Source organism: Melozone crissalis, unplaced genomic scaffold (genome assembly GCF_028551555.1).
Source record: "Melozone crissalis strain CALT ecotype California unplaced genomic scaffold, PUWL_Pcris_2 ptg000042l_1, whole genome shotgun sequence".
NCBI classification, from domain to species: Eukaryota; Metazoa; Chordata; class Aves; order Passeriformes; family Passerellidae; genus Melozone; species Melozone crissalis.
In genome coordinates, this window is record NW_026535820.1 from 18,868,506 (window position 1) to 19,012,684 (window position 144,179).

Sequence of the window (144,179 nt, forward strand, 5' to 3'; positions counted from 1 at the left end):
TAATCATTCACACCTCATTAACCTCAATATCATTTACATAAACTGCTGAACCTTAACACTGCCTCCAATAAAATTTGCAAAATACATGTAAAGGTCAAGCTAACAAATTACAAAACTATAAAATCAATTTCTTATTCAAAGGATACTTTGCCAATCATCTCATGGTAATTCGCTTGCCATGGGAGAAGAAAACGATGACATGAATGAAATTATCCTGTCCCTTAATTGTTCACTTACACATTTTCATGCACTTTGTTTTTGCATCAGTGACACATTCCAGGTGAGCTGGTATATATTTTCTAGGTGTTGTGCAGTGTGCTTTACAATTTAACTCCATTGTTGGGTCCTATCTGATGGCAGATGCCTCTTCCTTGGTAAGACATGAACAGAGGCTTTTTATGAGCAAGCACTATAAGTTGCTTGTCTTGGAATAGCACCCAGTTAGTGATATTCAAGCCAGAGTTCACCTGGTGGAAATGGATTAATCTAAATATTTTTCGGCAACATAGCTAAAAAATAAAGTCTTCCAGGTTTTTTATAATGTATTGTCATCGACACAGGATCTGGGAAAAAAAAAAGCAGCAAGATTTCTTGGTAGATTATTTACCTCTCTATATGGTTCTTTCTGCATTGATTTTGAAATCCAAATCCTGTCATACGCAAATACAAAAGTAAATGTCAAGTTATCTTTAGAACTTTTCTAAAGCATTGTGGGACCAGAAAAGAAAAGCGAACATTTTTCAGGCTGCAGATTTTGCAAATATCAGGAGTTAAATTCTCACTAAGGTAATGACCTACTGTTTAGCCCATATGCTTGTTGTTTAAAAATGTTGAAAAATAGGATTACATAATGAAATTTCAGACTCCACTGCCTAGTCAGGCTGTTTATTTGAACTGATATTTTGAGACAGTTTCTTAGGGATCAGCCTCCTGTTGTTTCCTGTTTGCATGCAGTATGACTCAGTCCTCATGCCAACTTGAAGCTTTTATACTTAATTCGGAAAGTTCAGTATTAAGACTGCTCTTTTAAAAAGGCTGCATGTACCTTATAAACAATGCTTCCTTTATTTTTGAGTTAGCACCAAACAAACTAGTGGCAAACCAGTTGCTGCTGCTGCTGGATATTCTTGAGGCATCCCTCTGTCCCCATCCATAAGAGTTACTTCCCACTGCATCAACAGGGCCTGGGAGGTTTGTCTGGGTGGAAAGTACAGAGTATGAAAATCCATGGCCTTATCTGCCAGGAAAAGTGTCAATATTCCACTAAGTACACAGGCCTGCCTGACTCCTGAAGGATGCCTGACCTCCTCTAACCATCTCTGGCTAAGCACTAAATGGCACAGCAGACACTGGCATGCCACTGCCAGGGAGCCAGGATATAGCTCAGAACCTTGCAAACCCCCCAAATCCCACAGTGTAGAGACAGCCTGTCTTCACAGCTTTACCCAGAAGCTCCCAAGCTTTACACAAACCATTTTTCAGCATTCGGGGCTTCCATAAATACTTTGGTTCCACATGAAATGCTGGTGCCTAAAAAAGTGAGGCATCATACTCTCATAGCTGCCTGTGAGAGTCCCCTCCAAGGCCTGAGAGCACCTTGTTTGCAGTGAGGTGCTCATCTTCTCTGCTACTTTCATGCTGTCAAGTGTGGCTGAAAAAAGCCAAAGGGCTGGAAAGAGACAGGGCAGAATCAGGAGTGAGACAGACTGACAGAGTTACACAAGAAATTGCTTTTTTATAGCAAGCATCTGTCTGTAGGAGACAATTTATAAAATAATTGAAGTAAATAGAAAGCAAGGTTAGTTGAAGCAGGCTACGGCAGCATAAAAACCTATCAGGTTCTTTGAGTGTTTTGAAGGAAAAAATGTCAGGTTGTGGTAAGTATTTTACATTAAATTGAGTGTTCATTCATTTTAAAGTGAGATAATTTTTAAATTGAAGGGAGTTTTAACTTTGTAAAGTAAATAAAATTTTGCAATTAAACAAGAAAGTTATTTTATTTAATGTTTTCTCAAAGTGAATATTTTTGTGCCTGAGTTTTGATCATCCTTATTCTGAATTCTCTGTGGTGAAATTACAGGATTTCATGGGGAAAATGATAAGAAAGATCTGAATTTCCAGATATATCAAATTGGACTCTTTAAAAAATACAAGAAACGAACTGTATATCACTACTCTGTTCCCTGAGTGGACACTGTCTAATTCTGGAGGAAATGGTCTGCTAAACTACCTTTACTGATGTTAGAATCAGTGTCCTCACAAGCCTCAGTTTTCAGTCGATTGAAAAAAAATCAATTTTAAATGTCTTTTCTTTGTACTGTTTATCCAGCAATGTCCTGCAATGGAACATGATACAGTCAATTACATCTGGAACTCTAAATATTTCTATTAAAGTTTCTCTAAGGTTTTTATTATTAAACAAAGATCATAAAGTTGGCATTACAGAAGTACTGTTATCCCACACTTTATTTATTTATTCTAATAGTTACCCTCAGACAGATCCTGTCTATTTCTGATCCATTTTAACTTGTCTTATTGTCCATCATAATTTACTTTTCTACACTTTATGAACAGAAGTGGGTATTTTTGTTTGGTTGTTTTCTGGTTAGGGGTTTTTTATGGAGAAGCTTCATCATTCCATCAGGAACGTATCAAGACCAAGACTTTAAAAAAAATGGGTTTTGCCTTAATATTTTCCAGTACAATGTTTCTATTTTCAAAATGCTGTCTTTGTTTTTTAGCTGGAGAAAAATACTTGCATGTGTTTCTCCTGAACAAAACTGAAAGCTGAGCCTGTTAAAACTTCAAAAGTTCTGGATTCTTTTGTCTTCTTATCTTAGAGCACTATTCTGCAAATAAATTCCTCTCCTCCTTCCCAGTCCTCTGAGTTCTGCCATTGTCACCTTTTCACCTTCTCTGACAAACAGAGCTTGGAAGTGTAATACAATACATTTTGCTCTTGGTGACTTATTTAGTGAGGTAGAGGGAATTACAGACACAGGGAGAGCTGTGTTTTACAGTCCTTGTTTAATCTGCTTCCATACGATGAGGTTGGCATTTCTTCAGATTAAACATAGGCCTTATGAGGACTAATAAGAAAAAGTGCGCGAGGGCGTACGCGGCCCTAGGTCCGGCTGGCTGGAGGGTAAATGGCCGACGCCTCCGCTGCATCTGAGATCAGCCCCCCTTGGCGTCGTGGCCTCGGGCTGGGCTGAATCGCGGACTGGATTATACGCGCTGGACGAGACGAGGAAAGGGAGTGACCACTCGCTGGGGGTTAACGTCGGTTTATTGAAGGATGGCAGGTACCAACGGAGGGAGGGCACCGCCCAGCAAAATGGCCCCGAACAGGGGGGGAGACAGAGTTTTAAAGGGAAGGGGTGGAGAAGGGAGGGGAAACCCAGCTAACCAATGGGAGAACATATTGGGAGGTACATAACACAACTGACAGATGAACATATCCAATAAATGCAAAGTAAAGGAGGGGCCCCGGGACACCAGCCAACCACAACCCCCAGAGAGAAGAAAGTTCTCGAAAGCAGGGAGGAGTGGGGGGTGATTGACTGGGCCCAGGGAGGAGGAAAAACTTACTTATAAGGTAGGAGAGGGGAGGGGAAGTTACATAACTTAAGAGATTGACAACCGAGGGGGGGAAGGGGTAACCATAGTAACATAACTGTAAGGAGAGCTGTGGCGGGAAAACTGAGGATGACAGAACCATTTTACACAAAATGGGGGTAGCAGATACATAAAATGGAGGAGGAATTAAATGAACTTAATGAACACACTACAACAAAAAAGCATAAAAATGAGCAATCTAATTGTAAGTAAATAAAATTCAAAGTACACCAACATCTAATTCAGACCACACATACTTTAACATTTTTTCATATACCTCAGACATGTGAGTAATCAATTGTATCTCAAAATTTCAACATGATGTTCTATAAACCCTTATCCAGAATCAAAGGTATTTCTTCAGTATGCTTCCTTAGTAGTTCAGATCTTGGAAAGGCAAACATGGAAATAATGAGATTTTCTCTTGCTGGAGCTTGTTGAACTGCTGTCTGCCGCATGTGTGGCCTAAATAGCTGAGCAGGGTTTTCTGTCCACTTTGTGCTTGCAGATAACATGCACCCTAGTGAGCAGGCATGTCCAAAAATACAAAGAACATTGTCTTATTGTTGCACTGTTAATTTCATTCTTGATTAGAGTCTTGCAAAGGCTCTAAATCAGCACTAGAGACAGTCAGAGCTTTCTTTCATTGCAGTCATTTCACAGTGGTTTTAACTCTTCTTTAGTCTCCACGGTATGCAGGAGATAAAGATTTTTTGTTTTCGCTTTCTGTATGAGAACATAATGTTCCCTCTGTGTCTATCAGCTGTTGTGATAACCAGGGATTAATTAAAGAGTCACTTGTTGCTTCTTCTTATATGCCAAATAGCTTTAATCCCTAAAGTTCCAAAGTAATAAAGACAGCAATATCATCCTGCACACATGGGACAAGAAGAACAGTCCACCTCTGTGCTCATGTCATGTTAAACCACAGAAAATAATAAAATCATAACTTAGAAACTTCCCTTGTGAGCAGTAGTGGGTATAGAGATATACTGAATATTATCATTCTCCATGGCTTCTCCACAAGGCTCTCTGGCTATGGAGGGCAAATGCTTTACTGCAGAGAGTGGCACAGACCCAGCAGAAAATCTGGCCTCAGCAGCAAAACAAAGATCACTGATCAGCAATTCCAAGCAGCTTGTCTTGGAAAGAAGTCATGCATATTTCAGCCAGAAGAAAGAATGCAAGCCTAAAATAAAATAAAAAAATAAAATAAAACAAAGAAACAAACAAAAACCTGAAACCAAACTGAAAACAGCAATAAAACCTAGGAAACATACAAAGCAAAAAACCCAAACAAAGCAACAAAAAAACCCCCCACCCTACCTGCTGAAAATTGTTAAAGACAAGGATTTCTGGACCTTGGATGAAGTAGTGGCAGACTGGAAGTCAGATCATTTCACTGTGTCATTTATGCACAGTGTGTAAACTTCTCTCCTTGTCCTCTACATGAAGGCACCACCTTCGTGTAAGAGGCAGGACACCTCAGGGCAGGACTGAGCTGTCTCAAGGGTTATTCTAACCTGAGTTCAAATGCACGCACTGGGTGTGGCTCAGCTGTGGCTTCCCTGTCTTCTTTCAGGCATGGGAATAAGAATCCAACAAACATGTTAGAAAGAAGTTTGGGAACCCCAGTGCCCTGATCTAGGCACCAGTGTGGCTGAACCTCCATGCAGCACCCCAAAGTACAGCTGCCTGTATTAAGTTTCAGATGTACCCTGAGACTTCAAGACCCAGAATTTCTTAACTTGTGGCCTGGAGACTATCAGAAAAACTATGATTCAACAAATGCAAAACACTGAGCAGAAGCAAAAGGAAAAAGTAAAAATTCTGCAAACAGATCCTCTTTCCATTGGTTTAAAAGCAATTCACAAGACCCTGGAGAATCCTGTGCTTTCAGAGCTGACCTCCTTCAGGTATGATGACACAGCATTACAGAGTGCTGTGTAGGCAAATCTTTAGCACCAAAATGGAAATAACAGAAGGAGGAACCAAGCTAAATAAAGGGGGATAATTTGGTGTCTAAGGAAGCATTATGCCAAGAAGTCATAAGATTTTTTCCAGTTACATAATCAGTAGCAAATCATGTTACTTAGGTTAATGGCTTTGAAAATAGTTTTACTAATAGAGCCTTCAAAACCTCACTAGAGAAGTTTTAGATGAAGGTAATTTATACAAAATACTTCCCAATATCCCCCCTCTTTTCATCTCAGGAAAAAATACTTCAACCACAACTAGAAGTGATGTGAACTGGCTTAATTTCCCCCACTACTCACTGTTCATTGTTCAAATATTTTAACATGGGGATTGACACAAAAAAATAATAACCCTCTCTAGAAATAGACAAGAACACATTATCTGGGAAAGATGTTAATTTTAAAGACAGAGAAGAACATTGTGAAATCTTCTAATCTTCCCACCTAATACAAAACCTTACTTTAAACAGAATCATAGGAATCGTTTCTTTTGGCAAATAAATTTATCCTAAATGCATTGGACTCAAAAGGTCCTAAGCCAAATTCTCTGTACATATAAATGGCCACTGTAATTGATTGGGGAGTGGAAGTTTGTCTGTCTCTAAAATTAAATCAGTTGTAAAGAAATAGAACCCAGTATCAGCTTACGTAAACCAAACCAAGGACACAATGCTGGAAGGTCTTTTAGAGAGTCTCAGTCATCAATCTATACTTGTAAATTCCAGTGAAACAAAAAAAAACCCAACTTGAAGAGGATTCTCAGAAATTGGGTTTGAAATTCCTCTAAAGCAATTTCTGTTTACCAGGGGATGCAGCAGCATTCAGAAAAAGGCGAATTCATCTCCTTCCAATTTAGTGGTGGTGCTCAGTTTCCCAGTGCACTAGTGTTGTCATCCAGCCTTTTGGTAACATGAGGGGCGTTGATGAGTTTGCTGGCCTAGGATTTATGTTTGTCTTCTCAGCAGGTAATGTATGAGACAGTCACTTCTAGATAGACCTGACCAATACTTCCTATAGAAACATTTGTATTAATGACTTCTGAGCTCTTTCATCATACTGCGTACCCGAAAGGAGACCTGGCAGGACAGAACATTTAGATTAAATGATGTCAGTTGGAAGAGTCAGACCAAGAGGGTTGAAACCACTGCTGCCTAAACTATTACTCTTGCAGAATGGTAATATCTTATTTTTAGAACATTGAAGCATGTCTCACCCTGCAGCTCAAGCAGCACTTTAATAGTTATTAATGGCAGCTGTCAGGTATGCATCTATTGACCAAGAATGAGTCACACAGGCCCTACTAGAAGGCCCAGTTAGCTAGAAATCTGTGGTGCTTTTTTTTTTGCTTATTTTCTTTTTCTTTGCTTATTTTTCTTTATTTTCTTTATTTTTTGCTAATTTTCTTTATTTTCTTAATTTGCTTATTTTCTTTATTTTCTTTTTCTCCTTATATTTATTTCAGCTGCTCATTCTTCTATGGGCAGCATGATAGTGAAATATCAGAATGTTTATCTGCAGTAGCCATTAGGACAAGCTAATGAGCTTGTTTTGGAGATACAAGCAGGTCATCACCTGCTTTGTCAGTAAATAATAATGTTAAGGAGGCAATTTCCATCCCTGTAGGTACTCGCAGGTTAATTTAGAAACTACCAGCTTTTAATTAGTAGTGTAGCCAGCATACTGTGTGGCAAAATCTTGCAGAAAACCTTTCAATTTGTAAGGAAACTAGAGAAATAAATTAAAAATTCTCTTCTCCACCACCAAAGAGTGTTTTGAAGATATCTGTTACCAATATGATTGACATTAATGGTTAAAAGGTAATAATTTAAAATTCTATATTACTTTTTCTCCCCAAATTAAATTACTTTCAGACACATTTCATTTTCATCAGGCTGCAATATTCGCATAGGTTTGACAAATCACCTGCTGAAACTGTCTTATAGTAATTAGTACAGGCATTTAATATGTTTTCCCAGCAAATAAGGCAACTACAAATAGTACAAAAATCTGCAACAGTGCTTATGAGCCCTCATGATCAAGCAAAGTCTGCTGTTAAGTTTTTTGGCAGGAAAGGTCTGCAAGGGCATGCACACTGCACAGAAAATCCAGCACATCCAGCCTGCCTGTTGAAAAAAGAGACAGATACAGTGTAGGTCTGCATCCTTTGTTTCAGAATGCAATTAAAAATCCTGGCCCTTGCCTAAAAGGTCTGTCAGAGAGAAACTGCTCTGAAGAGATAATGACACTGACAGAGCCAAGAGGAGAGGTCTCAGGAAACCCAGCTGAAGCCCAGAGGGAGTACACTTTTGTGACTGAAGACACTCCTGCCCATGCAGGATTTGTCTAATGTTGCTGTTTTCAAGTCACCGTTTAGGCCATGTATTTGCAAATGGCTTTGAAGTAATAAAAGGACACTCTAATGAGTGAAAAAAATGAAGAAAGAACAGTGAAGGTGACAGAGGAGGAAAGGAGAGAGAGGAGACAGAGAGAAATAAATAAATGAGGGAGCATGAAGTCGCTTTGTTCAGCATTGTACTAACCTTAGCACAAATTCCCTACTAAGATGATCTGATAGATTCCCAAATATGGGAATCTGATAGATTCCCAGATATGTTAGCAGAGACAAAAATCTACCTGAGCCACAGACCATCACATATGCATTTATTATATGGTAGACAATGTCCAGTAAAGTGTGTAGAAAGTGCACAGGCCCCTGGATGTGAGAATATGCCCTTCCCTCTCCTGAGAAACAAGGTGATGGCCTGCTCAGCTTTGAATTATGAGCTCCTCTGAGTGACCAGATTGACTTCTGCACCTGGCTTGTCCTCACCCCTGCACTGGCAATGCTTGATATTGAGCCAGCTTCTTCTCTGAACATGGTTTAAGGCAAAGCAATCTCCCTCCAGTCTCTGCTTCTGCCCACTAAGCCAGCAGTCCCAAAAAAAGATTCACTTTTCCCACTTGAGAACTTTGGAAAGAATAGGCAATTATATTACGGCTCTCCTGCTTGCCAACTTAGTTTTTGTCTACATGCATGTCCCAGTCTGTTTGTTTTAGCTAGCCAGCTGTTTTGTACTACCTCTCTGGAAGTTTCTTGGTATTCCACATCCAGAAATATGGCTGCTGTGTGCACTTCTGGCCTCTGCCCCCTTTTTCTTCAATATTATGACAGTTAATATGAAAAGTAGTGCTTCTACCTTGGAACAGTCTTTGACGAATTACAAATAATAAGCCAACATTTAATCACAAAAATTGGGCTACCTGTCAAGTTTGCCTGCAAAGCAATTTCTTTAATTTCCACTGATAGTCCTCTTCTAACAGGGTCATCTCCCCCAGATCAATATCAGCTTAAATGTGATTTGGCTTTGTGATCTCCAGGGGCATTAGCTTGTCCACTTGCTGTGCTCAGGATATTTCATCTTGTTTTACCATTTCAGCTGAACACAAACATCAACAAGCTGTCCAAGGTAGGTGTTATTACTGGCTTGCCTCTGAAGCTGCATCCTGGATGGCAGCTGTGGAACATCGGCACACAGGCAATCCTATCTTCAATAATTGTCTTTCCAATGAGTCCATGGTGTGCCATTCTCATATTCTGCAGAAAAATAGTCCCTTGTCCTTGGTACATTGCTAGGTCATGCATTCTTCCTGCCATGCTGTGATTCAATTATCTTTTCCCAGGAATTCGTGTTTACAAAATTTCTCATTCAAGCAAAGATGTGTCTGAAATGCTTTGGTAAATGAGAGCATAAAATGCATTCCTCACCTCTTCATTGCATGGGATGGTCTTGTGGTTTGTCACAAAGCTCTGTACAGTTCATCTGCTTATAAACTCTAGAAGAAATGCTTGTTTTCCCTATGTAAATACCATTTTTTCAGTGTAGGAGAGTTTCTCCACAACAGCTGCTCCAGTCTGGATTTCTTAATTGAGATAAATAGGAGATGTATTTTTTCTTAGGTTTATGAAGGCTTGAATGAGTTTTTGTGCATTTCAATATTCTTTCAGTTTCCTTTATTCCATTTGTGACTTAAGGGCAGGTGGCTGCTCCTGGTATTAATTAATATTGTCAGGTTTTTGGGCTATTTATTTTTTATTTTTGCAATAATCTCCAACTTGGGCATGTAGGTCTGATCCTCTTATTAATAATGTATCTGAGGCACTCTGTTACAGTTTCAAAGAGTGGAATTGCAGAATTTCCTAGGTAATGGTAATTAAGCACTTATTCCTTATTGGAATTGGGAATTCTTTGTTTCTTATTTCCATATAGAGAATCAAGAAAAAAATTCTAAAAAATCAGGAAATCGAATTTCAGGAAAAGCCAGAAATCGTGGTAAAACTCCAGAAAGAAGATGTGTATTTCAGTATAACGCCTACCAATAAGTAAACATGGAGAAAGTGAAAGAATATGCTTCATTAAAAGAGAATTGGGATTTCAAATTAACTTGAAAATTTAAAAGATTTCAGCTTCAAAGCTGAAAGAAAGTAAAAGTTCCTTTCCATGACATTTTATTTCCCAGATCCTTTCCACAACAATATTTGATTTTCCAGATCCTCTTTTCATTCCAGAGTTGAACCTTTGTAGTTGGTTTATGGAATTGTGCTGGACTATCCTGAGATCCAAACATGTATTTCAAAAACATCTGCAAAATACACATGAACCTTGAAACCTTTTTGTCTTGTGAGTTTTCAAAGTGATTAGAGTGTCAAGTAAATTCTGATGACCCTGGCTGGGAGCCTTTGGCTCCTTCTTTTAGGGCTGAGCATCTCCAGGTAGTTCTCTCTGAAATGGACAGAGTGAAGATAAAGCCTCAGCTTACAACGAGTGAAGCACTAAAAATGTGAGTCTCTTGCTCTGGTCATTTCTGAGGTGAGAATCCAGACTAAAAAATTTCGTGTTAAAAGCACCCCTTTCAACACTTACACTGTTATTCTGTGGACTGTTTTGGCCTCAGTGGAGTGAAATTGCATGAAAAATGCTTTAATTACTTCTTTTCAGGAGCATTATGATGTAGTCTTTAATTATAAATGTTGATTTTTCTGTTCCCCATAGTCCCAGAGCATCTTGAAATTACTTGTATTTTATTCATATTTTTATTGTTAGAATGTTTTCCAGGCTGAAAGGAATCTTTTTAACGAAAAACAAAATAAATAAAGAGAAATGTCTGCTCTTTGTTTAATGCATTTTACATAATAATGGTTGGTATCTTTCAAAATAAAAATAAAATACTAGCATTTTTACACAGAATTACAGGAAATTTGTATGGTAACTTGGTGTATAGGCTCAAATTTGTTAAATAAAATAAAATTTACATCTTTTTGTTTTTACAGGTATAGGAGGACAATAAATCAAAAACTACGTTTGATGATTATAAATGTTTGTAGCAGCAACTCCATTAATCTGAAAGCCATTGGATTTTTACCTTATTGTAAGTATTTCTGTTGTGATTTTATATATATCAATAGTTATCCTTTGAGTAGGATAGGAAGCATTAGTCCACTCTGTATTGTGCACATAAACATGCATATGTGAACATATGTATACATCTGCCATAGTTAGGATAATATTAATCTGTGTGCTCACCTACATTTATTCTTTCACATTTATAATATATATGTATACTTAGAATCTGCCCTGTATACACACATGTGTGTTTATGTAATTATGTCTTCAACCAAGATGCAAAACCCAAAAGCTATATTTTTCTTTAATGATGGTAAAAAAGACAATAAGCAAGATGTAGCTATTAATACAATTTAAGACACAAATACCCTTTCCTATAAAACCTCACTGCTGAGCAGAATTTCAGGATGTAAGTCCAGTATTAAACAGATTTTGGTATGATGATAGCGAGAGGAATGGGGCACATCTTCTATGGGGACAGAATGAGAGAGCTGTGGTTGTTCAGCCTAGAGAAGGCTCTGGGGACACCTCACAGCACCTTCCAGTACCCAAAGGGGGTCTGCAAGAGAGCTGGAGAAGGACTTTTTTCAAGGGCATGTAGTGATAGGACAAGGGCAAATGGCTTTGAGCTGAAAGAGAGTAAGTTTAGGTTAGATAGTAGGAAGAAATTTTTTACTGTGAGGATGGTGAGGCGATGGAACAGGCTGCCCACAGAGGCTGTGGATTCCTCATCCTTTAAGTGTTCAAGCCCAGGTTGGATGGGGCTTTAAGCAACCTTGTCTAGTGGAAGGTGTCCCTGCTTATGGCAGGGAGGTTGAAATGAGATGCTCTTTGGGGTCCCTTCCAACCCAACCCATCCTATGGTTCTGTGGTTCTGTGAAAACATGTTCATTGACAGCAATCTTTTGGTAGTGTTAAATGTGGCTTCACACTGACAGTCCCAGTCGAGTTTATTGGGCTTGCTCTCAGATCCATGCCTTCAGTGCCATGTCAGTTCCAGGGCAAGAAGGATCTGGACAGGGAGATCCCATTCTGGATTAGATGGATGGACAAACTCCAGGGACTTGCTGGAGCCCCAAATACAAAGTCTTGGATTCAGCTCTCTGAAATAGTTCACCACCAGGACTCAGGGATATTAGAACCAGTTAGCCAATTGGGAAAGAGGCAATGGAGTAGGGCCAATGAAGCTGGCCAAAGAAACTGGGGATTGCTTTTATTTTATTTTACTGACAACTCTGGCTGCTCACACTGGTTTGAGGGATTGCTGACAGTACAGCCCCCATCCTGCCAGGCACCAGCGCTGTATTCACCTTCCTCCTTCTTCCATGCCATTGGTCAGCCCGTATAGAAAACTTCTGTGCTCCTGGGATTTTCTTTTCTTGCCAGTTGGGTGCAAAATTCTATGCTCCTCATGGTGTCAAGTAATTAATATTTAGGTCATTGTATCCATGATACAAAAAGTTTTTCTGTGTAGATATTGCACCTGGGGTCAAGATTTTCTGAGATCTTCTAGAAGAAAGGTGGCACCATTGCCACAGCCTAGAATACAGAATGTCCAGAGAAGGAGAGTGCTGTGGGAGGCTGGATCTATTGGTAGCAGCACAAAGTGAGAGTCTAGCCTTGCAAACTCAGTAGACAAGATAGCTCTTATCACAAGTGTGCAACCATGGAAAAGATGGCCTATGAGACCTTGTGAGATCATACATGAAATTTAGGAGCAATAGGATCCAGATGCTGACTTCCCCAGTGTTTGATTACTCTTTGCAGTAGCAATATATTTTTGCATTTATAACAGAAAAGAAAAGGGATGGAACTCAGAAAAAAGGATTCCAGAATAGATAAAACAGAAAGAAGACACTTTAAAATACCCTGAGGAAAGGGTCTTTCTTTTCTCTCCTTCCTTGCTCTTTACTGTCAGGAAAACACAATTTTATGAATGACTTCATGCTGATCTTCCCTGCAAACTCTTATGTTGTTTTTCATGCTCTGAGTGATGCACTTTCAGTCTGGGACCAGTGATCCCTTTGAACTCACTTGAAATAAGAGATGACAAATGGAGAAACAGATTTTAATCTTGACATCTTGGCAGTAGATGGTGATGAGTATTCAAAAATGAAAGATGAACTGTGAAAATGGGAACTGTGTTTTCTTTTGTCTGGAGCTCCTTGGTCTCCAAATTATTCACATTCTGAGGCTGATTCATCATCTTCCTCCTTTTGTTTAATTTTCTTCTGACTGTCTAAATCCAGTGGGAAAGAGAAAAAACACCTTTAAAACTTTTCATCCTTGATTAATTTTAACTTGAATGGGATAGAAAGAATGAGGCAATTTTCCCAGGTGCCCTTATTTTGCATTCTTTCCCTGGGAGAAAAGACGCACTGATAACAGCTGGGCAAATTTTTTAGAATGAAAAAAGCAGTGTTGTGTGTGAGATGTTTGTCTCTAGTGAGAGTGGTCATCAGTGAAATCATTCTCTTGAAAGCTCTTGATCCTGCTGAAAGTTTGACTTGTATTAATACATCCTTGAAAATACTGCAAAAAGAATTGTGTCCCAAAAAGAAAGATAATCTGCTCAAAACCAACCCTACAGTATCCTCCATATGTTCTCTAACTATGGTTTCCACTTTCCTTGAACTAACCATTTCTACCATTATTTTGCCAAGACATTCACTTCAGTAATTCTAAAATCTGGGTCATTTGAAGTGTGACTGACTGCCCTCTTATCAGGCATAGAGAAGGGTAACAGTCATCTGTATATTTTTTTGGGTATCTTCTTCATTCCAAAATCTGGTTAAAAACTTCCCCAATTAGACCATGCCTTCAATGGTTTACCTCTGCTTCTTAGGAAAACAATATCTCTGTAGACGATCTTCCCTACACTTTTGAAAAATCAGTAATTATCTTACTTTTATATATATGTGTGTTTACAAATGTTTTCTGTGCACCCTGTGCTCTAAATGTCTTTTCATGTTTATCTCTAAGTGCTCTCTATAGAGTATTTTGGATACATTCTGCAAAAGGTTGCCATCTGTCTTGTCAGAAAAAAGGTGTCTGAAGTAGATGATGCCATGGGTAGATATTGTTACTTGTCTTTTGGGGCAAAGCAGAACTGTGGGAAGGAATTCACAGAGAACTAATGCAAGTAAACCTATTAATTCCAAAGCTTGATAACGGGTTTAATCAGTAGCGTTTCAATTTTTTCTCCCTTGCAAATTTACTTCCATCCTTGAAATACTCTAAATCTCTATCCATATTAACCCTTTTGCTTATTGGTACAAAATTCAAGGTCATTTAAGACAAAAAGGGAACAGTGAAATGTCCAGCTAGGTGTCCCCCATTTCTTCTTCAAGGCTTCCTTGTCCATAGCATGGTTCATCCATCCATGCTCTATGATATGACATCCAGTGAACAGCAGCACTTTCCCCACAAGGGGAGAAATAAAAATTGTGTCTGTTTTCTTCAGAAGTCCATGAGGAACTCACCATGTCTGACAGCCAGGGACCTGCTTTGTGAGTGGCTGCACACATCTTGCTCTGCTGCTCTCCATTATCATGCAATGACCTGCACAAGAGTTTAATACCAGGCAGACAGAAACTTGAGCAAGAATTGTCTGTACATTTTATCCCACAGGTGGCTTTGTGCTGACTTTATAAAAAGACATGATGATAAAAGAAACAGTCCAACACCTTTAGTGTTAGGTAGCAGGCGAGTACAACCATGGAAAATCAAGGGATCTTAAAGCAGATATCTAAAAATTTGCATCTATACTTCGAGGCAATCAGTCTGCCAACATTTCCTTCAACATCCCCAGAAAGAACTAACCACTTCTAAAGTACTGTTAATATGAAAGTAAACTGGGTACTTGTAGGACAGATCACCTTCTTGAGCTCCTTGTGTCTTCTTGCTGAAGGTGATTGACTTGGGCTTAAATGTCTACCAATGTCCAAGTGAAGGAAGATCACCCTAGCTCACACAGCCTGGAGGTAGCTGTACCTATATGCCCTGTCTATTTGACAGACGACTTACCTGCAGTGAAAGGAGGGATTCAAGGTTTTGCCCTAAATTCTTGCAGGATTTGTGCTTCAGGTGTTGTGTAAAAGCAAGCACAATTAAATTATTGCAAGTGACCTGCCTGTACATAAGTTGAGCTCTAGAATTTCTACAGGTTTACATGTTTTATGCACTCAGTGTTTTATATAGCCCAGCATAGTCCGTAGTTAATTTAATAAATAACACACATAGTATCAAGTTAAACGCACTTAAAATTTTGTAAGTTGTGGCTTTTGGTACCATGTGATGTTAAAAGCAAATCAAAAAAAATAGTTATTAGAAAAAGGCAAAGAGAAAGCATGTGGGAAAAACCTAAGCCAGTGTTCTCTCAGATAGCATGTATAGATTTTGTTTGGCATGTTCTTTGCTGCAGTACACCAGTGCATGACAGATAGGGAGAAAATTTACAGAGATTTTAGAGAAAACTGAAAACATTTACATATCTTTTTTTGGATATCTAACTACAATTTTTTTGGTGCATCTTCTTTCATGGCAAATTTAGACAGTTCTGTTATGAGGATGTCCAACGTGTTAACCTTGATCCTCCCAAATCTCTGCCTTTCACCACATTGATCAAGTTGTTCTGCCTGTTGTTTCAGTCACCGCATGTTTCGGTGCGCAAGGTTCCCCATCAGTACATGTATGGGAGAGAATACAAGAGACAAACATCTCAAGATATTTATGTACATGATATTTACTACAGATAAATAAAAACAATCTCACTACTGTAAGAAGATAGACTGAATATTTCTTTTTCCAAGATTCTGTATGCTCTGCTGGGCATGAGACGTGTTTAAAAGTACTTGCCCTGAAACAAAGAACTGCTGGTTGCTGACCTATGCACTGCAAATCACCGGGACTTTTCATTGAAAAGTTTAGAAGTGGGAAACTGATGTTTTTCTCAATTACCAGCACATCAGAATGTTTTGGCAATATGAAAAACATCTCAATTAAGTCAACAGCTTTTCTTGAGATTTTGGGTGAATAGTTAAGTGGATTGTAAGGCTGATTTGACAAGTGGCAGTACTAACATCAGTTTATTTTTTCTTCACTTGAATAAAATTCATGGGAAATTTTATGCATAACTTGTTCAAATCCAGTGGGCAAAAAATTTTCTCCATGGCTTCATGTTTATAAGTCTAACTCATCACCAAATGCTTCAGTTTTAAGTTCAAAAGTCACCCATTTTCTTTATGTGCAGTATTTTTGGCCAATGCATCAAAGCCTATAGATTTCAATAATTATGAACCTAATAAATGCTGCAGCTCCAAAACCCATCCTGGTATCTTGTTCTGTGGTCTTCTAAATTTGCCTTTAAAATCAGTGCCAACTTGTCTACAAATTCTGTGCTCTCAAAACATTTTGTGTAGCTTTTTTTGGTAAGTCTAATTTTAAATCTTATGGTCTTTGATGGATGTACAAATTCATTTAATCAGTCAGTTATCCTGCAATATAGGCATCTGAGTCATATGCTCTCCACCAGCCTTTGCTTGGTTAAACACCAGATGGATGAAACAGCTGTATAAATCTTTAATCTTTGTGACAGCTTTTCTTTCATTTATTTTCTGACTTATGTGGTTAGTTTCACTTGTGTGTTCTTCCAATTAGGGAGTTAACCAATCTCTGTCATTCAGATCTATTTAACACACTTTGTCTTTAGCTCAGGAAATTTTACTTTTACATTGATTTTTCAAGTTGCACATTAAATATTTAGCCTGCATTTAAAGTAATATTGATGTCGTTGATATTTCTGTTCAGTATCTGTTAATCTATCAATGTTAGTGATATAATTTAAATCACACATTGTCATGACAGTTTGTAGTTACGGTCTCATTCTTTGGAACAGTACTGTCTTGTAAGATAGTCCTGTACAGCAAAACTATTAATTTTCTAATCAATTCCACTTTTTTCACACTATTTTGGTTTGCAGTTGCACTATTTTTGTTATCTCACTGTTTTGACAAATCAATGTAAATCTATACTGAGAGACAGTGGCAGAACTATCTGTTGAAATGTACAGCTTTTGAAAGGGTTAAACTTAGCTTTTTTATAGATTACTGTCATTTATGGATATAAATTTTGAAACACAATTGAGCTCTCTCTAGAAGAATAACTTAATACTTTGTTACCATGATTAAAGGACATGATTGCAAGAGAGTATGCACTAAACACTGAGGAGAATTACTAAACAGGTTTAAAGACACACCTAATGCATTTTGTCTCTGTGATCCAAAGATGGCAACATGGTTAATTTTGTGCAAAGGCAGAGACTTTTTTAATGCATTTGAATATTGAAAAGACATAGGAAGAGGGTGGAAGCTCCTTTAACCATGCAGCTTAAATAGTCAATAGAAAAATTCCCTTGTAAGAATGAATTTTGGTTTTTTTTAAGGATAGAAGTATATTCAGATGACTGGTCTGGTTAGAGTAGAATAAAGACTAATTTGTTTGTTTCCCCCACCAAAGAAGGTTTTTTTTTGTCCAGGATTAGACTAACACTGTAATAATTTTTCTACTTAAGCAAAAGAGGAATGGGAGGCAAGTGGCATATATCAATGTTGAGTTAGGAAAGGCTGTTGTGGCACCATCATTCTGTAGAGTGCACCAGCAATGCTTTGGTTAATTTTACCACTCCATGTAGTAATGTAATTTCTGAGTTCCAAAAAGATTCCTTTCCGGGTCATCCAGGGCACAACATAAAAATCCTGACATTTTGCAATCAGAAAAGAAATTTGCATAGGGAACAGAGTGGGAATAAACAGTGATCAGAAAATCAAAACTTTCATAACTGTTATGAAAACCATGCATCTAGAATATAATAAATAAATCTAAAGCTCCAGGATACCACTAGAGATGCTGAGAGGACAATGTCACTCAACGAGCTATTTCATGACCCTGAAATTCTTTAATTCTACTAAGTCCTAAGAGATGCTTGAAATGATTTCATCCTTTACGTTTGCTCTTGTGTGTTGAAAGCCTGTGGAATAGGACAGGAGTTGGGAGCATCTATTCAACTAGCCCTCTTCTGCATGTGAATAATACACTAAGGATGAAACTGAGTGCAGTTGTAAGGACACACGAGGTTTCTCCCTTCACCTTGGCATTTCAAGGATTTGATTTATAATAACCTCATAATTTCAAGGTTGGAAGTTGTCTGAATTCATGCTCCCTTCTTGATGGCTTTTCACCCCTGTGTGCTTTTGTTATCATGTCTCATATTCACACTCATGGGAGTTTTTCTCAAAGGGAAAGGAATCAGAGTGACCACAATGTAAAGTAATTTTGTTCAGAGAAGAGACTCTTAGTGATTTCTTCTTTGCAAGGTGACCCAAAATACAGAGTGGTTCATATCCCTGTATAAAATATAATCTCACATTATCAATGCTTTGATGTGTTTGATGTGTTTGGACCATTTCTGAAGTATTTCTAAGCATACTGGCTATGAAATATGGATGCATTCTCAATGTGGGGAAATAACCTTGAACTTCAACTATATTATTGGAAGCAAGGGTCTATTCTTCATTCCAAAGAGGTGTATAAGAGTATTTAATGTAAAGAGCATTTCTCATTTCAGCTGTATGGAAACGTAAATTGCCTATACCTGTATAGAAACCCCCGCTTTGAACTTCCAGCTTGATATCAATACCTATTTTGCTTGCAGGGTGATGCCAGTTGCATGTCCCTTGTTTATTTTCCTTGACATCCGCATGCAAAAAATTCCTTCCTATCAATATTAGTTACCCATATGTAGCCAGAAGAGATTGGATCTCACCCCATTACAGAAACATATTTCAAACTGTTATAGCTATGAGATGAAATCTCATTTATTTTATGGCCACAAATTCCAACAAGGAACAAGAATAATTTCCTCTTCATGGAAAGAATTTCTAAACCTCTGAGACAATGCAACACTGTCTTTCCCAAGAAAGGTAGCTTAAAAATTCTTAAAGAACTTAACTTGAAAGAGGTTTAAGTGCCTTTTAAAAGCGAAAATTCTGTTGATGGTGGATATCAACATGTCTGGTCTTCTGTTGCTATGGAACTAGGAAGAAACTGAAATGTCTCTCTTTACTTGATTTCACTGATGTAAGAACGACATTGACATATAGGAACACACTTTCTGCATTAAGATTTCTAGAATTTTCCTCATTTTATCTGTGTGGTTTGAACTGATTATTGCTGTCCTGTAATTCTAAAATACATAGCATGACAATTAAATATTTTGTAAGATTTAGTTAATTCTCATTAAGCAAGACAGACTTCTGTATTCTACTCCACACAGAAAAATGCACTTGATATTCAGTAATATTTTCTCTGCATATTTTCTTCTTTTAAACCTTGAAACCACAATGAAGGATTCAACATTAAATATGTTATTAATAATCCCATTGTGATTATTTTTGGACAACATAAATTTTACAGCAATCATATATCATTCTCGATATTTTTACCCTAGAGGTTTGGGGGGCTTCATTTCAAGAAAACTAAAATCCAAAACTCTGACATTATGTCCAGACAGACAAGAGACTTAAACCCACTTTTTTTTTAGGGTTACATTTTGCAGGAGTCAACCATGTTTGTTATTAGCTACAATCCAGTGGCAGGTGTCCAGAAACTGCAATCTGTATTTTTTTTATTATGTATGTGTGCATCTGCATATATGCATTTTAATTTCTACATACATACACACGCATACAGTGCATGCACCTCGAGGCTTTTATGTGAAAACATTCATGACTATGACTTGCTGATTGTTTCCAAAGGCAGTGCAAAAGATTCACACCGGTATTTTGCCATAGTTTCCTGAACACATGCATTTGTGAAAGTGTTGCTGATAGAGGTCTTGGAGCAAGCCTCTAAGCCACAGACATTTCAGTATGTCACAGCTGGAAGAATCGTTTCCATAGACATTCAGCATTAAAATAAAACAATTTTATTCAGAGGATGGAATAAAGCATCGGATTCCAAAGGAATTCCTTGGAGTGGCACTTCATATTTTAGTTTCAAGGAGGTAAGCTAGACAACAGAACATCTTGTTTGATAATCTTGTGCATCTTCTCTGTGAATCTGAGAGCACTACAGTTCAATAGTGGGATAGCAACTGTTTCATTTGCCATGAAATATAAGGTGGATAATTCTATACTAGTGGGAAACAAAAGAAGAAAAGTTTCAGTGTTAGTTTGGTCCTGAGTTTTTGCTGTAATTGAGGACATGTTGAAATGAAACACCTCAGCAGTCCTTGGATAGCTTCAACACAGCCTGTTACCTGATTGTCTTCAACTGCTCATTACCAGAAAATATCACGTATCACATAAAAATCACATGTTTATACATTGAACTAAGCTTGTGTTTTGTTTGAAGGTCTGTCATCGTTTGCTTGCTCTGTTTCCCAGAGTTTCATGATCAACCAATTTAAGCCATTTAAGATCCACTTCTTATGCTAAAGAATTTAATTCCCTAAATTTTTTGTTGCACATGTAAAGACAATAGTATCCACCTATGTGAAAGTATCTGCCTTATACAAAAGCAAAATCATCCTGCTCAAGGAATATGATATGACAAATATTACTGTTTACCTACAAAAGACACTGGTTTCCTATGAAATCAACAGTTAATACACTAAATTTCTTGATACATTATACAAATGGGAGCAAATTATTACTTGATAGACTATCCCTATTTGTTGTTTATTTTCTCTTGTGTTACTTCACATTTGGTTCTATAACTATCCTAAAACATATAGCTTGCATCAACTTGATCAGTATTTTAGGAAAATGTATTTAAAGATAAAGGTTAATTTGTGAAGCAATGATTCAGCTAGCTAGAAGCACACACGTGGTATGAGTGCACAGAATTCACAGAAAAGTGGAGGCAAACACTACCTGAAGTCCCTTTGTAGTACAGCCAAATGGAAGGAGTGCACATCATTGTGAGACCACTTCACAGAGACAGAATATGCATTTCAAAATAAACATGACTAACCCATATATAGCAACAGCAATCTTATCCACACCCCCTTTCCTATAGTCCCACCACATTTCTGCAGAGTCTGTGTTTGCTCTAGTCAGTGATGGGCTTGTCCATGGTACAGTACACCAACCTTACCTTTGACTGTGAAGGTCTCCCAGTGATGATAAGGAAACCAAGAGAAATTTTTCAAAAAGTAAAACATTTGAAACATCTTTTAAAGAATTCATATTCTTAGCTACAATGGTCAGGCTCATCTTTCAAAAATATCTCAGTCTCAGTTACAGTTCCTCAGACCTGCTGAGTCACTGCAGATAAATCTCTTCAATAATCAGGGTTTCATGAAAAAAAGGTAATGATGTTAATTTGGTTTGAGAGGTATTTTGTGATCTTCTGAAGAAAGGTATTGTCTAATAAGCAGAGAGTTTATTATTCAGAAAGAATAATATTCTTTCCATCTAGCAATATTCTTGAAAATTAAAGAAACTTCCAAGACCTGCCTTCTTACAAGTCAGGAACAGAAGTCTTTCTCCTTTGCCTTGTTTCATCTTGCCTTTTTGAGCCTGTAAGGACCAAAACAAAAACAGGGTAGACCATGACATCCACAAGATGCTGACAGTCCATTCACATAGGACAAAGCTGATGAAGAAGGGAGACAAAAGGACTTCTGGAGAAGCAAAGTCAAAAGTCAAAGAGATCAAATAAAAACACACTGCTGCTCAATCCAGCTAAATAAATAACAGCAATACATATGACAGATGACACCAGCCTGGACAAAACAAAGAGTGACATTTTTTCGCACCTTGTTTTTTTCAAAACTCACTTCTCAGCCAAAGCAGATAACACTCCAACTGAGAAAAAATTATTTGCCATAAGTCTTGACAATATGGAAAGGGATTTTACATGGAGAAATTCTTGGCAGAATCTCCTATTCCGCTTAAAGAATATTACTTGGCTCTAGACTGAGATGATATGGACGAGGGCAAGATAATGAAACAGTAGATGATAAAGATGGAAAAGGAGAAACAACTTTTTTTTGATTTAAAGCAATTTTTGTATCGTATATTTGCAATTGTACAAGTTGTCTGCTTTGTAAGTAACACATATACATTAAATAAACTTTTTATGTAAAGAAACTAACACTGATCCACACTTTATTAAAAGAGATCTTCTTGACTGTCCACTTCTAAAATGGAAGAAGTGTTAGTCTGTAAGGTCTTTAGGTCACAGGCTGGTCTCTCTGTCCTTGCTACTTAGGGAAAGCCATACAAAAGCCAAATGCTATTTACTGTGATAAGGTCTCTGAATGATACAGAAGAAATTGTTCACTCAAAAAGAAGCAAGCAGTACATACACAGGATTATTTTGTAGCTATTATTTAGGCTTCAATTCAGCAAAACACTTGAATATGTGCTTTAAATCCATTAATTGTTGTTAATTAGTTGAGACCCTCCTGTAATATTGAAAGCTTACCTTTAAAAGTACACTATTCAAATTCTCCACAATGTAGAATGAATAAGACTTTTTCATGGGCTTCATTTTCTGTCTTCTCTGGCTTTTGTTCTTTCATGCTGTGAATGAGGACTGTTGCAGCATGCTAGACGTAGAAAGAGTCCATAACCTGCACCTTTTAGCAGTCGCCTTCAGTTTTATTGTTGAATTTCTGGTTTTCAGTTCTGTGAAGTGCCTGTGCTGGGCTAAAATTAATTGTGACTGAAAAAGAATGGCATTTTCAAAGTTGTTATGACAATCTGCTTCCTTCATTGAGATGCATAAGGCCTAGATATTCCATTTTTTTCCAAGGCCACTTGTGTAACTCTTAGCAAATATATTGGCTATGTGGTGGATGACTCAATTGTCCTGGAATAAAATACTGCATTGACAAATCTACTGAGTGTCACCGAATAGCAATATTCATTCTTAAAGCAGGCATTTCCTGCCAAATCCTCAATCAAAATTATTAGTTATAGTTAATAAAAGCAGTTCTATGGAGACTTAGTTACTGTTCTCCATTTTCAACTTAGAAAGACTTTGAGTCAAGAGATTGATTTTATGTATTCCTGAGAACCTACCACTGATAGGTCAGATTAACATACTGGTCAAAAGTTTCTAGTTCTGAAAGAAGCACAGCCCTTTCAAAGACCAACTTTCCATTCAATTCACTTTTTTACCTTTATTCTTTGAAGGAAAGGAGCCCAAAGGAACTCCATTAGTGATTTTCCTTACTTCAGTTCAAGCATATGTGAACTAAAGCATTAAGTTTGAAGCATACACCAGGAACAGAAAGAAATTTGCATTATTTCTCAGTGCTATCTATTAAAATACAAACTTGATTTCTATTAGTCACAGTTTTCTGGGGGGCACAGGCTTATCCTTGTCCCCTTTTCCACCAGAACTGGCATGCTACAATAAGTTTATAAGTACTATGTTTCTTCTAAAGCTAGAACGCAAAGCAGTGCCTCAATAGCTCCTGTAAAAATATAAACCCACTGTTTGCATGTTGTTTAACTTCCTTTTCCTTTTTTAATTTTTCCTTTTTAATTTCTCCTCCTTCTTCAACGTCATTTTTTTCCAGACAATAAAGTAGACATGGGTAGATTTGGATTAAATGATGGCTACATTTTGTGTTTTAAATAGCAGTCAGATCTGGATCCATTGTTAGAGCTGATAGGAAGAGGCAGAAGGATGGAGAGTTTCACTAGGCTGCAGCAGCCAAGCTAAAGAGATGCCTGGGACAACCAGGGAGAACAGAGGAGTGATTTTTGGATAGACTGAACAAGAATAGCCAGACAAGAACCACGTCAAATCACGACATAGTGTGAAGAATGAGAATGAGGACTGAAGGACTGCTGAAACATAGAGAACTTGAAGTTGTTGGGTGACCAGGCAAGTCAAACAAAGACATGGAGATTTGGATAAGGCTTGGAAGGAGTCAAAGAGTGAGCTTCGGAGTGGTAGGGTTTGAGCTCTCCAGGATAATAGAGGGCTTAGAAGGGAAGGGATTTGGAATTGAATGAAGTATCTCTTGTCAGGACAAGCCTAAAATCAGAATGAAATAGAGGATAAGAAATCTCTAAGAGGCAACAATGTGAAAAGCCTGTGTTTTCCTGCTAGCCAGTTTTATTAGGTCCCTAATATACCATGACAACTGCTACCAAAGCCATAATATGTACAGACTACAGTTGTGTTTGGAGAGATACAGGCGTAATCCTGACAGGTCTGAGATAAAAGGTTAAATGTTGGATGGACTGGTGAGCAGGTGCAACCATGGAAATGTGGAATCCTCCTTTTGTGATTTAAAACCAAATGATAAAGCAGTGCCTACCTGGAATTGGATACAAAAAAACTTAATCACAGATAAATTCAATTTTAAAAATTATTGTACTTCTCTGCTCTGCAAGTGGAATAGCATTGTCCAAGAGAGAAGTTGGCTGAGTTAAGCTAGATTCTAACCGTGTTATGCACAGATCTTATCCAGGCTTGGAGTTCTTTGGGTCTTCTCCTGATGGTAACCTGATGACCATCAGTTATCTGATTTGATAGACAAAATCAAATTCTTGCTTGTCTCTATGAAATTTGTGCAATGTCCAAAAACTGTCACCTTTCTTGGTGCTCACAATCTGCTTGCCTCAAAGACAACACTACAAGGATTATGTTGCTTACTGTCTTCTCCTTAAAAGTTACTCCCTTATCCTGTTAACTAAAGTCCATATGTTAATATTATGTCAACAGGACATAATAACCTGTATGAACTGCTACACTTCCACATTTTGTTTTGTTGACATGCCCATAAATATCCGTACACATTAGTTCCATGTGTTGCTGTTTCTGAAAATATATATATACACATTGAGACACCCTCCAGATCTTAATATCTGAACTGATTGTTAATGCTGCTAATATGAGAATTTGTCCAAGTAAATTTACTCCTTACAAATGTGGCATTATTCACATAATTGCAATTATCTAGTTACTTACAACCTCACTTATCATTCTCAGTGCTGTTGAGCACCAGAGTCCAGATTAGGTCTTTTGTGGAAGACACTGCTTTCCATCTAGTGCCTTGCCCATAGGTTGTTATAAATGTATTTTTGTACACCTGTCCTACTGCAAATCTCCTCACCACTCATTTTCCAGCAGTCTGTTGTGAGAGTCATGGCAGCAGAAGTGTTTGTGGGTGGATGGCATATGCTGGCACTACATGTAGCACATAGCAGTCCTCTAAGCACAGCAAAACAGATTTGGTATGTCATGATGTCTTTTTTTGACCTTGGTGGCCCAGATGGGTTACCCAAATATTTCCATCTGCATTTTTTCCTTTGTTTAATTCATTTGCACACAGAATTGGCTGGCATGCAGGAGCTGATATGGACATACAGTGTAGTCCTGGCAATTGGGGCAGTAACTAAAGTGGTTATTCTGTTCCTAGTATTTCAGTTGCTTTAGGAACTCCAGCACAGGTATTGCAGATCTCTTTCTTTTGAGCTGTGTGGCTAGTTTCTCATTCCCAATATCTATCTGTGGCTTCATAATCCCAGTGATTTTCTTCAGATTCCTTCAGCACCCTGCAGGACATTTTGTACTCTACCAGCATCTCAGATACGGCACTGGGTCACAGCTGCACTGCAACTTGTTTCACTTTTTGAAAGGCTTACTTTTCTTTATCCAGTTTCTTTATCCTTTGAAAAACATAATTGTAACCCTGAAAATACAATAGCCTAATTACCATAAGGCTATTGGCTAATATGAAAATTATATTAGGCATGTAGGATGTTTTAGGCTGTATGGCAAATAGCCAAGTGCATTGAGGGTGGCTGGGCCCTGGAATAGGCTCCACAGGGAAGGGGTCACAGAACCAAGCCTGACAAAGTACAAGAAGTGTTTGGACAATGCTCTCAGGCACGTGCTGGTATTCTTGGGGTTGTCTTGTGCGGGGCCAGGACTTAGACTTCAATGATCCTTGTGGATATTCTATGATTTCAATTAAAAATTGGTAGTATTACATTGCACTTTCTTTCCAGAGGATATATTCTCACAGTTGAAATTGACTGCAGATAAAGCATCATACATGGATACCAGAAACCTCAAACAGCAAAAATAGAGCTACTTTGAATCACTGACAGTGAATGCTACAGCAAAGCTTAGGAAGTTTCTCTTAAGAATTTCAGGCAGTAACCAAAGTTTTGGAAGAGGAAAAAACTGAAAAAAGTACTATTTTCATCAGCTGACATGCAAAAGACATTTTGCCTGGTGAATTTTAAGCATGTGTATGAAGAAAATTTTTGCTCAATTTTGACTCCAGTATTTCCTCAAGTATCCATGTAATTTTTTTCTTTGTAGTCCAAAATTTATTAAAAATACAGACTCATGCAAGCCATTATTAGACATCAGAAAAACAGGAGGTTTTGCTCTTCAATAAAACCAGTGACAATTTCAATTAGATTTCTCAGGCTTTTCTTTACAGAGTCATGGTGTTGAAGTAAAAAAAAAAGACTGAATAGTTTATTGGATTCAGCTACCAGATAGCTTTCAGTGTGTCAAAATAGATTTTTAAAGCGCAGAAAATAGAGAAAACCTGATGAGAAAATGATGACATTTTCTCTATTATTGATATTGTAAACCCTTAGATTTGCCACATGTTCAGTATAGCTTGGTTTCAAGTGTGAGATACTTTTCCTGTGTGTAGGACTGATCAATTTATCATTGACCAAAGCCAAGTGCTTTTCACCCAATATAGTAAGCAAAATGCTATCACTCATATTTAAATTATTAGGTGACATTTCAATGTAAGAATGTTTTCACACAGAGTCCATTGTGAATAACTTGGTTTGTTCATATCTTGAAGGGAATGTTCTTAAAAGCAGGTTGATGATTTACTTTGGTCAGTAATTATTGTCATTTCCTAGTGACCTTCAGTAAGAGCATCACTAGTGGCAGGTGACAATTCTTAGTAGTGAAAAACACACAGGTCTTAAAGGTTCCTTATCAAAGAAATGAATATTTTGTAACTGTAAAGGTCTGCTTGTTCCCATCAGAAAAACTTTTGACCTCTGAAAACAGATAAGAACTCTGAAGTTGGAGAAAGCACAGCTGCCATGGAGCAGGTGCTGTACTGTCTGATCTCCGCTGGTTTTCACACTGTTTCCCTGGAAGTCCAGATTGGCCACAGAGGTGAGGAACACCCAAGAATTTTACTTATTTGTTTGTCTTCTCCAACTATATTCAAGTGAGGAAACATCTTTATGGCAGGCATTATAATAGTGTTAATGGAGATAAATTGAATTCCCTAGTAACCAGCTTCTCCTTCATTCTGTGCACAGCATATTGCAGGACTCCAGTTTAGATTGGGATGCAAAAATGCACACTGAGTATGTGCAGTACCCAAGGGCCAAAAACCAGCCCTCTGCAAAACATATCTTCACCTCTCTGCAAAACTATGAGTGCATTCAACAACCACTAAGAATGGGGACATTTATGCTAACTTCTAGAAGATCCTCTAATATTTCATCCTTCATTTTTAAGCCATTAAATAGGAAAAATATTTGAGATGAGAATGGAAGATCTTATTAGCATTTTGTACTTATACGCCTCCTTTTTTACCATCTTGTGTTATCTTTGGTATAGAAATTTGTTTTCAATTTTTACAGTTTCTGTGGTCAAAAAATACACTATCTTCAGAGCAGTGTGAGAACAAACAAAATGGTAAGACACTGATGAAAGAGGTTCATGCCTGTAGGTCATAAAAGCTCACCAAAACTTCTTTTTGCAATCACCTGATTTTATTTGGTGATAGTTCTTTAGAATGGAAAATTAGCCATGGTTTAATATAACTCAGATTAAAAGCTGCAAAACATCTCATAAGAATAGAAATTGAAAATTAAGGACATTTCTCTTCCACAAGAACTAACATTCCTCAAAACTCTTCGCCCTAAGTAATTGCTGTAGTTTAACCCCAGCTGGCAATTAAGTACCGTGCAGCTGCTCATTCATTCCCCCATCCTGGCACACTGGGGGTGTGGATAATCAGAAAGAAAGGGTAATCCTTTTTGGTTGAGATAAGAACAATTTAATAATAGAAGCAAATTATTGCTATTATTATTGTCATTGTGGTTACTATTGTGTATTTGCTAATATTAATAATAATAATTGTAATTGCAAGGAGAGGGGGAGAGAATAACAGAACCCAAGACAAACAAGTGATGCACAAAACTGCTCACCACCCACTGACCAATATCCAGTCTATCCACTCTTCAACCCTCTGCCAGGTAAATCCCCCAACTTATAAATTTGGCACAACATTCTGTGGTATGGAAAATTCCTTTAGCCAGTTCTGGCCATGTGCCTTGGCCATAATTCCTTGTGGCTTTTTATGCAGCTCCTCACTGGAAGTTCATGGGTCACTGAAAAATCTTTGACTGCAGGCAAGCTCTAGGCAAGAGCTGAAACATTCATGTGTTTTCAATATTATTCTCATAAACCAAACCCAAACCACAGCACTGTACCAGATACTAAGAAGAAAATGAATTCTCTCCAAGTCAAAACCAGAACAGTAATCCATCTAACCTAAAAGTACTTTTCTGACAAGGCATTCTATGGGGACATTTTGACTGAAAAGTTTTCGTCTGAGAGACCGATGAAGACTGTAAAAAATTATGTCCACTTTTGAATGCCAAATTAGTGAAGAAAGCATGCAACATAGATGTACTTGAATCGAGTTTTCACATGATACCATCACGAGTTTGTCATGTTACTCCCTTTATGAAATACTTATTTTATTCCATCATCTACCCAAAGACCAATTTCAGCTCTCCTGTTCTTGCCCACACAGTAACTTAAAAAACATCTCTGTGGGATTAAATTAATTACGTTTACGTGCAATCTTCTCATTATTCAATTTTTAAATTTTCTAAAATAGAAAACAAGTTCACTAGATGGGAAAGACAGTTCTTCAATCATGGTATGAAGTACTAATTAAATCCCTTACTGCAAATGAGCAGTATTTCATTGTCTTTGCAAATGTTACTGTTAGGAATCTATACCTGCAGTACTCAAGATAGATGTTTCTAATTCTTCCTTGCTATTTATAACAAGGCAGCCTGTGATCTTACTTCTTTAAAGCCTCCAAGATGAAATTATTTTCTGGTCATTATGAGTCAAGGTGCATTACTCACCTGGAATTTAGAGTGTTTTTTTAATATTGTTTAATGTGCCTAAGGAATAGCTTTGCATTTATTCTGTACTTTTTTTTGGATATGTTTTAGAGCCTTGATTAAGATTGACGCTCCACGTTCTAAAAATTGATCAATCATGTACAAATCTCCAGCAGAGTTTAAAATATCAAAGACAGTACCTCAGACACTGATTATGGCCAACAGAGCAGAAGAATATGCAGAAGTTTCAGTTCCCATTTCCTGAACATGTACATTAAGATATATACCAGATAGATAGATAAATGAGAACCTGTGATCGACACAACACCATTAACTTCATTCAGCAGGTCCTTCTGCAAGAGGCTGCATATTTAGGAATGATGTTTTAAAAATTTAGATGAACAGAACTTGCTTCATTGAATGCTCATTTGTTCCACTGGCATCTTCATTAGAGAATTGTATTCTGTTCCAGATTAAATGGTTTTCCTTTCAACTTGAAGAGGAGCTAAGAGGTGTGCAAAATTATTCCTTAAAACTGTGATCCTTTTTTCACAGTTATAAAACATTTTTCCTTCAGGATTTCTGAGACAGTTTGCATGAAAAAGAGCCTAGACAGTGCTTACAACTTGGCAGATGTGCTCAATTTTTCAAACCTTCAGTTTCTGAGTCACAAAACTGTACATACTTGTAACCTGCACTTACAAGCACCTGTTTTGAAAGGAAAATAGTATTTTTAAAATTATTTTCTTGAAGCTAATGTTCTATGGCTCTGTAGATTATGAGGGTTTTTTTCAGACTTCAGAAAAGGTAAGGATATTTAACTAGTTATGGTGGTTTTGCTGAATGTCATGTGAAGGTTATTACAAAAAGTTTCTTCAACTTAGAAAACCTTTGTTCAGCAGTACTCGAAATACCTTTCTATTTATTAATTAGTTTTCTCAAAAGATAAAGCAGACAGATTGGGCAAGATTGGTATCTGATCATAGGTTAGGCTTCAAGAGTACTGGCAATCTGGATTCATATTTCTTTAGTTTAGAAGTGCAAAATTACTCAAATTTTCCACAACTGTAAGTTGAAAGTCCTATTTATTTAATTCAGCCCTATTTATTTAAAAACTTTAGATATATAATAAAATTTTTGTTTTAGAAGACATGTAATAAAAACTCTTATTTTGGTGGCAAGCCCTGAATGTGTAAATCCTAAATTAAATATCCAGATTTGATATCCAGCCAAAGAAAGAATATTTCATCTGTAAAAATATCCTGTATTCTACCCTTCTCAAGCATATAAATCATAACTCCATAGAAAATTAGATACTTAAAATAGATCACAATTGATGTGAGAAAAGACTTGAAATTACAAATGTTGCACTGCCATCCACATAAGTATTTTATTTTAATTTAATTAAATCCTAAAATAGTGATCTCTGTATTTATATCAAAAGCTTATCTAAACAGACTGAAAATATATGGTCATGGTATACAAAAATAGAGTCTACGCATTTATGGAGAGTAATGATAAAGCTCATGAGTGAGGAAGCTGGAACACATGGAGAGAAAGATGTCCTCCCACTAGACAGTTAGGATTCAGATGCCCATTAAAATCTCAGCAGCATAAAGGAAACAACAAGAAGTGTTTTTCTTCCGCTTCTTTACTGTGACAGTTTGCAACAGCATGGAATATTCTGAAGTGTACATTATAGAATGAGTCATTCCCGTTGACAATTTTGGCCTGGACTCCCTTTTGATGGCTTCACCACTCAGTATTTCATTTAAGATCTCCCCATAAAGAGTTTGATTCATGCATTCCATGCTACCTGACCTTGGCTTCAAGCCATTACATATCATGCTTTGACAGTACAATTAAACAGCAAATAAAAGAATCTTAGAAAAGTCAACATTAAAGGGAGCTCAGGAAAAAGTGATGAGATTAATTAAAGAAAAACTGTTTACAACAAAATATGACAAGAGAGATAATGAAATGCTGATCATTAACAAGAGATTTATAAGAAAATTTGGCATATTTATAAAAATCCATAAAATAAAGGACTAAGCTATCTTTTCATCACCAGAGTAAAAGGGACAGCAATCAAACTATGAATGCTACATGCTGTGGAATTAATTACCCACTTCTACCACCTTGTGGAGACACAATATTAAATAGTATGACAGGTCTATGTAGGACAGAAGAGCCATCAAGTGACTATATAATAGACTGACACCTGACAAACAGGTTTTATGAGCTATTAAACCTTCCTGTGAAGAAGGGACTCTTCAGGAGTATCACCCTGAAATGTAATACGGACAGCTGTGGGATCTTTACCCTTATTAAGTGCTGTGGATCACTCGGCATACACTTTATTTTTCAATAATATTACCTTTGCAATTAAATAGAAGGATCTTTTAAGGGAGTGTGGACACTAAATTCTCCCACATGGAATGAAAAGTCTCAGCAGTCATCTTAGCATTGTGATTGTACCTGGAAGAGTAAACAACTATGGACACAGATAATAGGATTGACTTTTGTTTATAAGATGTCAGCAGTCACAGACGAAGTCCTGAATTAAGAATGAGAGGGAGTTATCTCAAATGGAGGAGCATTTACTTAGCATGAGAGAGGTATAAGAATCTCTGGCCACATTCTCCAGCATTTTTCCCCTACACTCAGCACCAGAGAAGCTGCAGTTCTAATCCTCAGTTTTCAGCCCCAAAGAAAGACACTGAGGTTCTAGAGCATGGCCAGAGAAGGACAACAGAGCTGGTGTAGGGTCTGGAGAACATGTCCTACAAGGTGCAACTGAGGCAGCTAGGATTGTTTAGCCTGGAGAAAAGTAAGCTGAAAGGGGACCTTGCTGCTCTCTACAAATACCTCCAGGGAGTCTGCAAAAAGCTGGGTTTGGCCTCTTCTTCCAGGTAACAAGAGACTGGGCCAGTGGAAATGCTCTCAATTTGCACCAAGGGAAGTTTAGATCAGATATTGGAAAGTTTTTTCTCAGAGGATGAGTGGTCAAGGAAGTGATTGAGTTGACCATCCTCGGAGTGTTTGAAAGGCTTTTGGATGTGGCGGACTAGGCAGTGCTGGCTTAATGCTTGGACTCAATTATCTTGGAGGTCTTTTCCAAACTTAATGGTTCCACGTCAGTGCAAAGTTTGATGCCCATATCAGCAACAGTAAAGACAACAAAGTTTTGTGTGATTTTGTGTTTTGAGAGCTTCTATTAATGAACTGGCTTCTGAGTTCTTCCCCTGAGCTTGTCCAATGACATTATGTAAGTATTAAAGCTCAGAAACTGAATCAGTGGGAAGAGCAGGGAAAGCTGATTTCCCTTATTTTTTTCTGCTGTCTTAAGTCTAGTCCATTACCCAGCATGGGAAAAGGCCTCATGAGCTTAATTCAAAGTTTCCTCCAGTACACACCATACTTCCATGAATCTTTTCTGAGGTCAGTGTTGATTACCCCATTACGCAGAAAGCTGAGACTATATTACAATAGGAAGCAGTACTGATTTCAGGATGGGAAGTTGGAGGGTTTTATTTAGTTGTTTTTTAACATTCAACAAGATCTTGTGTGGTCTCAAGGAAAGAATGTGCCTTGGTGACAGGTGTGCTCCTGGAAAGCATCTGGAATTAACCCAATTCATGATACCTTAGAAAGCACCGTGCTGTGAACCACAGCAGGGTGAGTGGGGACATTCAGCCAAAATGCACTGCACAAGGGCATTCTTAAGTGGAATAAAAGATGTAGGCAAGCCTCCAGATCAGTCTTCTGGATGCCAGGAAGTTTTCAACAACAGAGAAAGAATGTCATCGCTACAGAGGCAGTTTCCATACAAAATTCAGGCTACCCCAAAATGCAAATACTCTAAAGATGTGAAAGGAAACCTGAATATGTTAATCTAAGCTTCTAATTATCTCCAGAGCACTGGTGTTGCAGCCAGCAGTATGAGTTCCCATATCAGTCCCATTCCATCCATTTTTAGTTCAGTTAATATATGTTTTAAACCTACAGGTATTTCTCAATACTGTTTTTTTCATGCTCTTTATTAAGATTTTGCTACTGATATTTTGCCAAAAGTATTTCATAAAGCAACTGCACAATATGTTCATATTCAGTATCTCTCACAAGAGACCTCCCCCCTGTGGCAGCTTTAATAGGATTACGTCTTTTCTTAGATTAATTAATCTATCATCTAAGTCCAGCATCATCTGCATGATGAAAGTCCTTTATGCTATCTGATTGTAATAGGTTATGAAAATATCCATCAAGGATTTAACCAGCAGGTAGTTACTGGCTTTGTAATGCCTTTCACTCTCCTTAGGGTCTGTTGGTTATGGTAGAAGAGCCTGATATTTTGAAATTACCTTCTTCCTGATTTTTTTTTTTGGTTGGTTGGTTTTGTTGGTTTGGGGTTTTTTGCTGTTCCATGAAGCTTGCAAAAAGAATTCTTGAAAATCATAGCTTGTTCTTTTATGCCTAGCTTCCATCTCTGTATAGAATTCATATGAATAAAGGTCTATGTTTGACATCCTTCTGACAGTACATACAAAACCCCTACAGCAGTGTTAAAGGTCTGTGACTCAGTGAAACTGCAAGGCTAAATGTTTAAGGCACTGATCACAGCACCAAGCCTGCCTGAGTTCAAGAAACATTTGGACAATGCTCGCAGGCACATGGTGTGATTATTGGAGCTGTCCTGTGCAGGGCCAGGAGCTGGACTTGGATGATTCTTGTGGGTCCATTCCAACTTAGATATTCTGTGACTCAATGATTCTGTAATTTTAATCTCACTGAGACCCTTTCAATTCCTTCACATCCTGGGGCTGGAAAACCATATGAATATCTCTGCATCTCTGCACCAGAGAAGACAGTAGAAAACAATGTTAAAGAAGAAAACAGAAGGGGATATTTTATCCTTTAATAAGAAGCACTCATTAGATATAAATGTTTTGCATAACATGAGCTATTTATGAAATTCAGATGAAAGTCCATACTGACACAAATTGAAATGTATCTGAATCTCTCGATGTCAGAAGCCAATTTATTTCCCTAAAGCTGATATTCTACTTTGCTTAATGAGAATGCTCTTCTTGTGGATAACTGCAGACAAGCTGGGCCAATTTAAAAATTCTTTAATGTATATCTGTCTCAGTGAAAGCTTACTACAAGATTTACATAATGGAAACTATTGTAGAGACAGCTGATAAAGCATTAAATAATATTACACAACAAAATCACTTAGATCACATTAGGTAATTTCATTTTAACACAGAAATTAAAGGATAAATTAAATATATTCCTCAACCTGTAAGTTGTACTACAATCACAAATATTTATTTAGCATTTTTCTTAGCAATAAAAAGCTTTGAAATTGAATTTTTTACAATTATAGTAGATCAACCTTATTCTGCATTTGAATGGAATCTTTGCATTGGTGTAATTGACACTGTAGGAAATTTTGAGGAGACTAGAGGTTCTTTTAGATATCTCTTTCAAGAATCAAATCCCAAAGATATGATTAGTCTGAACTAAATCAAAATAAATTTTTTATTTCATTTTTCATCAAGTATGCATAATGTGGCAGCTATCCAGGAAATGAAAATGAAAATTTATTTGCAGTACATCTCTGTAGAATAGAGGTGTGAATAGCATCAGTTTTCCTAGGTAATGTAAAAAAAGGATTCTTATTGTAAACTGAAATTGGGAAGACATTTCAAAACCTGGTTATAAACAATTTGTTTACCATGGGGAGATTTTTGTTATTCTTCCTGTTTGTGCCTTAAAAACCAACTATATCCAGCCTTTATATATTGACTTAAAATTTAAGCAGCTGGTCTTAAAAAGATTAGGATGGAAAGTTGTTCTGTTCCTATTTACTTCATCTTTTGACCAATTAGTCCGGTTAGACCAATTAGACCAATTAGTATCAGATTCCTGATACTTGTAGAAATAAAACTTGAGAACCAGCATCATAATAAGTTCCTTTTCTTAAGCAGCTGCGTGTATCACCTGTTATGCTACTGTCTCAGGTGGCTTTTACAAATGAATGTCAACAAACCTGCAAGCCAGCAGTCTATTAATGGCTATTTCATCAAAGACAGTGTGAAAATTGACTTTGATTCAGGAGTGAGTAATTAAGGAATGGAACAGGCAGAGATCAAACAATCTACTTGCTTACAGACTAGTGGACCCCAGAACAGCAAAGCAATCACACAACACGAAGATCTCTGACCTGTATCTTCATGCAACATTTTAATTTCCAAAGTTTTCAGCCCTCAGCTCTTACACCTGAAAAAAGGGATTCTGGTCACCTGTATTATTTTAGCCTGGTGCTCATGAAAACAAGTTTTTAAGACTGCTTTATCTTTTAACGCTACTAGATGCAAATTGGAGATAAATTTAAAATTGCCTGCTAAAACCAGAAATGGCAACCATGTGATATAAGCATTTTTTAAAAATGTAACTGCTCTGAAGAGAATGACTCAAGTCCTGATGAAGTTTTGGTCATCAGTTCTTGCTAGTCCCAGCCCAGTAAGAAGTGTGGCTGAAAAAACTCCCATGTCCCACAGTCCAGTTCACAAGTAACCATTCTGCCATTCTGTGATGGCTGAAGAGATCAGTCAAGCGCACAGAAATCATAGACAGCCCACAGAAATCATAAACTTCCTGAAGATTTGGGGCTTTTTTAGTGTGATAAACTCTATGGCAGTCTAAGCAGTAACTGAAGAAATGTTTTAATACAAGTTCAGGGGCCACAGAATAACAGAATATGTTGAGTTGGAAGGGACCCACAAGGATCACAGAGTCCAACTCCTGCCCAGCACCATCCCCATGTGCTTGAGAGTACTGAGACCTCAGATATTAAAAAAAAAAAGAAAAAAACCAATAAAAAGAAACCACAGAAAAGAGTAGAGATGTTGACCAGGTTGTTCCTCCTAGGGAACCTACAAGGCTGTAGTGGTGGGACTTCTAAAGTATTCAAGGTATGCAACCTGTCATCTCACCTTACTAAAGAGTTCAAGAGAGTAGTTTCCTCCTCATGATGTAAAAGACAATTTCTTTGATAGATGTTACACTTCTGTTTTAGAAATACCTACTCTTGCCTTGTGCCTCACAGTGAAACTTCCTTTAACTTTCCCAATGCAAGGAAAATGTTGGTTTCTTATTTGAAGCACTAAGTTTCTTACATCTTTCCTCTGTGATAGGTAATTAAAGAAAATAGAGACTATTCCACCCACTGCTAAAAGTTGTTGAACTGAAAAAGTGTTTAAAAAAATGTAATTAACTGCTTGAAATCTTATACTGAGTCAGTAGGGAATTTTTCAGCTTTGATACATTAAATTTTCATTCAAATTGAGCTTATTTTATTTTCTTTAATAGTTTTAGATAAGATGTGATAACAAATGGTTATTTAGAAAAATGTAAAATGAATTTAATAAAATGTTTGGATTTTTATTTTATTTTAGATGATATTTTACCCAATTCCACATGTCTCTAATCACATTACACAACCAGGCTCATTCCTTTTCTCAGGGTTATTTCAGCATACTATGAAGTTGGTCTTATTTTTTCTCCAAAATAAACTTGTGGGGAAAAAAAATGAAATCCTGGGATACCAGAAGAAATCAAGCACGCATATTCAGCCTGATTGAAAACAGAATGGAATATCCAATTATTTACAATTTGCATTAAGCAATGCACCCTGTAGGCTTTCTAGTGAAGTTAAACATTTACACAGCTGAGATGATTTTTTCATTAGAACTGGGGAGTATTTTTGGATGACTCAGTGTACCATGACTGCCCATTGGAGGGCAGAAGCCTGAGAAGTTTCTTTCTGAAGTAAGAGTGAAGTAGTTCTCCACTGAGGCTGTTCACAGTTCAATATTATTAATGTCTAGCAACACAATCCTGCAGAGTATGGATGAGGGTTTGGTAATGGAAATTTAAATTAATTTAGGCTTTGAACGCTGAGCTATTTTCCTTGCTCTATTGATAGATATATCATAGAGATGCTTGACAGGTTTCTTATATTTCATCACTATGGTCAGGATCTTGGTGAAGTCAGAATGCACAAAACACAAAAGAGTTTATTTGTGCAGACACACATTGCAGCTGGGCACCAAAGAACAAAGGTGAGACCGACTCCTGCACAAAGAACTCGCAATATAACTAAGATAAATTCAGATAGATAATACAATGAATTCTCAGTGTCATAAATACTCTTACTTATTGATTTCATCCCCAGCTTTGTAAATTTTATTCATGATCCTAACCATGAAAATACAATTTTGTACGTCACTAGTAGCAGGATAACAATTTGGATAAAGGAGAGAGGAATATGAGTTGGATCCCCACTGCATCTTACAACCCAGGGAAGCTAACACAGAAAAAAAAAAGTAATTAAATGCAGATTGTTTTGTCATACCATAGAGATACAGTTTTAAAAATGAACAAAGTTTTCTTGTGAAGCCATTCACAAAGTGAGTTTTCCTCAGCCTTTCAAAACATTGAGTTTTTAGGCAGTAAAGCTGTTTTTAAGGGTCATTACACTAGCTTCTGGGCATGTGACAGATTTCACTGCCACCATGAAAAGAAATAAACACAGATCACCAAGGTTTAGATGCTGACGTACAACATGTCCTTGGCAAAATCAACATTCAAAGTAAAAGCTAACTGCTGTAACCCAGCTTTTCTTGGAGTACCCCATAGTTCCAACATCAGTGTAGTAGGGGTTTTTTGCATTAATCCACACAGCCATTCAAAAGCAACAGTGCCTCCAAGCAGGTTTTTGACACGGTTGAATTTGGTTTAGTAATGTACAGAGTAAAATTATGTATTACAACAATTTATTTAATTTTTTTAAATGAAGTAACTCACTGAGTGAAACTCTCTTTCAAACCTCTGCAAGCTTTTTTATTTGAGTGAGGTGGGAGTATGCTCTTCAGCTGAACAGAGCCCTGCATGACTCAACTCTGCTTGCACAAATTGTCAGATACAGAATTATGTGTCTTGTTTGCATTATCATGCACAGGGATGTTTACCACTTCATACTTGTTTTCACTAAAAAACCTAATATACATAATATCAGCTGTGCTACCAACAAATGTCTCACCAAAAACTATAGTTAAGACAAAACTAACACACAATATTTAAACTCTGTGTTTTTATATATTTACATTTTCTAGCAAGATGTTTTTGAAACATTTTGTGCAAGTTAGATGTAAATGAGCAATAAAAGTCTTCTTGTTCTTGTGAAGAAATATCTCCTATGACAAATGCATTTTCTCAATTGTGAAAACATTTGCTTACTGAGAACAGCTCACATTTGCCAGCTTCTGTAAGATTATAGATTACCCACATCAAGCCAAACCCCGGACTCTAATTCACTGGGCTACACTTTTCATTTACAGCAGTAAAAATCTAGGGAAATTCCTTTATAGAAATTTACTCTGATGACAGTTTTACAGTGCTTTACTGTGAAAAAGATTTTCAAACCTTTCAAGCCTCTCTTCTAATCCCATTTCCAAAGCATTGCTGATATTCTGTTGCCCTTAGAGAAAAAGGAGTATAAAATTATAACAAACTGTTGGGATTCCACATAAAAATATTAAGCACACTTATCCCAAAAGGTTGTGTGAAACAAACGGAGTTAGAATTACTTACCTAGAAGATCCCATTATTGACTAATTTATTTTGTCATTATGCTGGGCAAAATGAAATGCCACACTTTATTGATTTGTCTGTCTCTTTTTTTAAGGAAGACAAGCTGGCATTTTTTCACAAGCAACCTGAAGTGGTTTGGCCAGCAATCTAAGTGCAACATGAAATGGTTTTTCATACCTAGACACTGTTAAATATTTGAATTTTATGTGGAAGATTTAGAAAGGAAAAAGATCTTGAGCTGTTGGCGTGCTATGACAAAGTATTAGCACCAAGCAGAAAGCAAAATCCTGGTTTTAAAGGGAAGTCAGTGGTTCACCCTAGTTGTATTGGGCAAGTCCCTCCATCCTGACTGTAATTGACATCCCAGACCTGCCCCAGGTTCCTGTGATCCTGACACTGCTTGGCATTTGTGGTAGCCAAAGAGAGGACAGACTGGGACAGTACCGTGACCACATCACGGCCCATTCAGTACACCGGGGACCACAGCACAAGAGAGACTATCATGGCCAAATTCTCCATTTTGGGGCAACTCTCTGCAATGGGCTCTAAAGCCCATTTTCATGTCTCTTCAGTTCTGACTGTAGTTTTAAGCACCAGTTTGGGCTGGTGGCTGATTTAACTAGGTTTCAATGAAGACTGCAGAGTTAAGTCTAGATTGCAGGGGCAATCTGATTACAGTCAGCCCACAGGTGCCAAAAGCATTCCCTAGTTGCCAGTGAAGAGAAGAAAAAGATCAGCCTGCTGGAGAACTGCAGGTGTTTGTTGTCACTGTGAATTTTCAGGAAAGCTCTGAGGATTTGAAATGTCAGCACACATCCTTCCTCCATATTCTTCTTTTTTCTGTTGAACAAACTCTTAGATTTCTTAAATAACAAGGTTTTGTACCAAGAGGGAAGGTCAGTGATGCAATTTGAGCACTGCAGGCATTTGCCATTTAAGGGGAAAGAGCACAAATTAGAACATGGCAGAAACAGAGACATAAAAAAGTCAGATTATCACAAGGCCAGGACAGACACATTGAAAGGACAAAACCAGCTGTAGAGGGCAACTGTCACCCATGCAAATATGAGTAAAGAAAAAGCAGGAAAGATTGGCAGGATACGGAGGAATTAGGGGAACTTTGAGACTAATACAGAAAGCAAAAGACAAGAAAGCTGAGAGCTTCTTGTCGCTATTCTTTAGTTCAGAAAAAAAAAAGAGAAAAATAATGGTATGACATTTATATGTGTGTATTTGTTTACATTTAAACAAATTCACATAGACAATACCCTGCACAATCAAATCCTGGTCTGGGCTGCCACAATTTTATCCTGGCTTTTGAATTTTTCTACACACAAGTCCTAAGAGAAAACAAACTTTCTCCTGACAGTTTTTGTGACCTGCTATTAGCTTAACTGTAGGAATTATTAGTTCAGATCAATTATCTTATATTAAATATGTTATTTAGCAATAACAGCTTTTCTTGCTTCCTAATTTCTTTCTCCTCCTGTACTCCCAGCTCTTTGTGTATATGTACACAGGTAAATATCCCATATTGTCTATCTTTTATCTGGCTAAACAGGCAAATTTCTTCTCAGGCTTGTCTCAAAAGACTGACCTTATTCACCTTGAGGGCTTCCTCCTATTCCCATTTGAGGTTATCTCTTCTGAACTCCAACTTCTGAACACTTTCAAATTAGGGGCTTTGTTAGATCCCTGCGACACAAGTGAGTTTCCCTGACATTACTCCTATGTGATCAGTTCAAAGTGAGAGTAATAGAAAACTTTCTATTAAAATGTGGCTGTAAAAACTGCCTCTTGAGTCTCAGTCTAGGGCTTCAGCCTGGGTAGTTATGCCAAATGCACAGTTATGATCTCACCATGCCCAAGAAGTACTCGCAGATATTCATGACAAGCCATGGGCATAAAAAAAAAAGAGTGAGAATGTAGTCAGACAAGCAGCAACTGCTTTAGCTGTGAAGAACCATCTCATAATGTCTATAATCTATACTTTCAGAGTGAGATCAGCACACATTTGTAGGCAGTTTAGTGGCAGCTTATCTTGTAGCATAGGACAAGTCGTTCCTCTTTTGGCTTACATTTTGAGATATTTTATTGTGAGTCATCAGCTGGGACGTAATATAAGACTGAACAACTATATTTTATAATCATTTGCACATTATTCCTATCTCCTGAAGTTTAAAATTATGTCTGTTTCCCAGTGCGGGGTGGGGGGGGGGGGTTGGTGGGGGGAAAGAGAGCCAATGAATGGAGTGTGTGAATCAGGGGTCAGAAGCATACATTACAACTAGTAGATCTCTAATTGTGTGTGAAGATTCTCCTTGGAAGAAGTGACTCAGAGCAGGCTTCTGGTTTAGTTCACATGAAAACTAGTGAGTGAGGCTTCTTAACAAAATTTCCTTTGTTCCTCACAGCTAGAAAAGAGTCAGAAAAATGATGGGTGCAGAAGTCGCTTCTGAAAATGATTGTCAGGATCAAATCTAGTTTTACAGAACAGTAAATGAATTAAATCCAATTGAGTTATGTGACTAAAGACCTGTAACAAATTAACTGACAAAGATCTCAGACAAGCAGAAATATGAGCAGTTCCAAGAAATTTTGAAGAAAGAGAAGGATGGGGAAAAGGATGATTCAGGCAATTAGTTAATTGAAACCTGTGTTTGTGGCTGCTGTAGAGTGTACATATTACAGATTCTGTATTTTACATTGTTCACATTTAGGTTGGCTTGTGACGGTGGTCACAGGGGTCTTAGGATGAGGGAAGAGATGTAGCTCTGACTCCATGTTACAGAAGGCTTGATTTATTATTTTATGATATATATTACATTAAAACTACATGAAAAGAAGAGAAGGAAAACTTTCGTCTCAGAAGGCTAGCTAAGCTAAGAATAGAAAATTAAAAAAAAAGAATGATAACAAAGGCAGCTGCCTCAGACTCTCTGTCTGAGCCAGCTCTGCTGTGATTGACCATTAATTCCAAACATCCACATGAGACCAATCACAGATGCACCTGTTACATTCCACAGCAGCAGATAATCATTGTTTACATTCTGTCCCTGAGGCCTCTCAGCTTCTCAGGAGGAAAAAATCTTAAGGAAAGGTTTTAAATAAAATATGTCTGCGACATTGGCTCATCATTTTTGCTAAGTGTTTTCCTTCTTTCATATTAATTTGGCTGTGATTTCCTGATTAGGTGCAAAAAAACCAATGCATGAATTTTCCTGAGACTTTAATAGTTTTAAATTTTAATAAGGGAAGGATTTTTATCACTTTGAGGACCACTTCTACGGCACTTTTAATGTTACATAATATAAAGACTGTCTTCATAAGGAAATTGGCCAGCAGAACTCTAGTGGGAAAATTATATCACACAGCTATGGTGATGTAAGTCTCTATGCAGGCACTTTCAGCATGAGTGCCAGTGCTTTTTTCAGTATAGTTCAACACTTTACCAAGTATTAATGAAATTCTGCTGGCCTTGCTGTTGCAATACAGTAATACCTCTGGAGTTTTGCTGCCAATCTGTCCTTAAAAATAAGACCAAAATACTTCTACCTATTTGGTGATGCAGTGTTACTGGGGAGCCCTGATTTTGGCATGACTTGTACTAATCTACAATACAGAAATCAGTATAATGAAACTAATGAAGCCACTCTACATGCAGGATCCCAACAACTCTCCTGTTACTTCCTTTATATTTATAAGCCATTTTTGTTATGTATGTTTAAATATAGATGCTTAGAAAACCAAACTGTGCTGAAAGTAATTAGCATCTTCATGGACTAAAATAACTTAGCAGCAGAATAATCCATACTTCAGTCAGATGGTTTGCTTAAAAACCTCTCAATAAGAAATGAAGCAAGAGGAGATACAAAAGTATGCATTCATAGCAATAACAAAAATTACCACGATTTTCAAACAATAAGTGGTTTTGTGAAGTTACAGTGGATGCTGGTGAAGGCAAATAATAAATATATGGATTAAGTCAGAGGAAAACAGTCGAAATACAGTTTGAGAATGCCTGAAAGAGGAAGTAGAAATGCATAAAATGGACAGAAGGAAAAGAATAATTGATCGAGTTACCGAAGCAAAAGGAGAAGTGAGAGTTCTGGACTTAGGAAGAATGGAAGCTGTCTCCTGCTGGGAGCCACTGAAAGAGAGCAGAAGTGGGAACTTTACTACAAATAGAAATGGAATTCATATGACAGCTCTTTGGGCAACAAGAAACAGAAATTAATTTCTGCTTTGAAAAAAAAAAAAAAAGTGGAGAAATTTGAATAAACCAGGGGTAAAAAAGCAGGGCAAAAGGGTATTGATAAGGTCAGCAAAGATGGAAAGTGTCACAGAAGAAGCAGCTGAAGAAGGGAATCATGTGAGTAATGCTCATTCTTGGAAAAGGCTAATTAACTCCAGAAAATGGATCAAACTACACTTGCTTCTTCAATAAAGTTGACAGAACTGTGGCATTACTTCCTAGAACTGAAGAAACAATAGAAAAAACAAGTTGTCCCTCACTGACAGATTCTGATTGTCCTGTAGAACTTAACTACCATGTAAATTAGCTAAAATTTGGGCAGTCTCAGTAACATCCTTTGAATCTGCTAATTATTTGTACTGTTCATGGCAAGTGTACTCCATTGGGTGCAATTATGATTGTTTATTGAATAATCGCTGTCCTTGTCAAATGTTTCTTGAATATTTGCCTGCACTGTATAACATTTTCACTGAGTAACTGTCTGCTGTGGATAATAGCTTCACTCAGTAATTGCCTACTCTGAATAATGTTTTCCCTGAATCATTTCTCATTCAATGTAATGTTTTACTGCATGATTTTCTTTTCTGAGTCATGTTAATGTAAGTTAGTTGCTGAATATTAAGTTACAGTTGGATCAAATCCAAGTTTGTCTAAGTGCAGTGCATTTCGATAATTTCAAAGCCTGTGGTGGTGATGGTGGTATTTCCCTTTTAGATAAGGTAGAAAGGGGTAGCAGTTGGAATTTCATATTAGAGAGGCTGGAGACAAGAGAAGGAGGTTGCCTAAAAGAAAGAGGGGGAAGAAAAGAGCAAAAGTGGGGAAAAAAGAGTAAGAACTTACGGGAGGTAATTGAACTTTGAGAAAGGAATTCTAGGAGATAGGAGAAACAGACAAAAGGAAAAAATGAAGACAGACTGTAAATGAGTAGGCTAAGAACTAACCCGAGGGAACAGAAAAAAGGAGAATTAAATGAAAGTAATACATACCAATGATGCAGACATAATGGTCAGCCTGATGTTCTCTCACTTGGCCTCTGCACTAGAGTAACCTTATAAAATTAGCAGCTAATACTTTGCAGTGGAGAGAAGAATAAAGGTGTTAAACACATCCTAAGGTAGAAATGCCAGTGTTCTCATTGCAAGGTTCATTCCTCCCTTTTTCTTTACTCAGCCTTGGGCTCTACTTCTGCAACATAAAGAAACTGGACTGGAAAACAATTGGACTCCTGTGGAAATAATTAACCTGCTGAGGAAATTTTCTCTCAGCTTGGGAACACTGGGCTCTGACTTGCTCCTGTTCACATTGGTGGTCAGACAGGAGCCAAACAAGAACAGAAGTTAACATCTAAATATCTGTCCACCTAGGCTGATGTGTGCTTATAGGAAACTTCTGTAAATTCTACTAACTTGTTACACTTCATGTGTTTGCCCATTTATTCCCTTCTTTGTCTGATAATTTTTCAATAGATTAAAGTGGACTGAATCATCTTCTATAAATATGTTATTCTTTCTTGTTCTTTTCAAAGAGTGGAAGACTATTCCCTTCTTATATATAAACATGCCTTATTATGGTCCTTATTAGTTGGGATCTATTCCTACTATAGGTCAATGACATTACACAACCTTACATGAGATCAAAAATAACTTTGTTCATTTCCTGCTCTGAACTTCTGTTTTACATATGCTTTTGTAAATTAAATCTACTTCTTTCTTTGTTTCTTGTCAGGTATGATATTGCTTTGCTTAGTTTTCTGATGTCTTAAAGCTACATTGTAAAATCACACAAAAAATAACTAATATCTGAACATCATTTTGACAAATAGTCTAATAATTATTTTCTTCTTTAGTTTCCATGTCTATACACTTTTATTATGAATGTTCTGCAAACACTTTCACACAAGAGAATACTTCCATTGTATTGCAGAATTTAAAGATGATGGCTGTATAAAACACTGAGAACTGGAGGTACCCAGGATTTCCAGTTCTTCCTCCATTGTTATCATATTGCTTTATAAATCACTTCCATAACCCACATGAAAAGAGAACAATGACAATGTGCCTGATGACAAAGGAGTTGAATTGATATAAGAACTCCTGCCTATTTCTACCTAATTCACATTTTACAGCATGAACTCAACCTGCTTATTATTTTTGAATGACATTAATAATTTGTGAAAGCAGGTCTAACAAGACAAACTCTGAGAGCTTTGAAACAGTAAGATTTAAGACAGAATATGCAATAAGTATCTCAGCATTTCCCGCTTACCTATATGAGAACACCTGGAGCTGTATTCAATAAGAGAAATTACATCAGTCTTCTGTACGTTTGTCTTCTGTGCCAAGGGGCACAAGAAACCTTCTGAAATATACATTATGAAGTTGATTATGATTTTTGTCTTCCTTAAGAAGGCCAAATCTGTTGGATAGACATCAGTAAATATATGAAAAAAAAAGTGCAAATTTCTTTGAGTTTTCTCTACTTCAATCTCTTTGGGATACCTCACTGGAAGTCAACCAGGTTTGTATGCAGAACTTTCAACTGAATATTTCTTTGTGTTACATAATTTTTTAATAAATAATGATAGCCATTGAACATTACTTTTATAAGCCATGGCTTAATAGCAAATCTGAATGTTTAAAAACTTGTCATTTAAAATTATGACAAAACTTGAACATGACAAATCATGAACTTGACCAGAGTTCTGTGGTGGGTGGACACCATACGCCCACCAGGGAGCTCTAACTCTCCCCTCCCCAAATTGCATAGGGGAAAGAAAAAAAGATGGAAAGTTACTCATAGGTTGAGATAAGGATGTTTACTGAAGCACAGTGTTCCTTGTGCCACAGTGGCCTCAATAAAATAGTGAAAATTGATGAACAGTGCTTCTCCAGCAAGGTTTGATCTCCACAGAGGAATAACATTAAAATAACATTTTACATTGTTGAAAGGCAAAAACAGAAATGGAAAATGCCAGAATATTCCTTAAAATACAAATAATTCTCTGCCTCTCACCTAATCCCGTCATCCACTATGAAGTGAGGACATTAAATTAACTTTTTGCACTGTTGAAAGGCAAGAAGGGAAACAGAAATTCTAGAATGCTCCTTCAGATCTCCTACAAGTCCCCACCCGTCATGCCACACCCACATAATAGTTCCTACTGGAGTAATTTAATGCATCATTTCTTTTCTCCCAAAAATAGGTTTTTTTGTTCTGCTCTGAAAGTAGATCCTTTGGGGGATAGCCACCACTTCAACCTTGAATTATAAAAAAAAGGAAAACTTCTACATTTAGCCTAGTTAATTATATTTTCAGAGCACCAAATAACCTCAAAGGTTATGTTTAGGACACAGAGGCACTGTGTATGTTATGGTTGCCTTACTAAGGGCATAGGACAGAAGAGTCATCACCTCTGCCTTGGGCACAAAGTCTTTACTTGTAGCTCAGGAAGTCCTTGACACAAAGTCACTGCAGACTAGAAAGTAATCCCAGACCAAGAGCCACTGTATGGGTTTCTCAGCTCCTGTTTGCCTAAATTGTATTTGACTTGGTTAAACTAGTCTGGCTAAACACTTTCAGTCCTTCTTGTAGGACCAGTAAAGGACCACATTTTTTGGGTAATTCCTGCCATAGGAATTGGTTTCAAGTATATGCTAAATATGTTTAATTTGCACTTGTACAGGTAGTCTAAGTGTCCTGGATCTATACAAATCAACTGTTCACAGACCTTCTTCTCTGTTTGTTTGTTGTTTGTTTTTTTTTTTTAATTTAAATTAATAACTGTTGGATACCTAGATTGCATACTGCATAATAAAGAGTAATTTAAAGGATGCTACAAAGCACTGTTTGATGCTTTCTTCCTTCATTTTGCTTTCTTCTTTTGTATTCAAGCTTTCAATGTTTGGCTAATGAACAAGACTTTTCCAAAGGCGTTGGCACCAAAGACTTGAATTCCAGTCTTTGGAGTCTACAGAACTGAGGTGAAGTCTAAGTACTTTCCTCTCCTTCCCTTCCATTCTTTAGTCTTCCCTGTTTCACTGGAGATACAACTATGGTGCAATCAGCTTTTCTCCCACATGATTTCAGTGTGCTTTGGTTGTGGTTAGAATTTGTATATGAATGAACAAAATAAGAAAACTTGGCAGTGATAGGATAGCCACATATTCTAAACTTCAGATCTTCAGTTAGTTTTTTGAACTTGCAGATGCCTTAAATTAATTTTAAAAATAGGTTCCAATTGGGACTTGGGATGTGTCCCATGACACAAGTGACTGTATGGATAATTAATGCACAATGTGGCAATGACACTTTTGGGAAATTGTTTGCAAAACACCTGTTTGTTGACAGAGAGTTTTGATTCCTTAGTGTATTCACTTAAAATCATCCTGCAGTGGAGCTTCAAGAATAGGTAAAGAATTAGCTGGAGTGCCAGGTGATCTATAGCTATGGCATTGGCAGATATGGTAAAATGCCCAGTTGTACAGCCACTCATCCAGGCCATGGCTGAATTCAGCTTTGCATACCCCTAAGGAGAAGAGAAGAGCCAAAAAAGGGAGGGCTTTGTGGCCTTGGCCACCATTTCTTCTCTGATACCATGCCTCTGGGAGTTACTTTCACAGTTGTTTTGAAATATGCTCTTTCTAAAATTATCTGGCCCTCAGAAGATCCTTTCTGATAAAAATAGATGGCAATGATTGTCAGTGGGCAAGTTCTGGCTTTTATCACCATCTGTTAAATTAAAACAAAAACAAAAAAGAGTCCTGCAGAGAAGCCTTTTTGTTTGAGATTCAAGAACAGTTTTCTCACCAGCCTTGGAGCCTGCTGTGCTGCTCTAATAGTACAAGGAAACCATGAAGCTAGTGAATCCAGCTGGCAAAGGATTTTTCAATCTAAGGAAATCTCTTACTGGCTGTCAGCCAGTGTACACAGAGCAGAAGGCAGCACTGGACAGAGAATGGTAGAGTCACAAAGGGTTTTGGTATCTTGTGGCATTTCTGATTTGTAGTGCAAGAAATTCTGAAATGCTCTGCCAAAGAAAAGAGTGCCCTGGATCTAAGGCAGCCCATCAGGATTGCTGGAGGGGAGCTGGGCCAAGTGCTTGATGATGTTTGGTTGGAACACTATCAAGATTGCACCATTTCATTTCAAGTTTGATAAATCAACTTGATAAGTCTACTGAGACCAAGTTATGCTTGACTCTTGCCAAATACACTAAATGTAGAACTTCCTCTTCCTTCAGCAGAGTGGGAGTGGGGAGTCAGATTGTAATTTGGTCTTTTGAGCAGAGTTATCTTTTACACAGAGTTATTAGAAAAGTTCCTGTGAAACCTTAGTTGAAGTGCTCACTGTCCATTGACAGTGTCTTACTAATAGGTCTATTTAAGGTTAAGACTTTCCATGAGGTATTACCTTTGTCTCAGTCAAGACCTTCTCCTTTTTATCTATCAACTTGGACACATATATGGAATTTATTAGTTTCACAACCTCTTACACAATCTGTCCTCAAGGAAAATGTCTCCACTTCAGAGAAAACAGATTCAGCAGCAGATGGTTAAGTGTTATTGCCATACAGCAAAATCACAGCCATGCAACCCCCCTGAGAACTGACAGCTGAACCAAGGGTCTTTCCTGGGATACAGCTGACCTCTCTATTGACATGTCTGTAGCAGTAACCAGCTTTTCTGCATATTCATATAATCCCTAGCTTGACCAGCTCCTGATCCTGCCTGGAAAATCTCTAATCCCATAATTAATATGTTGTGGGAGTAATTTGAAATTATATGGATTCAATTAAGGGGGAAAATATTATAGATTTCTGACTCCTCATATCTACCCACATGTTCTAGGTAGAAAATTAACGTGTTAGTTTCTCCCACAAAAATTTAGTATCAATCAAATCAAAATTTTCTCTATTGCTCCTTATTGTTCATCAGTAAGAAAATGTGCTGGTATTACACTACTACTTGAGGATAAAACATATTGCAAATGGTCATCACTTTAGTATAATTCACAATAATGATGTTTCCTTGGTAAAGAAGATCTGCATTTAAATATGTGTGAGCTTGTGCCTCCTAAGGATATATTTAAGTCTGAGCAGTCTCAAAGAACTGAAGTAGTTATCAAACTGACTACATGACCATTTTTCTTAAAGATTGAAATGTCATATTGATGATGATTACTGTAATCTCATTTTAAGTACCTCATAAAATGCTTGAGAGGTTTGAAGCAATCTTGACTTCAGAAGTTTTCTTCTAATTACAAGCTCTGTATACAATTTGGCAAAGATGATCTACTGTTGTTTCACTCTGCCTGGAGAAGAGCAATGAAAAGGAAGAAGGGCAAAGGAGAAACATTCACAGGCGGACCTGGATTCAGAAACAGAACAACAATATCCATCTTTCACAGAATCTGAATATGAATAAGGGTAAAATCCTCCACTTTTCTAGACAGCTCTTCTAAGATCGGTGGTCTGAGTCCCTTCTAAAGTTGTCTAAGATTCCCTGAACTTATTCACTCACTTCGGTGAAATAGAATTGAATAGAACTCACTGGCCAGCATCCTGCCAGACATGGTGATTGTCATCATTTTTTCTTAGACTATCTGTGTTAGCAAACTGCTGGTCCATGACAGTTACCACTGCTTTTCCCTTATCCTTTAATTTCTACAAGATAAGAAGCTGTTCATGTAAGTGGGTCAATTTTCCTTGATGGGCAGAAACTTGGGGAATGTGCATGGCCTGAAGAACATAACCTAGCAGAGGTTAAGCAGCACAGAGGAAAGTTCACCCTGGTCTTTGCATATAAGTAATGTACCAGTAAAGAGTTGTTGGACTTGTTCTTACATGCTTAAACTCAGAGAAGTTCAATTCAAAGTGTAAATTTTCCAATTTCTTCTTCATCCCCTGCCCACCACAAGATGGCCATTTGGTGATAAGAAAGTCCCCTTTTGGACTGAGTAAATCCAAAGCATGTGATGGAGCATGTGATAAGATATCTGATAACATTCCCTAGATAAAGGAATAACACTGATTTAGAATAGTATGGCTGTTTAATTCTTTTAAAAGAATAAGTTTGAGTTCCTTCTGCCAGCTTCCATTTGCAATGCTTTTAATAAAAAAATTTAGGCTTGTGCTGTCAGTCTCCAAATCAGTTTTGCTACATCTATTCTTCTTCCAAATGATCAGTTTTTTGTGGGTTTTTTTCTGTTTTATTTTGGGGGAGTGTGTAATGTCCTATCTCATTACTGCATTTTAATTTCCTAATTCCCAAATTAAAGGTTCTTTCTGTTCTGGAAGTATTTGAAATAAATGGATCTACCGGAGACTCACTAACAAATAATAATGGGACTACAGAATAAACATAAAAAATGTTTATTCTAGACATGTTAGACCTTATAGCTTGTATTACTCTCAACTTTTGTTTTTTCTAAAACAGCTGTTTTGAGATGGCAGATTTACAGACAGCAGGTCGCATTAAGACAGTTCAGATATGGGTGGCATCATTTCCAAATCCTTTTGATTTATGATGGGATAGAGTTTTAGACTGCCTAGTTTAGGATGCACTATGGTTCTGTCATATCACAGAGGCATAGACTTGGCTAACTGCAATGTTGCATGTGTGATGATTTTAACTTTACTTGTCCAAATTTAATTGAGAAAAAAGAGAACCAATTGGAATTATTATAAACATTGAAAATGGCATTCTTTTTAGCCAGTTAGCTATTGAGTTGGTCTGTTCAGATAAAACTTCTCCTCTTCCAGCTTGTGACTGTTGTGTCTCATCCTCCCACCACACACCACTGAAGACCTCAGCTCCACAACCCCACTGAGGTACCAGGGGCTGCTGCTGGATGCCCCCAGAGCCATCCTGTCTCCAGGCAAAGCCAGTCCTGGAACCACAACCTCCCCTTACAGAGCAGCTGCTCAAGCCCTGACTGAACTGCTGTGCCTCCAGTGACCTTGCTACAGTTTACTGATAGCATTCCCATATTAGATGTCCCAAATCTGGGAGCACTGCTTCAAATGCAGTTTGACTAATCTGGAAAGATGTGGAAAATTTCAGGCATAAAGATAAAAAGCAGAAGAGAATGAGGGAATGTCAGTCTGTTTCTTTATCTGATTACAATACCATTATTAGTATAGTTACTGCTGCACTCGCACCCTACTACAACTGCAATCAGTTGCTACATTCATCTTAGAACAATGCCTTGATCAAGAGGCTACCATATCAGGATCAGAGACAAAGTAATTTAAAAATCCCTTCAAAATATTTCTCAGGAGTAAAAAGAAGTTGTTGAAGTGTTTTGATTTGAAATGTTGACCCTTTTCTTTCCTATCTTGTGTTAGATTTTCAAAGACGACCTTGTGAGGGTCATCTCTGCAATAAAAAGTAAGCTTTGCAGCTAGACAGGTTGTGTTTATCTTTCTTTAGAGCATTGCATGGTCTCCAGGCTTGATGTCAAATCTTTGGAATTCTTGCACTGCTACTTTAATAAAAACAACAATTATTTTGTCTGATGGAACTCTAAATTCATGTAATGTATTTAAATTGTAAATAAACAATTCTGTTTTGACATTGTGCATTGTAAAAAATTTAGTTTGCTGTACATTTTGCCTGATTGATGGCTTGAGAAAATTTTTTTGACATTTTGAGGAGTTTACTCTTTTATACATACAGCTTTATCATTTGGGAAAAAAAAAAACCAAAACCAACAACAACAAAAACAATGAAGAAAAAGCCAAGGTCATAAATGTCTCTCTAAAATCAATAAAAGCAGAAGGAATAAATTATTCTGGACCTTCATTCATGCTAACATGATTCTGTTTTCTAAATAAAAAAGTTTTAAGTGTCATTAGAATCCTGGCATGAAAGCTGCAGCATCATTGACAGTATTAGAATAATATAGAAAAGCTGAGACGTAAATTGCAGGATATTTATTCAGCTTCTGGAATTATCCATTCAAGAACTAGATTTAGAGTTTTAACTGCTGCTGGGGAACCTCCTTAGTGCAAGCTGTCTCCACGGCTTCAGTATGACCCTACTTGTTGCTACCTTTTTAACTCTCATTAATGGAAAGTTACATTACAACTCCCATTACAACTCTTCAAAAACACAATTTTTTTAAAGGAGTAAGATCTCATGAACACAGTATCTTGAAAGACAAGACATGTCATGAGTCAATGTCAGCTCATGTGGATTTCCCTCCAAACTGGGCTCAGGGCACTCTGTAATCTGACAGCCACTTCTGCCATTCAGCTTTAAACCCCATTTCTTTGGTGTTTGCAGATTAGCTAGTGATGCCTATCTTCCAGATTTCCCCCTACCATCTCAAAATAACAGTGGTATTTCCAACCACTGTTAGAGTGAGATATGTATCTGAAGTTATGTATGTGCTGTTGAACCGTGTCACCTATGTGAAGACAAAATAGTTAAAAGTACAGAGACTCGGGCATGAGCACTGAACATAGATGATGAATTCAGCTGAAGTCATGGATGACCTCCCAGCATATCTGTTGTGTTGTGAAGTCATCTGGCAAGTAGTTCTAAAAATGAAAGCCCAGGGACTTTAAAATTCCTCAACCAGTGCAAAGCAAAGCTAAAAATATTCAGCTTACGTAAATACGTTATCAAAAGCCTGCCCATGGATACATTACATTCCTACACATCCTGATGTATAGACCTTAAAGACATTGTTTAGCATGGAGCTTAAAAGCTAAGTGGAAATTCTCTTACCACTCTTGAGAATGAGAACAGAACTGAGAACAGAGAATGTAAAATAACATGCAGGATTGATATTCTAAACTTGCTTCCCTGAGAAGACATTAAGCTACACCATATGTTATTCTTTGCTTGACCACTTTCAAATATATCTCTAATATCCCCAACAACAGCCAAGAGGATTTGCCACTTCTCAAAGTTAGAAGAGGGTTTTGTAAACTAAACCCTTTGCTAGTAGCTGCTAAAAATCTTCCAAGAAGAAAAATAAATGCCTTATCCTCCTATCTTCTTGTTTCTTTGTGGGTTTTGGTTTGGGGTGGTTTTTTGCTCATTTTCTGTTCGTTGGTTCTGGGAGGGTTGTTTTGCTTTGGTTTGTTTTGTTTATGCTCAGCTGTGTGAGCTATCTGAATTGTGCATAAATTTGAAAGGTAATAGAGATGGCTTTACAAATATGAACATTTTTCCATGGAGAAGCAAAAACATATGAGGCAAATATTCTCAAAAACCTTACGACCTGAGGAAAGGAGAATAAAAAATAATGACTCTCAAGGGCAGTCAGGGTTGGCAAGGAAGCTGAATGCAAGGTTAGGCTGACTTAAAATCTGATCCATGGAAAGTAAGGTGAATTTAACAAGAATATTTTTTTTGCTTTCATTTTAAAAAATTGACTGAACAATATAGCAATGGCCCACACAAGCTTGTACAAATATACAATTTAGGACAGTATCTCTTTGATCAAGTTCATCATCAGTTCATCAGTCTAATGTGCATCAAATTCCTTCCTGTTAAGATTCACCTCAATGAACTAATCCTGTAGAAAGTTAAAATTAAATTTAAAATTATTAACTGTAGATTTCCCCCTAATGGGGCCAGAGGAGCACTGGAGAGTGCAACTGTGAAGGTGATCAGAGAGATAAGAAAACAGCTCAAATCTCCTTCCTATACTCAAAAATCAGAGAGAAGACAATATCTCAGCTATCTGTGGTCATGGGAGTGTTGAGAGTTGTATCAATAAAGAAAAAAGTAAAATGAAATAGGTGTAGAAGAAATACAGTTTCCTCCCACCAAATCTGCATCTGAAGAGGTATTCTGGAAACGAAGCCATCACTAATTGCTTGCCTGTGTGGGGAAGTTTTAAAGGAGACAGAGAGGATATTAGTCAGTAATATATGGTGTGGGTGGGGGAGTGGGATTCTGAGGTACTGTGTGTGGGTGAGAGCACAGAGTTCTGCATTAGTACCAGGGGTTGATACAGTGAAACGTCCTAAGAAGGTGAGGAGGGCAGCAGTGCACTGGAAGATGGCTTTTGCCTTTTTTTCTTTCAGGGGAGGGATGGTTTTTTGACATCCATAGTTTCTGAGTCATTCAAGATATTCTGATGGTGGGAGAAAGAGAAAACAGGACAGGATATGCCAATCACAACAAAAAAAGTCATTTTCCATATTGTTTGCATGGTGTCAGTGCTCAGTCTTGCCATTGTATATCTTTGCTAGAAGATAAACAGTTCTAAGGAGTGTCAATATATTGATCAATTATATATAAAGATAGACTGATTACTGTCTGTACTGTCTCGAGTCTTGAGTTAGGAAGGCACTGTTGCTAGGAAGCCAGGAGCAGTGAGATTTCGACTGCAGCCGGAAAACCTGGACACACTGTGCTTCACTCTCTATATCTCTTTTTAAGTTCTCAAAGCGAGCGCATTTGTTTTTCCAATCTATATATTTTTCTTTTTTCTCTGACAGATATACAGAAAATCACCAAGGTTAATGCATGATCTTATAATATAATGTCTCAGCTTCAATTTTTAAAAAACAATTTATCCCCTGAAAAGAGCACTTGTGCCCTTGTTCCAAAGATGGTGAACCTTTTCAGCATTACATCTGGCAATTATTTTAATAAGCTGATACCAGAAAGAAGAGAATAACCTGGGGTCTTAAAACTACTCTTATGATCTAAATTGGGGTCTAAATAAGCAGCTACACTATAGGTCAAAGAAAGAACTCTGAAAATGAAACTATTCATGTCAGTAACTAAATACAAATTTGAAAGTCAATGTAATGTTTGAAAGTCAATGATAAGAATATTTTAAGTACTTTTAACCTTAAATATTTAACCTTCAGCTCCTTCCAGATATGACCTGTTTTTCTACAGGTCCTATCAGAGAGAGGATGTTTTTCAGAGCTTCTGAGCACCCAGTGATCCGGTCGGCCATGCCTTAATTCACAGACAGCCAGCTTTCCTCAGCAGAAGGCCAAAAGTGCCTCAGATCAGTGTCACAGAAGGACACTCTTATCCTGAGTTTAAAGAGGTTTTTACATTGACTTGGAAATTGTGGTTTTTCTTTTGGCTGTGGTACCTCTGCTGCAGCATTGCTGTGGCAATAAGTGGAACCTGATAACACCTGAAGAGGATATGAGGTCTGGCAGAGGAACCTGGACAAGGCTGCAAAGGCACAGGTCCCACAGGGCAAAGCTGTAATTTCCTGCAGGAGGCATAGATTCTGGCCATTTACAAAACCCATTTTCCGTTGCAAAAACATTTTCAAAGGCAAGGATTGACCAGTCATAAAATATTTTCCCAAACATTCCTTCCCAAATGTCTTCATTATTTTCACTGTCATTGATCAAAAACTCCTGCAGATCATCTTTCACTTCTATTATCAAACTCTTATCTGGAAATCCTCTATAATCTATGGGATTCTGCAGATCATCCTGGAAAACATTAGTCTACATCCTAATTTGCTCAGAGGCTCTAAAAATCACCACTGAAATAAACAACGAAAGTGGCCGAGAAAAATAATTGTCACTTTTGTTTTTATTGTTTATGTTGTGCAACACTGGGATAAGTATTGTAAAGAAGTGGAAAGAAAGAAAGGTTTGGTTAAAGCATAATTTCAAGGATATATTAATGTAGGAAAGCTTTTTTAAACTATGCAAACATGTAAAATTTGCTTTGAAGCACCTTTAGGAGAAAGTGCTGTTTTATTTATTTTATTTATAAAAATTTCCAAACCTTCAAATCATGCTCCAAAACTAACATAGCATGTCTAGATGTCTCTTTTAAAAGTTCCTCTGTAAAAGTTTGAATGTTATTATTGCATCATTTCTTTGAACAAAATTATGAGAAACTAAAGCTAAGCCAAAACAAATCATGTGTAACCTCCACAAAAGTTAATTGGAGTCTGTACATTTATTTTTAAACTATATTTTGTTGGCTCCTCTGATCCAGATGGGCCATAGGCCAAGCTGAATCCCTCAACCTTAACTGAAGCCCAATTAACTAAGATAAATTGTCAAATCACTCTGGAGAGGTGATCAGCATTATTTAATCTTCAAAGCTGAAGCTTTAGGCCAAAATAGGTGTTCCACTGAGTATCACAGAGCATGTGCTATCAAATCCAACGCTCCTTTAGCTGAAGTATTTTGTGTCATAGACATATCCCTAAAAGCTGGGAAATGTCAAAAAGTTCCTAGTGTTTCAGACCAAAGGAAAACAGCCTGTGATGGCTCTCTACACAACATAGATTTTTTTTCCCCATCTTTTCTCTGAGGACTTAATACTTTCCAGCTAACTTTTTTGTCTTTCTTAGACATATTTAACAAAAGCCCCGGTCCTGCAGCGTTGGTATTCCAGCCATTTGCTTCAGCTGCATCACTGGAGCTATACAGAGCTGAGTAAAACACTGTTTTTATTTACTTTCCCATGCATAGTTTTTGCTGTTTCCAGACTGAGGTGTTAAATACAGGCATTTTGTCAATACAGGCTCTGGGCCCTGAGCCTGCCCCTGCAAGACCAACTTTGAACCCAACTTTCTTGCCCAACCCAGGAGCTCAGGTCAATGCTGAGCTACAGGGAGCTCTGGGACTCCCTCAGACTTTGCCTTTCAGGCCTCCATGGGCACTGAGGCACACTCCCCATGGCACACTAAGGTATGTCCAATGTAAGCCACTCTCAATGGCAGGATTTTAACTCTCCCAGTGCACTGCATCACTCTTAAATATGAAATACTCCTAGCCAATTTGGAATAGAAGTGTAAATTTCTCTTGTGTTGTTTCTAGAAATCAGAGTTAAATGCCAGCTTCTCAAAAGACTGAGAAACTTTAAAGATGGTTTATCTTTGGCATTGTATCTCTGACTATACTACTTCCCTTTTAATTGTAGTTCTTGTCTCATATTTCAGTTATAAACCCATGAAGCTATGAATATCAAACATTGTAATTGGGATTTTTTTAGATAAAAAGAAGATACTATGATTCAAAGCTATAATCTTAGCTGCTTATGCTGTTTATCTCTGTGTCTATCAGGGTGAGAAGCATGTTTATCAGGATTATCTGTAGTATGGAAGGTATTGCAGCTGTTTGTCATGCATTTCAAATGCAGTCTTCTCAGCAGCAAAATCAAAATTCTGCAAGGAGCACATGTGGAAAACTATACAAAGCACCTTTGAATTTAACCCTCAAAAATCAGATTTCACTAACAGTTTCTTATGCTCAAATAACCTACAGTGTACTCCCTCTCATTATACAAATATTCACAGAAATTTTGTGTTCAGATTATTCTTCAGTGATGCATAACAGAAAAACCTATGGATGTTTTACTTTTTCAAAAATTGACAAAACTATGTTTATTGAACAGGGTTTTGAAAACTCCTCAATGTTAAAAAGCCTGGGCCCACTTTCACGTACACTTTCTACTTTCACATACACATTCTACACAAAGCCTGTAATGGATTTTTACACAGAGGATTTGTTTATGAGCATTCAAGAATGCTCAGGCTATAGAAAATTATGCTCTTGAACTCTTGGGTGAGGCATAAGGGATCCCAAGGACAATTTTTTTTCTATGAAGGTAGAAAAATGCTCTTAAACTTGCATTACTGGTTATGTGTATGGAGCAAAAAAAAACCTGTCTAGTTATGAAACAGTTCTGTTCATTTAGTAAGAATATTTGCTTTGTATAGAGAAGGTGATAAATGACAGCTGAAGTACTAACATTAATATTTATTTGGATGTGCCCTAGTAGACTAGAAGAAATTCTGAAGACAAAACAAAGTGTCAGCCTAGGTTAATAGTTATAATTAAGTCAAATGTTTCCTTTTTCCCTTTTTTTTTTTTTCCTGCTGCAGCAATGGGATTCCTTTCATCTAGCGAAGAAAAACAGAAAGCACAACATCTTTCAGTTGCCATACATTTAGGATAGAGTAGTCATCTTCTGCCTATAATGACCTCAGATGAAGGTTAGACAACTGGTTTAATCCATGGTGAGATGAATTTTATTTTCAGTGTATAAATACCACAGCTCAATATCTGAAGCCCAGAACTGTCACTGGGAGCAGAGTAAGTTGCAGATAGCTTAGGACTTCTGAACATGAGGTTGTACAGTTCAGATTAATTTTTTTTTCTGAAAAGTAAGCATATACACATGTTTTGAGAGTCTAGTTCATCATATGATATAAATAAAATGTCTAAATGCAACAATAAAATTGTGTTAAATAAAAAATTATTTTACAAGAATTTCACCAGTTAAAGTGGAACATTAAGTTTTCAGAAGAAAACTAAAACTTAAATTTAAGAAAAAAAAATAATGTTGTATTTAAAGTATTTAAAGAGAAGAATTTAAAAGACTGTTAGGTCATGAAGTCAATGTGAAGAAGGGAGATATTCAAGGCCAACTGGGTAGGTAAAGAGAAGGCTAAGGATTGAAAGGGCAATAGAGTTCTTTGAGTTAGCAGAATCGTTGTGTGGACACATTTAGGATAAGACTGGTATAAAGAACAGAGATTCAGAGAACATGAACTGTGGTGTAGGTATTTTGAGAGATCTGGGGAAGGGCAAGTCATAAAAGATGATAATGAGGATGGCATATGTAAGAGAGCAAATGTTGTATAATGCGGTACACTACTAGAGAATTCTAAAATTCAAAACTTCTCACCCTAATTACTATTCTATTAATAAGGAAAGACACATCTTAAATTGGTATATGATGTGGTAAAGGAAAGAGCTGCTTCATTTAATATGACTTGCTCTTTGCAAAGAACAAAAGCCTTTTGCCTTCATGATTAAATACTCTTCTTTTGACAAAAGCAGCCAATTAATTGCACTTATGTGGTATCCTACTGACAAAACCCAAACAGCAAATGCTCTCTGGGAGCAGACACTTTATGTAAGAGGAATAAAGGGTCTCTTATATATGTAAAGACAAATGACTTCAGTGTCAACTTCAACTCAAAACAACTCTTCCAGAGACTGAAGGCAATCATGACTCAGGGAATGGAAGGATCCAAACCCTAACAAAGAATCTTATTTGTCAAAGGAGAGATGCAATACAAATCTCTGGAACTGAAACAAAAGACATCAGTGAAACATACCTTTTAAAAAGTAAATACCATAAAAACTTGCAAATAACAAGTATTATTTTTTCCCTTTGTCCAGACTTTACATTAACAAGGTATGCTAACTCCCTGTCAGAAATATGAAAGTTCACCTCTGCTTTCTTTTGGACCTCATATGGGTGAGTACTGATTCAACTACTGAGAATAGCAAAAGGATGGTTTTAATCAGTTCTTTTCTACACCTGTTCCGGACATAATTCTTATTAAATTTATGTTCATTATTTATAGTCTATTGCAGAAAAAAAAATCTAAAATCTGACTGAAATGAGAGGGAAGAGAATGGCATTTTCCCATGCCAGACTTGAATGATATGGAAGGCAATGCTATTGAAAATGCCAGCAGCATATGCTAGCTTCAATTAGAACACGAAAGGAAAATCTGTTGCTAAAATATAACAACACACTTTGAGGACCTTAAATGTGCTTATTTAGAACTTATAGGGTTGAATATCCTTTAAAAATTCTAAATTTTGACATTTTGTTGAAGCAGTTGTTAAGTATTGGTCTTACTGTGGGAGTCTCTGAATGAAATACTGTGTCCTGTGCTTTGCAGAAATTCAGAATAGATTATCCGGCCTGAGAACCTTTCAGAATACTCTGATAAATTATTCATTAAAGTTATTGCATCTTGTCCTTCCATGTCACATTTCCCAGGTAATTGCCTACAGTAGGAATGAGATATCTGCTTTCCAGGTGGCTGGATCTGTGGACAACTGTGCTCCCTCACATGCTGGAAGGACAGTGAAGTGTAAAGAACATTGTTCCAGAGAGCATGAGGTCAATCCACGTGGCATGGCCTGAACTGTATCAAGCAAAAAAAAGGTTTCCCCTTTAGTTTCCATTGCTGCTAAACAGACCCCATACTGTTGCTGAAACAGCCACACAGCACAGTATAATCCTGTCATGGTTTAACCCCAACCAAGAAGCAAGGACCAGGCAGCCACTCATTTATTCTCCTCCTTGCTCCCCTCGTGAGGAGAACAATTGGGAAAAAAAATAAAACTCTTGGGTTGAGATCAGAACCGTTTAAGGATTAAAATATAATAAAATAAAATAAAATAAAATAAAATAAAATAAAATAAAATAAAGTAAAATATAATTTTAATGAAGAGGAGAGAGAGAGAGAGAGATGAATAAAACCCAAGAGAAACCAGTGATGCACAATATGATCACTCACCACTGACTACTACTCAGCCCACCCCTGATCAGCAATCAGCAGCTCCTGGCCAAGTCCCCTAGTTTATGTGCTGAGCATGAGTTCTATGACATGGAATATCCCTTTGTCTGGTTCTGTTAGCTGTCCAAGCTGTGTTACCCCCCAGATTCTTGTGCAGTTCCCCTCTGGCAGAGCATAAAAAGTCCCTGCCTTAGAGTAAGAACTATTTAACAAGAATTAAACCATCAGTGTGTTATTTTTATCCTTATACTAAATCCAAAACACAGCACTGTACCAACAACCAAGATGAAAATTAACCTTATCCCAGATGAAACAAGGGCAAATCCACAGGTTAAACTGATGTGAATCTCATGTAAAACCCTCGAGCACTGTTTTAAACCAGGGACAGCTCAGGAATCCTTGTTCCAGTAGTCTGGCACTCCCTTTGATGAGGCTTATTTCATTTATTGGAATTAGTTAGGAGCCACAATTCATGTCTTTGAACATTTATTGTCTTAGACACTAAAAGTGTCTTTGGAATAGTGTCAGACTTCATATCTAGGATCAGTACCTGCTATCTAGGATGTTTTCTAGGAAAAACTTTGGCTGATCTGCACAGCTTACAGAAAGTTTTTTAGAAGAACTGACAGCTGTCATGGACTGTGGCTTAATTCAAGCAGTCCTGTCCTTAATAGAGTTTATAATACAAGTGAATCTTAATTACTGATATTTTCCTATTATTTTTTATGTAAAATACACACTGTCCACTTTCTCTGTGATGCACTAATGTTTTGTGATGATAAAATGTCATTTGTTTTTAAAAGGCCCCATAAGAGTCAAAGTAGTCTTAGTTATCCTCTTCCTGGTATTATAGGGAAATTGTCATAAATTTAACATTAATTACTTTTAGTAGTCTAAAATCTAGAACAAAAAAATCAAATTTGAAGTAATTAAATAATTTTTCCCGTGAATGAATTTTTAAATGTGTCAAGTGACAGAAGAAGTTATTTCTAAGACTGGTTTAATATGACATTGCAGATGACCTTCTGGCCCTAATAGGCAGAGCCTTATTCTTGTCTGCTAACCTCTCAAGCACTCCTTTAAAGACATATTGGACAGTAAAAACAAAGAAATATTAGTGGGAATATAAACAGAAACTAGATATTCCTGTCTGAAGATACAACAGAATACTTTTAGTCAACATTTAGATAAAATAAACTCATTAAAAGATTTAAATTTTAAAATAAAATAATCTAGTTTCCAGATCTATGGCAGACAAGACTTTTAAAATATTTACCCTTTCACACAGGGGCATAACACCCCTTGAAGCAGAAGCTGCCTGAACTGCTTTGTAATTGAAAAATAAGTGTGGTCTCTCTCAATCCCTTTTCCTATGGGACATTAGCAATGGTGCTCTCCCCTGCCCCCATTCAGTGGTATAGTCTTTTTGCCTGGTTTTATTTTATTTCCTCATTTGCAAGATGTGTGTGTCATGCTAAGGATGCAAAGCTCCTGCTTTTGCATCAGTGACACCGAATGCAAAAATTATAAATTAGGCTAATCAAAAATCATTCAGAAGTCCTTTGCCTTCCCCAAAGAAAAAGGAGCTTTGAATATAATAGTCTGTAGAATATGACTAATGTTGCCATTTTTCTTCTTTCCAGTAGAAATTAAGAAAAAGGAAGAAGAATATCTTTTGTGGGAGCATATTACCAACAAAATCTTATTTAAAATATAACTCCTGTGTCATATTGAACTATCCAAATTGTTCATGGTCAGAATGTTGTAGTCAACTCCTGATTTAGGATTCTGGCCTTGTAGTTCACTTTCTCATTACTGTATCCTGAGTGTCTGCTTGGGCAGTCTCAAGATTCTGCTCCCCAAACCTCTGCAAGAACCCCTAGGAGAGAAGAAACAAGCTGAAACTTCAACCAGAGGATCAGAAAGTCTGCAACTTCAACTGCATGTGGGCTCCAGCCATCAAGTTCAAATTCAAAGTAACACCAGTCAGGAAAACAAAAGCTCTGTTTTAGTGAACATAAAGTCATGTTCAGTGCAAATCACTAGGGAGGACATGCAAATCTCACAGCAGATGACAACTCTGTTACATCTTCTGATTCAGAGACAGAAGAGAGCCAAAGAGATGAGCTTTATAATTTTAAGTAAAACAGGTTATTCTGTAACCATTTTGGAAGGAAATGATTGTTTGTTACAAATACAGTAAGGGGATGCCTCATGTGCAGAGCTACAGAGACACAAAAAAAAGAGAAACAAAGGGAAAAGAACTTAAGCATAGTCAAGCCTAAGTAGCATCCAGTGTAAAACACTGAGACAGGTCCCAGCCAAGAGAAGGATGGAGAGGATCATGGCAGCAGGGAAACAGTGCCCCCTTCAAACTGCAGCAGCTCCATCACCAAGAGGGTCTCCTCTCCAAAGGCAGGGCTCGTGCCCTGGGAAGGCAGCCAAGAAGTTGCAACAGGTGGAGAAGTTACCCCAACGTCACTGATCAAAGGACAGAGTAAAATATTGCATCTTTCTTCAAGAAAATGCAAAATTTTAAATACTTAAGAAAACCAAACCAAAAGTAGACAATCAGGGAGTTTTTAGGGAGCTTTATAATCAGCATTTTGTTCAGCAGTAAACATTTTGAATTATAAATTGGGATATCATAGGAACATAAGGTAAATGTTTTGGGGGGTTCTATAGAGAAATCAACAGCACCTTATCTGTATTTGCAGTCATGTTGCTACATCCACTCTGCCCAGGGTTCAGGATGATTATTTTTGTTCTGAATATGTGAGACTGTTCTGTAACCAAGAGACATTATGTGAGGAAATGTTGAAGATGGACATCAATAAGACAACAGAGCATGCATGTGTGTCACGCTATGTCCCAATACCACCAAATATTATGCCAAAATTAGATGTAATTAGAACAGGAATTCTGTAAGGGCAGAAGGCAGCACACTGAAGCAGTGTTGTGAAAGTTTGCAGATATCCATGTATTTGTTTCGCGTGAATTAAAGTTGTTAGTCCTTCCCTTTCAGGAACTTCCTATTTCCCCAGGAAAAAAAAATTAGATATGGACAAGAAACAGTCAGTCCTTTAATAAGGAGTACTGAGCTGCCTTGTCAGGAGGCTGCAATGACTTACTCTTTTCCAGAAGAAAAATATGTGGGATGAATTAAGACACTCCCTTCCTTCCAGGACAAAGCAGTTTCATATAATTCATACTGAATATCAAGATGAAAACTTGTCCTACCCTAGTTGTCTTCCTTTAAATTTATGGGAAAATTGCATGGTGTTCTCAGTCACTGGGAGTAAAATAAGCAATCTGGGAATGCCCAGTGAAGGTTGCCCTAAAATATCAAAATTCTCTCTATATTTTCTCTACATTATTAGGAGAGGGGAATTGACTTGGTAAACTTCATTACCAGATTTAATACTGTGAAGAGGAAGGTGAATGGATCTCATAGGCAGAAATAGGACAAATAGGCACAGAAGAGACTAAAAAGAAGTTATCAACCCAATAGAACCAGCTTGGAAAAAAAGCCACCTTGGTTTTCATGAAATACAACAGGAAATACCGGGGGAGGAAGAGTACATATAGTTTTATTATTGAATTTTCAAATAATAAAATAATTATTAAATACCAGAAAATATATATGAATCACAGTTGATGGCCGCAGCATAAATTTGATTCTGGAACTGGTATGAAAATAGCCTTCAGTGTAATGAAAAATTTTGAAATTTTAAGAATTCACACTGAGTAGAAACAAAAAAACTCAAAGACGAACAATTATGCTAAATTAGCTTGAGTATTTTATAATAATAATAATAATAATAATAATAATGATAATAATAATAATAATAAAACATAATTTCTTATTATCTTTGTATTTCTAAACAAGAATACTTTAAAACAAAAAAACCACTTGAAATTGTAAAAAAAAGTCATGATCAGACATTGAAATATCACCATATAAATATAGCTCTCATCTGTCACCAAACAGTTTGGTTCCACATGCAAATGAAATAATATGAATCAGCCATGGCCTGTTTTTTTACAGATCAGATTGCGTTCTATGCCATGAAGTAGAGGTCCAGAATACTCCTAGTGGAACATCCTTGCATAACCAAAATTAGTTCCACAGATGGCACACTGAAATAGAAAGAGACAAACATGCTCTGTGAAGGTCATAGAGCATAATGCTAACACTTCTGAGGATGACTTTTTTCAGTAGAGAATGGAACCCATCAGAGGGAGCAGAAAAACCCTGGTGAAATAATTGTGCTGCAGTCCATTTCCATTGAAAATATTCTACATCATAACATTCATTATAAGCTCCCCCCCAAAATACAAGATCTATCTCAGAAATACTGAGGCATCACATAAAAGAACCTTCCGCCTTAATGAAATGGGTAAAATCAGATATGGCTAGAATGCGTATACAGAAAACAGGCCAGTGGTGCCATTGATTTTTAGTGATCAAAGTAAAAATCAATGGATTAATGCATTTCAGTCTCAGTAAAAAACATTTTACGAGTCTTTCATTAAATACATAGTACTCTAAAATCCAATGGTCCCCTCTCTAAGTGGTCTTTTATTTCCAGAGAACTAATTAGAAATGCGTTTCTGCATTGTGAAGTGCATCTGTCCAAACTCCAACTTGCTTGAGAGCATACAGGCACAAGCTATCCTGCACAGCAAGGACAAAAAGTCATATGTGATGCGGTGGAAAAAATCCTATGACGTGATCCACCTAGTTCTGCCCATATTTCAGCCTTGCATGTACAGAGTTAGGATGACTGGAGGATATTCATGAGGACTGGGGACTATTTTGTATGATCTAAGTGAAGAAGTCTTGTAAATAGCCCAGCACTTTCATCATTCTACATTTCCTGAATCAGGAAAGAGATTCTTTCACCCATGTGATATGTTTTTCTAGTCATATTTCCTTTTATAAACCTGTAAATCATAAAAACAGGAACATGCAAAGGAAGCAGTTATTTTTAAGTAATGCTAAATACACTCATTGACAACTCTCGTTGGTGTCTCTTTTTCTGTACATCCTTGCTGGATCACAAATAGCACATACAGTGCCTGATTTGGAAGATGCTTGAAAAAGGAAAAAAAGGAAAATGTAACATTGCATCATTTCAGGTCTGATGACTGTAAAAAACCAATTACTGCATTGCTGATGTATGCATCTAATGTCACAGATTTTAGAGTGCTTTAAGACATACATTAAGGAGATGTTTAGAGTAGAAAAGGACATCCAAACATATGGATTAGGAGAGACAGCAGGATTCTGGACTTTGCAAGTAAACATTTTAGTCCTGTTCCTATGAAACAATGTATCCTTCCAACAAACCTTCCGTGAGCTTAATTATGTTGCTTCTGAAATAATGGTGCGAAGTACCAAAATACTGAAGAGTAATTAACCTTGTTTTATTTTAGATTATCTTCTCAGCTCAGAATCAGAAGAAAAACAAACCCTGTGTCTCACTAGAACCTCAAGTCAATATCACATAAAGGTCCCTGACAACAGAAGAGAGTGAAGCCCTAAAAAAACATGTAGAAAGATAGAACTAACAGTATTAAAATAATAAAACAGGTCATTTTCTCAGAATAGAAGGTCTTATTTGAAAAGAACATCATTCCAGGTCTAGTGGAATCTAAGGAAAACAGAAAGTATTTAATTTCTTTTAATGGAATGTGCAGCGAGACATGGAAGTACTTTTTAAGGAGCGTGCAATTGAGGAGCAATGTGGTTCTGTATATCTTGGGGAAGGCCCTGCTTCTGTGATCTCTGCAAAGTACCATAAAAGCACCAGCAAATGAACCAAGTTTATTTGTCTCACCTGCACTGTTAGTAATAATTAAAGCGAACTTAAAGTCCATGAAAATGAATTGAACTTTGCAGGGAAGGCTGGGAAGAGCACATGTGAGAGAAAGCAGAAGAAAGCAGCCCCCTGTGGTAAGTCCTCCAGATACCTCCCTGGACAGGGTCCTCCTTTCTCTTGGGATCTTGAGCAATTTTATTTTCTCCTGATTTTGATTAGGTCAGTTTCTCTAACAGTGCAACAGTTAATTTGACAAAGAAAAAATACCTTCCTGTTCCATTGTCATTTTCATATCTTTCAACTTTGTTCACCTTTTCATGCTGCTGTCTTCAAAACAGGAGCCAAAACGAAGTTCTACCATGTTCTCATTTGGAACAAGCTCCCATTTTATCTTTCCCCTTGCACATAAAATTCCTTCTAATGCTGCTCAAACGGGAGTGTGCTGGGTTGTGCTTTTGTCACTATAGGACACAAAAATAACACAACATGAACACATAGCTCTCCTAAGGGTAAAAGAGACTATTTAATTTCTGACTCTTAACATTTTTAGATTTCTAAAAGTGACAGTGGATTTGGGGGTGACAGTGCCACCTCTCCAATGACACCGGACAGACTAACAGTCTATTAAATTTTTCCTCTGCTCTAAAAGATTGTAAACCAATAAATTATTTATATAAAGCATGTAAGAAAGTTCATTACAAGAATGTAAACATCAGAAGGCTTAGAAAATCTTAAAAAAATCAGCGAAACATTCTTTGACTCCTGCAGGAGAGGAGAGTAAGAAAGAGCTGTTGGCTTCAGTCATTAAGCTGTACCAGGACCTGAAATAACCATCTGACTGAATGATCCACAGTTTTGACCACTGAAAACAAAAGTGAACATATCAATGGAAAACAGAGTTCCCCAGAATAGAAGGAGACTGTTATGATCATCTCTTCCTATCTTGGATTCCACCAATGTTTTCTGTTCCAAACTGAAGTGGTATGTAACTTCAGGATGACACTGTGTTTAGATTTGTAATGCAGACCTTCAGTTTTGATGAGAAAATAATCTTATTTTATGCCCACTCATATTTAATGACTTAACAAATTTTATCACAGAAAGAGTGGTGTGAATGATAGAGTACTTCAGTTTGCCAGTAATTCGTGGATTTTGAAATACAGCCTAGTTCCAGATGAAAAGGAGACTGAACTTTTAAAGTTTACATCTGAAACAAAAAGTCCAGGAGTGTTGGGCAGAAAAAGATATGTTTTTCTAGTAATTGAAATACTTATATTTTACTGTTTAATTTTAAAATGTTATGAAAAAAACCCCAGAATTTTAAAATGAAGAAAGCTCTACCAAGCAAAAACTGAAAAACCTTCATCAAAAAAGTCAAATTTAGTTATTTTGACATTGTTGAAACTTTGTCCCTGCTCTTTTAAAATTAAAGCCCAGCTAAAAATGCCTCATTTCATTGAATAATTGGATTTCAACAGAGTGACATAATATGATAGAATATGCTTGTGTCTAAGTCTCTCTCAGCTTGTCTCATAAGTCCAGACTAATAGGATTCTCAAAGCAAACACCTAACAACAACCCTATGTAATTATCTGATGGGGACTTTGAAATTTACCTTCCTTACACATGTAAATCCTTCTTTTAATTTGAAGATTAAAAGGTGAAAGGTTGGAAATTTGATATCTACATTGCTCAGTGATTTGAAATGGATATATTAGAGTCTATCTGATTGCATTGTAGCAAGCTCTAGTGGCAACAATGTGAAAAATCAATAAAGCAAAAACATAAATGCAAGATCTAAACAGTAATCTGAATTGTAGGATAATCCAGTGGTAATTTAACCCTCCCTGACACTACAGTAAGGAAGTGTTTTTTTCCAAGGGTAGCATTTAAAATTTGAAATACCTTATAACTCATTTAAAAGCAGTATAAGGTACTGCAATTAAGTCCATGTTAAGATCTGCACTTACAACCTCTGTGGTACATTTTAGGAATAAAACATGCTCCTAAATTTATCCCAGTAGAAAAGGAAGAAGTCTATGTATAATATATATATATTCTAGTATATTATACAGAAGACTTTGCATAATATATATTACTGGTTCAGTGGAGTCCTTTTGATTGTTTTTTTTTAATGTATTTTGCTTTATGTGTCCCAGTAAGCTGTCCCAGCTCAATATGCCATGAACCTCCTATAAAAAGTCTCCTGGCTTTTCCTCTCTGTCCTTCTTGTATAGGCACAGATAGCAGGCATCTCCTCACAGCTGTGCCAGTTCTTTGAACCATATTACATTTTAACACTGAAACACAAAGTGTGTCCTATCCCCCCTACCTGTATTTTTTATTCCTGTTTCCGTACCAAGCAGAGTCCTCTGGCAGTTTCAGACAGAGATGTTCTCCTCACAGCATCATTCCTCCCACTGTGTTGTATCCATTGCTGAAGTGAAGTGAGCTCTCCTATGCACTGATGTTTTTAGGGTAGGTGTCTCCAGAGTGTAGATGCATTTAAAATTACTTTCATACATAGCTGAACCTGTCAACAAATGCCATGCCAGTCACACAACTGAACTGCAGTCAATCCCTCTCTGGCCTTTATTTACAAACTTTAATTATAGGTGTCTGTTTGTGGTCTGTGTCTGTCAATGTACTGCATCATCTGGCTCTTGGTACAATTAGACTAGGAATTCCCTCTACTGGAAAGTTCTTCAAGAGAAACTGTTTTGTGGTTGTCTCAAAAGTAAACTTGCACAGGACTGTTCATAAGAGCTTCATCAGTACCTGCTGGGAATTACATTTTGGAGACTCCTATGCCTTTTTTGCTCTCTCTTGCACTCATCAGAGCCTTCCACTGTGCTGCATTGCCCAAGACAGCTTGAGTGGGATTACATTAAAATTTTGGGGGAGGGAAGTGTTATAGAAGAGATGCTTTTCATCTTGTAAGACTGATCTATACACACATGTGCCTCCCCAAAAAAGAACCAAACAAACCAAAAGGAGCACAAAGCAGTGACACTAGAAATCTCAAAGTTAATGGCAGCATTTTAACATATTGATGTTTCTTTTTTTCCTTGTTTCTTTTTGCATTTCCTTTTTTTCTAAATTAAAAGCTCAACATTTCCCATGTATCAAAAATCCCAACGTTTCTAACAAACTTTCAGTATAATTCTAAGATGGATAGAAATATAACAGCAAAAACTATTGGCACAAAAAGCGAACTTACTGAAGAATTTGTTGTAGATGTTGAATTATAGTGAGTAAAGGTAAGAGTATTGTATTGGAGTGAATGTTACAATACCTGTAGAATTGTTCAGTTTTCATATTTATTAAGAAAAAAATATTGTGTATGGAGGGTGATCTCTTCAAACTTAAAGTTTAAAAGGTCACTCTGTTGTAACATTAAAAAAGTATGAAAGGTAACAAAACTTTCCATTTTTCATGAGTTAGGAAAAGTTAGTAAAGAATAAGTCAAATTGATGAATTGGCATTAAGGAATTTGGAAGTTACATTTACTGTGCTTTAGTGTGGGAAAAGTTCAATGCTAATCACTTTTGTGATTTTTTCGTGGGGAAACAATTAATTAGTATAATTTATTTCATTCAACTAAACTATGACACTAACATGCTAATAAATAAAAATGAAATGAAGTCTTCTGAAACATGAAATTAAACTAACGCCCTGAAGCTAATACTTGAGCTGGCTTTCAGCATCTTCCTTAGGAGAAAAACAGCAAGTTTATGCTATGCTTAGGGGAAAATTTATCCTGTAAATGGCTAAGATTTCTTTTTGCTTCATAGTTGGCCTGGCTCAACAGGCTCAACAGTCAGTCTTCTCTTTTTACTGATTTGGTCACTCTCTTGGTAATCCAATAAAGAAAATAGGAAGAAGAAAATATGGAAATAGTTATTGTTTTTCTCTGTCAGGTTTAAATATTATTATTTTTAACTAAAAATTCAAATATTAAATCAAATTGAGTACCCAAAAATGACTGAAATAATCCTCGAAATGCTATTTACTCTTTCTGTTCATCAAGAACAGTTGGTTCGTGAATACCATTATTTTGGAATGGTCTTTTTAAGGACAGAAACTGATTTTTGGAAAAACAAATTTCTGTCAAGGATGTCTATAAAAGACTTGTTTGTTTCAGGAAAGGGGTTGAGAGTCAGTAACCAACCCTCAACAAAATAGCAGAGCAAAGGATCTCAGAGGCTGTTGCCTCTATGATGGATGATGTCTTATTATGGATGTTTTCACTTTATAAATTTGATAGCTTTTTTTAAGCCAATCCCTTGCAATATTTTGCAATTACTGTTGTAAAATAGTCATCATCATCATCATCATCATCATCATCATCATATTATTATTATTATTATTATTATTATTATTATTATCATTATTACTATTACTTCTAGAAGAATAAGAAGATGTATACTTTTTTCAATGCTTAAAAAAGCTGTCCAAAGACAGCATTCTGGGAAGCAGGAACAACTGGGTGTGACGGTTCTGTCAGGGTGTTGTGTTTTAAACACAACCATCAACCATGCTCCATGCACCTGATCACTCACTTCTCAGCCAGTAGGACTGGGGAGAGAATTGGAAGGGTAAAAGCTGGAAAACTCATGGTTTGAGATGGAGTTTCATAGGATAAGCAAAAGACAAAAGGGAAAACAAAGCAAAAGAAAGAAAGAAAGAAAAAAAGAATGAATTCACTGCTTCCCATGGGCAGATAGGTGTTCAGCCATCTCCAGGAGAGCAGGACCCATCATGCGTAATAGGGACTTTGGAGACTAAAGCTATCACTCCAAAAACCCCCTTTCTCCTTCTTGCCTCCATTTTATATGCTGAGCATGGTGTCATATGGTCTGGAATAATCCTTTGGTCAGTTTGGGCCCCCTGTCTCAGCTATGTCCCCTCCCAACTTCCTTGCCAGCATTGCAATATGAAAAGCAGAAAGGGCTTTCCATAAGCCCTGTTCATCTCTTAACAAAAGCAAACAAAGCAAAAACATCTCTGTAATATTAATCCCTTTGCTAGCCACTGTGAAAAAAATTACCCTTGATCACCATGAAGAAAATGATCTCTGGAACAATGAGAATGACACACATAAACACAAATTAAGCTCAACATGCTTCCATCAACATTATTTCATATTTAGGGAAATGCAATTAGGTAGGGATGCAACTAGGTGAGGGATGCAGGGAATAGAAGTCACCAGCTTTCCATCCCAAAGCCCTTCAGAGTATTTGCTGATGACCAAAAAAAAGCCTGAATGTGAAGTCATGGGTGAGCTGCACAAAGATGAGGTAAACTGAAAGAATGCATTTAACTGCCAATTTTACCTCTGTCGTTATTACCTGGAAGATCTCATCTGCCTAATTCAATGTCTTTAAACACACTAAGGAGAGAAGAAAAAGTAGGTTGTTTCATAAACTTATCTTCATCTGCTGGTGCCTGCTGGGAGCACCTTTCTGTATTGCCAGATTATGTTGCCAGAAAACAAAATCTTTTAAGCCTACTTTATCTGATTTAATTTTCTCCTCAGTTATTGTCTTATAAATCAGAATTTATTTTCAGGCATCTCATCTACAGAAATGCTAAAAATATGAGCCAGACTTTAAAAAGTATTTCTGCCTGTGACTTTAGAAAGGCAGATGGGAATAGTTATTGGAGTGAAAGGCTTTTTGCTCATCTCTTCCCCTTCTTTGACACTGCAGAGTTCTGTGTCACAATCCACTTGCTGTGTAAACTTCCAGTCACCACAGCCCCCACCTTGACTGTTTGAAACAGCAATTTTGGCATTTTCCTAATGAATTTATCCCTCCTGCAACTATTCACATGTTTTCCTCTCATCAAGCACTCATTCTGACTGTTTCTTTTTACTCTTTTTTACCTGCATTAGCTATAAGCTTTCTCCTTTATGCCTCAACTATCAGTATTCACACATACATGCACAGACACATTTATACATATATAGACATACAACTATATACAACTGTGTATCAACAAGTAGAGCTGAAAAACTGAAATGGCTTTTTGTGGAGAGGAAGGGTGGCAGAGTTTGGGTCTGTAAATTCAAATATCCCTGCCCAAGCTATACAGTCAATATATAATAATCAAGATGAGCAAACTTAATTTATAGGTTAAACCCAAATTCTGCCAAGGGAATCTGAAATATTCATAAATTATGATAAAGGGAGGGTTGGACAGGGGTGGAAAATGCTGGGAATTAGGTCCCAGCATTGTGATTTGTTTACTACAATTTGTTTTCTATGAATATCATAATTTCATAGCAGTCTGCTGAATTCAATAAGTTTACTGTTGTGTAAATAATGTGTGCATTAGGTGACAGGGGCACAGTTCAGGTCTCACTTAATCTTTAGCATGATTAAGATTTTGCTTTTACAAAACCTTCATGTATTAAATTCACATCCTATCCATATGGACATTAAAAGAACAAATCCAACTCAAAAAATTAAATCACATGACAAAATACAACAGCAACAACAACAATGACAACAATATCTTGATAGTTTATGGTAGGAATTTTTTTAGGTAACATTGCTATTTCTGCTATGCTCACAGATACAGAAATAAGTAAGCAAATATGATTTAGTCTGAGTACTCCTAGAAACATTTTTCAGCCATTTTATGGGTTTGAGTTGCATGGTAGCATGTGCTAAGAACTGGACATCCATCCTTGTGTCCTATCATTTTCCATTACTGATAATTAATAGACATAGACCACAGCTCTTGTTTACATTCTTTGGTTTAAGGTCCACATGAAACAGCTGACAGTAGATTAATTAATTGTGAATGATTAATGAAATAGTCATTGTAATTAATATTTTGTTCTGTCCTGTGATTTTCCTTTCAGATTTATAACCCAATGAAGACCAATCTGACTTCAAGTACCTTTTCTGAACTTAAAAATGCAATCAAATAAGAAGAAAACCAGCAGCTGCTCCCCACTGAACAGTAATCACCACATTAAAAATTAAGCTAAGCAATATTCCATTCCTGATATAAATATCAGTCATCTTCAGCTCCATTTCTCCCCCAAAACTCACTAAGCAACCAGGCCTTGCAGCAAACAGTGACATGAAACAGTGACATCACATTAAAATGCAGAGAAATATTCAAACTCCTAAAGCTTAATTAACAAAAAGACAACAAGAAAACCTGTTTTTTTCTTTAAAAGGAAACAAAACAAATAAACCAAGTGGTACAGTGGCACTTAGCTCTGACTCATTTCTTCAATAAACCTACCTAAAAAATGTTTCTGTGCTTTCCTCAGCACATTGAGGGGACGAAAATGTCCCTGCTGGTCCATGCACTGATGACCAAGGGATCCTGTCACTAGTGTGACACATTGTCACCCATGACCCACTGACTGTCACCATCCAGGGATGCTGAATCTTGCAATGCCAGAAGCCAAGCCTCAGAGTTACTGGCTCTGCCCTAACTTTGTGGACAGTCCTTGCATTCCCAGCAAACTCATGACTTCCTTCCTCCTCCCACCAGCCTCTTTCCCTTCCATCCACCGTGCCCTCACTCCGTGCTTGCTGTCCCTTCTGATCTGATCTCTGCCACCACACCACAGTACTGTCATTATTTCCCTCTACTGGTGCCACAATCCATGCACAAAGTCCCACATTATGCTGTTGCATATGATTTCCATCAAGCGATTCTAATTTATTTTTCTTTTTCAACACAATGTGAAACATTTCTTTCAGTTTAGCTATTTCATTATTGTGGTTGTAACCCTTTGGCCTGTACACTCAGAACCTGTCATTCTTCAAAATGGGTAACAGACCTTATGTTCCTTGTACAGCTATTGGTTTCCTAGAATATACATGTTTTTCCTTCATTTTCACAGCAGCCTCCAGTGTCCTGGGCAATGCTCGACATCTGTTATAAACCATTTCTCTCAAAAAATGGCTTTATACAGACCAAACATTCAAATGTTGCCTCTAAAGGAGAGCCTGTTGGTGTTAATTCCATGCTATTTATACTCAGGTATCTGCTAGGAGGTTATTGTCATTTGGGGACTTGCTTATTGCTCTTCCTGGAGTATGAGGTTTTATGGTAAGTACAAGTTGGCGTTATTGATATCTTAAAAAACAATCTGTCAAAGAGAGGATGCTACACCCATATCAGGTAAAAGCAATCCACACATTAAAAAGTTAGTGAAATAAAGTTTTCTTGTATCAATTCTCTTATTATTCTTTTGACCGACTTGTATAATTTCTAAAATTAAAATTGTTACTACTAATAATATTTTGGAGATTTGAATCATGTCTATTTCAACTATACTGATGATGTTTAACTACAATTAAAATAAGTGACTTGCACAAGCTTTCTTTCAGTTTACTTCTAAAATCTTCATGGATCACACCATAAAAGTGATATATAACCAGTTTTCTTCTATAAAGTTTCATGTGGAATATTTGCAACATTGAAAACAACTTCTGCAAGTTACTAATTCATAGTATCATGAAGGAAGAAATAGCTGGCAAAACCAGCTAGTTTTTTTTGTCAATATGGATCTTAACAAGATTCCCAAATAAATGTAAAGTTTTTTTGTTACAATGCAAATCTAATTTTTTCATTGTAAATATTTCCTAGTGTAGATCAAGCAAAAAATTTCATCCATTATATTTGTTTATCAGTCATCTCTTCCCTGGACCTTATAATATGCAGTTGAAATTCTGATCCAGGCAAAATTCAGTATGTGATCACTCTGGCGACATATTTTCTATTAAATAATCAGCAGGTAAAGAACAGAAATAGTTTTGTCAGCAGGCTTTCCTTTTTCTGAGGGCCAGGTCAGAGCTATACTTCCTTCTGTTTATCTTCAAAACAAAATGTACACAATCATCAAGAACAGTTCAGGGAAAGGCCATAGAAATGGTCAAAATGCTGAAAACTTTAGGTGCAGGAAAAGATTGAACAGTGATTCTTCAGGCAGGAGAAAAGCAGGTAAGCTCCACAACTGCAGGAGAGTAATTTGTTTTCTCACTTCTGTGAGAATTTCTGTAACTATGAGAGAAAGAGAAAAATATTTTTCCCCCTCAGAGTCTTTCTGCTCTACTTCTTGCAAGAAAGTACCTTTGGGAGCCTGTGCAATTGCTGGTGAGAAGCAGCCCATGCCAGAGAATGGTCTGGGTAAACTCGGAACAGCTGCATGCACACCCTGTCTGGATCCCCAGGTGTTCAACATGGTCCTCCAGATAAATCTGAGCCAGGAGTGAAGACAATAAGTTAGCTGGCACAGTCAGTCTGTAAATCAGGATTAGATCTCATCTCAGGAAGTCGGACAAGTAATTTCTTCACCAGCAGTAGAAGGGAAAGCCACAGTCTGCTCTGTGTTTGGCTACCACCTATATAATTGTAGCAGTTCTTGTTTATTTTTAAAAGCTGTGAAAAGTCAGTCTCTTCTAATTTGAGGATACAGGATCAACTGTTTTCCTGGCAGTTTTCTTGCTTAAGAGAATATAATCCTCTTTAATTTTGCTTGATGTTCTCTAATAATGAGACTCTTTTTGAATCACTAGGTATCAAGTGACACAGAAAATCAAAATATTCACCATGGGAGTAGTAGGTTTTCCATTTAAGTAAATTTTCCAGCTCTGATGTGTCCAATATCTGATTTTCCAGAAAAAAAAGGCAGGATTTTGCTCAGAAATGGTGAATCTAAACTAGAAAATGTGCAGAAATGGCTACAAAAATTTTCATAGGGAGGAGAATCTCCCTTCAAATACAGAAACATAGCTTTTTGAAGAATATGACTGCATACCACAATGTATTAGGATTATGAATACAAGGGCTAGGGGAGAACTGTTTGCACAAATAGGATAAATTATGTGGCAGTTTTATGCTACTTATTTTCAACAATATGCTAACAACATTAATGAAATATACAGAAAGTGTTGTCCATATCAGGAATGAAAAGAAATGAGAGAGACATGTATATTGATAAGCATTCAGAACAAAATGTTGAGCTTGTTTGTAGGAAAAAATGTCAGAGATGTATTTATTGGATAAATTTTGGGCAGTGAGGTACATATTTACATGGGCTTCTGTTCTTTAAGGACCTAATGGGGGGAAAGGACTTTGTACACAGGCAAAAATGTATTTTGAGAGAGTAACTTTGATAGCAGTGAGGTATTTGCATCAGCAGTGCCCAGGACTACATGTGAACTTGTTTCCAAGGGAGACAGGATGTTTTCCAAGAAGAATATCATCACACCTTGAAATAGCAATAGACTCCCCTTGCAGAGTAAGAGAGAACAGCCAAGAACAGCTTGACCTTTATGGGGGCTGTTAGGCGATAAAGCTGCATTTATTTACCTACTTGCTCTTGGTTGTGTAAGAGAAAGCGTGATCCCTTATTTGAAGAACTTTGCACAGACCCCAAATCACAGATACAAAACATCTGTTTGCCTTCAGACTTCAGCTATAAACTCCAGCAAAGACTTCTCTTTGCTAGCAAAGTGCTTTGGCTTTTGCAGCTGCTCTTTGGGAGTAGCAAACCTTCCTGGCTGGCAGCAGGCAGAGAAAGCATCGAGTGCTTGTTTGTGTGACTGCTGAGGGGAACACAGACTTTGCACCTGTCTTCTGACAGGGTTCCTATGGAGTTAGGGACCTCACAATGATAGTGGAACCCTGGAAAAAGTTAAAGATAGAATCTAAAATGTTAGGCTTTGTGCTTTCCCATATCAACTGCACCTGAGTAAGCAGTATGATAAATTATATAATTATTAGATGTCATGATTGTTTAGTAATTAAATGTAATTATTATATAACCATAAGAAGAATAGTGAGAAACTATGTTGGAAATTCAGAGAGGGGCTAAATTTATGTATACAATAGAACAATATAAGTTTAATAATTAACATGAAAGTTATGGAATGATAGAGTATAAAACATGATCATTTCGGATGTATGGTCGGAGTCAGATTTGGGTTGAATATACCCCGATTCCCAGAGCTCTTAATAAAAAGCACCGCATATAATCCCCCGTGATTATGTGTTTTTGAACGCTAACAACAAAACAGGTAGCACTCAGAATCCTGCATTCTGAATGAAGTAGAGCATGATGTGATGCATCCTTACTTATCCTTAACAAAATTTATCTCTGAGACTCTAAGGAGTTATAATCATATCTGTCTAAATCAATTGTCTAATTGTCTTTCCTTTATGTACTTGTATATAAAATAAAGGTACAATAATGTGTTAAATCTAAAAATAACTTACAGCGAACTGCAGCCCCTTTAAACCATGCATAAAATGGGGCAATGTATAAGCTATGGATTACATCGGCTTCTTCAGCTTTGACAAGTGAGGGCTGAGTTGAAAAATAGAGAGAGGGCAACATTCTCCTTAAAAATTGTCGACTTAAAAAGAAACAGGGACTCTGGGGCAAAGCAAGTACAATAAAATGTGGGAGGCTACTCAGTCCCTCCGTTCCAGGACAAAATGTGCTCTGTTCCTCCCTGGAAGAAATTTTTCCGACCTGGTTTAAAAATTCTCAGGGCAGGAGGTTTAGCATCTTCTGCAGGGAGCTTGTTTCAATGTTTCACCTCCTTAACAGATAAAAAGGTGTTTCTAGTCTGCAACTCACTTCATGGTTGAAACAGACAACCAGAAACAGCATGAGAGGATGGATTCAGTGACACAAGCTGAGTTTTTGTACAGACAGGTTTTCATCCATCTGAAATGGATGAATTACTCGGAGTAAGAGCAAAGTGAACTGAGCTCTTGTCCTGTCCCTCTTCTATATACCCCTGAAGTCCCCATCTCCTTCATGATCTCTGTGACCTACACAGTATAAGAATGTGAGAGTTAGCCCATGAGGTCAGAGCTCCTTCCAGCCTTTATCCTCTCCCCATCACCTGCAGCATGCGCCATATGAAGAATATATGACCGAGGCAAGTGCACACTGACGTGGCCCCCAGGGAATCATTTCATTTTCCATCAATCTGTATTTCAGTGAACAAGGGTTTTGAACTTGTGGGATTTTGTCATTGATGCATTTTTCTTCTATTAATTTAACTGCTTTCAGAGTGCCTGTGCAACATCTTTGTAACAATGTGTTTCATGGCTTCACCACCCAGTGAGTGGATAAATATCACAGATTCACAGCATCATAGAATGGTTTGGATTGGGAGACCTCAAATGTCATCTAGTTCTAACCCCCCTGCCATAGACAGGGATGCCACTAGGTCAAGTTGCTCAGGGCCCCATCCAACCGGGTCTTGACCTTCTATGGATGAGGCATCCACAACTTCTCTGGACAACCTGCTTCAGTGCCTCGCTACCCTCTAAGGAAATATCCCCTTTTTTGTTCTGATCTTGCTGCCTGTTTCTTTCCTACAGAGGAGCTACAGCTTCAGGAGGTTGGCAGAAGAGAGGAGAAGAGTCACATCTAAAATAAGGTAGGCTTGTCTGTTTTCTTATGCTGAATTATCCTGCGCAGAGACAATAATTCTCTTGTCATGGCACTTGCTCACATAAAAATTTCAATTAGCCACTTATTTGCAAATAGAGGTATTTCTAACATGACAAGATATCTTTTGAGGATGTATGACTGGGATATTAGTCTTCTTCACCTTAACAACAAAAAGAAAACATCTATGGTATCTTCTTCATTGATGGCCGTCTAAGTCATAGTTTGGAAAGGCAAGAGTGTGTCTGAGAGACTTTTAAGCCTGTTTAGTCACGGTATTGCTGCAACCCATGCTTATAACTTGTGGGAAGTGGCATGTGAAACTAGACTGGCAAAGCAGAACGGGTACAGCTAAAAATATTCTGCTGTGATTAATGGCTGGATTAATGGTTTGACAAAGATGGCTCAAAACCCGAAGAGCGTCTCCAGAAACACGGGTCCAGAAGTCACGGTGATTCATTGCCCTGAAGGTCAACGAGAGTCTAAACATGTGGTAATCAGTTCTGCCTGTAAGATTGCTGTGGCATGATGGAAAACTGCCCTTCCATCCAATTCACCTCTGACCATTATCAGAGAGGTTCAGCTGCAGACACAGATACCTCACTGTTGACTACAGCAGCTGCTGAATGGTTGGGATCACACTTAAGCAGCTAACTTTGGTGTTTTGAGGTTAGGAACATTTTTCAATTATTTTTTTTTAAGCAAAACTTGGCCATGCATCTAAAAGAGTGTGAGTTTTGTTCTTTCTATTTGCAGAAGGAATCAAGTTTTTTGTATTCTCTTTTGGCTGTAAACTCATTGGAAGCCTGAATTCATGAATAATTTAAAATTTGAATTGCATCTGCTTTACTGTAAGTCTTTCTCTCTATGCACATTATGATCTCACCCAGAATTAAGCTTGCTATGTGCAAGAAATAAAAAGAAACATAACAAAATTATGTAATTATCTCAAAAATTTTAAAGTTATAGATTTCTCATAACTGCCTTGACATTTTCTATAAACATTAAAAATCATAGGACTAACTTTATGGTTTTAAATTCTTCTTGAAATGCAAAACTATTATAGTACCTATTGTTATCTAGCATTAAACAATGACTTTAGGTTAAATAACACTTTTCTTCAATAATGTATACAGATCCCATTCCAATACTTCTACTCAGAGGCAAAAGCACATAATTAGCCTTGCCTGGTAGAGACATTGTGCTACTTTCAGGCTTTTTAAAATTAAAGTTATACCATAAAATATGTTTAAATATAGCAGTCATCATCTGTGACATCAGGGAAAAAAATCAGTTTCTAGACTATAAAAGACCTTCTAAAAAAGCAACACACAGATCTCATTAATTTTGAAGGGAACTAAACACCTCTATTTTTTTTTTAATCCAGCTATGAGTCAGTGCTTTGTGAAAGTCATTGCTGAATACTTTCTGCAAGTTGAAGTTGTTCTCAGATCCTTCACTGAGCCCATTTACTCCACATAGCCTCTAAGTATTCATTTAAATCACAGTAAGCAAAGTGAAGAGCACACTCTTAGTGCAAATTATCAGAAAAATAATTACAGGCTTTTCAAGACTTGCAAATATTTTTGGGACTAGAAAGAAAGTGGCCTATTACTACTTTACATAATGTGTATTTACAGCAAAACAGCTTATTTCATGGACTGTTTGACTGTCTCTCTCTAAAGAAATAAATAAATACATACAGTGGTGTATATTTACCCAAGATGTACAAGTATTAATCCAAATTGAAATTTACTCTAAATTTGACTTCACATAGAGTTTAGTGAAGTTTTACTCTTCTGTAAGGAAAACCCCACTGCTGTGAAAGTGATATTTAATATCCCTATTTGCTCTAGGGTTATCAATAGAATACGAAAGTCACTCCATCCTTCAAAATAATGTTAAGTAGTCTTTTCTGAAAATTCCTTCAATTGTTTTCAATTAAAAATGCCCATTGACACTGATAGCAGGCAACTTAAAAGAAAGTAATTTTGACCATCACAGATAGAAACCAGTTCAGGATAATCTTGGGTGAATAAGAAAAAGTGAGAAAAGTGAAAGTGAAAAAGCTGAAAATGCACCTGCTAGCTAAATTCCATGTGGAGATGGGTTATTCTGTCAGAATGTGAAAATTTGAGGTCCACGCTTTCATCACACATGAGGGGTGTTAGATTTCAGTGTTCACAGTATCAATGGACTATTCTTTCTCCTGTTGTTGTGGTCATTTAATAGAGCATGTATTTTCGCTTGCCATTAAGCCTAACACTCCTAAGGCAATGCCCTCCTGACAATCCAAAATTATTTTTAAAAATGCAAATGATGGTTCTCTTATCATATTCTGAGAAACTTGAGAAATTTAGTTCTGAGAAGCTACCAAATCCAGTAGCATTCCTCATTTTAACTGCAGAAAATAGGACAGACTACCACATTCTCAAAGGAAAGATTTTAAAGAGTAATCATATAATTGAGGAGGTAGTAGTACCTACACACACTACATCACTTTCTTATTGTCCATATCTCTTGTACCCTGGACAAATATTCCAGGTGGGAAACTGGAAAATATTATTCCAAGGAGAAACACAGAAATGAGAGATGGCCTAGTAGAAAGCTGCATTAGGGAAAATGCCATTTCTTGCTTGAGGTTGCTCTCATATAAGAAAAGGCTGTAATTGTTGCTGTAGGTGTATTATCATTGCCTCCACTGCCCTGGGGAAGACAGTGGAGAGTAATGAAATCTAATTAAAAAGAACAGACTTTTTTGTCTTGAACTAAAAAAAAAAAAATTGTGCTGGGGGGAGATAATTTGAAACAAGTGAGCATCAGCAAGTGTCATTTCCTCTTCCTCTGCTCCAGCCAAACCACCAGATCTTGTGATTCTGACATTTCCAGAGGCACAACTGGCTGTAGAGCTGGTGAAGGGGAAAGTGGGTTCTGTCCCCAGGAACTCATTGTAATGCAGAGGAATTGCTCCATGCAAGACAACACCACTACAGTTTAATGCAGGTTGTAATTCTGTATTCCCAACATGGTATATTTGGGGCCATTAAAGAAAAAAGAGCAAATTTGATGTAAGTAGTACAGCATGTCTGGCAAGAAGGGCAGTTGTCTGCACCAAGGCATGCAGGCTTCTGAACACCCATAAATAAGGGGTCTTCCCTTCCCTTTCAGGCCCAGAGCAGCCAGGGGAGAATTCTCACAATCCAGCAGTGCCCCCAGCATGTGTGTCTGTGAGTGCGTGTGTGGAGGGGGTGGCTCCTTTTGCTGTCCCTCGAGAGAGCAGCACTCTGCCAGCAGTGTGTTATGACATCTGTTTTTACAAACCCAATAATGCTCAGCATGCTGAGAAGCCAGGGCAGTTTTGATGGATGAACCCACTATAGCAGCACGATAACATTCTGCGCGCATGCACGAGGGATTAGGCAAGACACCAGCCCACTTCAGCGAGGTCAGGCTGTGCTCAGAATCTGAAAGGATGTAATATTAATGTCTATCTAATTGGTGAATTTGTCAATGCAGTGTTGCCATTAAACAGCCAGCCATCTGGACCCCAAGGTTTATGTGAGCACAGCTGATTGTCAAAACAATGGCATTTCACTGACCTTAAGAAATGTAATTAAACTGTTGTATTTCTTTCCATGCAGTAAAGGTACACAAACTGATAGTTAAGAATAAGGTTGTTGTAAGGGCTGCTGCTTCTGTTTTGTACAGTGTAAAATCATTTTTACATAGACACATATTCCTGGTAAATCTAAAATAACACATGGAACTGCACCGACACTTTGAGCAAGTCACGTTTCCTTGCTGTGTGCCACACAACAACATACAGAGGAGATTTTTCTAGAAAATAGCACTCTGTAATTCCATTCATCCTTTTTACTTATTACTTATTTACTTATTTAGCTTATTTAGGACATTCATTGTTCAAAGAGCAGATCAGAAGCTGTTACAGTATCAACTCAGTATCTCTTCCCTTACTATTATTTTAACCATTGTTTTATAATGCATTGAACATCATCTTAACACAGGTTATTATTGCTCCTAGCCAGACTGAGAGGTCGGTTGAGAACTTCAGTGCTCTCGTGGTTGCAAACCTTCCTTTAATTTCCATCTTAATATTATTCATGGCCAGCTCATACTCCTTTGTTCTTATGCCAACATTGCCTTTTAGTTTAAACAGCTCTTCCCTAGTGTTTACCCTCCCTGTGAATTTATAGAATGCAATCACTTTCTCTCAGCTTTCTTTCTGCTAGAATGAAACACACTTTCTCAAATCTCATAAAATACCCTGGCTGTTCTCCTGGACATGTTTTCTCCTCTGCTCCTTTGACACCGTGAGTTCACATTCCTTGAATGGGGGAAGCAGGGATGCAAGCAGCATTCCACATTATCTCCAGCAGATGCCCTAAAGAATGACAATGATATTGTGTTTCCTTGCTAGAAATCTTCCATGTAAGATGACTTTTGCTTCCTCATAGCAGCTTCTCACAGCCATTTCCTCATCCTGCTGGCCAGCTGGAACACAAACTCATCCTCTGTAGTCGAGTTTGCTTCTGTAGAGGGCCTGTAGACCTTAGCAGCTTTTATAAGATTTCCAGTGCTTCACCTTGTGCTTTTTACAGTGGGATTTTCTTTGTGCTGGTCTTTAAAGCCACTTAGACCTTTTTTTAAGGTGTTCTGTTTTTCTTTTTGCCAGTGACTTTCAAGTGGGGTTCTCACAAATTATATCAGCAAATTCATCTGGTTTTGTGAAGGACAGTAAGGAGTATAAGAGGGGTTTCTGTGACTTTCTTACAACATACCTTTGTGCTACCTCTTGTGTCTTCCCCTTAAGACCTCTTCTTACACACCTTATGTGTAAGAACACCTCATGTCTTTGATAATGATTTTTCACCAAATATCACATCAGCTATTTTGTTGAAGATAAATAAGATGTACTATTACTCAGGAGTTTAGAAAATGAAATATTTTTATTAATTTAGAATTATTATTTCTGTTTTTAGACATTTTATTTTATTTTGCTTCCATCTCCACTGTAATTATTTCTTTCAAAATATATTTAAAAGCTTCATATGATACTGAAGTCTAAGTGGCAGACTCAGTGTGTCATATCTTTGTTGGTTTTTGAGGAGGGTTTTTTTGATGTAAAAATTATACAGTTACTATTCTTTGGTCATGTGGTGCTGCTCCAAATTTGATAATTCATTTTTTAATATTGCATTATCTGGAGTTCGGTTCCTTCCCATTACTCTGCCACCTTTTGGGAAGCTTATAAGCTATTTCCCTTGAGCTTGCTGTATGTAGTGAGTGCATACCAATGGGAAATGTTCAACCTGAACAAGAACAAATACATTGAATTACTCCATCATTTTCTATTGTGCCAAGATGAGGTTAAAATAAATATAAGCAAGAAGTTTCTAAAGTAACTCAACTGCAGACTGCATGAAAATACAATAAAATAGCCCTGCAGCACATGAAGATGATACAGGTATTTATAAAATGCGTCAAAAACACAACCTCACTGATGTGCTGCTTTTGCCATAGTGTGTAAGGTGGAGAGAAATGCTTTCAAATGCTCACTGGGCAAAGCCTGTATGGCAGGCTTATTGTTCTGTCACTTGTGAATAAAGCACCAACTGCAACTTCTGGTGACGTTTGTTTCACTGACAGCTCATCTTTTAGTACCAGAAGCTTCTATAATATGAAACTCCCATCCTGCAGTTGCTATCATGTCAGTGCTTAAATCTACTGCATGTACATGAGCATATCCTTCTTCAAACTGTACCATAGGAAGTTGGTGAGCAAATGTTTGATACTTTTGTACCCTCTGCTAGCTGCAAAGGACTGATATTGTTTCAGTCCAGTGGGTCAGTCCTGCACATTTGTAATGCGTCACTGGTAGAGTGTGACAAAGCGATTTGAAATCAGACACTGATTAAAATGCCTGATCACATACCAGGAATATTGTTGGTTAGAACAAAGTTTTCTCCACTGTGAATCATTCCCACAAAGCTGACTGTCTTGAAGGTTAGTTGTAGTACATTTTTTAAATCCCAGTCCACCGAAAATGAACTGCAGACACATTTCTCATCAGTGAATTAATTATCCTGTGGAGATCAGCCAGTGAGTGCTAGAACATGCTATTTAACCACCTTTGGGAAATTGGATCCTTTTTTCAAATTCACATCAGCTCTTTATTAACATGGAGTTTGGTGGTGGGAATGGGGCTTGTGATAAAGGTCAGAGCTGCTCATTAGAAAGCTAAATGAAATGTGGTAATGTGGTTCATTCCTCTAACACTACAGCTTATGCAAATGAAAAGATAAACATGGATATCCAAAAGGAGGGCAGTTGACTACATGGATATCCAAAAGGAGGGCAGTTGTACTTTATGTTACTCTCAAGTGCACATTATTAAAATACTTTGCAACAGCCCTTCCAATAATACCGAATTACTTCAGGTAGGAACTACTGCACAGGCTAGTTGGATTTTTGCCTCTGAGAAGAAGTGTCAAGATTAAGTGTTCGAGACAGTACAAACAGATGTGAGAAGGAACTTTCTGCTCTCAGTGACAGAAGCAGAAAACCATTTGCTCCAAAACTTGAGTGCAGGACAAGAACAATTGGGTGGTATTGGGTTATGCCCATAAACACTGAATTTCTCAGCATCTGGGCTGTTGCAGCCCTGGAGGAAAGATAGATGACAGCTTTCAGTGTCTTTAGCATTCACAGAAGTTAATATTGTCCTGTTACTGAGTCAGTAGTCCACGAGGATCCAGACCTGCTTTATTTGCTTGCTGGCTGTCAATGTAGTTAGGGGTATCAGGCCTCAAGCAAGAGCTTGATGTGCACCGTGGAGCCTGGATGGCTGCACAAGGGAGCTCAGAGGGTTCTCAGAAAAACCTACTATAGCTTTTGACACTGGATCTAATCTCTTGCTGGTAAATATTGATGTTGGTACTGACACCAGTTTACCTGCTCTGAATAATGTTTTTTGAAGCAGGAACCTTGATGAAGTCCCACATAAGTGCTGCTGGGGAGTAGCTACCCCCAGGCCTCCCGTATTGGAAGCACAAATACTCTGGATAAAAATATAAATAAATATTAAAATATTACAAATATGGAAGATGGCAACACAGGAAAACAATGTATTTTCGCTTTCATACTGGGCCAAATCCCTGGAAACTCTAATCATGGGAATAGGTCCTACCTGGAGGACTGACAGGGGTTACTGCAGCAGAACTACTCCCTGAGGAAGGTAAAGTCACAGGTGTGTGAGTTGTGAGAAAGAGTCCTTTTACAGGGCTGATTCCAGTGCTTTACACTAACCCTTCACTGTCTCCCCTCTCTAATTTGTTTCAGTGTCTGACAGCTTGTTGACAGCTCATTAGGAAAAAAAAAAAACCACATGTGACCAAAGCACTCAGGGCAAGTAGGGAGATCTGCTCTCTAATTGTGAGATGTACTGAAATCTGAACCAGATGTGGCACTGCAAATCAGAAACCAGCCCAATTAGCATGTTTAGTAAAATACTTTAAAATTTATTTAAATTATTAGCTGGTATAAAATGTAATAATAGTAGCAGCTTTTGTGGGAGTCTAAGTCATAATAAGTGTCAAATCAAAGGAAACCAGAGAGGTTTTTGGATTTCTTTTTCCTAAAAGAAGATATGGTGCAATATCAATGGCTTAAACCATGTCAGCTCTGTCATTGAACAGGAGCCATTTGTGGGCAGGTGCCTCTGGTCTCACCCCAGACTCCAATCAGCACTGAATGAGAACTTCAGACTTATAGCAAAACCAGAGCTGTAGTAAGCACTGTAAAATTCACATTTCACTCTTTGGATTTTTTTCTTTTGACACTGGTTAAATTTAAATTAACCATTTGGGCTTATATTTCTAGGTTCAGATTGGCAATTCTGTTCATTAGGCTCTGTTCTCAAAGAGAATTCTTGAATTAAGGGTGTCAGGTTTTCCTAGTATAATGTAGACACTACAAATCAAATTGCTAGATTTGAAGCTTCTCTGTGGAATTGCTGCATCCTTAATCAGAAGGAAGTCTTTCTGAATTTGTTTTCCATGTCTGAGAATTGGGAAGACAGGCAGCTCTTCATGCAATGAAAAACTCGTCTTTTTTTACTTTGCAATATTTTCGAATTCAACACACTTACTGAAACATCAAAGCAAACACCCAGGCTAGGAGGGATTCAATATATACATGCAAACAAAGGCATGCAGCTTAGGTGCATTAGGAAATATTTGTAACTTCTGCTGAGCAAAGACAAGCTGGCAGAATGTTTTATGTACCCTTCTAGATGATGTGTTTATGTCATGGAAATAACAGTCAGGGGGTAAGATGCAGGTAGTATTTTCCAGCCCTGTACTCAACAAAAAGAGAAATCCTTGCACAGGGCTGAACTAAATTCTAACCTGTGTACACCATGGGGTAGATTCACCCATCTATCTCCCCCACAAGCTTCCCTCAGAGTCCCAGTTGTGGACTGACCATTTGTTTTTAAAAGTCTTTTAATTATTTTCAAAATACTTGGTGGAAGGCATGGGAATGCAGAATTTTCTGTTTGAATAAATTTAGAAGAAAAAGACCTCTGTGAATAACAGCTAGTGCTTCATCTAAGGACACTAAGGCCTTTAGAGCTATAAAAGTGGAAAAGCACATTTTGCAAAGAAAACTCTGTAGAAAAAGACTACAATGAAACAATGGCTTTCACTTTTAAATCCAAGAGCGTGATAACCTGAATAAAGTCACTCAGAACAAGTATGTTCTGAGTATGTATATCAAACAAGATGACATCAGGACAATCATCTCACTATAAAGTATAACTTCTTAAACAACATAACTAAAAGCTCTGTGCACACATTGTTAGTTTACTGGAGCCAAAATAATGTTTGAAATTAACATTACTGTCCTCTGCACTTCATTCCTTTAATCTTTTTACCAGCTCTTGAACATTATTTTCTTCTTGCTTTTAGAATGAGTGTAAATATTCTCCTTTATGTTCTGCAGCTAAATGAGCTACAAAAGCCTGCTTTTGTCGCTTCATGGGTAATTGATCTGCATGATGCACAATTTCATAGAACATATTTTTTAAATCCTGCAGCAATTGCATTTATGTGACTGTCCATGCATTTGGCAGAACAGGGGATTTTTGCACTTTATTGCTGGCACTGCAGGTTCAACTTTTCATTCTGTAGCTCTGTCTGTCTGTCTGTCTGCCTGCAATGAGATGTGGTGCGTTGTTTCCCAGCAACACACACTTGGTGCTGTTTTAGTGTCTGGTGCTCTGAAGCTGCTGGATCACTTGCACAAAAAGAAAAACCAAACCCCAGCCAAAACAACCCTTTGGCACCCTGGTTGCTAAAAGGGAAATACTCACTACATTGCATTGAAGTGCTTTCTCTTGGATTCCCTTTGGAAACGTGGCAAAACCAATAATATAGGAATGATTCAGATTCCTGCCGTCAAGAGAAGTTTTTGGAATCTCTTGGTTGAGTTTGTCAGGTATTACCTCACTCCTACCTCACAACTGCCTGAGCTTTTGCTAGGCTTTGGCTAGCCTTTCCCTACCCCTGCTTTCCCCCAGTCACCATTCCTCTACATTTTGAGCATTGCCACATCATCTGTAAGATGACACTGAAGTGCTTCTATCGTCAGCATTGTGCAAATGGAACAGTACAGAGGCATCCATCTCATATCTGTATAAAATGTGTCATTATTATAACCACACAGGAGAAATCACAAAAAAAAAAAAAAAAAAGGATTCAAAATATTTGTCTGATCTATTTTTTTTTTAAATTTGATTAAAGACAGTTTTCTACTTCTTCAGGCAAATAGGTGAGGGAAGAACATGGTTTCCTTTCCTGCTCTTGAAGGGTTTCAGTTGCCTGCTGGCTGAGGTCATTAGCAGTCAGCCTTTTAAGAAGAGTTCTTCAGCACTTTATTCCATCAGTGGTAACAACTGCCTCACTGCTTACCCAATTATTTTCTGTCACTATGAAAATCTTAGTTTTATATTAATTACTTAATTTAATAACAACCTTCAGATGTGTTAAAATCATAGTTGGATAGGATCTGCAGGATATTTATTCTGATAGGAACTGCAGGTTATTAGACACCTTCAGGAAGTTGATTTAATCTCATTAATTTAATGCTTTTGAAAATGTGTTAAATTCTGTTCACTTCATTTTTGCAATTCCCAATTTTACAAACAATTTTTCTGCTTTTTAACTAGTTTCAGTCTTTCCCCACTATTTTGAATCCCAGCATTCTGGAGTTTGTTCTAATATTTCTTATGCACACTGAGTCCTCCAAATCCACAAGAGAAATGAACAGTGTGTTGATCTGTTACCATATATATTACGAAAAGAAGCATTATTATGTGGTGGAATTTTATGATTTTCAGGAAACACCCAAAGATTTTTCTTCTTGGCACCATAATGTAATGGTTCTCTTAGTCTGTGACTAACATTTATGAGGGGATGCTATAGCCCTGGATGGTTGCTCCTTTATTTATTTTTACATCCATGGCATTTTATGAAGGCATTAATACACAAATCCACAGAAACAGCCACACGATAAAATTGAAAAGTACCAATCAGATGTTTGTATTCACAAGCAATATTATCTATACATACCCACATACTGTCTTCTATGGAAGAGACTTAAGACCTAACTCAGCATGATGAAGGCCACGTGTTATATCCCCAACTGCACTAAATTGGGGGTCCAAAATCTTCCCTGTAAGAAAAACAACTCTGCTTGGCTTGGGAGGCAAGCTGAATTCCCAAGGACTCTATATCTCTTTTCCCAACATAAAGCTGTCAGGAAGGTGCTTAAATTTGCATTGCATGTGTTTTATAGCTTCTTCAAGAAACCCTTCCTTCCAGCTAGACAGTTGAGCTTTCTCCCTTTGAAGCCCTGTCCTCCCACAGCTTCTTGGGACTGTTATTTTTGCTTCATTCAATAGCTTGTACCTAAATTGCTGGCTGTTTGTGTGTTTGGGGGGAGTTTTGTTATCAGTGATGTTAAATCAAAGCACTCCATTTGGACTTTACCAAGGAGGGAAAAAAAAAAAAAAATTAATGGGCCCTCCTGAGACTTTAACAAGCATGTTGGAGAAGAGAGTGGAGGTGGAGCTGCTTGTAGCCAGCATCTTCTCTTTGAAATGTTCATGCCCGGAAAGCACGTTCCAGACCATTTTAGCGACAGCGGGGGCGCTTTCACATTTCAGTGTGTTCAAAAGTTCAATCAAAAACAATTTTGAAATTTTAATTGAAACTGAAAATAGAAGGGAGCCCAACTGCCCTCTGTTGATCACAGCAACAAGGAAGATAAAAGAGAAATATTGCCGTTGTGAAACAAAAACAAGTTCTGCAGGGATTTTCGCAGAGGATCTTGCTGTTGATGCTAAGTAATTTTTTCAGTGATCTGTTCATACGGTCTAACGGGGAGTTTTAAAATTAAAATTCCCAGTATTTATTGGTGTTTCACTCCACCTTCAGATTGTGTGTGCGTGGATTTTACTCAGTAAATATCCGGAGGCGAGGTTGCCTATACCACCTGCATACACAGAATATTGTTGGTACCACAAGGGTTGAAAAAGTGAGTGGCAAAGCAAAATCCCTTCAAGTCATAAAGGAATATAGCACTGCCAACGGGAAGGCAAATGCTGCTTTATGAATGCAGCCAGGCTTTCAGCTCATAAAGGACACTCACGCTCATTACTCAGTACAAGATTTGAGTTTGCCAAGTGATCGTGAAACTGCTGTTAGCAATCATCAAAATTAGGCCACTTGACTGGATTCCACTTCTGGAAAAGGATGGCATGGCCACAAGTAGGTGATCCACCATACACACTAAACTTTAAGTAAAGAGAGTCTATTAAGAGGTATTTCCTAAGGGAAAAAAAATCTTATTAAACAGCCCTGAAATCTTTAATACATGCCTGTGTTAGATGTGCTATTTTCAGTTCCTGTAAATATGTTACTAAGAAATTATAATAACAAATGCTTCAAAAGGAGAAGTCTTGATTGTAACAGAATTTGTTAATGGAGTGTTGAGATTAAGAACAGATTAAGGTTAATAAGAAATTTGTTGGAATATCATATATCACAGATAAGATAAATTAATACCAAAATGTGTGTTGGTTGACACCAGCAGGTTATATATTAGATATGAATGCAAGCACACTGACTCACAAAAATAAGCACCTTATTTAAGACTAATGCTAATTTTAAATACTAAACAGTCATCTCATTTTTCTCATCCCATCTGTTGCCAACAGCAAAATATAAATTATGAATGGCATTTTTTTTGCCTTTTATTCCCTGCTCTGCAAATACAGCACACATTTCATTGAAGAGTTTTGTGCCTTTGGTAGGTAAGGATCACTTTGCACAACCAATTATTTCACTTTTTTTTCTATCTTGGTGAAACAAAGAAAACTAAGGGCAATATTTCTTCCAATTTTTTTTCTCCTTTTTTTTTTAATAACCCACAGACATTGCTTAACATTATTAAATATAACACTTCATTTACTCTCTGGAGTAAAAAGGAAATAATGTGTTATATTTCCAATATGAAAAGTCACAATTCAAAGCAGTCTGAGCTGCAATGCTAGCGGGGACAGAGGCCAGTTTTGAATTTCTTTCGCATTTCTGGTGCTTACAGGGAGTCGTGCCTGCAGATCCCTTCCCTGGCCAGCAGGGACTTAACAGCAACAGCTTAGTTAAGCCAGACTCAAGGAGAGGAGTGGGCACTGGACTGAGGGCAGCACTAGCTGTTTGAATTGTTCTTTCCTCTCCTCTCAGAGGAAAACAAAAAAGAGGCAAAAGTTTGACAGAAATTGACATTCATCAAACACTGTCTGGTCAGTCAATGTTTATTTCATGAGATCATGAAGAATGATGAAACGCTCTCAAAGATGTCACATAGTTGTTCTGAGGCATAGAGCAGTGCTGTAGCTGGATGAAAGTTGCAGAGTGGTGATGCTCTGCACTCCCATTAGAGTCATTTGTTTCTCATCTGCTTAAGAAACCTGAGACAAACTGTCTGAACTGAGCTCAGGTAAATCTCTTTCTCACTAGCTCCAAACGCTGAGCCAGAATCAGCCAAGAGCTTGGTGGATCTCACAGCATAAATTCTGCACATGATGGAAAGCATGGAAACCTTTTGGTAAATTTTTCTGGTGTGCCTGCAAACTGTTTGGCTGAAAAAAGAACAAAAGTTAAGACTGGATCTGTTTAGACTGGATCCAGTTTTAGACTGGATCTGTATTTTTTTGATATAACAGCTGTGTGAGACAACAGGTCACATAAGTGATCTTATCTGTGTTAGCCTTTTCTTATTTATGAGGTCAAATTCATTTTCATTAATAGACTAACATCCAAAAAAAAGCAATTTGCAGGTACAATAATGCATATCAGTAAATTAAGAGGATTTCAGATTACCTTCTAGGCTGCTTAGTGTTCTATGCTGTCTGCAACCCAGTAAGAAAAAAAGAATTTTACCTTCTGGCACCTCATCTTACCAGTTCAGCCTGCTGCCTTACTGGAAGAGCAGTGAGAAACTTTTGCATTCTGTAATTTTAAATTGCTGTGGGTTTTCTACCTCTTTGATTATTTTCACTGTGTGGGATCGATCTCTGACTGTGCCTTCTGTGCTGATGTGAGGTGTGCTGAAACATTTTCTGTCCCTTTCATCAGATCTGTTTGAGAGGAATGACAGCTGTAAACTGGCAAACCTAATTTTCTGGCAATTGAAAAACGTGTCATTCAATATGTCTGTGCAGTAACTCAATACCATAAGTTTTTCTAGTCATTCATATTTGCTGTTTAATTAGCTTAGGTATAGCATAATTGAAGGGAGATGAATATTTGTCTGTCAGTGCAGCATCCAACTCTGCCTTATGTATCCCTGAAAAGAAACAAAGATTTATTCCATACAGGAGCCTTATTTGGTAAAGTTTTCTGACTCCAGGCCAAAGCCACAGATGAAGGTTTTGCTGGATGACCCCTGAGAGAACAGGGAAGCTTCCAAGCCCTGCTCCATCAGGAACACTGAGCCTGACCCAAACACCTTCAGAATGAGCAGAGGCTTTTCAGCATTTTCAAGTCACTGAGAATCAAGCCTGCAAACTGCAAGGTGCACTCCAGGGTCACAAACACAGACTAAATCAAGGCAGTATAAATTCAGTAAGTTTCTTTTAATATTTGTAGAAATGTACAATTTAAGTAATGTGCCCCAAAATATGAAGCCAAAGGAAAGTACTCTTACTTTTTGTTTTTTCTTTCCAAAAATTCAAGAAATTCCATTCCTGGTAATAAGAATTAAGTAGCTGACCCAAGAATATTTACAAGCATTTCAATGTCTTTATGCCTTGTAAAGATAAAACACTGAATTATTTGGTAAAATCTGCACTCTATTGTGGTTTTAAACCAAATAGGCTTACACATGTAATATGTCATGATGTCACCCATAGTGAATTTCTGAGAACAGGCAGGCCTAGAATATAGAGGGATGCAGGACATGTTTCAGTAAACTCAATACCTACACTCTATGGAGTACATACATGCAGGACATAGCTCAGCCTAACTCTGAAACAAAGAATTTCAGAGCCCAATTTTGAACATTTAATTAGATAACACTCATCATTTCAATTCCTAACTGTTATCAGGTTAAATTAATTGAATGATTTTAGTTCAAATGAAATCGATTGGAAGCGCTGTTTTTGTAGGATATATTTTCAATATTCTGTATTGAATTTGTCGTCCATGACAGAATTTAAATACTATTTGAAAATCACAGGGATGTCTTCTTACATTTAAATCTTTATTTTTCTTTGACTAATGATGGTAGAGCTCAGGAATAAAAAGCCCAGTTACTGTTTTAATTCACACTGAGGACAGCAAAGGAATCTTGTTTTAGCTGTGGTAGTTTCTGATGCGATGATTCATGAGAGACACCAGATCAGAGCAATTTAATTTGGAAAAAAATTACACAGAAACATTATTAGTGTTATTATTAGTTTGGTGGGTGATTGGTCGATGATTTATGATCATGGTTTGTATTTTTGTTTGGTTTGGGGGGGGGGGGGGCTTTCTTTTTTTTCCTTATTCTCTGTGCATATAATCTATATATCAAATTTATCTGCAGCATTTATGTTTTCTTTTCTGCATTTTCTCCTCATCCCAAATGATTACTGCATTGCTTGGTGTTTCTGAAAGTGTTAGTCATGTGAAATGGCACTGAAATAATTTTGCTTTTCCTGTCAAAGGAAATGAAAGCAAAAAGATTATTACTTTTCCAAGTTACAAAACAGTATTGTTATTGACACGAAGCAAGCAAAAGCAATAACTCCTGATGATTGCTAGTAAATAATATATGTTTATATGCATTGGGCCTCTTTTTATACCGCTTCAAACCTGGCGTAACTTTACTATAGCCAACATATTTATAAATAAGAGAATACTCAGAGCCACTACTTGCCTATGAATTATGTATTAATGGCAAGAAAAAAATTTATTATTGCATTCATGTTTGCATTGATGGGTGAAAAATACAATGGTGCAATGCTAGAAAGTGAGTAAATCTTAATCTTACAATAATGAAAGGACATTTCCTGCACCAGCCTGAACTCATACAGCCAGATCCTCCACTGTCCCAGGCAGTGTTGATGCCAGGAAAGTTTTGGCAGGCATGCCAAACAAATTTTCTCACCCATTTAAGAGATCTGTACAGCCTAGAAAAGCATCTAAATATTCATTCCTACAAGTCCTTCTGCAGCTAGGTAGTTAATGACACAAACATAATGAAGAGAGTATTATAAATAGCAATAGGTTCAGATAATTTTGATTGCTTAGCCTGATGAAATCATCCATGGGTATGTTACCTCAAATGCTGCTGGGTTCATGTTCAGAGTCAGGCTCAGACTCCCACTTCCGGTTTCATGGCAAAACACCTCAGTTGTTCCACCATGACATTAAGGAAAAAGAAGTATCTGACTCCTCAAATCATGCTGCTTTTGAATGCTCCTCCTTGGTTGTTCAGGGTAAATAGCTCCAAACCTCACAGCAGGCAGATCTAAGCGTGGCCAGCTGCTCTCACTGCCTCAAGAGAAGCAACACAAGGGCATCACCCCAGGATGACTTCTGGTGGTGGCTGCTGGAGCAAAAAAAGGAGGAGTTCTAGGACTGAAGGCTGGCAATCCTGAGAACAAAGAGGACACACAGAGCTTGGAAGAAGCCTTGGCATATGTAGCAAAGTACAACTGGGTATTCCATATGCCCCAGAGGGGCAGAAATTCTGTGCTAACCTGATAAAATGGCCAACCACAAGTTTAGCTGATGTTCCAGAGACAATCTGTGTGTCTAATTAATGTGTGTTTAACAGCAGATAATTAAAAACAGTAAGTAAGGAAACAGCACGTGACATGAGCTACCTTCCATTCAGACCAAATGCACTTGTGAGCTGAACACTAAAGCAATGAACATGGTAATACTCTCTGGTTCTAATTTTGTATTTCTTAAGGCTTTTTTACATGCAAAAGATAAATTCTGTTAAGGTAAAGTATGAACTGAAAAATACAGCTACTGCTGCTGAATTTCCCTTAAGAATATCTATACCTGGGCTTACAGATACATAGAGAACTCCAGAGATAAAAATCAGAGTAAAGGGAAATCAAATGGAAGAAAAATTCCTTTTTGTTTACTTGACATAAATTTTGATCTTAAATAAGTTACATGTTATGTAATTACTTGAAAGTCAAACCTTTGATTAACTTTCTTACTCACAGAGCATAACAAAGAAGACACCTGCTATTCCACTATAAAACAGAATTATTTCAAGATATTTAAGACTCTTAATTTTGCCAGTTTTTGCCAATCAGCTAATATGTATCCTGACACTGTCTGAAATGTACCAGTGACCAGCGCATGCTTATTTGTTAAACTAACATATGTTAACAAGAGGAGCAGTCTTACCAGGTTCCAGCTTGAGTTATGTAGCATAAACTTGGGCTTAATGTAAACTTTCAGAGATTCTCCACATTTACATACATCTAAATACATTTAGTTAGCTGCTGCCCTGATTGCAGAGAATATGGGTAACATGGAAATGAGTGTGGATGCCTGGGAGTTTGAAGCAGTACCTGATCTCCTCTGTTGCTTAGATCAACAAGTTCTGCACTCATCCCGCCTCTACCACAGGCTACTCTTAAAACCTGAATTTTGGGACTTTTTTTCTTCAACACTTTCTTCCTGTTTACATAAACATATATTCACTCTCAGTGTCCTCTCAACAATACTGAACAATTTTTTGGTGACAGCTATAAAAGGAAATGTGCCCTGGCAGTCAAGATGTTCAAATGCTCATTGACTTTCTTCTTTGTGATAAGTAATTTCCTTAAGTTCCACCTTAACTGATGTGTTCTGCTCATTAAAAGTTGTTCTATTCAGAAATGGATTTACTACTATGAACTCACGTAAGATAAAATTTTCCAAGAGGCATAGTGTGTATTTCATCAGATCAGCACTTCCAATTCCTCACAACATGTGCAGGACTCCACTTCTTGAATCCAATTAAGTGAATAAATATCTGGGAAGGCAAAAAAATTCATTGCTTTTAACATGAAACAGATGACAGAATATGCACAGACAGATACAGAATTTCCTCCTCTCAGATGTTGCAGAATCTGAACTTGCAAAAATCCATCTGGGAAAATATATTTATTGTGCATATAAATTTCACATCATCCATGAAAAGAATATATTAAAAAATATATATATAACTAGATTTTGATGGCTTTCTATGGGCAAGACTGGAGTATCACTATTTACCTGTTAGTCAGGCATTGATCTTTACCTAACAGAGACAGAATTTTATGTGACTGTTTAGGGTTCAGCACTGTGATACCACATTGTAAACCAAGAGGAAAACAAAGAGGAAAATCCATTTTTAGAGTATGGATCAAATTTTGGATGGTGCCATAAGCTATGTTTCATTTATTACCAAATAGCTCATAACAGTTTTTACATGGAAATCTCACATGCCATTGACCATTTGGCACACTTGAGGAGAAATACAGGGTTTTAAAGAACCACAGGTAGGACTGTAATATAATTGCAGGATCAATAGTAGCACTCAACTAGGGATGTAAAACGGATGAGATGCTGTGGTATGTTCATCCAATCTTCCAGGCAAGTTTTCCCCCCTGTGGCATATTTTAAGATATAAAAAACCTGGAACATATTGTGGCTGCCAGCTCTTGTGATATTATTGCAACTCATACAATTTGGTCTTTTTTTCTTAGAGCAAAGGTTCCTCAAAAGATCCAAGAGACATTCAGTTCATATCTCAAAAAAAAAAAAAATCTACAAATAACAAACAAATGAACAGACAAACAAAAAACCACCTAGATCTATGTTGCTGTCGAGATTCTCTGTTGCGATGATACATTTGCAAATGCACTGGAATCAAATATGTTCCAAAGTCTTGGAAGCCAGAATACAAAGGGAGCAGTAGTGGCATTGGTAGAGGCAAAACTTTGGGCAAAGAAGCAAGAGACAAATTCAAAACTATTTCTGACTCTTAGACAAATCTCATCCCTTTTGATGCCTTGAATCATGGACCTCTGAAAAGTGGGAACTGATGACTTTGAGAGTTTGCTTTTTGCTTTCATTTTTAAATGTAAACTTGATGGGCCTGAAAGCAACATGACGTGTTGTCACTGAGCTGGTGGCACTCCCCTGGGCCGTGGCCAGGGCTGCTGCCCTCCCTCCAGGGACAGTCCTTGATTGGCACCAGGGACACACAGGACTCTGCGGGCAGCACGGCTGGCAGAGGAGGCATTACAAGGTCCGATGGGATGAGAAGAGAGAATGGATGGGTTTGGTCATAATCCCTCCTCCCTGACCCCTAGAGCCACTCCTACCTCATGTACAGAACAGACTTTTGTGCCTGTGTTTTGGTTTTCCTTCTGTTTGATTTTTTCAAAGCCTGAGGATACAGAACACACTTGCCTTTCAGAATAAGAGAAGAAAATCCCCCTTGTGGGTTTTGCCAGCCCCCTGACCTTTAGAGCTGCTCATTCAGGCTCAGAGCCACCCCAGGCAAGTGGCTTCAGAGACAAATGAACTGCACAGAATCACCAGACAGATATTTCCTCCCAACTAATTTAGCCAGTGGGTCCCTGCTCACACCCGAAGCTGCATAGCAGCCCAGCACCTGCCCTCTGTGATGGCTGTGTCTAATAATCCCAGGAAAAACCAGATAACCTCATTAACTGTCCTTCAGCTTTTTCCCCAGGCAAAGTTCATTATCCCAGTTTTCATCATTTAAGAGAAGCAGGCTTCTCCAAGGGACCTTGCAGGGCAAGAAGCAATAAGTGAGGTGAGGCTGAGAATATGCTGCCAAAGGAGAGGCTTTTCCTTCTTGGAGATTTTTTTGTCTTTCTAGCTGAATTTGAGAGAGCAGCTCCCATCACCTTAGTGACCAGTGGGTTTGTTAGTAACCTTTTCCAGGTGGCTGACAGGAATCCTTCCTGATGGACACTTCTCCCTCTGTAATTCAGAATATTCCTCTGGCGCTTCCTCTCAGCCACAGGTACACACTGCCACCACCAGATCAAACTGATCCATGTAACAAATTCAGGGGGGCTTAGGTAGACTAAAACTGTCAGGTTCATCTGGTTTTCAACAAAATGACAGGTTTTAGGATGCTGCACTCTGCTGATTGCAAATCTTTAACTAGAGCCGATTGGGATTTTTCTGTCAAATTATTTTTTGAACAAAAATACAGACATTCATAGAAAGTTCTGATTTTACTATTCCCTGAGTTTCTGCTGGGAAACAATTTAGATGGATTTTTGTTTACTTGCTTTTATTGTTGATTTGTTAAGAATTTGTATTTTCATTTTTTTAATTTAGTAGAACCCATTTGAAATTAAGTTTCATTGTATATAGAACTGTTTTCTTTTGCCAGAGTAAAGTGTTGTAGAAATTTACACCTAGCACCTCTGTTTGTGGCCAGTCTCTACTGTGGGAAATGTGTCTCCTAACACATCCTGAATTATCATCCGCTCAGGCTGTAACAGTGCAGCACCAAACACACAGTTCAGTCAGGAAATCTGACCATAGTGCATCAGATAATAATCGTCAGATCTCTAAGAAACATCTGCTGATGGTTTGATCAGGCTGTTACTGTTACCTAGAAGTCTATTTCTGCTTCTATCTTGAATATTCAGATTCTGGGTATCAGAAAACTCTCAATTTCCTATACTTACCACGATTATACTTACGAGTATACTTACTGGCTTTACAAGTTACAGGAACAGAAACTCTGTTCATTATCCAAGTTCAGGTGTACCAATTGTTTGTGTGCTTTAGCCAGCAGTTTGGGCTCTATGAGAATCATGGCTGCAGATGTGCTAAAATCACTCAGTTAAGCTATGACATGCCCTGAAATAAAAAGGGTTCTTGCTCTTTCCAGGATGTAATCAGCATGGATCAGTAAAGAAAGCAGTGGTGGCTCAGAGCTTGCTGTCATTTTCTAAGTTACTCAGGGATGAATGTCAGATATATGGCAGAATGAAAGCAGGGCAATTCATTAAAGGAATTCTACTCTAGTTGCTAAAAACAGAATGTTCAAAACTTGGATATGTAACAGTCAAAATATGGAAGAAAATTAAACTTAACTGCCTCCGAAGAAGCAAAATTGTACCATAATGTTATCCAAACCATTTATGGTAGTGAATTAAATACTGTTATTTTTCAACCTTCCACTGTAGTTACAGTGGTAAGTCTTGATAGAATGAAAGACTTCTGTACTGCAAAAACCTCCTAGAACTTCATTCAGCTGAGAAAACAATTAAAGGCTTGTTTGAAATAAGGATTTTTTCAAGCCACACAAAGAACAAAATATTTCTCACAGTTGTTAGCTGCTGTGCAGCTGAAGACAGAATAATCTATCATGTCCTTGACTATTTTCCAGAAAGCAAGGAGATTGTTGTAGGAATATTTAATAGTAAGTTACAGTGAAATTGTTTTTCTATGAAAAGAGTAAAATCTACACTATCAACATAGACTTTGCCTTATTAGTTAACAAGTTCATATTCTTCTTAATGTAGCAATAATGATAAAAATTGTCATTTTATTTTAAAGGCTACAGCATGAACATTTTGATCCTTTTCTTCAGAATTATGGGAGATATTACACTGTGTCAGCCCCAAACAGTTGGGAATGCTGAGTGCACTCTACACAATAGTACTGCTCAGGCTGACCCGGAAGAAATCTTTGACCATTTTTCAACTATTAACAGATCCTTTGTATGTTAGAAATGGACACCTAAACAAAAAGTTTAAGTTCTTTAAGGTTGGGAATGATGAAGCCAACCACTTTTCAGTTACTGAATACTGTATCTGTTTCACAATACACTAAAAGACATTTATGACAGTTTTAAAATAGCATCTCTTTTTGTATGGGGTGAAGTGAATGACATAAAGCATTCACTGATGGATAAACTACAACAAAGAATGGATGACAAATCATTTAGTCATAAATATGACTCTTATCTGAAAGCACACCTTGGCAAAGAAGAACAAACAGCAATGTCATTCAGAGTTGTGTGCTTTAGTTCTCAGATACTGAAGTTCACATCACTTCTGCAAACAAAAAATATTTAAGCCTGATTCAGACACTTCACAAATAAAAAAACCCATTAAATAAAAAAGTATGAGTTTTTTAGAGTTCGAAGTGCTTTCTAGTGAGATGGCATTTGACAAAAAAGTTCTGCATATGAGCTGCATAATACTGCACTTGGAGATTGACAGATTGAGTAGTAATTAAGCACATGTTTAATAAATTAGGTAAAGGAATGATTTTATATTTTCTTGGAAATCCCAGTTTTTTCAGTCTTTAGTTTTAGAAAATCCATGTCTTATCTTGCGTCCCACCAAACACCTCCAAAAATAATGCTTTCTCTGTTTATACAGGACACCTCAACAGTCTGGCAGGAATGTGCCAATTATTGCTTCTGCTAAGGCTGAAACCCAAGCTGAAGTCAATTCCAGTTTGCCAATCTGGTCCATAACCGTGAAGTCTTCTGCCCTCCAGAGCAGTGGAGCTTGAAAATTCATCTTCCTAAACTTCTGCAGATAGTAAGGCTGCTAAATGGCTGTAGTGTGTTCAGTGTTCCTCTTCAGCAAACACTTCACACGATGGAGTCTGATCTGCCAGGTATCAGAGTGCCCTCAGCCTCACGTGTTTGGTAGCATCCTGAGTCTGTATTGCAGACATGCTGGGATTTCCCCCATTCTTGGCTTCTGCTGGAAGGCAAACAGCCTGTCCCCAGTTTTCCCACCTGTTCCAGATAGCTGGGAGCCTCCATCGCACTGCACTAGCTCTGCACTGCTGACTTTCATGTACTGACACAGGACAGTTTCTGGTTTCTGCTGCTAATATTTACTGCCTTAATTGTATAAAATTAGTACTAAACCTGTGCTCTGACCCTAGACATTATCATTAGTTTCAAATGCTAATGGATTTTTTTTCCCATTTAGATTTTTGTATTTAAATCTCTGGCTTAATCAACATGAGGAGAAAGCTACAATTTCAAAGGCAAGAATTCCAGTGGTAGGAAATGCCAGATTTAATGCTGTCTGTACAGCATTAATCTACAGCCTTGTGCATTCTGATACAGCCTTCAATTATATAATCATTTGCTCCATGCAGTGCTCTAAATGAACAGTGAGAAGAAAGGAAGAACTGCAGGTAAGCTTGTTAAGTTGATACTCAGGAGGTTTGAGACTAAGAATCATTGCATGCTATTGTATAAACTCTGTATTAATACAGTCAAAACACCAAGTTTGGGCCTTCTTCATTTGATGTTTCCTAAGTTTTACATCATTTGTCTTGCTCAAGATTTGTTTGGTTTTTGTTTGGCTGTGGTTTGAGGATTTTTTGGGTGGGTGTTGAGATGTAATTTAAGTCTTTATTATACCTATTATAGCAGTATGCAGGAGGTTCATTGCCCTGGGCTGTATGCAAATCAAGTTTGCAGCCATCAGTTACTTTTATCTATTATAGGCAATAAGACAGGCCTATAAAGTTAATATTCTTTTCAATTTAGTTGCCCTTTCCTTTTTTGTCTCTATGCGTCTTTCCTTACAACTTTATCACCTATTTTTCTTATTCTTCATTTGAACCAGATGTTTCCCTCTGACAGCAAATCCCAGAGTTTCTTTGTAGCCAGAACTACATTTATCATTGTTGTTGATCACTGCTACCTCTCTTAGGACTGCTATACACTTGTTTTTAAGTGAAACTACCAGCTTTAGGTTCCTCCCCAGTGAAATTTTTGATTGCAATAGTTGAATTGCTTGCCTATCTCCATTTTAATCATTATGGTTGGTTTGTGGAGGTTGTTTTTCTTACAAGTTTCGGATATTTATTCTTATGTTTTCTTTATTCTTCTTTCCTATAGTTAGATAAAAGTGATCATGGAATGTAAAGTCTGGAGTTCAGTATTTGGCATAGGCTTTTCTTTGGAGACTAAGTGGAAAGGTCACCAAAATCTGCAGCATCCTCACAAGGGGAAGTAGAGGGACAAGCACTGATCCCTTCTCTCTAGTGACAGGTCTCAAAGAACAGAATGAAGCAGTGCCAGGGGAAGGTTAGGTTGGATATGAGGAAAAGGTCTTCACACAGAGGGTGGACAAACCCTGGCTCTCCATAGAAGTGGTTACAGCACCAAGCCTGACAGAATTCAAGAAGAATTTGGAGAATTCTTTCAGGCACATGATGTAGTTCCTGGGGATGTTCTGTGCAGAGCCAGGAGTTGGACTTTAATGATCCTCGTGGGTCCCTTCCAACTCAGGATATTATATGATTCTTCCAAACATGTGCCCTACTCTAGCTGCACCTGTCCCATGCCACAGATCTGGAGTTCATTGTCCTGCCTTTTTCCTTCTGAAAACTTATGGTCAAGAGCATTTGTCTTTCAAAGGCTCTGGCTCTCCAGACCATGATAGTTTCAGGCAATAGAATGGGATTGATTTTCTGGCAATAGATGGACATTGATTCTACATTTGGGAACAGGAAAGAGGTAGAGAGATTACTGAATCTGTGTCCAGTGTCCAGGTTAATTAGAGGGACAGCTTGGCAGGGGCAGGGTAAGTGTCCCATGGCATTTTTTTCTCGTACTTGTTCCAATATCTGCTGGAAGTCCCAAGTCTCCTGGTGCTTGAAAGAGAGGGATGGGCTGCCTGCCCTTAACCTGCTGCCATGTGGTTAGCTTGCACTTGCACTGAACTGCTTCCTGTGGTTTGTAGGGCAAAGCATGAGATGAGGAAAGCTGTCTCTGCATTTGTGCACAACTGGTTCTACTGAACCTTGCTGAACTTGACTATTTCCAAAATTGAAATTCAGAGAATTGTACACCATATTCATATTTTGGGATTAGCAGTTCTTCAAAGACTGGAAAAGATGTGCTGGGTAGTATTTAGAATGAACCACTGCACATGGTAAGTGGTACAGTAAATCCTTTGCAAACAGTCATTAAAATAGCAATTCTATTACCTCATCCTCCTGGGTGCAGCAGTCCCAGCACTCTGCAGGGCTCTCTCATGCCTGGTCTGCAGGGAGAGCAACAGGAATGAGCCAAGGGTCATTCTTTGAGTGTGCAGGAGGAAGCAAACATCTTAAAATAGCTGGACTCAGGACTTCCACTGCTTATGTCAGTGAATCAAGAACATCAAACGAGCCATGGGTTGCCTACATGAGCCCGTGCTCCTCAAGCACATTCCCTGACACCCTCTGATGTAGCAAGATTTGTTAGATCACTAACTTTGTCTCTTATATATCACACTTAATATGTTCAGGTGGACGCTGGGAAGGTAGCAATCACTCGACTCTAAATAGTGGACTGTAAATTCATTTATCCTAGACTTTTTTCCCTGTCAAAACAGGAGACATCCAAGTATGAGTAGACTCATTATTTTGCAGTAGAAACCATTTCCCTGAGGATTTTCAGTGTCAAGATTTAATCCCCATTTGGCACTCTATGAGATAATAGAAACTTCTTACATGACTGCATGATGTACTTGAAAACCACTGACACCAGCATAGTCTCCAATCAACAGGGGTTTATCTGCACTTCTCTTATCAGTGATAATGGGGTCCCTGCCGTTAAAAAATACCATTCGACAAATGAGAATACTTCCCCACACATTATCCTGCTCATTATAATTTTTAAGCTTAAGAAATAAGATAATACTCTTCACTGAGAATAACACAAAGGAAAAAGCAGACTCTCCTAGTCAATTCAAGTTGCCTAGCTTAGATTCCATGTGAAAAATGTTGCTACATTAACCTATGCAGATAACACATTTGCTCCAATATTTTCTTAATATCAGCAAAAAAGTAATTCAGCCCAAGCTCAATATGGTTGGTGTTTTTCCTATTTTGAAGTTTTATTAAAAGATGTTGTAAGCTCTGAAGCATCCCTAAAGCTTTACTCTGTACAATTTTCCTTGCAAATGTCTTTTACTTTTGATGCACCGTCCTTCAGACTGAAGTGTGGTAAAATGTAGGGGTGAGCAACACAACTTCACAGAAAGCAGGAGGTTTGAGAAATCAGGCTGAAGGGGACTTGTCTTTCTAGGTGTGAGGTGAGAAGCTCTGAACCATCAAATTGTTCCATTTCTACTGTGAAAGTCATGACAAAAGACATTTTTTGGACCCAATGATCCCCATGGGTCCCTTCAAATTTCAGATATTCTATATTCTAAGATTTTTTAAATCTTAACAATTGTTTGCCACCACTTCTTTGGCTCTTGTTTCCATTGTTGGATTGGCTGTTCGTAACAAAATCTCTTGGAGAAACAAGGGTGTCAGGCTCTTTGCTCTCTATCCTGTACAGCCTCATGTGCTTTTGGTTAATGTTGGGCAATATTAAGAATTTCTTCCCCATAAATTACCCTGGTCCATAAGTTTTAAAGAGCACTGAACAGCTTAATGGAGCATCTTATTGTATTGGAGATCTCATTTTAGACAATGGATAGTGCTAGAATTTTCAGATTCCCATGTCTTAAGGATATGTCCCCTCAGTAGAAATTAAATGCCTCACTGTTTGATAGTGATCTCTAATACCAGAATAAGGTAGAAATAGACCGAAACACAATCTTCATCTAAGGGAACCCTAAAGCCACAGTGTGAATTTTTTCTTGGGAAGCTACAACTGTATATTTATTTCTTTTTATCATAGCCTTCCCTAGTATTCTGGTTTTGATCCCTGTGCCTAGTTAACCCTTCAGATAGGATTGGCCAAAAAAAGAGACATATTTTGGAGGAAATATTTAAACACAATGCAAATTTTTTCCCAGGACAGTGTATGAGCTTGCATAAACTTGTTCCAAAAAAAAAAAAAAGGAAAAAAAAAGATCAAAAGGAACGAATGTTAAAAATTTATCACTTTAAAAAACCAAAATGAATATGAAGAAGAGCAAGTTCTCAGATGTTTAATTTCTTTGAAGGTATGCACTATCAAAGAAATTAAAGTAGTAGCTAGTAGACTCCACTCAGTACTTTGCCCTCAAATATACAAAGCAATCTTTCAAAAAATTCCTTTACAAAGCTTGCTTCTGCTGTGGCTGTGGACAGCTAACTTCAGGAAGATGAGGAGCAAGAGGTCTCAAGATTTCCCTGTGGCCTTGGGATGGATAAAAAGATGTGAAGTTTAACCTGCATTAAATTATCTGGGAAAGCAGCATCAGCTGGAGCCCTTCAGGTGCAGAAGTCCTGCTGCAGAAAGGACATGGATCAGAGGTGCATACACCACAACACCAAATGGAGTCCCTAAAGGGCTCTTCCTATGATAATCTAAACAGTCTGTGCCACTGCGACAGAATGGGACTTAGCCTTGCCCCAGTACATTGAAAATATATTCCAGGATTATTTTGCCTAGAAAAATGAAGAGGTACATCGTGCATGTCATTCAAAAAAGACTGCAGAGCAGAGACCTGGAGGAGGAGCACCCTAAAATCCAGAGGGGATGGGACTGCTGTCCCCCACACACTGTCTATGGGCCACTGTTTGTTAGTGCCTGATACATTCTACATTCTCTACATTCATCCAACCCTTTGAGGTTGAGAATTCTTGAGTTTTCATCTTAGGAAAATGGTGATACTCACACACGCCTTCTAAATGTAGAGTTACAATGTCGTCAGAGATGATTCTGTGCAGAAATACAATCATTTATAGCAGCCCATGCTTACATCAGTTCCAAGAGGGTTCTCAGTCTCTGAATCAGTCGGTGGCCAGGATGTCAGTACTGTTTCCCAAGCCTGGGGACAAATTTCTGATTTAAAGTCCTCGGGTTTGCCATCCTGGAGGACAATCTGGATATGGGAATGTATGTTCCGTCCCATAACCCAGCCTCTTTGGTGTGAACAGTCTATGTTCACACTTCTCCCAGCTCCACTCTATAAGGATTTCTGCTAAAGTAGTCAGATTATTAGCTTTTTAGCTCTACTAAGGGAATTGAATGTCTCTTTTCTTTTCCTTAGGAACTCTCAGCATTTAAGATGCCGACTGAATAAAGTAATTTTCTACTCAAAATGAAAATTTATCCTGTTTCTGACTGTTCCACAAGTTGGATAACTGCAAAGAAATATAATCATATAATCACATAGTATGTAACTGATTTCTGGAGATCACCCAGCTCACCTTCCCACTCAAAAAGGGGCTAATTTTAAAGTAAGGTTCATAGTTAAATTAGAACCTTGTCTAATTATACTTTAAATAACTCAGGATATACTTCACATAACCTCTCTGAACAACTTGTGGTGTTTGGCTAGCTGTAGTGTGATATTTCTAACAACTAATTGACAGTTTCTACCCTACAATTGGATCTGCTGCCTCTTTTCCTTTTACTGCACTTTCTTTAAACACCAACAGTAGGTAGATGAAGTCAGGTCAAGGCAGTTCCAGATTCTTAGATATTTCCATTTCAGACTACACAAACCCATTTCCATCTGCCTTTCCTCATTCATCTTGTTCTCCAGTCCTCTTAGCATCTTGGCATCCCTCCATTGTACTTGCTTCAATATATGAGGGTCTTTCCTGCCAGAGTACCCAAAAATGGTTAGAGTACTTCAGCACTCTGTTCAGGCTGCTGAAGAGAAGAGTGGTCCTTGGCCTCGACCTGCCACCTGCAGCCCCAATAGTTCACTTTGAGGTGTGGTTATCTTTGCCATGGCAAAGCCACACTCCTGATTCATATCCAGACTATACTGTTGACCATTAGGACTCCAAGGCTTTCTAGCCATTCTGCTTCATGAGGTTATTCCATCACTTGTGTAAGATTTTGCATTTCTACTCCTAAGATAAATCAATGTTGACAATTCCAAGTCACTGACTGGTTCCCAGTCTTCTTCAGAAGCCTGGGTATTATTTCCAGGGGGATTTGCTCTACATTCTTCCTAGGAACTGAAATTAGGCTGACCAGCCTGTAATTCCCAAGTCTGTTGTGCCTTTCTTCCTGAAGAGGTGCGTGACATTTTCCTTCCTCACCAGGGAGATTCCCCAGTTGCTCTGAACTTTCACAGGTGATATGAAGCAGCCTTGCAATAACATTGGCCACTCACCTCTCATGGCACCTTCGGAACACAGTTGATTTGGCAGCCAGCGACTAACCGTGTCTTGTCCGGACTCCTTCTTAAGTGAAGGGCATCACAAATCATTTGGATTAAATAAGTATAACCACATGATCATCATCTCCGGCACTTCGTCAACTGCAAATTTTTAGGTGAGTGATTAATTCTTTCCCTACAAGAAAGAATGTCTGCCAATTTGTAGCTAAAATTTAGTTACCTCATACAGCCTACAAAACAGGATGTATTCAAAAATTACTGTTCAGGGGTGGTTTGTGGTTTGTAATCAACAGATGCCCTGTAGGTTGCAGTACATGAAACTGAGAATTTTTTTTTTTCCCCAACACATTACACATGATCACTTATGTCTATGAGGGGTCAGAAAGTCAGGAACAAATGTACTTTAAGTCTGTACTGTTTCAGTGATTATAATGTTAATCCTCAAAATTTTGGAGGACTTATGATCCTAAACCATCCAGGATTCTGTAAGAGAAAACAGTCTATGAGAAGGGGAAAAAAATGCATCCAAATTTCTACTATTCTTCTTTTGGAACAAATTATTGACATTAAGTTTTGAATTCTCATTGCATAACTTCCCAGCAAGCTTCTGTCAACAACAATTTCTCTTTTATTCTTCCTTTCTCACTTCACATTCTAAATCTTCTTACTAATCACCTGGATTCTTGCTTTGGTACATAAACAAATAATTAAGAATAGCTTTCTTGTATGCCCTTTTGTTCTTGTAAACTGTGTTCTTAGTGAGGATTATGACTAGCTTGCTTTTTCTTTCTCTGTCTTCTGCTTGCTAAAAGTTCTTGGCAATTTTTGAATTTATTTTTTAGCCTGTACAAAGCAATACTGCTTTGAAACATAGCTAGGAAATAAAAGTTGAAGAACTAACTCTGTTGAAATTATTATCATTATTATTGTTACTTTGTGTCTTGAAAGAAATTGATTTTTTCACTGGTGATGATTAATGGAATATTCTACCCCGACACTGAATGTTCTCCTTTGTCACGTGGGCTGTTTCCTTTGATTACTTCTATATTAGTATGTAATATCCATGATCAGGTATTTCTACTTGAGCATTTGATTTGATTTAGGTATTTTTCTCAAAAGCCTGTGTTTTTACATAGATGTTGATTTCTTCACTGATAGCTGTACCATTAGCAGTTAAGAACCTGTGCCTAGGTCTGCACACATACTGTGTTAACACTCTGTTCTGTGGTCTGCAGTCTCTCTGCCCCCTACCTAAGGCCAATTTTAGTACTTTAAATTAGATGTTGCAGAAAACGGACATGGAAAATTGTTGTCCTGGCCTGTAATTCTTGCAGTAGCTCTGAGGACCCATTTTGAGAAGGAGCACTTTTTTAATGCAATTTTTATTAAAAAAATAGTACAGAGAGTGTTTCCACACTGAGCAAGTAGCACATAGAACTGGATCTTATCTCGTGGGAGAGCCTGTTGGGACCTGCATTGGATATTGTGTCTGAGCACCACAAAAAGATGCAATGTTCCTTTAACACAGAATATAAAAGAGTAAACCCATGTCTTTGCTTCAAAGGGGTGAATTAGCCTTTATCCATCCTTCAGAAGTCTCTGCCCTAGCTCAGAAGTGCAGTTATTATCAGTATTTTTCACAAAAGCAACATAAGAGTACTGGATTGCTAAAGGCCAGAGGCTGGCTAGTTTATCTGTCCTACTATTCCCTCTAACAGAAGGTCCAGACCTATCTGATTTCTCTCTTCAAAAGCTGTAGTTTTTCAGATACTATCAATAGAGTCAGACAGCATTGCTGATTTTTACCTGTACTGTACACACTGGTCTAGCTTCATCATTTTCACTCTGAGCAACACATTTCTTCTTTATCTCCCTAAAGTCCCCTAGTTCTAGCCAGCTTTGGGGTCCTTCCCTTCCTGACATTCCACTGACTGCATTATTATTAAGTAAGTAAATTCAAGGTGATGCTGCCTTCAGCTTCACAATGAAAACAACAGATGTAGCTTCAACAAAAAATTTTGAAGATGCTAATTTTAAACTTGCTGTAATATGTACTTTCTTTAGCATGTTAAAGGTGAGCAGACTGCATTTTTATTTACAGAGCTGCTGAAAGTGAGACATCATGAGCCAAAGTGTCTCTGAAATGTAAAGCTTAAATCACAAATAGAATCCCTACAATCAAAAATATTTCAAAAATGAAACATTAAATTTGAAAAGTTAATATTTAGACATATGAATAGTCCAATTCATTACTCTGATTCTGAGAGCTACCGAAAATGTGAGGTAAAAATAAAAGCTATAACTTTCAATTTCGGGTGAGTCACTTACTGGGGCAGCCTGTTGCTATAGTCTTTACCTCAGAGATGTAAAGCTCCCTCCTGCAAGAACAAACTTATGCTGACATTTCTTTAAATGATTATCTCTCTCATACAAACAATCTCCTTCCACCAGTACTGATAACCCATTTCTATAGAGCTCAGCCCTGTCTTTCCTTCATTAACGTTTCATTGATAATGGTTTTATTGCAAACAACAGTAGGTGTCTGCAGCCAGATCTTTCCATCATGTAACTTTAGAGAAGTTATTTAACCTGGAAATAAGTCTTTTTTTCCCTGATGCCAGTAAAATCATACCAGGCATAAATCCAAACCAGCACAGCCAAAATATTTATAGCATTATTTTCCTGGTGATTGTGAAGGGCAGATTGCAGATAATTAATTTGGAGAGCGGCATGCCATGTATTATAATCTCTTTGTTACTTCAGCATGGCTTCTCCTACTTGAGAGGATGACTTATCACAGGTCAGGAAATTTAAGGTTGTCATGAATGGAAGGTAGCCAACAAAATCTTCCTGATGAGAGAAATATCTTAAACTAGCTGGCATCTCTCTATCTTGTGATAACTGCTGGTTGTAACAGCTGTCTACACCTTGCTGTTTAAGCATGCCTGAGGGGACAAAGCAAGTAAGAGACATGAAAGTCACTTAGGAACTCAGTAGCCTAAGTCTGAAAATCTCTTTGAAACACAAAATTTCCCCATATATTTTTTACATGTTTTTTCAGGGGTCATCATTCCCAGTGCCAAGCTTGCTCTCATGAGATGTGGTAATATACAGTCTAAAACAGGGATTTGGGGTGGGATGATTTGTAATCACCACAGAAATGTTTCTGAGCATCAAGAGTCTTTCTACACAGAAAGTATCACGCAGCTGGGCATGAAAAATGTGTGGACATGAAATTTAGTATCTTATGGTTTCTAGATGCTGTGAGGGGTAAAACTCTTACTAGTCCCCTGTTTCTCACTAAAACTCCCCACATACATGAGACCATTCTGTGTATATTACTTTAATAGTTAAACTATAATGGAAAAAGCAGCTGTTCTTTTCCCCTTCAAGTTTTCCAAATGGAAAAGGTCAGTATTGACTGCATGCAAAACGATGATTGCTCTAAGTCGATATTTGAATCACCTCAGGATTTCCCTCTCTTCTTTTTGTTTGAATAGTTGTCAGACAAGGATTAAATTACAGAGATTTGGGCAATACAGTAGAACTAAACTATTTGTGGAATAAATACAACCAGTAACCCTGAAACATGCATGTTTAATAGCAATGCAGATGTGCACAGGGGCAGCTGGTCGGGTAACAGCTAATGGCTTCAACTTTTCTGCAGAGTGCCAAACATATATATGTATATACACACACACATATATATGTATGTATATGTATATATGCGTATATATACACTGTTACAAAAGAGAATTAACACACTCCTGAGAGTAAAAGCCTGTGAAAAAATCCTAGGTTGTGTATTTTTCCTTTTTTCCCTTTCTCCTTCCCCTTCACTTTCCCTTTTCTGCCTCCTTCTCCTTTTGCAATTCAGAATCACAGAGTAGGTCCAGTTGGAAAGGACCACAGAGAGTCCTCTGGTCCAGTCTCCCTGCTCAAGCAGGGTCAAACCAGAACATGTGGCACAGGAGTGTGTCTTGAATATCTCCAGTAAGGGAGACTCCACAACATCCGTTGGCAATCTGTTTCTGTGCAGTCATCCATACAGTGAAGAAGTTCATATTCAGGTGGAACTTCTTGAGCATCAGTTTCTGCCCAATGACTCCTGTCCTTCTCCTTTCAGAAAACTAAGCAATAAATAAATATATAAATAAATGCATTATAGGGAACAAAGACTTCACCTTTACAATGAATGACCAAGGATTTTAATACTTCACTTCTTCAGAATAATTACAATATAGTCAGGGGCTTGATGGCAGCACTGGAGAAACACTGAATTAGATATAATTTATCTGTCTGCTTTATACTTGTTTTCCACTTCCTAGGCACATGATAAAGTTACATGTCTGACTGTTGCAAGCCTCTATCTTTTAATTTCTTAGTTCATTTCTCTATACCTTCATATTTTGCTTTTCATCTGGAACATTTCCTTCCCAGAGTACTCTTTTTGCATTTCCTACTTTATCTTTCGCTTATCCACCATGCCTTTCTCTTTCATTTCATCTTTGCTCTCTCTCCTTCCTTAAGGTCTGCTTTCAAAAGTGCATCTCATTATCTGTTATCTGATCTAACTATAGCATTTCATTCTTTAGGGTAGACTCTAGAAATAATCCTATGTGAAACTCTGCAAAAAGGGAAAGAGACACTTTTTTGTTATCTGTCAAGTTTGAAATCTAAAATTTAAGAAAGAAATCTAAATCAGTTCTTTCTTGAAAAATCATTTTGTTTAAAAATTGAGGTAGTTAATTCTTTCTAAGTGCCAATTTTCAAAATCTTGGACTAAAGTTATGTCTTTTGTTTGCAATTACCTAAATATTTAGTGGTGAAGTTCACTTCTCTTAAGACATGTATGTCAGACCACAGACCCTGTAAAAATCCCAGTCTTGAAGAATCTTCATATTTAATTAGTCAGGTTGTTGATTTGGTCTTGTTTGGGTTTTATTTAATTAGGATTCTATCTCTTACAGGGATGTTCAGAAAGTCAGTTCTGGAGTTGTTTCTTCCCACAGAAGTCTAGTTCAAAAGAAAATGGCAAAAATGGCACAGAGGAATCTAGAAATCAAGAGTGAGTCAAATACCTTCATACAAGCCATTGTGCTTTTCAGTGAGACCTGAAATGAACTACAGCATTGTAGAGATGCATGGCAAAAAACCCACCAAAAAAACCCTGTATCTGAAGTGAGTCCCATGAGGAAAAGATGAAAAGGACATATTTGCTCTCTGCTTCAGTGTAGGCTTCCCAGAAAAATACCTGTGACCCAGACTCTGAGGTAAAACAACTCTTTGAAACTCAACAAACACCTTTCCCTGACAGCCAGTCATGGCTTGTCAAGCCACCACATCCCCATATATCCTCTCAGCATTTCTGACAGTGTGTGATAGCAAAGGCAGATTGTATTTTTATAACAAATATTAGGTCAGGGTTTGTGGCTTTTCTCACTCTGGAAGGCATCCTACATGTGTTTTTTCATAAAAATTCTCAGCCACAAGTTCATCCAGTTTAACAGCCACCTCATCCCACCCTGCCTTACAAATGCACCCATGTACAGAGCTGTGTAAACAGCTATTGCTGCATCAAAAAATGGAAAAACACTCATGTCACAGGTTGCAGAAGGTGAAAGTTATTTCCAGCTTTCACAAAGTAAAAAGCAGTTTTCAAAGGTGGAACAGTGTCATCTTCCCATTCAAATATTCTCAGAAAAGACGTTGAATTCTGGAATATTCCTGTTTTTACAGCTGACAGCTCTTTGTTACGGCTCCAACACTCACACGGTGAAAAAAGTCCGGTTAAAACATGTCTATGCATTTGGATCAAAGGCTGAGTAGGTTGAACTGATTTCAGAATAAAATGAAGGTCACAAAGTTGGCATCACAGAACTAAAACAAACAAGCAAAACCTTAACGAATTAGTATTCACTACAGATATATTGATAGAAATGAGTTCTGTGAATTATCATATACAGAATGGGACTTCAGCAATGTCTCTGACAAAATGACAGAGGCAATATCTGTGATGGCAAAGCTCGCCACTGTTAACCACCCATATCGATAGCTCCATAAAGGGAGAAAGAACAAAAGATAAATGCAAAGCAAATACATATCAGAGCAGAGTCTTGGAGGCAGCTGCAGTTTCACCTGTACACAAATGTGACATTGCCTTGCCAGCTTGTTGCTCTGATATGTCAAAGCAGAGTCCTGAGTGGTGTTTTTCCACGGAATGCCTTGGAATAAAAATCTGTCCTTCCTTGATGTCAAGGAAGGTGCAAGTTGACGGCTGGCTGCGTGCATTATGATACAAGTTCAGACTTTTTCTGAACAACTTCTTGCTACGCAGATATTCTGACAAAGACCAGAGTGATCACTGTTGGCCTCTGTCATGTTTTTGGAGAAGAGCTGAAGTGGAGGGTGCAAGAACAAAATCTCAATGGAAAGACTCCCTAAGTAATCCCAAGTAGTTACCCTGTTTCTGGGTTGGGGTCATCAGAGTATCTGTAGTCTCCATATAGAAAATAACATTCATGGGTAACAGCACATCTAACCAAGAGTAATTTGGATTAATGTACCACCATTGTGAATTAATTGTTCATATTATATGCAAGAAGAAGGTGGAATCAAATAAGAGAAAGAATCTACCTCTCTGTCCCTGGGTTGGACTCAATCTTCCCCTCTGTGGGTTCATTTATAATCTTAATATATGGACTTACACAGAGGAATTCTTTAGAAAAGAAAAGACAATGTACATTGGTACATCAGCCTTTTTGGTTTTCTTCTTTTTTTTTATTTTATCTGAAAACTAATTAATCAATTTGGAGAAGTAGTGAGACTATTCCCTTATTTGATCTTTTGGTAGTGAACAAACCATCATGGTTTAACTTAATGCACATCTTTATCTATAAAAATTATTGTTAAGTTTACTTGTTAATTAATTTGTGCTCTTGGATTTATTTTCTGGTATTTTTTGCGAGTTTGTGCTCTTCATAATGTGCTAGTCATTGATTCACTTCTATTTTTATGTACCACAGCCAACAGAATGACAAATCTTCTAAGTGAATCTTCTCTTTTGTATATTTTAATGTTTGACATTTAAACCTTGCTGAAAGCTGCGAGGAAAATGAATCGAAAATATTTGTGAAAATATTTTGTAGAGTACTTATGCCATTTGCTTAATGCTGTACTTGGAATCCCTGTTGCTACTCAAGAGAAACTGGCAAAAATAGGTCTTAGATGAAATGAAGATTAATCTGTTCAAGGAACTTAATGTAAAAATAGTAAAGGATTTTCTAAAAATTTTCTTCATACGTAACAGCAGCCACATCATCCCATACAGGGTCAGTCATTTCCTCATTGTGCCTCGCTTTTCTCCAGAGATACAGTTTGTTTGCTGGGTCCCTCTCTTCTAAGAGAATTGGGATAGACACATTGCTCTGACCTGCACTGATCTTCCTAGTCAAACACGACACTTCCCAGGATATCATTAAAGGAAAATCACTGTGTTGTTTCACAAATTATCATTTGATACATACTGGGGATCTCACACTGGAAATACTAACATGGTATCTGGATTTCCTGAAGTTTCTGAATGAAAACTTTAACTTCAGGTATGTTATATTTAATTTTGTTTACCTGTTGTGATAAAGGAAAAAGTTCATCAGAGATCTGATTAAATCAGTGGTTACATTTCTTATATTCCAAACAGAATATTTTGCCAGCCAATAGCATAAACATTTTGTTATTTTAAAAAAGGATAACATTCAGTTCATTAAGAAAAGGCTTTGCAAAGCTAAAAATAGTTATAAGCCTAATCTGTTGGTACAAACGTTAAAAGTAAACAACAAAAGTTAAATATGTCAGAAAAATCTGAAGAATATTTAATTTAATATTCAAAAAAGTCTATCCACAGTCAAAATCTAGAATCCAGATGTAATGTTACATTGGTTTAAAGAGAACCCAAAATCTGATTTAGAGGAGAAGTGAAAGCAACCATGAAAATACCTGTATATAGGATGTGGAATGAAAGACAAAGTTTTTAATACTATAATTTAGAAGCTAGACCATTATTAGAGGAAGCCAATGAATGCATGAAGACCTATCAGCTCATAATTAAGACCAGTTAGAGGATCAGGAAACTGATCTCATCATTTTAGGATCTACCCTGGAACCTTGGAGCAGTTCCTAGTTCTTTCTTCCTTGATCTTGCAAATGTATTCAAGAAATATCTAATTTAGCAGGTCTTTGGGCAGCTGCGCTCATTGCCCCTGGGAGAGAGCACAGGTCCATTAGCAGAGGAAAACTATACAAGCAATTAATAATTAGGCAGAAAAATGGGAGTCCTCAGCAAACATTTCTCTTTTGTATGTGTGGGAAAAGGCAATGATTTTAATTACCCAGATCATGATGCTAAAATAAATTCCTTTACAATAGAAACACCTTAAAATGTTAAATACATAATAAAACTATGATATTCTGTAGAGTTTTTTAATAAGTGGACATAGTTTGAAATCCTCTCTTTAAAATGCTGCTCAAGCTCTCTGGACCAGTAATGCCAACTTTCAAAAAGTCCAGGAACTCATCAGATGTCCCAGAAATCTTCAACCAAAGAAACCGCACGACATTTTGAAAAGGACAAACAGGATGATCTGTCCTAATGTTGATCACCAACTATATAATGCAACAATCACTTGAGGAGAGTTAATGGATGGTTATATAATTAATATCAATCAATATGGCTTATGGAAAATAAATCTTGTCATATTAACTTTCTTTTTGAAATGAAATCTGGCATTTGACCTATCACTAGCTGACATTTAGTAGTGAATAGAGCACTCTGAATGGATTAAAATCAGGCTAACTTCTCAGTCCCAAAACATCTTCATAAACAAGCAATTATCTCTGAATGGCCATGCTGTGATAAGAGCTCAACAAGAATTAATCTAAACTAAAGAGGATTTATGCTTCAGCATAGAAATTTTGTTCCTTCTCTGCCTGGGTAGTACAAATAAAACCCTGCAGCATCACCTCACAATACCCCAGCAACACAAACGCAGCAATTTGCTACTATCACACCAACTACACCACGTACCATGCACAGCACACCAGACTATGGATTGCTGGTGTTCCCAAACCTCCAGTGGTGGCAGGAAAGGAGAGCATGGAGAGATGCTTTTCCTGCATTTTGAGAAATGCATTCCAAACTATAGATGAAATAAAGGATAAACAGTCTTTCACTTGACTAGACAATGTGGCTGACATGGATGAGAAAACATGGACTAGACAGTAATGAAGTAATGAATTGTTGTTTGGATGTACAAAATACAATTTAGAAGACAGTAGTACAAGCAAAGGCATGAGTAGTATGGAAGAGATATTTGGATGTATGAGCCAGGCAATGCATGCAGCAGTTCAAAAGAGATAACCTTATTCCCATCAATATGTGTGACTTTAAAGTATATTGTAAGACTGACATCCAATCTTTCCCTCAAGAGCAGAGATTTCAGTCCTGAAATGCAGGTTAGCTGGCGAGCACAGCATTGAGGCAGAAATGAAAAATACAATGCAAAAGGGCTTGTCTGCTAATTCTAAAATAGAAAAGCGTAGTGTAAAACTCTTTTGAAAAAGTGTTTTCTAAATGAATGTTAAGCTCCAAGGGGTTACCCAGGGAGCTATATATTACACTGACATTAACACCAAATGGGTTCATCTTGGTTAATGTTCTTACAGTGAATGCCAAAGTAATTCATCACTAGTGGTTACATATGGTAAAGTATTAACACATTTCATCAGGAAAACATTCTTTGAATGTCATGGTTCCAGCACTTGGGACCTGAGAGTAGTTCAAGATGCATGACACAAACCACTATCACATTTTCAAATGCTATCATACAAGTTATAGATTAATCTGGTGTCTGTTAAGTAGGTACGCAAATATTGGATTACTTGACAGCAGTTCACAGTCTACTGAGAGCAATCACTCATAGAAAAATTAAAGGTGAGTTCATTTTAATGCAACATTTTTTAAAACATGGGAGACCACCTTTTTCCTAAAAATCAAGTTTACGAATAAGTTTGTTTACCCCCACCAGATATTCTCATATAGTCCAGATTTTATCACTGTTGCCTAAGGTGGGAAGCAAACTCATTCCAAAAGCAATAAATGCACAATGGAAGTAGATATCTGCTGCTGTCTTACCCAAAAGCAAGGGCAAGATCATAACAGTAGAATTGCTCCTATACCTTCTGGAGCTGAGGGATGCACTGGATGACAGCATTGGCCAAAGAAGCATAGAAAAAATGGGTCTCAGAGTCACCAGTGGCAGTGCAGGCCTGTAAGTCTTCCTGTGAACAGAACAGTTTTGTCTCATATTGAGTCCCTGGGCCAAATTACAGCATTCTTATTGCACAGAACCTTACTATATCTTATTGCATATATGTGTCAGGGCTGGCTGGTGGAAACCGTGGAGGGAAGCCAAGTTTGAAGTCCATGGGAAAAGGATGGAGAAACTGTAAATGACCATCCTGTTTGCTCAGATTTTTCACTCTTCTATATCTTCTGGGTATATGAAAACCTTCTGTGAAATGTCTTCTCCCATCCACAATGGTGTGAATGGAGTTGTGGTAACTGGGGAAGAAACTGATCTCATCATTTTAGGTCCTTGACATTGACTATAATGACATTACTCAAGACCTCAGGGTGGCAGAAAGGGATTTTAGGTGTTTCAGATGCACCATTCTGTGACTTTTCTCTCTGCTCACTGTACTTGTGTCGTTCCTTCACTGGGTTTGACCCAATGCACGGGCGTTCCATGTCCTGTTTTCCCTGGTGGGATCAGGACAAGGGAGACAAATGTCACAACCAATACTTAAATAATAAAGCTATATCAGAATAATAATAGCAAGAAGAAGAACAACAACAACAACAGTATTAGGCTGTCATTATTAACAGCAGAAAACTATCTCCCCATGGTGCTTATTCCCTCACATAATTTGGTCTCTCTCAGCACTGCCCAGCTGGAGCAGCAGCTCAGGGGTCAGACCCAGCTGTGGACTTAGAGGCAGAGAGACAGAAAATCCCTCAAGGGGTCCCTTGTTTCATCAGCATATGTATAATCCCATATTCTTTCTCTGAACAGAGCACATAAAATCCTTCTTGGACATAGTCGGATTTATCCAAGCTGTTGTCGCTGGTGGCCTCGGGCCAATATGGAAAGTTTGTGGTGTCCTGAGTTTATCAGCTCTGATGAATACAATAAGACAACTAGTCTGAGAATCTTATAAACTCTTAGCCTTTCATACGGTACCCCACAGCATGGATTTTTTCTCTGTTTGATCTGCTATTTTTGTTAAATTTTTCTCTATCCACATCCTATATCAGTAGAGGTCAGTTACACAAATTTACAAGGGCTTTTGTGACACAAAGCTCTCATTTCAGACACATAAAGTGTTTATGATCAACAGATTTCATAGCAAGGACTCTCACTCAACACATTTATTAAGTTATTTTTACTTATATATTACTATTTCTACATACTTATAAGTACAGAAGTCAACTGATGTAAGCAGTGAGCAAATTAAACACAACCTGGGAGGTTTCATCCATGGTGAAGGTGAAAACATTTATTTTTATATTTTTTACCTAAAAGAGATCATCTACTATGCTTGGTTTGGGCCTGTCACGGTGGTATTACCTTTATACAGGGAAGAGTGGATGGGACATAGGAAGGCCAGGAGGAAATGATGAAGAGAGAAAAATCTGAGGGAAGGAAAACTCTTGCAGCTTTTCTGTCCCTTCTTGAGCTCAACTCATTATATTACTCTTTATTTTTTAGAACATTTGAGCTTGTATTTTCTGCCTCAGAGAAGGAAACTCTAAGCCTCTAAACTCCCAAGCCTCAGATGAAAAAATAGCTTCTCTCCACAACTCTCTGGGGCAGCATGCTGAGCTTGTGCAGCAACACCCATGCTTTTGAAGGCAGAGTCATCCTGAGTCTTCTCTTCCAACTTAGGGAATCCAACAGGTCATGGGCATGGTGCTGACAAAGGAGAAACAGAATAGTTTAGCTGTCATGCCTCATCCACGTGTCTGAAGGAATGAACTGACACTGATGGGCTCCTTCTTATGCATCACTTTTTATATGCAAAATGTCCTTTTACTTGTCCTTGAATAATGAAGCACTCATGAGAAGTTAGATATGAAATGTACATTTTTTTTGTCTAACAGTCAAACAAGTGATAGACAGCTTTTCCTGTCAGGTCAGATTTTGACGAACAATGACAAAATAAAAAATCTCCAAAATTTTCCTACTACTTTTTAGCTGTGGCAGGTTTGACTTGATGGATTTGTAAATCATAAAAGAAACAAGATACTGACTTGCCCCTATTGTAGGCCTTGATTAAACCAGTACTTTTTTAGGTTCTCAAGCTTGGCAGCACCTTCTGCCAAATATGTCATATACACTCTGCTCACAAATCTTCATCTGGCTGCAATACATATTCATTAGCATCAACAGTTTAGAGGGCTACTGTTCTCCATTTTGTCTTAAATCACTTTGAATGATTATGAGCAAAACTTGGATTTTCTTCTTTTCTATTCCTATAGCTTGACAGAGTGACCATACAGCAGTTCTCTCAGAATTGCTTAGGACGCAAAATATTTGAACCAGAATCACAACAATGAAAAGTATGAATGGCACAAGCAGCACGAATTCAGTATTTAGAAAGAGTGTCAACTAGCTCCATCTGTGGACAAATGGTTCCAGTGGTGTGGAAACTCTAGCCACAATCAGGCATTCATTTCCCTTGCATTTAGATAAGATGTAATCAGTAAAAAATTGAAGGTTTCCTCATGCTCATTCCCAAACCTAACCTTTTCTCCTGGGGTCTTGTAGCTATAACTGGGGAAAAGAGTCACCAGGCACCACCAGTCATCCATCCCAACTACGCTGGCTAAGGGAGGATGCACATCTGAAAAGAGCTGACATGGCACTCTCCTCTCCTCATTTTGTGACCTGCTTACTGCATCAGAAATACTCTATGTTTTGGCTGATAGGAACTGGGTGTTACCATCGTGCAGAGGTGCCAGAAGCTGCTCTGTCCAGGCTGGTGTGTCTAGACAGGGCTGTGTCACACCGCGAGTTAGCTCAGGACACACAGCGCTGCAGCCTGGCACCGTGCCTCAGGCAATTCATCTTGCTTTGCAGCAGGACTAATTAATCTGGGGGAAGCACAAGGCTGACCAATAGACCAGAGCCAGATTATTCAAGGCTTTTGCAGGTGCTGCTGTACAGAGCAGTGCTGGGCAGCATAAACATTCCCACAGGAAAAGTGCACGGCAAGTCCCCAGAGCATGAGGTTGTGGTCCTGAATTTCATCTTCATTAAGGTCCTGGAGCAAAGCAGCCTTAGTGGAGGCATGAGAATAATTGTCTTTGGGAGAGGATGCTAACAGCTGGGAAGGAGAGGAGCCTTGCAGGCCCTTGTGCTTAAGGCCCTGGGATCTTTGCATGTAGCTTTTAGAGAGCTGAGCTCACCTGAAGTTTTTGGACAATATCGACATAATGAACGGCAAACAAGAAAATTGTCCGTCCACTTCTGATACTGGGGATTTTGCAAAAGTTTGGCTGTCTGAAAATTCATCCCGCATTTAAAAGAAAAAATAGTAAAATCCCAATATTATTTTATCAGCCAGATGAGCAATCTGACCCAGATGGCTGTCCAGACACCAGATTCTTTGTGCTGCCATAGGGGAATGAGCAGGACAGGGAGCAGGCAGGGAGGCAGAGCTGTCCTTTGGAGGCAGCCTGCCGTGAGACTGAGTAACATGATTTACAGTCATGGTCATCTGCAAGGGGTGGAAACAAACAAAAGTGAGCAAACTGTGCGTGAGCAAATTTATTTATAAGCCTCCTACAGGCTGAAATGCAAGCAAGACTTTCTGACAGAAATCATCACCTCACCATTTAACAGTGACACATAGGACTTTTCTTCTTTCCCATTTGACTTTTATTTCCTTGTAACTAAATATTGATGTGTTTATTTCCAACACTGGCCTCAAACTCCTTTCCATTACTTTTTATTTTAAATGGAGAAGTGCAAGACATACAAAAGTTCTTTTGTTTTTTTTAAGGAAAGAAGAACAAAGAAACAGGCAGAGTTGTACAAAGGATCAAGGAAGGCCACTGCATGTTAGCTGAAAATAATGGATTCACTTAATCCTGCTGAGGTAATTGAAAGCTGACTGCTAAAGAGAGCCACTGCGTCATAATAAAGTTGAATGAACTTGGATTTCAAGTCCTGGAGAGGTTTTGAGGTAAAACTGTGAGCCAGGAAGGGTTTATTTGAAAAACGAGATATGTAATTTTAGTCTACATAGAAATAAATCACATCTCTCCCCTTTTAGGAATCATGCTTTGTCTCATTTCTGGAAAAGTAATAGCTTAGAGGTGGCAGAAACACGTGAAATTTCACAGATGCTAAATAAGAGACAATGAAAACTTTTATAGAGTTGTCATCACATCACATTATTTGCTTGCAGATAAGATAAATCAGTGTTCTAAGAAAGAGAGTGGGGAAAATAAAGACATGGTGTGATCTGCAAGTCCAGTAGATCTCTAAAATTCTCCAGTAAAACTCTCTCAATTCTTCCATGGTTCTCATAAACACCTTATTGGTCTCTATCACAATGGTGAGCTAAATGATGCTGCTTCTCACCCTTTATGTAAATTCTATCAGAATTTTAGATTTTGTTTTTCTTCCTTGTTTAAAAATGGTGGAGAAAGACCGCAGCCAAAATAGTATGTCATAGATGTAAACAGTGTTTCTAATGACACTGACCTCTGCCAGGTGCCAGGGTGGCCCACATAGGGCAGAGCTGATTGCCAGATTTGTGAGTACCAATATCAGAAGAAAAGAAACAGCTAGAATTTTCTTTCTAGAATTTTCTTATCTTTCCTGGTGGCAATGGGCAATATCAATTTTCTCTCATCAGCTGGGATTTCCACTCAAAAATTGATCTCTTCTTTCAGTTGCAAGAATCTATGACATTGGCAGTGATAGATACTGTCACACCTTTCTGTGTGATACTGTGATATTGTCACACCTTTCTATGATGCCTCATGGTCATGACCTTCTAGGCCTTTTATAAAACTGTAGCTTGTTGGAGTGTGCTTTATACAATTGTGAGTGAGGATTTGGTATTTTGATAGTGATTCTAGATCAAACATCTTTTACAAGAGAGCCTGAGAAGAGCAGACTCACTCTTTGTCCAGTCGGATCCTGTGTTCACAGGAAGGGCATTCAACGATGACAAAATATTTTTTATCTTTCCTCTTCATCCTTCTTTTTTGACCAAGCTCCTGTGTCACCCTGTAGTTTCACAAACTCTTGAAGAAGAATCACAAGGATTCTTCAGGAGTTTAAAGATTCTCGCATCAAAATCCATGCCACGACTGTGTCTGTCCTGCAAAGGTGTATCAAAATCACCTCTGTCACCCCACCAGCTCCCAGCCCAGCTATTCTGCTGGGATCCTTGTGGACTCCCTGGGCTGGCACTCATGTGACTGAGCTAGTCTTCCTTGTGTTCCACAGTTAAACATTTGAAACTGTCATTGATAGAGTATTGTAAGATCCAGAGCCTGTTACAAATAAATAGTAGGGATGAGACCAAACCAGAGCAAGAAGGGGAGGACTTATTCCTGCAAATAGATGTTGTTGTATGCCTCTTGTCCTCAGGGATTGGGAATCTCCCCTGCCCTTTCAGTTACCAGCCAAAGTGAAGGTAATACTGAACTCTGCTGTCCATGATCTTTCAGAAGGAAGTCTAAGCTCACCCATTCCTCAAAACCCAGAGGATATTGGAAGTGCCTTGGCCTTCCTCAGAGTAGCTGTCCTCAAACTCTGTGACTATACTGCTGCCTCCCCTGGGAAGGAGGACTGGTGCTCCTGCCTCTCCTTCCGACTTTTTGCTGTAGGAAGGAGAAGCAGGAGCACCAGTACTTCCTATGAAACTACAACACTAACGCTCTTACAGATGCTCTTCCTTGGCAATTCAGGGTTGGTGCACACTGGTTGTGTTTTCAGAACTGCAGAACTTCTAAACAGCAGGGCTAGAAGAGAAAGTATGGAGAGAACTGCAATGGCAAGTGTGACCCAGGAGGCTCTTTGCTTCTATGCACATGAATTCTTACAAGGCACCAAAGAGGATTTATCTTCTGTCTGAGTACCTGCAGAGCAATTGCTGGAAGATTTAGAAGACTTGAACAGTGCAGCATGAACAGTCTGGGTGTCAGTAACCCAGTATTAATTGTGTTGTCACCTGCTACGCTTTGATTATTTGTGCAATAAAAAGAGATGTATCACAATCAAGGAGCCAGAAAAGGGCAGAATGGTGCTGGTTTAGTAACAACAGACTTAGTGGTAATTAAGAAGAATATATTGGTGCTGTATGACTAAGGCAAGCCATTAAGAGCACACTGTGACTGCACAATTGTCCAAACACGTGCTGCTTTGTGTCAGCTTGTGAGCAAACTGTGCTCAGCATCTGTATGACATTGAAATGAATTGCCAATGCCCTTTTGGAATCTTAGGAAAATAGTTTCATTTTGGAGGTATATGCCTGTTTTGCAAGAGAAAGTAAATAATGAATAATGATTTTTCATAAGATAGAAATGGCACTGAGTAGTCATAAGGAGCCACAAAATCTGAGTTTGCAAGTGCTATCAACTGCTTTCTAATAAAGAGGCACTGTAATATGGTAGATTAATATCACTATGACAGAACCAGGTAATCAACCCAGAAATATCCACTTAGCATGACAATTTGCTCCTGAACAACTTCTAGCATGTTTACTGGGTTTCTGGCAATACAGTTTTGTGGTGTTCTTTCTGATGCAGCTGTTTGTACTTGTGCTTCTTTCAAGCACTTCTTCTTTCCCCTTATGGGTTTTCTTATCTTTGGGGAGCTGAAGAGGTTTGAACACATACTTTCACTTTTCCACTTACCCTCTTCATCATCTCTTTTACAATTAGGAAGGAAATGCCTGTCAAATGCTTGGGACACCACTAAAATTACTAAAGAAACATTAATTTTTTTTCTTAGGTATAAGACATATTAGACTTAGAGGATTTTAAAAAGTTATGTATTGAAACCCCTAACATATTTAAGGATTTATCATAAACCAGGCATAAGACCAGATTTGCCTTTCAGATGACACAGAAATTCACCACCTCCCAGCATGTTGAGATGGTGAGGGCATTTACCTAGAATCTGTTATCATGGTGACTGTGCCAAAGAAGGGAAAGAGAAATGATCTTCAGATAATATCAAAATAGGCCATTTAGCAACATCTCCTAAAAGTTGTATAGAAGCTGTTGTTTTAGCTCACGTAACATTTCTGAAGGACCCAAATGCTTAAGGAAAACAATTGCAGTAGAGAGGATTCTAGCTGTCTGTGAGCCACCATAAGGTTGCCTTTCCCAAAAAAGCAGTTAAGTTGTTAAGGAAAGGTGTCCTTCCCATGCCAGGGGAACAAAATAACTTGGGTTCCCAAACAAGTGTAGTAAGATTGTGTCTGACACCAGGATAGTCCTTCATACCAGTGTCAGTCCTATGGTCTACAAATGGGAAAATGTGCCATCACTACAGACTTCTGCAAAAGCAGCGCTGCAGAAGAAAATTCCCTTTCTTCCAAAGGACTTTGCTTAAAACTGACAAAGTACCAATTTCATTAATTTTTCTTTTAAAATAAAAATTATTATGTTTTCTGCTGAATTTTCTTCTGAATTTTGTGTAAATATTGCATGACCTACTCCAGTGGAGGACTTTTTCTACTCACACTATATTGGTTCATTCCTGTAGAAAATGTGCTTACTGGCTTGTCAAGAACACGTCATGGTTATGTTCCCATTGTTTAAATTCACTCATCCTTTATTTCAGCTGACTTCCAGAAAGCACTTTTGACATAAATAATGCAGTGTCCACATGAGAGTTGTTCCCATGCAAAATGGGTGGCAGAAGACTGTGACCTTTGAGCAGCAGGCTAATCTGAGTGATACTCACACAAAGTTGTACATATCCAAACAGGGGGAAAAAAAAAAAAAGAATGAGTGCAAATGCATGCAAGGATGTGAGAACCTAGGTCAGACTTGCAGGCAGAAGAGTGTAGTCCAGAGATGTAAGTAACTCAGGAGACAGGTGATTTTAGTAAATTGCAAGACTTCTTATGCTTTCTCAGCAGCAAACATAACATAACTACGAGTATACCTTAGTCTTGAATACCATATTCCATGAAAAAAGCAAACCTCTTCTCTGCAAATATTATGTTCCTGTCCATCTCTGTGCTCTAGTAGGTTGAACAGTTATTACATTTCCATGGAACAAGCTTGCAGTCATTTTGAAAAATTAGGCAAATCAGAAACAAATAATAGAGTAATTTTCCAGTGATTGAAATTGCTGTCATAGAATTAAGGCATTAGCAGGATCCAACCATAATGATTTTGTAAGCATATTATCTTCACTGGACAGCTGATTTCACATAGTATACATGACTTTATTCATCAGTTCCATCTCTTGCTTATTGGGATGAGTTTCCAAAAAAACTCCTGTTCTTAAATCAGCATTATTCTTGCTTTGCATTTCAAATGCCCTAATCAATATTCAGCCTTTGCCCTTTTTTTACCCTGCCTTTTACCTTTAGGACAACTGTGTGCGTGTGTGTCAGCCTATTATAATTTTAACAATGTATCAGAGTTGCAAATCTGATTCAGATCAATGGCTTGAAAGTGACAAACTCTAATGATCTAATCTCCTATTAAATATTCATGAAGGAAGCTTGGAGAATACACACTCCTCTCCTTCCTAATGGATGTAAAAGAACCAACTGCATTTTACTGATTGATCATGTGCATGTTCTTATTCCAGTAGCATATTACAGAAACCTCCACATTGTGAAACTGTTCTTTCAGTCTGTAGCATTTATTTACCATTAAAGAAAATAGCAACATCATTCCTTTGATTAATATATAGATAGATGTGTCAGAAGTATATTTGTGCTAAACACACCTACTTTTTATAGCAGCTTTTCAGGTAAAATCCTTTGTGGGATATAAGCGACATAGAATCCAGAATGACCCAGAGACATAAAGCTCTGGCAGCCACAAACTCTGAGCTCATGATGGCACCTAGGGAAACAGCAAAGGACAGAGTGTGCATATGGAAACAATGCAGGTCCCTATAAGTAACTTCTAGTATTTGTTGATCTAAGTAAGGAAATGTATCTAGACAGATATGCACTTTTGCCCACATCATCTTCTCTTCTCAGACAAACACAAGGCTTTTCGATTTTAATATGGAAGAAAAAAAATATTATTGCAAAGAAGCTTTGATAATGCTAGCAACTCTTCATGAAATACTCTTTAGAATATCAGCATCTAAGTCATGTCAGGAGGCTTCTAATTCTCTGCAAACACTGAGAAATGAATTAAGTGAATGATCATCTTCTTCTGCCTTAATTTCCATGCCAACTTTTTTACTTTGTTTTTCATTATCACTTTTTAAATGTTAGGGTGGGGAGGGGTTTATCAAAAGCCACAACATTTACAAGCAAAAAAGTACCTTCCCACACTTTCCAAACTAACTGCTTGATAGAATAACTAAATTTGAGTCCTAGGCTGACTCAGCACTCAAAATGGGCCTGATTCGGAAGTTGTTATGCAAGTGATGATCTCTGCTGAGATCAATGAAAGTATTGCCTGTGCACATCCTCTGAGATCAGGGCTCATCTATGACTCAGAGTCATTCTCACTCCCCCCTTTCTTCTCTTATCTCAAAAAATCCTAAATTTGTTCCAGCCATAATGTCATTAGATTTAATCTATTTTGGTACAAGCAAACAAAATTTAACAGCTTTCCATGTATATTTCTGTGCTGTCCTGAATAGAAAGGTTTTACTGCAGCAACCCTTGTATTTCCTGTTTTGTTTTTAATTCATAGGACATAACAACACAAAAGGCTCTCTCCTGCATTCCAGCCAAAGGATAGTTTCTAGCAAAGTGATATGAAAGTGTGCCCTTTTCTTTCCTGCAACACACCAGGTAGATGAGTTGTGACTCCCACTGAAAACAAAGAAGGCATCTGGAGTGTTTTGCAGATCATGGTTTGACTTCTTGGCTCCTTTTGATTTGCAAAGGTCAGACAGTTTAAGAGTATGAGCCACAGACGGTGAGACTTCACAGGAAGGAATTTGTCTCAATATATGCAGGTTGAGTCTTCTCTCTGGACATGCTGGTGTTGAGCAAGAAGCCAGTGTTTTATAATCTAATAACAATGATATGCAATGATTTTATGAATAGCGGATGCAATCTAGTCAGGGAAGTGACGTTACTGCATAAGTTAATAGTCTATTCAGCAAAAGTAGGGACTAGCTAAATAAACCAAAGAAAAAAAAGTGAGGATGACTCCCTTCACCTTGGCAATAGCATAAATGCCATCAAAATAAACAGGAAGGGAAAATGCACTTGCATCAGAACAACTTCTCCCAAGCTGTGACACAGATGTTTGGCCTCTGCAGAGGACAGTGTCACTAAGCAGCTCACTCCTGAAGGGGAAGGAAGGTTATAAAAGGGTCCTGCACAGAGGAAAAACCTTTTCCTTGACAGCAGACAAGACAGAAGTGACTGGTGAGTATGACACTGCTGCCTGCATCCTAGCTGCTGTGCAAGTGCTATAGGACACTGTGAACATGCAAGATCACCATATGGAAGACAGACAGATGCTATACAAGCCTACACACAGCTACAGACAGTTCATTGAATCCTTTTTTTCCTTAAAGGCTTTTGCTCTCAGTAAATTATGCTGTACTTGTAGTAGACTGTTTGTTCACACAGGGTCTGTGAACAGCTCTGTTACTCCATGTCTCCTGCTCATTTTCAAGCTGTTGTGGTATGGATAGAGTTAGATGGAGCTGAGTGAAGGATAGTGAGCCTGCTTGAAAACACAGGTAGGTTTGGAGGCTGGTAGCACTCTGCAGGGTCCATGTTCCTGGAAATACCTTTCTACCTTTGGCTCAAGTACAGACATTCCCTACTTGGTCATATATACAGGCTGAACATCATTTCAAGCACTGCACTCACTAAGCCCCAGAGACAGCCCCCAGGCCAGTTTGAAAGGGCATTATCAGTTCATTGCTGAGGAAGAGGTTAATTTGATGAAGGAGACTATTGGAGGTGTTACAAACCTTTTTTAAGTCAACTTGCTGTGGTGTTTTTTAGCCAGGCACAAGTTTAGCCAGGATATATGCAAGTTAAAAGTAGAAACCAATTACCAGGTGGTTGGTTCACACAAAAGACAGCAAGGACCCACCAGTCCACTGAGCTAAGCTTTAGTGTGGTCCCCATCCCTGACAAGGCACTGGAGTCTTTGTCAGACAGGCAGGAGAGGAAGCTGCCACAGTTCCCAGGGACAGACAAGCAGCACTGGGGAGTGTTGTGGTTTAACTCCATCCAACAACTAAGCAACATCAGCCACTCAGTCTCTACCTTGCTAGCAGCATCAGGGAGAGATCTAAAAAAACATATGGGAAAAAACTCTGGGTTCACATAAAGACAGTCAAATAAAGAAAGCAAAAGCTGTGCATGCAAGAGAAGCAAAACAAGGAATTCCTCACTGTTTCCCATGGTCAGGCAAGTGTTCAGCCTTGCCCAGGAAGGTTAGGCTCCATCAAGCATAACAGTGACTTGGGAAAACAAATGTCATCATTCCAAGCGTCCCTCCCCTTTCTTCCTCTTCCCCCAGCTCTATATGCTGAGGCTGATCCCATATGGTCTGGGATATTTCTTTGGTCATTTGGGATCAGCTGTCTTGGATGTGTTCTCTTCCAGCTTCCTGTGTGTCCCCAGCCTCTTCACCAACACAGGAGTACAAGAAGCAGAAAAGATCTGGATGTTGTGCAAGCACTGCTCAGGATTAACTAAGGCATCTCTGTACCATCAACTCTGTGTTCAGCACAAATCCAAATCATAGCCTCATACTAGCCACTGTGAAGGGAATTAACTATCCCAGGGAAAAACAGCACTCTGAGTTACCATCTTCATCCCTTCTGTTGATGCAGATGGCACCAATAGTTTGGCCTGGCAACCTGATGATTACCTCTTTTTTTCTCTTTAGGATTTCACACTTTTTCATGTAAATCCTATCCCTTCTGGATCCTAGGGCTACTAACAACCCCAAACCAAAATCCTAATTTTTACCTTCCTTTGCTCCATACTGACTTTGTCATAGGTGTTTCTGGATGTCCTTATTCAGCAGCCTGGGAGAAGGTTGCACAGTTTGCTGTGTCACAGCTGGGTCCTGGACACTTGATCATGAGGGAGCTCAAGCCCATGGGGCAGCAAAAGGCTTTTGCAGACCGAGGTTGCAGAGGATGCAGACCTGAAACTGGAGAAGGGTTACCCTGTGAGAGCAGCAGCATCCCCTGTGGCTTTGGAGGAACCTTCACTGGTGAGCACAGCTCTGCATCCTGCGCTGTCTGGCAGGGATGTTTCTGCACCACAGGCACTCTATGAATGCCTGAACCCTTCCCTGGGATGGATTACACAGCTGGTGTGTGGGAGGGCGTGTACAAGTTAGCATTCTTGCTAAGGTGTCATTTGCAAGGTGCACCTGCCTGCAGGCTTCCAGTCTACAGCTGAATCTCAGGGATAATGAGGAAGTGAGGAAAGCAGAGCAGAAAGTCAGTGGTCACAGCACTCATCCCTGAAAAACCTAGGAGTTTTATGATTTACAAGATATTTGATTTCATTATAATTGTTATTTCTTTAATAACAGAAGTTTCTGCATCATCATTTCAAGAGTCACATCAACCTTCAGTGTTGTCAAATAGATAAAAATAACATAAAGCTTTTTATGAGCCTTTCCCACAGCTCTAGCAGGGGAATGTCTTCTTAAAATTCTCCTGAATTGAAGAACGTATAAGAATTTGTGTATCAGTTTCAATCATCTCCCCTCCTCTAACTGGCCTCTAGAGTCATTCCTGAGGTCAGCAAAATGGACCCAAAAAAGGGCTTATCTGTTTTGTGATTTCTACGGCCCTATAAAAAGTAAAAAAAAAAAAAAAAAAAAAAAACTTTCAGTAAAATAAGCTGTAGAGACTGTGATAATGAGTCACAAATAGTCTGGATGATTTAGTTAGGGCTTGTCAAAACTCCTTAGTTGGAGAAATATATATTTCCTAATACTCTAAATATATGAAATATTCAAGGACTTCTTATGTGAGTGGAAACCCCCGGACAACAGTCTTGGGTTGCGTAGATGCTGATCTTATCTGTACCTGTGCACAGACAAGATCATGTCACTATATATTTTATGGCATATTGCTGAATCCCACATGTTTAACCATGCCATTACAGACGAAGTGGCAAAACTTTTCCAGTGGTCTTCAATATGAACACAACTGTTTCATCCCAAATCTGCTTGCATCAGGGAAAGTTATTCCCATTTTGGCACTGGGAGTAAGCCACTTCAGAATACCTTGTTCTGCTTTCTCACTTGGAAAAAAAAAAAAAAAAACACCACTTTTAATAAAGAGGCATACAAAATTATGTGTGAAATGAGCTCAAAATCCAAAATTTTGATCATTTAAGTATTCCTTCATGCAGAATCAAGGCAAGAGTATTCTTCATCCAGCTCAAATTAGAAATATTTGGGGTTATCATTTTGTAGTAAATGGACAGTGAGATAATATTTCACAGGCCAGATAAAGTAAAAAATTAACTACGTTTTTCTGCTTACATTAAAAGTTCTTCTATGTGCTAAGGAGATTTTTATTTTAAAAAGGTCAGCCCCAGAGCATGTAAGACAAATCTAAAAATAGACATAGTTATACGAAGTTCATCTCAAATTTTAAAAAAGAAAAATGTTACACTTTTTGCCTGCGGGAATCTTTTTTTTTACCTATGTTAAGATACCTATTTCTAGAATCTCAGAATAGAAAACTATGTTGAGCAGCCAGAACCATAACAAAACCAGAAGGCTCAGCTAGGCTTCCTTGATCTGTCAGGCTGGAACGACTGAGGAGCCCCATGGCTGTAAGCAAAGGTGTGGGAGGAGTCTCCAGCAGCACATTTGGCCACAGATGCTCCCAGGCCCCAAGAACTTTGCCCTGATGCATAGCTGGGCTAAAGGAGAGCAGTCTTGGTTTGATTTTGATTTAAGGCATTCCTTGGCTCTTTGTAAGGTTTCTAAGCTTTCCCATGCACCCTCTAAAAGAAAAGAACATATTTTTACTCAAAAGAGCATAGTTAGGAAAAGATACTCAGCTGATATAAATGTACACCTGTGTGGCTCTATTGAAGGCTATGAACCCAATGGTTTATATGAGCTAATAAAATGCCTTCAATATGAGAAATGTGCTCATAATAAACAAAAGAGAATAAGCTCAATAGTATGGCTGTAACATATTAAAATACTTCCTTGCATAGGTTTACTTAAATCTGGTGGAAGTTTTGATGACTGAAGAAAACTATGAACTATATGTTAAAATGTCAATATAGACTTGACCCACTAGTGATAATACCATAATCCAACTAGTTTCTGTAAGATATTTTTGGACATGAGGGATGAATAAAAAGGGCAACAATATCCATGTAACTTATTTCTCCCTCAAACTGTTTCTCATAAATTGGTTAAGGGAATTACTGACTGAGAAATCAATGTAAATATTTATTTGTGCTACAACTGTTTAACTTCTATTTTAAAAATTATTTGTATTCTAGGAGTCATCCAGACAAGTGAAGCAAAAACCAAAAAAACATTTAAGTGACCAACTCTCCAGAGCAAGCAACAAATGAGGACTAGTGAATAGTCAAAGTAGTAATTTCTCTTCAATCTTAGTAAACAATTCAAAAGCTGAAAACAACCACAATAAATCATTTTTTAATAACTTAAAGTAGGAATCTGATTTAAATGTTATGAAATGTAGGCATATGCAGCCAGTGAAAACAGAAGATAATTCTGCATATAAAGTGTTCACTGCAAAGCCTGGGACCTAGTCTATTTATTAAGATTAACATCATTTTAGTGACAGTATCATTATTATAGGAATGGTTCTGAAACTCACAGAGGGTCAGACATTGAAATAATTGCCAGCAAGATGTCCTGATGGCAAAGAGAATATCAAAAACAGCTGAGGCATCCCAAGTGGAGGTAAAGCAGCCATAGACAGACTCTCAAGAGATTTTGGTTAATAGTCTGAAGTAGAGGAAACTCATAATAACCAACTGACTTTGATATGTTTGTTTCTTTTAATCCCTGTGCCTCTGTTTGACACGGGTACAAGTCATGCAACTAGAAGCTGTGTTCCACTAAGAAATCTGTGCCAAATGACATTGGGCTCATTTATAAAGTCAGAGTCAGAAGGCCACGCAGCTTCTTTCAATCATCTTTATCACCTTAAGAGATAAGGCAGACACAGTAACTGGTATTTGACATTAAGAGTGCTTGGATGTTTTCAAAGTAACTGGTAAATAAAGATTAGATGTGAATATATGCTTTAAATCCCATACCTTTAAAAAACAATATGCATGTGGGACCTCACAGAGCTGTTTCTTTCCAAAAAGAGACACAATTTAATTTTATTCATTATTTTTAGGTATTTGTGATCAATAGTTCAACAAATTACATTTCTTTTCTTCAGACACATTTAGAGAAGGACTGTAGGAGAGAAAATGAAATTGTTTTCATTAAAATGACATTGAAATTTCATCCATACATTTTTCCAGTAGACTGTTAAATTAATAATCCATCTGCTGTCTGTTGGGGTTAGGAAAAATGAAATCCATTTTTTTATATTGGAAAGCAGCTGTGCGAAAGTCTCATGTTATTTTACCTTGCACACAGGGCTTCATCCTGTTGTTCCAAAGACTTTTAAAACATTTGTTGCTTCAAGTCAAATCTTCTGTTGAGCTGTTATGGGGCAGAACCAGAGCCTAGAATTATGAATCTTTGTGAAATCTTTGGGATATACCATAGAAATTATTAATCCCAGTAATTAGTCTTGTTCTTAGTAAATAATAAACATTAAAAAAATCTTGCTGAATTGTCTGTAAAAGAATACAGAGAACAAAAGACAGTTTTACTTTAGTCTCAGTTTTTGCAGATTATTTGCTCTTTTTATGTCATTACATTTCCAAAATGCAATCAAGAATAAAGCGTACAAAGCAACAGAAAAGTTAAATGTTCAGTGGGTTCTAGAAGACTTAATAGGATAACCTATTCTTAGCTAATTATTTTTACTATTTTACTTTACCACACTGTTAAAGACTCTCCTAATTCTTCATGTGTTAGTCTGAAAGAACGCTTAACATCCTGTTACACTATTTTTAGTGACAAGAATCAATATCACAATGTAGATGAAAGAAAAAGTAATAAAATTTAAATTAACTTCTGTCCTCTGCCACATTGATCAATTGCCTTTGTGTTTTCAAACGCAACACCCCTGTTATTGAGTTTACAATTCAGATACTCCCTATTTTTCCTAAATATATTAAAGAGCTATTTAAATATGAATTTCATAACTCAGCAGCTGTTGATGAGTACACAAGTGACCTAGTTTGATAATGTTCATTAAGAATTGGAGGTAAAGTCAAGGAAAGTTACAACCAGATAGGGCCAGAAGCAACAAGAAAAGATGCTACAGATAAAGATGCTGAGGTCCTTTACATTGCTGTCAACCAATATAAGAATGATTTCAAAATATTAAGACTTTTGTATTCAAAGAATTCCCTAAAAGTGTAATACTGCTGAAAATTATAATGACTGACAGACACCAATAATCTATTAATTTTCCTGTGCAATTCTTTGGTTCTCAAGAATAGGTTCTACAGAACCTATAAAATGAGGCCAAGATTTTATTTATGAAGGTAAAACTGCTGTGTTAACTATCAAATAGCTTGCAGCAAGAGAGATAGAAAATTCCCAACAGAAAGCTGCATCATCTTATTAATTTAATGTTGTGGTTTTTTCTAAACAAATTTAAAGTAAAACTGAACATGAATAGGGGAAAAAAGGCTACAGAAGCACACTGAAGAATAAAATAGAAATCTCAGAGAAGATGGAGTCTAACAGGTACTTTTAAGAGCCTGGATGTGATGAGACTGTGCATAATTATAGCTCAGCAAAATGAATGTGTGTGCCCATTGTCAGAGCAAAAATACTTAATTTGGGTTCCAGTTCTCACTGCTTTGGAGGAGGTAAGAAAAAATAACTGGGTTCAAAAATAATAAATTGCTACTGCTGACAGAGAAAGGTTAACTAAAGGTAAAGGCCCTTAGGGAGAAAATGAGAAGAGAAGGTATTTCAAAAAACAGGAAAATCACAAAGGTGATTATTAGAGCTGAAATATATCACCTTAGAATGCACAAGATGGGCTGTGGATTTTTTGAATCACAGAGTAAAGAAGAACTTGCTGGTTTATTCTGAATCTCACTTTACCAAAAAAATAGTAACAGTAGGAGAGAGAAAAATTTCAGGCTTGAAACAGCCTTTGATAAAATAGCATTGATTTCAGTTGCAGCAAGCTTTCACCTGATTTCTGAGGTGTGTTTGTGCCCTAAATTCAGTGGGGAAGAAACTGATGAGTTGGATATCCACAGATGAGGGAAGACCACAGCCTGATGTTTCCATCAAACAAAATGACAGTCCCAGGTTCCCTTTCAGTGCTTACAGGCACAGTTTACAAACCAGGGTTTTTGTTTGGATGGTGGCTATTCCCCTTGCTTAAAACCACAGCAGTAAAGGTCAGCCCAATGAAATTTAATTCACAAGTCATAGAGCATTTTGCACAGAAAATCCCAAGCAAAAGAAAAATCAAATAGGATTTTAAAGTTCAGTGTGTGGAAACACACAGTTTTTAGGGTATAACTAGTTTTGCCCCCCTCTGCAAGATTTAAGTCCTGTGTTTTTAGAAAATTTTATGATTGAGGACAATGTTACACTGCCTACTTTACCACAACAATGATGAGTTTGCAGTCAGTGTGAAAAGAGCCACAAAAAGTTTGCCCTACAGACACTTGTATTTAGCACCAGCACATCACTTTGAACACATTTTGACTTTGCATCCCTAGCCCAGCTAACAGAGACTTCTGCATTTTCATTTCTACTTTTTCACTTCTGCTAGTGCTTAGGATACAAGCATGATCAATACCATCAAATCACACCTAAATACAATTGTTTACAAATTCCTTCAGAGATGATTTCCTGGACCACAGCACTCTAAGTGGTGCACTGCTTCTCTGACCCTTCAAAACTTAGAAAGAAATTGCAGTGTGTGTAACAACCACCTATGATTCCTACTTTGATAGGAAATAAGAAAATCCTTTCAGCCATCACTTAGGCTTCTACAACGACATCATTTTCTCTTACAACACTCAGTTTGGATGAAAGGAACCTTACTTTCAATAAGAAATACTATTTTTGAATCAAAAGTAGATACTCAGCCCATTATCTGAACATTCTGTGCATTCTTAGCATTCATGTCCCAGCTTGCCATATGACACACACACACACACACACACATATATATATATATATATATATATATATATATATATAAAAGATATATTTTTGTACAGAATCCTAGATGTACCAAGGAAAAGCTCAACCTAGTGCCAGAACTTGCCCATTTCAATATGTAGCTCTCCTAGTTTTGTCTGAGACCCCATTCCATACCATCTGCTCTGTGACAATTTCAGTGCGTGAAAACAACTTTCCCATTTAAGCATCACCCCACTTCAAGCAGTCATGGACAGGAGAATCAAGCAGTAAATTTTTGCTATTGAATTTTCTACCAATTAATTAGTAATACAGTGAGATGAAAGTTTGGTTCATCACCAGAATTTTAACTCAATGCAACACATTAAAAAGTGATTTCATTGTAAAAATTATTTTTAAAAGGTTACCAGACTACTTTTCTGTTTATTGAGATAAAGGTTTTGAAAACACAAAATACTCCTTTTAAGTGAATCAGCATTTGTTCAGGGAGACAAGAAAAAAATTCAGCATGTCAACAAAAACATTCTCTCCAGATGAGATTAGTTACTCTCACATTTGCCTTAAGTACAGGTAGAAATAGAAAAGTTGACTCTACCTTCAGGCTTTTGCTTTTGGGGTTTTTCTCCAAAAGCTGAATATCCAAATCTGAGTTGGATATCTTCATTTGATTGGCTTATTTTCAAACACACATAGGATGAGTATATAGGTAAGAGCCAAGTTCTTGGAATATATTTGGCAGGGCTACTTTTTAATTTATGTATGGACTCACCCAATGTCATATTTACTAATACCTGAAGAAATTTTGTAAATAGTCAGCTGGAATAAAATAGTCTTCATCTGTGTGCATGTTTAGCACACAATGTATGTTTAGTACACAAGTTAGAGCCAGCAGTTGCAAAAGATCCAGTTGCCAAGCAGATTCAATCTCCAGAACAAGATCCAAACAGGACAATTTCCACTTATGCAGTCAAAAAGTCTTCATGAAGGACTGGCATCATTTGTAGATGGTAAATCCATAAATCTAAAAAAAAAAAAAAAAAGCATAGGTTTGTTTTGCTAGTAAAAGGGGAGATTTTACACATTTCTACAAGCTGGGTTAATTATTGTAAAAAGCTAGAAAATAATAAAAATACAGCAGGGAAAGATGCTTTCCTGTGTTTAAAATAAACTTTCATGTGGAAAGCCTGCTCTTACAGATGACAATATTTGCAAAGACATTTTCTCATGGACCTGTTCCCTCATCACCTCTGTCTTTAACCTCCAACTTGCTGGCATAACAGGTGTTTAATCAGGAGTAGTCACGCACCTTATATATGTCAGCAACAGATTGTAAGTTTGTGTGGTGTTCATTTTCTGATTTGCAATGGCCCATGGAGGCTGAGGCCTCACTGGAAACAGCTGCTCACCTGCAAAGCCATGCCACGGGCTCAGCCCAGCCTTCCAGTCAGAGAGCCCAATAGCTGGGGCTGCTGTAAGGTTGCAGCCAAAGATGGCAGAACATGTGCCATTTGCAGAAGTGAACCTTCTAGGAATTAATTATCCATGCAAGGGGAATCTTACTGAAAGTACTGACATTCTGAATCTCACTGCCAACGTAAGTGAAATCTCGGCTCATTGCTGATACTCCCTTGTATTTTCGGGGTCCCCCGTGGCAGGAAGGAAATGATGAATTTGACTCGTTCTTAGAAAGCTAATTTATTATTTTATGTACTTATATTATATTAAAGAATAATATACTAAAACTATACTAAAGAATAGAGAAAGGATACTTACAGAAGGCTTAACAAGATACTAATGAAAAACCCGTGACTCTTCCAGAGTCCCAACGCAGCTGGACAATGATTGGTCATAAAGTAAAAAAAATTCACATGTTGGATAAACAATCTCCAAACCACATTGCAAAGCAGCAAAGCAGGGGGAAGCAAATGAGATAATATTATTTTCCTTTTTTTCTGAGGCTTCTCAGCTTCCCAGGAGAAGAAATCCTGGGCAAAGAGGATTTTTCAGAAAATATGACAGTGACAGTCCCTTGGACTCACTCCACTTCAGAAAGCTCCTTTAGGGTAACTGTTATGGCTTATTTGGTGGGTTTTAGCCCTCATACTGGCACTGCATCATAAAAGAAAAAAAATTTGGAGCAGAAAAACCCTTTTCACTAGCACCTCAAGAAACCTAGAGCAGCCTTTATGTGGACATCTCTACCTGGCACAAAGAGACTGGATGAATTCTGATGTGTGCAAAGGTACTGCAAAGGTAGTTCACAAGGCAGATTGTGCCTGGCTTTGCAATATTACTTTGTATTCTCACTAGCCTCACCCTGAGTGTCAGAAGAGGAAAAATGTAGTTCAGCAATGTGCTCCTGGATGTCCCAATGACCCTGGCTCATTCTCCTATCTTAGGGAGACATGCCTTCTCTCTCTGAGAGATTGTTTTGTGAAAGAAAACATGTTGTTTTCTTGAATGTTATATGGAGTACATAAACACTTGCTCACTTCAGTCCTCACATGCTATACATCCATTTTTGTCATTGCAAACACCTAAACACCATGAGAATGTGGGATATGTATAGAAGGCAGTGTTAGCTCAAATTTATACTTGGGAAAGTCCCCTCACAGCTTCATCACCAGTGGGACAGGGGCTGCCCCCACTTGCATGGCCACTAAGCTGGCCCTGAATCCCAGCAGACAGCTGTCTGAGGGTATGGGTGGGATGTTCCCCAGGCCTTTGGAGTGGTTTGAAGGCCCCTTGCAAGGGAAAGCAACCAGAACAGAAGGTCTAGCTCCTCAGGAGCGATGTGGGAGGAACTGTTGATCTCAGATTGGATGTGTGATGGAGATAAATCAGCAAGCATTAACTGGAAACCCCGCAAAGGACAGAGATCTTCTCCACAGCTGGGCAGGCCAGCCCTGCTGGCTGCCTGAAGCACAGCAGGAAGGACTCCAAACACCACAGCCTTGGGCAAAGTGTGGGGAGCAGGGGAGCACTGAGCTCCCCAGACACCACAGCTTCTTGCAGCACAGGCATCTGCCCACAGCTGTGCTTGCTACGCCCAATATGCTTCAAGCATCAAAGGAAATAAATAATCTCCCTGCATCCAAGCCTAATGAGCTAACCTGTGGGATTTGCAAGCAACCCCAACAAGGGAAGAGATGAGAATCTTGACTCCATGTTTTAGAAGGCTGATTTATTATTTCATGCTGTATATTATATTAAAAGAAAATTATATACTAAAACTACACTAAAGAAAGAGAAAGGACACATGAGAAGGCTAACAAAGAAAGGAATGATAATAAAATCTTGTGACTGACTAGAGTCTGACACAGCTGGACCATGATTGGTCATCAAGTAAAAACAACCACATGAGACCAATCAAAGATGTACCTGCCACATTCCACAGCAGCAGATAATTATTATGTTTCATTTCTGAGATCTCTCAGTTTCTTAGGAGAAAAATCCTAGTGGAAGTATTTTTCAGAAAACATGTCTGTGACACTAACCTTGAAGCAGATCACTGTATTTCACTGACAGCATGGTGATGTTCACTGCATTCAGACTACCGCTGTATTTTCACTCCTTTGGGTTGCTTTATATTTCTAAGTAGAAATGTAGAGCCTAAAAAATACATATGGATTTCTCAACTCTCTTTGGATAACTCAATCATTACACATTGAAAAAAGACCATTTAACTGGATGCTCCTTGAAAATACATCAGCAAGCTGTCATCCATACAGCTCCACCTATTTAGTTTTTGGAGAGCTGGTCCCTTTTATTTTCCTTAGAAAATAAAAATTGTCATGACCCTCCAGGCATCTTGCAAATTTTCCAAGTTCTTGTGAACCTCAAAGAACTTTAAACTCCTCTGGATTTCCTAACTTACTAATGTTTGTTTTAGATGTGATGAAAAATCAGTGCTATTTTGTTTGGCTTATGCAAACCTAGTTCTGTTCAAAATTAAAAAAAAAAAAAAAAAAAAAAAAAGGAAAATATCCAGAGACTGAATTGTTGTTTGAGAATTTAATATAAGTTGGATTAGTTATAGGACTAATAAATATATGTATTCTGTGGCTGTACTGAATTTTAAGTAGATGATTCTAGGTCCTCTGAGAATCATTCTGAAAATACAGAATTATTTGTTAATATTTATGTCAAGGTTGGAGAAGTTTAGGGTTAAAATTAATTTAGAGATTGATTATGCCAGCCATCACTGCTATGAAATTTTAATCTTAATGGCACTGCCAGTGAGTCTCTTTCAACTCTCTTCAACTGTTTCCAGTGCTTTGTGTTTTTGTTGTATTCCACCCTTACATCACATAAGTTAAGCAGGAGCTGACATAGGGTTTTAGGAAAAGTACATTTTAGAATCCGACAGGTATTCAGAAATTCACTAGAACTAAAGAGAATCCAGGCTTTATCTATAATTAAATTACAGAGTTAAACACGGAATATAATGAGATATAAAGCTTGATGGTGTGTAATTATGTTGATAATTGTTCATGCTTAAAGGAAAATTTTCACTCTGAGTTTTGTTGTGTTTTTTTTCAGGAAATAGCCTGGTATTTCTCTCTGTGAGAAAAACAGGATAAAGAAAATTTCAGCTTCTTCTCTTTACTTCTCCTCACAGGAGACACAAGAGTGAAGTACTTTCAGCCCCTTGGACTGATGAGGTTTGAGCTGTATTGTTACCTGCACATGCTCTCTAGGTGACTCATGCCAAGCAATATCTGAGCCTGTCTGTGGAGATCCAGTGCCCTTTGTGTAATAGATCACCAGCACTCTGTCCCATTCAAATCTGAGTGTAGCTCCTTTCCCCAAAGCATATAGAGATGTTCCTCACCAAATAATAGCTTTTAAACATTTTGTTCAGGTAAATGTGGCTTGTCTTTAGCTGTCACATGAAGTTCCCTTTTCAAGGTAAGCTGACAAGTAACATTTTCTAATTTTTCCTGTGATAAGAAATGCACACATATGGAGAAAACATTTGAAATAAATGGTCCTAGTCCTGTAAGAGCTACTCAGAATGAGCAAGTGGGGTGAAATCTGCTACATACAGAGTCCAAATGAACACAGCTGTGCACACTACATTACATGAGAAGCCCTGAGAGCATGTTTGTCTTTTTCTATAAGGATTATAATTTTCCCTGGTTCCCTAGGGACGTTGACAGAACATTAATATGTTCTACAGTTTGCAGACTGCATCCTCCATTTTGATGCCATTTGGCTCTTTCAGTTGTAGAGTTCACCATAAAATCTACACTTTAAGACAGAAAACAATGGAATGTCTCCTCTCTTTCAGGAGCAATTCAAGGTAATATCCTCAACTGCCCCCGCTGGACAATGATCCCTGTATGCATGCATTCTGTTCCCTGTGTAATTAATGTGTTTGCATGCACAGAGAATTCAAGGTAAATGTAAAGTAAAAATGAAATGTATGGTGTGAGATCACAATATAACAAAAAGAAAAGGAAGGCCAGGAATGTTCTGCTCCCATTTTACTGTGATAAAAGAAGCACACTGCTGAGATCATGAGAAACACAGATTACAGTTCAGAGTGCTCACAAGCACAGTTAAGCCCTTGATGTTTTCCCTTGGTTCAGATACCAGCATTATCAGCTATAAAATAGACATGAGCTGGAAGAGAATCGACATTCAGAGGAGTTCGGTAAAAGCACACCTTGAAATACTGTGTGCAGTTTATTTCTTTAAGCCAAGCAGTGGTGTGAAGTGAATTAAAGTAACTACCTCTTAAATCTTTAATTATGACAATAAAAATGAAAACACTAAAGCAAAAGAAAGCTTAAGATAAGATTAAACCAACAATAAATAACAATTGAGCTGACTAAAACCTGATAAGGAAAGCTAAAGTTCATCTAGAGCAAAATCCAGCAATATGAAGGGTGACAGGGAAAGTTTCTACACCAGCAAAAGGAAGTCTTATAGAAAATGAGAGTTAGCTGCTGATGTCATTGGGAGGCCATTCTCTACTGTCTTGAAAGCTCATGGTGATCAAGGCAAGTTTCCAGAGGACCAGAACTAAACAGCATCATTCCTTTTTTCAAGGGCAAATAGGAAGACCAAGGATTTACAGGCTGCTTGGCTTTACCTCAACATTTGGGAAAGCAGTAAACCAAATAATACTGAAAGCCACTTCCAAGCATAAGAAAGGCAAGGAGGTTTTTGGAATAAGCAGCAGAGATTTGTAAAGGGGAGATCACACCGTACCAACCTCATATTCTTTTGTGAGGAAGTGATTCACATAGTAGATGAGGGGGGAGCAGGGGATGTTGTTTATCTTGAAGTATAGCTGGAGGCTAGTCACTAGTGTATCCCAGGGCTCAATAGATATGCACTGATAAATAACCAGGCTCAAGTCACCACATATATATGTAGATATAAATATAATCACATATTCACCACAGTGTAAGAAAATCCTCACACAGCTTTATGCATTGCACTGCTCAGACTTGCTCAAGATTTCCCAGAAAAAGGAGCCCCTCTGAAAAATGACTGACTGCAGCCAAAGGAAACTGGGCCCAGGAGGATGCTAGCATGAATTTTCTGTAGGGTAAAGCCATTGACTGGTCAACTAAAGTGTAAATGAAGATGAAGCAGAATAATTATTTCTACTAAAGATATGATGCATTATTTAAATTACTTATCTGCATCTTAAGATTAAAATCACTAAGTGCTTAAAATAAAAAAGGACACTTCTGAATCTGTAACACACAGTGGGGGAAAACAGTACTTGAATTCTGCCAAGTCACTGACCCATGATTTTATTTAAAAAAACGTTGATTGATCTGTGTTTGTGTAGCTAACAGCCTCTGATATGTACACAATTTCAAAGCTAAGAACATTTCAAAAGATGGCTGGAGGGGACAAATCCTACATTTCCTTTTAGAACAGCTTTTCTGCTCTCCCCCTTGCAACTGAGTTATTTCCTTTATTGCTAATGAAAGCAGCTGCATGCTCCAGAGAATACTGCCATGAAAGCCTACCAAAGCCTCGTGGAAATGTTTTTCTTTTGCCAGTGTCATAATTGGTGAGAGGAAGAAAGGCTTTCCTCCCTTTTAAAATTCTGTTATCATCAGAGACACTTGCACATACCAGAATCTCACTTTCTTTGAGATGTTATCTGCTCCTATTGTTAGTACGTGATACCCCCAATCCTTTCTCTGTGACCTCCAACTCATGGCTACAGTCAGAGCTCATAGCTCGAGCTAAGTCATTCTAATGTTAACAGCAAATAGTTAACTCCCTGAAGGAAAAGGCAACTGGCAGGATGCCAACTTTGCAAACAAGATGTATTTTCTTATCGATGGTTTGCAATTCCTGGTATAATGTTGGTAACCTCATTGAAAAGTTGACCTCCTTGGGACTTGACATGTCCCACAGGTAAGCTTCATCAGTACTTTATATGGTCACTTTTGAAAAGCAGTGTGGGTTAGCATTTCAATCCCTAGGATCCTGTTAAATCTTTGGAGTCCTATCCCACCACTTCCACCCCTCTTGGACTTTCCCATGTGCCCTGCCACAGGATGAGTTGGGATTTCAGCCAGAGACACGAAGGTGATGCTGCCCCAAATGGTGCTTAATTGTTGGCTGGGGTCAAACCATGACACATGCTCTCCTAGGGTGACAGTTCCCTCCCAAATCTCCAAACCAGGAGACATGACACAATCTGAAACAGGAAATGGGTTGTTTCAGCTTGGAAGAACCAGTTTATGTTGAAAAACAGTGGAGCCACGTGGCCAATATAGACAGACTTTTCAATAAACATATATTGTGGTCATAGCTGGTAAACAGAACAATTAATATTTTACATTTTTAGTACAGCTTGAGGTTTTATACTGATTATAACTGATTTATACGTTATGGAGTTGCTGATAGCTATTTTTGAAGTATTCATTGGTGTGGTTTATGTATTAGTTTGTTTATAAACATGCTTATTACTTTGCATTTCTAGAGAAGTGTATTGAAGTATATCTAAGTGCATTGAAGATTTATAGTATACACCATCGTATATTATATAACAACATATTCTTGAAGAAACTGATCCTATCACCAACATCCTTTTCATTATTAAATTTTCATCTGGCTTTCAACACATTTGCATCCTCTTCTTCCTCCTTATATTCCACTTTGATACGTTCCACACTCTTATGCCATCTGAACTTCAGCAATAACCTCCTTCCTTTGCATCTTAATAGAGAAATAAATGCAAAGCATAAAAAAGGCAGTTTTGAGGCCTGGCCTAGCACAGACAATTTAATTAATGTCATGAATTAGCATTTTCTAGTTGCTAGGAAATGCCACCTTGGAACATCCAACAGGCAGATGCACTTAGGCTTGCTCTCCAC